At 46.7% G+C, this 144,179-nt stretch overlaps 1 protein-coding gene across 8 annotated transcripts; it reads right to left on the bottom strand.

Moving 5' to 3' along the window:
- Window positions 1-24,319: 24,319 nt before the first annotated feature.
- LOC136004305 (zinc finger protein 131-like) lies at window positions 24,320-94,437 on the bottom strand. 8 transcript variants are annotated; one of them, XM_065660685.1, is made up of 9 exons: window positions 93,976-94,437; window positions 89,627-89,739; window positions 88,147-88,293; window positions 87,568-87,706; window positions 78,777-78,878; window positions 76,555-76,699; window positions 72,607-73,292; window positions 50,073-50,203; window positions 24,320-25,933 (listed from the first exon to the last, which is right to left on the bottom strand). In XM_065660685.1, the coding sequence occupies exons 4-9, from the start codon at window positions 87,689-87,691 to the stop codon at window positions 25,271-25,273; spliced, it is 1,851 nt and encodes a 616-aa protein (XP_065516757.1). In that variant the 5' UTR covers window positions 87,692-87,706; window positions 88,147-88,293; window positions 89,627-89,739; window positions 93,976-94,437; the 3' UTR covers window positions 24,320-25,270. The 8 variants fall into 8 exon arrangements, with proteins under 8 accessions (XP_065516757.1, XP_065516759.1, XP_065516756.1 ...); XM_065660687.1 differs by lacking the exons at window positions 88,147-88,293; window positions 89,627-89,739 and having other exon boundaries at window positions 72,607-72,829; window positions 72,932-73,292; XM_065660684.1 differs by lacking the exon at window positions 89,627-89,739.
- Window positions 94,438-144,179: the final 49,742 nt, after the last annotated feature.

A 144,179-nucleotide genomic window follows, 5' to 3' on the forward strand; every position in this document is an offset into this window, starting at 1 on the left:
AGAGGACAGGAGAGAAGGGGAGAGGAAATGTAAGGAAGAGGAGAGAGTATATAAAGAAGAGGGGAGAGGTGAGGAGAGGAGAGTGGAGAGGAGAGATGTAAGGAAGAGGGGAGAGGAGAAGTAAGGAAGAAAGGAGAGGAGAAGTAGGGAAGAGAGGAGATGACAGGAGAGAAGGGGAGAGGTGATGTAAGGAAGAGGAGAGAGGAGAGGAGATGTAAGGAAGAGGGGAGAGTATGTAAAGAAGAGGGGAGAGGAGGGTGGAGGAGGGGGAGAGGATGGGGGAGGAGGGGAGATGCTGGGGGAGGAGGGGAGAGGAGGGGAGAGGAGGTGGGAGGAGAGGAGGTGGGAGGAGAGGAGAGGAGGGGGGGAGAGGAGAAGAGATGATAGGAGAGGAGAGGAGAGGAGGGGAGTTGAGAGGTAAGGAAGAGAAGAGAGGAGAGGAGAAGTAAGAAAGAGAGGAGAGGAGAAATAAGGGCAGAGAAGAGGAGAGGAGAGGAGCGGAGAGGAGTGGATATGAGAGAAGTAAGGAATAGAGGAGAGGAGAGAAGGGAAGAGAAAAGAGGAGAGGAGAGGGAAAGTAAGGAAGAGAGGAGAGGAGAAGTATGGAAGAAAAGAGAAGAGAGGAGAGGAGAAGTAGGGAAGAGAAGAGAGGAGAGGAGGGGATAGGAGAGGAGAGGAGAGGAAAGGAGAGGAGAGGAGAGGAGAGGATTGGAGAGGAGAGGAGCAGAGAGGAGAGGAGAGGAGATGTAAGTAAGAGGGGAGAGGGGAGAAGAGGAGTGGAGAGGAGGGGAGGGGAGAGGAGATGTAAGGAAGAGGGAAGAGGAGAGGAGATATAAAGAAGAGGGAAGAGGAGAGGAGATGTACGGAAGAGGGAAGAGGAGAGGATAAGAGAGGAGAGGTAAACAGAGGAGAGGAGAGGAGGGGAGAGGACGGGAGCGGAGAGGAGAGGAGGGGAGAGGAGAGGAGGGGAGTCGAGATTTAAGGAAGAGGGGAGAGAGGAGAGGTGAGGTGAGGAGAGGAGAGCGGAGAGGAGAGATGTAAGGAAGAGGGGAGAGGAGGGTGGAGGAGGGGAGAGGATGGGGGAGGAGGGGAGATGCTGGGGGAGGAGGGGAGAGGAGGGGAGAGGAGGTGGGAGGAGAGGAGGTGGGAGGAGAGGAGAGGAGGGGGGGGAGAGGAGAAGAGATGATAGGAGAGGAGAGGAGAGGAGGGGAGTTGAGAGGTAAGGAAGAGAAGAGAGGAGAGGAGAAGTAAGAAAGAGAGGAGAGGAGAAATAAGGACAGAGAAGAGGAGAGGAGAGGAGCAGAGAGGAGTGGATATGAGAGAAGTAAGGAATAGAGGAGAGGAAAGAAGGGAAGAGAAAAGAGGAGAGGAGAGGGAAAGTAAGGAAGAGAGGAGAGGAGAAGTAGGGAAGAAAAGAGAAGAGAGGAGAGGAGAAGTAGGGAAGAGAAGAGAGGAGAGGAGAGGATAGGAGAGGAGAGGAGAGGAAAGGAGAGGAGAGGAGAGGAGAGGAGAGGAGAGGAGAGGAGAGGAGAGGAGAGGAGAGGAGAGGAGGGGAGAGGAGAGGAGGGGAGTGGAGATTTAAGGAAGAGGGGAGAGAGGAGAGGTGAGGTGAGGAGAGGAGAGCGGAGAGGAGAGATGTAAGGAAGAGGGGAGAGGAGGGTGGAGGAGGGGAGAGGATGGGGGAGGAGGGGAGATGCTGGGGGAGGAGGGGAGAGGAGGGGAGAGGAGGTAGGAGGAGTGGAAGTGGGAGAAGAGGAGAGGAGGTGGGGAGAGAAGGAGAGATGATAGGAGAGGAGAGGAGGGGAGTTGAGAGGTAAGGAAGAGAACAGAGGAGAGGAGAAGTAAGGAAGAGAGGAGAGGAGAAATAAGGACAGAGAAGAGGAGAGGAGAGGAGCGGAGAGGAGTGGATATGAGAGAAGTAAGGAATAAAGGAGAGGAGAGAAGGGAAGAGAAAAGAGGAGAGGAGAGGGAAAGTAAGGAAGAGAGGAGAGGAGAAGTAGGGAAGAAAAGAGAAGAGAGGAGAGGAGAAGTAGGGAGAAAAGAGAAGAGAGGGGAGGAGAAGTAGGGAAGAGAAGAGAGGAGAGGAGAGGAGAGGAGAGGAGAGGAGAGGAGAGGAGAGGAGAGGAGAGGAGAGGAGAGGAGAGGAGAGGAGAGGAGAGGAGAGGAGAGGAGAGGAGAGGAGAGGAGAGGAGAGGAGAGGATTGGAGAGGAGAGGAGAGGAGCAGAGAGGAGAGGAGAGGAGATGTAAGTAAGAGGGGAGAGGGGAGAAGAGGAGTGGAGAGGAGGGGAGGGGAAAGGAGATGTAAGGAAGAGGAAATATAAGGAAGAGGGAAGAGGAGAGGAGATATAAAGTGGGGGTCTATTACAGACCTCCTGATCAGGACGAAGGAGTTGATGAGGCTTTCTACAGGCAACTGGAAGTAGCCTCGCAACTACATGCCTTAGTCGTCGTGGGGGACTTTAACTACCCCGATATTTGCTGGAAGACTCACACAGCCAGTCATTCACAGTCTAGGAGGTTCCTCGAGTGCATTGATGATAATTTCTTAATGCAAATGGTGGATGTACCAACTAGGAGAGCAGCGCTGCTAGATTTAGTACTTGCCAACAAGGAGGGTTTGGTCGAAGTGGTGACGGTCAATGGCAGCCTTGGCTGCAGTGACCATGAGATGGTGGAGTTTAGGATCCTGTGTGGGAGGAATAGAATACCAAGCAAAGCCACAGTTCTGGATTTCCGAAGGGCCAACTTTGGCCTCTTCAGTCAACTGCTAAGGGAAGTCTCATGGGAAAGTGTCCTAGATGGTAAAGGGGCTCAAGATAGTTGGTTAGCATTCAAGGACCGCTTCTTCCAAGCTCAGGATTGGAGCGTCCCAATGAGTAGGAAGTCAAGTAAGGGATCTAGGAGACCGGTGTGGTTAAACAAGGAGCTGCTGGGCAAACTCAAGTGGAAAAGGAGAATCTATGGATTATGTAAGGAGGGGCTGGCCGCTTGGGAGGAATATAGGACAGTTGTTAGAGGATGTAGGGAGGCAATTAGGACAGCTAAGGCCTCCTTGGAACTCAATCTTGCTAGTCGGGTTAAAGACAATAGAAAGGGCTTCTTCAAATACGTAGCAAATAAAACTAACACAAGAGGCAATATAGGCCCACTGCTGAACGAAGTGGGTGCCCTGGAGACAGAGGATATAAAGAAGGCAGAGGTGCTGAATGCCTTCTTTGCCTCTGTCTTTACTCCTGCAGACTCTCCCCGAGGGCCCCGGATTTCTATAGCCCCAGAAGGAGTCAGGACAAAGGAGGAGTTTGCTTTAGTAGATGTGGATTGGGTTAGGGATCAGCTACGCAATCTGGACATCTGTAAATCGATGGGTCCGGATGGAATGCACCCACGGGTGCTGAGGGAGCTGGCGGAGGTCATTGCTAGGCCACTTTCCATCATCTTTGGTAAGTCGTGGGAAACGGGCGAGGTGCCTGAGGATTGGCGGATGGCAAAGGTCACACCAGTCTATAAGAAGGGCAAGAAGGAGGACCTGGGTAATTATAGACCGGTCAGCCTTACCTTCATCCCTGGAAAGGTGATGGAACAACTTATTCTGGACTCCATCACTAGGCATATCAAGGATGAGGGGGTCATTAAGAACAGCCAACATGGTTTTATGAGGGGGAAGTCATGTATGACCAACCTTATAGCCTTCTATGAGGAAGTGACTAGGTGGAGGGATGATGGTAGAGCGCTAGATGTAGTTTTTCTTGATTTCAGTAAGGCATTTGATACTGTCTCCCACAGCATCCTCATAGATAAGCTAAAGAAGTGTGGGCTTGACGATCAAGTAGTGAGGTGGATCGAGAACTGGTTGAAAGGAAGAAGGCAGAGAGTTGTGGTCAATGGCGCAGAATCTAGCTGGAGGTCTGTGACTAGTGGAGTCCCTCAGGGGTCGGTGCTGGGACCGGTGCTGTTTAATATTTTCATCAATGACCTGGATGAGGGAACTGAGTGCACCATCAGCAAGTTCGCTGATGACACAAAACTGGGAGGAGTGGCTGACACACTAGAAGGCTGTGCTGCCATTCAGCGAGACATGGACAGGCTGGAGAGTTGGGCGAGGAGAAACTTGATGAAATTTAACAAGGGCAAGTGTAGAGTCTTGCATCTGGGGAAGAACAACCCCATGTACCAGTACAGGTTGGGGGTTGACCTGCTGGACAGTAGCGAAGGGGAAAGGGACCTGGGGGTCCTGGTGGATAGGAGGATGACCATGAGCCAGCAATGTGCTCTTGCGGCCAAGAAGGCAAATGTCATCTTAGGGTGCATTAGAAAGGGAGTGGTTAGTAGGTCAAGAGAGGTTCTCCTCCCCCTCTACTCAGCCTTGGTGAGGCCGCATCTGGAATATTGCGTCCAGTTCTGGGCCCCTCTGTTCAAGAAGGACAGGGAATTGCTTGAAGGAGTCCAGCGCAGAGCCACAAAGATAATTAAGGGAGTGGAACATCTCCCTTATGAGGAGAGGCAGAGGGAGCTGGGTCTCTTTAGCTTGGAGAAGAGGAGACTGAGGGGTGACCTCATCAATGTTTACAAATATGTAAAGGGTAGGTGTCAGGATGATGGAGCTAGGCTTTTTTCAGTGATATCCAGTGATAGGACAAGGGGCAATGGGTGTAAACTGGAGCATAGGAAGTTCCACGTTAACATCAGGAAGAACTTCTTTACTGTAAGAGTGACAGAGCACTGAAACAGGTTGCCCAGGGGGGTTGTGGAGTCTCCTACATTGGAGATATTCAAGGCCCGCCTGGACAAGTTCCTGTGTGATGTACTGTAGGTTACCCTGCTCTTGCGGGGGGGTTGGACTAGATGATCTTTTGAGGTCCCTTCCAACCCTTGAGATTCTGTGATTCTGTGATAAAGAAGAGGGAAGAGGAGAGGAGATGTACGGAAGAGGGAAGAGGAGAGGATAAGAGAGGAGAGGTGAACAGAGGAGAGGAGAGGAGGGGAGAGGACGGGAGAGGAGAGGAGAGGAGGGGAGAGGAGGGGAGTGGAGTTTTAAGGAAGAGGGGAGAGAGGAGACGTGAGGTGAGGAGAGGAGAGTGGAGAGGAGAGATGTAAGGAAGAGGGGAGAGGAGAAGTAAGGAAGAGAGGAGAGGACAGGAGAGAAGGGGAGAGGAGATGTAAGGAAGAGGAGAGAGGAGAGGAGATGTAAGGAAGAGGGGAGAGGAGAGAGTATATAAAGAAGAGGGGAGAGGAGAGGAGAGGAGGGTGGAGGAGGGGAGAGGATGGGGGAGGAGGGGAGATGCTGGGGGAGGAGGGGACAGGAGGGGGGAGGCGGGTAGAGGAGGGGGGAGGAGGGTAGAGGAGGTGGGAGCAAGGGAGAGGAGATTTAAGGAAGAGGGGAGAGGAGATTTAAGGAAGAGGGGAGAGGAGAGGAGAGGAGAGGAGAGGAGGGGAGAGGAGAGGAGAGGAGAGGAGAGGAGAGGAGAGGAGAGGATATTTAAGGAAGAGGGGAGAGGGGAGGAGAGGAGGGGAGGGTAGGGGACATGTAAGGAAGAGGGGAGAGGACAGGAGATGTAAGGAAGAGGGGAGAGGACAGGAGAAGTAAAGAAGAGAGGAGAGGAGAAGTAGGGAAGAGAGGAGAGGAGATGTCAGGAAGAGGGGAGAGGGGAGGAGATGTAAGGAAGAGGGAAGAGGAGAGGAAATGTAAGGAAGAGGGAAGAAGAGAGGAGATATAAAGAAGAGGGAAGAGGAGAGGATAAGAGAGGAGAGGAGAGGTGAACAGAGGAGAGGTGAACAGAGGAGAGGTGAACAGAGGTGAGGAGAGGAGAGTGGAGAAGAGAGATGTAAGGAAGAGGGGAGAGGAGAAGTAAGGAAGAAAGGAGAGGAGAGAAGAAGTAGGGAAGAGAGGAGAGGACAGGAGAGAAGGGGAGAGGAGATGTAAGGAAGAGGAGAGAGGAGAGGAGATGTAAGGAAGAGGGGAGAGGAGAGAGTATATAAAGAAGAGGGGAGAGGACGGTGGAGGAGGGGAGAGGATGGGGGAGGAGGGGAGATGCTGGGGGAGGAGGGGAGAGGAGGTGGGAGGAGAGGAGAGGAGGTGGGAGGAGAGGAGACGAGGTGGGAGGAGAGGAGAAGGGATGATAGGAGAGGAGAGGAGAGGAGAGGAGAGGAGAGGAGAGGAGAGGAGAGGAGAGGAGAGGAGAGGAGAGGAGAGGAGAGGAGAGGAGAGGAGAGGAGGGGAGTTGAGAGGTAAGGAAGAGAATAGAGGAGAGGAGAAGTAAGGAAGAGAGGAGAGGAGAAATAAGGACAGAGAAGAGGAGAAGTAGGGAAGAAAAGAGAAGAGAGGAGAGGAGAAGTAGGGAAGAAAAGAGAAGAGAGGAGAGGAGAAGTAGGGAAGAGAGGAGAGGAGAGGAGAGGAGAGGAGAGGAGAGGAGAGGAGAGGAGAGGAGAGGAGAGGAGAGGAGAGGAGAGGAGATGTAAGTAAGAGGGGAGAGGGAAGAAGAGGAGGGGAGGGGAGGGGAGATGTAAGGAAGAGGAAATGTAAGGAAGAGGGAAGAGGAGAGGAGATATAAAGAAGAGGGAAGAGGAGGGTGGAGGAGGGGAGAGGATGGGGGAGGAGGGGAGATGCTGGGGGAGGAGGGGAGAGGAGGTGGGAGGAGAGGAGAGGAGGTGGGAGGAGAGGAGACGAGGTGGGAGGAGAGGAGAAGGGATGATAGGAGAGGAGAGGAGAGGAGAGGAGAGGAGAGGAGAGGAGAGGAGAGGAGAGGAGAGGAGAGGAGAGGAGGGGAGTTGAGAGGTAAGGAAGAGAATAGAGGAGAGGAGAAGTAAGGAAGAGAGGAGAGGAGAAATAAGGACAGAGAAGAGGAGAAGTAGGGAAGAAAAGAGAAGAGAGGAGAGGAGAAGTAGGGAAGAAAAGAGAAGAGAGGAGAGGAGAAGTAGGGAAGAAAAGAGAGGAGAGGAGAGGAGAGGAGAGGAGAGGAGAGGAGAGGAGAGGAGAGGAGAGGAGAGGAGAGGAGAGGAGAGGAGAGGAGAGGAGAAGAGAGGAGAGGAGAGGAGATGTAAGTAAGGGGAGAGGGAAGAAGAGGAGGGGAGGGGAGGGGAGATGTAAGGAAGAGGAAATGTAAGGAAGAGGGAAGAGGAGAGGAGATATAAAGAAGAGGGAAGAGGAGAGGAGATGTACGGAAGAGGGAAGAGGAGAGGATAAGAGAGGAGAGGTGAACAGAGGAGAGGACAGGAGGGGAGAGGATGGGAGAGGAGAGGAGAGGAGGGGAGAGGAGAGGAGGGGAGTGGAGATTTAAGGAAGAGGGGAGAGAGGAGAGGTGAGGTGAGGAGAGGAGAGTGGAGAGGATAGATATAAGGAAGAGGGGAGAGGAGAGGAGAAGTAAGGAAGAGAGGAGAGGAGAAGTTGGGAAGAGAGGAGAGGACAGGAGAGAAGGGGAGAGTAGATGTAAGGAAGAGGAGAGAGGAGAGGAGATGTAAGGAAGAGGGGTGAGGAGACGAGAGAGTATATAAAGAAGAGGGGAGAGGAGAAGAGAGGAGGGTGGAGGAGGGGAAAGGATGGGGGAGGAGGGGAGATGCTGGGGGAGGAGGGGAGAGGAGGGGGGAGGAGGGGAGAGGAGGGGGGAGGAGGGGAGAGGAGGGGGGAGCAAGGGAGAGGAGATTTAAGGAAGAGGGGAGAGGAGAGGAGAGGAGAGGAGAGGAGAGGAGAGGAGAGGAGAGGAGAGGAGAGGAGAGGAGAGGAGAGGAGAGGAGAGGAGAGGAGAGGAGAGGAGAGGAGAGGAGAGGAGAGGAAAGGAGTGGAGACGATACGAGAGGATGATTTAGGAAGAGAGGATAGGAGAGGAAAGGAGAGGAGAAGAGTGGAGAGGAGAACTAAGGAAGAGGGTAGAGGAGATGAGAGGAGAGGATAATTAAGGAAGAGGGGAGAGGAGAGGAGGGGAGATGAGGGGAGGGAGAGGAGGGGAGATGGGGGGGAGAGGAGGGGAGATGAGGGGAGGGAGAGGAGGGGAGATGGGGGGGGAGAGGAGGGGAGATGAGGGGAGGGGACAGGAGGGGAGGAGAGTAGGAGAGATGAGGGGAGAGTTGTGGTGAGTTAAGGCAGAGGGGAGAGGAGTGTGGGGGAATGGCTTGTCAAAAGGGTCACATAGACATGCTGCAGCTGGTGGAGCAGGAATGTGGTAAACACCACAATCAACAGGTTTAAGACTGTGAGGGAATGGCTTGTCAAAAAGGGTCACATAGACATGCTGCAGCTGGTGGAGCAGGAATGTGGTAAACACCACAATCAACAGGTTTAAGACCAGGAGGAGAACGGAGCAGCAAGTTATTACCAAGGACACAGCATCCTCGGGAAGTTACATTGTATCTAGCAGAATATGTATAACTTGATTAGAAACCATAAACGGTGTCCTTGTAAAGCTCCATTGTATCTAACAAAATATGTGTGGCCTAGTTAGAAACCATATAAATAGGTGTTAAGACTTGCAATAAACGAAGCTTGCTGGTAACTCATATTGAGTCGTCCAAGACTTCCTTTCACGACAGAGGAGAGTATAAGCAAGGAAGATGGGAGGGGAGAGGAGAGGAAAGTAGAAGCAAGGGAGAGGGGAGAGGAGAGGACCAGAGCGGAGAGGAGAGAGTGGAGAGGAGAGCAGATGTAAGGAAGAGGGGAGAGGAGGGTAGAGGGGAGATGAGGAGGGGTTAGGAGAGGAGGGCAGAGGAGGGGGGAGGACAGGAGGGGAGAGGAGTGGAGGGGAGAGGAGGGGATAGGACATGTAAGGAAGAAGAGAGAGTAGAGGAGAGGAGGGGGGAGGAGGGGGGAACACAGGAGAGGACGGGGGAGGAGGGGAGAGGATGGGGGAGGCGGGGAGAGGAGAGGAGAGGAGAGGGGAGGAGAGGAGATGGGAGGAGAGAGGAGGAGAGGAAAGTAGAAGAGAGGAGAGGAGAGGAGAGGAGAAGGGAGGAGAAGATCGGTGAGTAGAAGGGAAGAGAGGAGGGGAGAGGAGAGGAGAGGAAAGTAGAAGGGAGGAGAGGAGGGGAGAGGGGAGGAGAGGAAAGTAGAAGGCAGGAGAGGAGGGGAGAGGGGAGGAGAGGAAAGTAGAAAGGAGGAGAGGAGGGGAGGGGAGAGGAGAGGAGAGGGGAGGAGAGGAGAGCAGAGGAGAGCAGAGGTTAGAAGAGGAGAGGAGAAGAGCAGAGAGCAGAGGAGAGAGTGGAGCGGAGAGGAAATATAAGGAAGAGTGAAGAGGGGAGGAGAGGAGGGGAGGGTAGGGGAGATGTAAGGAAGAGGGGAGGGGAGAAGTAAGGAAGAGAGGAGAAGTAGGGAAGAGAGAAGAGGAGAGGACAGGAAATGTAAGGAAGACGGGAGAGGAGAGGAGTGGAGAGGAGAAGTAAGGAAGAGGGTAGAGGAGAGTATAGGAGTGTATAGGAGTGTATAGGAGAGTATAGGAGAGGATAGGAGAGGATAGAATAGGAGAGAGAATAGGAGAGGAGAGGAGAGGAGAGGAGAGGAGAGGAGAGGAGAGGAGAGGAGAGGAGAGGAGAGGAGAGGAGAGGAGAGGAGAGGAGAGGGGAAGAGAGGAGAGGAGAAGAGAGGACAGTAGAGAGTGGAGTGGAGAAGAAATGTAAGGAAGAGTGGAGAGGGGAGCAGAGGAGGGGAGGGTAGGGGAGATGTAAGGAAGAGGGGAGAGGGGAGGAGAGGAGAGGAGGGTGGAGGAGGGGAGAGGATGGGGGAGGAGGGGAGAGGAGGTGGGAGGAGGGGAGAGGAGGTGGGAGGAGAGGAGAGGAGGGGGGAGGAGAGGAGAGGAGAGGAGAGGAGAGGAGAGGAGAGGAGAGGAGAGGAGAGGAGAGGAGAGGAGAGGAATGGAGAGGAGAGGAGAGGAGAGGAGAGGAGAGGAGAGGAGAGGAGAGGAGAAGAGAGGAGAGGAGAGGAGAGGAGAGGAGAGGAGAGGAGAGGAGAGGAGAGGAGAGGAGAGGAGAAGAGAGGAGAGGAGAAGAGAGGAGAGTAGAGGTGAGGAGAGGAGAGGAGAAGAGAGGTGAGGAGAGGAGAGGAGAGGATGATTTAGGAAGAGTGGATAGGAGAGGAAAGGAGAGGAGTGGATAGGAGAGGTGATCTAAGGAAGAGGGTAGAGGAGATGAGAGGAGAGGAGAATTAAGGAAGAGGGGAGAGGAGAGGAGGGGAGGGGAGATGAGGGGAGGGGAGAGGAAGGGAGATGAGGGGAGGGGAGAGGAGTGTAGGAGAGATGAGGGGAGAGCAGTGGTGAGTTAAGGAAGAGGGGAGAGGAGAGGAGAGGAGAGGAGAGGAGGGGTGTGGAGATTTAAGGAAGAGGGGACAGAAGAGAGGAGAGGAGAGTGGAGAGGAGAGGAGCGATGGAAGGAAGAGGGGAGAGGAGAGGAGAAGTAAGGAAAAGAGGAGAGGAAAAGTGGGGAAGAGAGGAGAGGAGAGGAGAGAAGGGGAGGGGACATGTAAGGAAGAGGAGAGAGGAGAGGAGAGGAGATGTAAGGAAGAGGGGAGAGGAGAGGAGAGGAGGGTGGAGGAGGGGAGAGTAGGGGGGAGGAGGGGAGAGGAGGGGGGAGGAGAGTTGAGGAGGGGGGAGGAGAGGAGAAGAGAGGATAGGAGAGGAGAGGGGAGCAGAGAAGAGGAGAGGAGAGGAGAGGATAAGATAGGGGAGGAGAGGAGAGGAGGGGAGGGGAGAGTAGAGGAGAAAAGATGTAAGACTAGAGAGGAGAAGAGAGGAGAGGAGAGGAGAGGATAGAGAAGGAGAGGATAGGAGGGGAGGGGAGAGGAGATGTAAGGAAGAGGGGAGAGGATAGGATAAGAGAGGATAGGATAGGAGAGGATAGGATAGGAGAGGAGAGGAGGGGAGAGGAGAGGAGAGGAGTGGAGGGGAGGGGAGAGGAGAGGAGAGGAGTGGAGCGGATTGGAGAGGAGAAGAGAGGAGAGCAGGGGAGAGTATAAGATAGGAGAGGAGAGGGGGAGAGAGGAGAGGAGGGGAGGGGAGAGGAGAGGAGAGGGGAGGAGTGGAGAGGGGAGGGAAAGGGAGGAGAGAAGATGAGAGAGGAGAGCTGAGGAGAGGAGAAGAGAGGAGAAGAGAGGAGAAGAGAGGAGAGAAGAAAGGAGAGGAGAGAAGTAAAGAGAAGGTAGGAGAGGAGCGGAGAGGAGAGGAAGGGAGAGGAGAGGAGAGGAGAGGAGGGGAGAGGAGTGGAGAGGAGAAAAGAAGAGAGGTGAGGAGGAGAGTCGAGAGGAGAGGAGAGGAGATGAGTGGAGAGGAGATGAGCGGAGAGGAGAGGCGAGGCGAGGCGAGGCGAGGCGAGGAGAGGAGAGGAGAGGAGAGGAGAGGAGAGGAGGGAAGTAGCGAAGAGAATATAGGAGAGGAGGGGAGAGGAGGGGAGAGGGGAGGGAAGGGGAGGGAAGGGGAGGAGAGAAGATGAGAGGAGAGGAGAGTTGAGGAGAGGAGAAGAGAGGAGAGGAGAGAAGTAACAAAGAGAAGATCGGAGAAGAGAGGAGAGGAGAGGAGAGGAGAAGAAAGGAGAGGAGAGGAGAGGAGAAGAGAGGAGAGGAGAGGAGAGGAGAGGAGAGGAGAGGAGAGGAGAGGAGAGGAGAGGAGAGGAGAGGAGAGGAGAGGAGGAGAGGAGAGGAGAGGAGAGGAGAGGAGAGGAGAGGAGAGGAGAGGAGAGGAGAGGAGAGGAGAGGAGGAGAGTCGAGAGGAGAGGAGAGGAGATGTAAGGAATAGGATTCAGGTGAGGATCGGAGAGGAGAGGACAGGTGGGGAGATGAGAGGAGAGGAGTGTATGGGAGAGGAGAGGACAGGAGAGGAGGGGAGAGGAGAGGAGAGGATTGGATGGGAGAGGAGAGGAGAGGAGAGAAGTGGAGTGGAGAGGAGAGGAGGGGAGATGTAAGGAAGAGGAGAGGAGAGGAGAGGAGAGGAGAGGAGAGGAGAGGAGAGGAGAGGAGAGGAGAGGAGAGGAGAGGAGATTTAAGTAAGATTGGAGAGGGGAGAAGAGGAGTGGAGAGGAGAGGAGGGGAGAGGAGATGTAAGGAAGAGGAAACAGGAGAGGAGAGGAGAGGAGAGGAGAGGAGAGGAGAGGAGAGGAGAGGAGAAGAGGGAAGAGGTGAGGAGAGGAGCGGAGAGGAGAGGAGGGGAGAGGAGGGGAGAGGAGAGGAGATGTAAGGAAGAGGTGAGAGGAGAGGAGGGTGAAGGAGGGGAGAGGATGGGGGAGGAGGTGAGAGGAGGGGGGAGGAGGGGAGAGGAGGGGGGAGGAGAGGAGAGGATTGGGGAGGAGAGGAGAGGAGAGGAAGGGAGAGGATATTCAAGGAAGAGGGGAGAGGAGAGGAGAGGACAGGAGAGGTTAGGAGAGGAGAGGACAGGAGTTGTTAGAAGAGGAGAGAAGAGGAGAGAAGAGGAGAGGACAGTAGAGAGTGGAGAGGAGAAGAAATGTAAGGAAGAGTGGAGAGGGTAGGATAGGAGGGGAGGGTACGGGACATGTAAGGAAGAGGGGAGAGGACAGGAGAAGTAAGGAAGAGAGGAGAGGAGAAGTAGGGAAGAGAGGAGAGGAGATGTCAGGAAGAGGGGAGAGGGGAGGAGAGGAGGGGGTAGGAGGGGAGGTGAGAGGAGATGTAAGGAAGAGGGAAGAGGAGAGGAGATGTAAGGAAGAGAGAAGAGGAGAGGATAAGAGAGGAGAGGAGAGGTGAACAGATGAGAGGAGAGGAGGGGAGAGGACGGGAGAGGAGAGGAGAGGAGGGGAATGGAGATTTAAGGAAGAGGGGAGAGAGGACAGGTGAGGTGAGGAGAGGAGAGTGGAGAGGAGAGATGTAAGGAAGAGGGGAGAGGGGAGGAGAAGTAAGGAAGAGAGGAGAGGAGAAGTAGGGAAGAGAGGAGAGGACAGGAGAGATGGGGAGAGGAGATGTAAGGAAGAGGAGAGACGAGAGGAGATGTAAGGAAGACGGGAGAGGAGAGGAGAGAGTATATAAAGAAGAGGGGACAGGAGAGGAGGGTGGAGGAGCGGAGAGGATGGGGGAGGAGGGGAGTTGCTGGGGGAGGAGGGGAGAGGATGGGGGAGGCGGGGAGAGGAGAGGAGAGGAGAGGGGAGGAGATGGGAGGAGAGGAAAGTAGAAGAGAGGAGACGAGAGGAGAGTTGAAGGGAGGAGATGATCGGTGAGTAGAAGGGAAGAGAGGAGGGGAGGGGAGAGGAGAGGAGGGGAGAGGAGAGGAAAGTAGAAAGGAGGAGAGGAGGGGAGAGGGGAGGAGAGGAAAGTAGAAGGCAGGAGAGGAGGGGAGAGGGGAGGAGAGGTAAGTAGAAAGGAGGAGAGGATGTGAGGGGAGAGGAGAGGAGAGGGGAGGAGAGGAGAGCAGAGGAGAGCAGAGGTTAGAAGAGGAGAGGAGAAGAGCAGAGAGCAGAGGAGAGAGTGGAGCGGAGAGGAAATATAAGGAAGAGTGAAGAGGGGAGGAGAGGAGGGGAGGGTAGGGGAGATGTAAGGAAGAGGGGAGGGGAGTTGAGATGTAAGGAAGAGGAGAGAGGATGGGAGAAGTAAGGAAGAGAGGAGAAGTAGGGAAGAGAGAAGAGGAGAGGACAGGAAATGTAAGGAAGACGGGAGAGGAGAGGAGAGGAGTGGAGAGGAGAAGTAAGGAAGAGGGTAGAGGAGAGTATAGGAGTGTATAGGAGTGTATAGGAGAGTATAGGAGAGGATAGGAGAGGATAGAATAGGAGAGGAGAGAATAGGAGAGGATAGGAGAGGAGAGGAGAGGAGAGGAGAGGAGAGGAGAGGAGAGGAGAGGGGAAGAGAGGAGAGGAGAAGAGAGGACAGAAGAGAGTGGAGTGGAGAAGAAATGTAAGGAAGAGTGGAGAGGGGAGCAGAGGAGGGGAGGGTAGGGGAGATGTAAGGAAGAGGGGAGAGGGGAGGAGAGGAGAGGAGAGGAGGGTGGAGGAGGGGAGAGGATGGGGGAGGAGGGGAGAGGAGGTGGGAGGAGAGGAGAGGAGGGAAGAGGAGAGGAGGGGGGAGGAGAGGAGAGGAGAGGAATGGAGAGGAGAGGAGAGGAGAAGAGAGGAGAGGAGAAGAGAGTAGAGGTGAGGAGAGGAGAGGAGAAGAGAGGTGAGGAGAGGAGAGGAGAGGATGATTTAGGAAGAGTGGATAGGAGAGGAAAGGAGAGGAGAGGAGTGGATAGGAGAGGTGATCTAAGGAAGAGGGTAGAGGAGATGAGAGGAGAGGAGAATTAAGGAAGAGGGGAGAGGAGAGGAGGGGAGGGGAGATGAGGGGAGGGGAGAGGAAGGGAGATGAGGGGAGGGGAGAGGAGTGTAGGAGAGATGAGGGGAGAGCAGTGGTGAGTTAAGGAAGAGGGGAGAGGAGAGGAGAGGAGAGGAGGGGTGTGGAGATTTAAGGAAGAGGGGACAGAAGAGAGGAGAGGAGAGTGGAGAGGAGAGGAGCGATGGAAGGAAGAGGGGAGAGGAGAGGAGAAGTAAGGAAAAGAGGAGAGGAAAAGTGGGGAAGAGAGGAGAGGAGAGGAGAGAAGGGGAGGGGACATGTAAGGAAGAGGAGAGAGGAGAGGAGAGGAGATGTAAGGAAGAGGGGAGAGGAGAGGAGAGGAGGGTGGAGGAGGGGAGAATAGGGGGGAGGAGGGGGGAGGAGAGTTGAGGAGGGGGGAGGAGAGGAGAAGAGAGGATAGGAGAGGAGAGGGGAGCAGAGAAGAGGAGAGGAGAGGAGAGGATAAGATAGGGGAGGAGAGGAGAGGAGGGGAGGGGAGAGTAGAGGAGAAAAGATGTAAGACGAGAGAGGAGAGGAGAGGAGAGGAGAGGAGAGGAGAGGAGAGGAGAGGAGAGGAGAGGAGAGGAGAGGAGAGGAGAGGAGAGGAGAGGAGAGGAGAGGAGAGGAGAGGAGAGGAGAGGATTGGAGAGGAGAGGAGCAGAGAGGAGAGGAGAGGAGAGGAGAGGAGAGGAGAGGAGAGGAGAGGAGAGGAGAGGAGAGGAGAAGGGAGGAGAAGAGGGGAGAGGAGAGGAGGGGAGTGGAGAGGAGAGGAGTGGAGAGGAGGAGAGAGGAGATGTAAGGAAGAGGATTCAGGAGAGGAGATGAGGGGAGAGGAGAGGAGGGGAGAGGAGAGGAGAGGAGAGGAGATGAGGGGAGAGGAGAGGTGAGGAGAAGAGGGGAGAGGAGAGGTGAGGAGAGGAGATGAGAAAAGAGGAGAGGAAAGGAAGAGGGGATAGGAGAGGAGGGGAGATGAGGGGAGGGGAGAGGAGCGGAGATGAGGGGAGGGGAGAGGAGGGGAGATGAGGGGAGGGGAGGGGAGAGGAGAGTAGGAGAGATGAGGGGAGAGCTGTGGTGAGTTAAGGAAGAGGGGAGAGGAGAGGATAAGAGGAGAGCAGAGGTGAACAGAGGAGAGGAGAAGAGGGGAGAGGAGAGCAGATATAAAGAAGAGGGAAGAGGAGAGGAGAGTCGAAGAGAGGAGATGAGAGGAGAGGAGAAGAGAGGAGAAGAGAGGAGAGGAGAGGAGAGGAGAGGAGAGGAGAGGAGAGGAGAGGAGAGGAGAGGAGAGGAGAGGAGAGGAGGGGAGAGGAGAAGTAGGGTAGAAGAGGAACTAAGGAAGGGAGGAAAGAAGAATTAAGGAAGGGAGGAATGAAGAATTAAGGAAGAGAGGAGAGGAGATGTAAGGAAGAGAGGTGAGGAGAGGAGACTAGAGGAGAGGAGAGGAGAGAAGTTTAGAGGATATGAGAGGAGAGGAGAAGAGAGGAGAAGAGAGGAGAAGAGAAGAGAGGAGAAGAGAAGAGAGGAGAAGAGAGGAGAGGAGAGGTGAGGAAAGGAGGGGAGAAGTAAGAGAGGAGAGGAGAAGTAGGGAAGAGAAGAGGAACTAAGGGAGGAAAGAAGAAGTAAGGATGAGAGGAGGGGAGATGTAAGGAAGAGAGGAGAAGAGAGGAGAGGAAAGGAGAGGAGATTTGAGGAGATGAGAGGAGAGGAGAAGAGAGGAGAAGAGAGGAGAGGATAGGTGAGGAGAGGAGAGGAGAAGTAAGGAAGAGAGGAGAAGCAGGGAAGAGAAGAGAGGAGAGGAGGGGAGAGGATAGGTGAGGAGAGGAGAAGTAAGGAAGAGAGGAGAGGAGAATTATGGAAGAGAAGATAGGAGAGGAGGGGAGAGGATAGGAGAGGGGAGGAAGGGAGAAGAGTGGAGAGGAGAGGATAGGAGAGGTGAGAAGAGGAGAGGAGAGGAGAAGAGAGGAGAAGAGAGGAGAGAAGAGGAGAGGAGGGCAGAGGAGAGGAGAGTTGAGGAGAGGAGAAGTAAGGAAGAGAGGAGAGGAGACGTTGGGAAGAGAACAGAAGAGAGTAGAGGAGAGGAGGGGAGAGGAGAGGAGACTTTGGGAAGAGAACAGAAGAGAGTAGAGGAGAGGAGGGGAGAGGAGAGGAGAGAGAGGAGAGGATGGGAGAGGATGGGAGGGGAGGGGAGAGGAGAGGAGGGGAGAGGAGAGTAGGGGAGGGGAGGGGAGAGGAGAGGAGGGGAGAGGAGAGGAGAGGAGGGGAGGAGAGAGGAGAGGAGGGGAGGGGAGTGGAGAGGAGGGGAGGGGAGGGGAGGGGAGGGGAGAGGAGAGGAGAGGAGAGGAGAGGAGAGGAGAGGAGAGGAGAGGGGGGGAGGGGAGAGGAGAGGAGGGGGGTGGGGAGAGAAGAGGAGGGGAGAGGAGAGGAGGGGGGATGAGGGGAGAGGAGGGGGGATGAGGGGAGAGGAGGGGGGAGGAGGGGAGAGGAGAGGAGGAGTAAGGAAGAGAGCAGAAGAGAAGTATGGAAGAGAGGAGATGAGAGGAGAGAAGATGTAAGGAAGAGGGGAGAGGAGAGGAGAGGAGAGGAGAGGAGGGGGGAGGAGGGGAGAGGAGGGGAGAGGAGGGGGTAGGAGGGGTGGGGAGAGGAGTGGAGAGGAGAGGAGGGGGGAGGAGGGGAGAGGAGGGGAGAGGAGGGGGGAGGAGGGGTGAGGAGAGGAGGGGAGAGGAGAGGAGGAGTAAGGAAGAGAGGAGAAGAGAATTAGGGAAGAGAGGAGATGAGAGGAGAGGAGATGTAAAGAAGAGGGGAGGGGAGGGGAGGGGATAGGAGAGGAGAGGAGAGGAGAGGAGAGGAGAGGAGAGGAGAGGAGAGGAGAGGAGAGCTAGGGGGAGGAGGGTAGAGGAGGGGGGAGGAGGGGAGAGGAGTGTGGAGGAGAGGAGAGGAGGGGAGAGGAGGGGGGAGGATAGGAGAGGAGGGGAGAAGAGGGGTGAGGAGAGGAGGGGAGAATAGAGGACAATTAAGGAAGAGGGTAGAGGAGAGTAGAGGATTGGATCGGAGAGGAGAGAAGAGGTGTGGAGTGGAGAGGAGAGTCGAGGAGAGGAGAGGAGAAGTAAGGAAGACAGGAGACGATATGAGAGGTGAGGAGAGGGGTGGAGAGGTGAAGTAAGGAGGAGAGGAGAAGTAACGAAGACAGTAGAGGATATGAGAGGTTAGGATAGGAGAGGAGAAGTAAGGAAGAGAGGAGAGGATAGGAGAGAAGGTGAGAGGAGATGATGAGAGGAAAGTAGAGGAAATGTGAGGAGAGGAGAACTAATAACTGATACTAATTCTAATATGCCAACTAATAACAGAGAAACACAATCTTTCTTAGCTGTTGTATCATTTTCGAGAATGCACATCCCCAATTACTGTTTGAATGTAACCTCTCTCTATAACGTGACCGTTAAGAAGAATGATTTTAAATGGGGCCCTTTTCAACATCAAGCCTTTTAATAAATTAAACGATATATAGCTTATACAGTAGCCCTTGGACTAGTCCTGACCAGCAGATGTAAAAAATGTATTTTACACCACAGCCGGGTGGAACGGTTCTACCTGGAGCCTCTGGCAGAAATGTCCAGGGGAGACTCGATGTCTACTCCTTCTCTTTTAGTGTGGAGGGATACAGAATTTCTGAGGCCAGCTATACCCCAAGTAAAAAAGAAATACTGGCAGCCTACGAAGGGTTCGAGCTGCTTTGGAAGTGATTTGCACTGAAGCACAGCTTCTCCTGGCACCCCAGTTGCCCATGCTTGGCTGGATGTTCAAAGGCAATGTCTCCTCTACAAATCATGCAACCGATGCTACATGGAGTAATTGGGCTGCACTAATTGCACAACGAACTCGAATAGGAAATCCCAGTCATTCAGAAATCCTAGGAGTCATCATGGACTGGACAGAGGGCAAAGATTTTGGAATGTCACCAGAGGAGGAGGTCACGTGTGCTGAAGAGGCCCTCTTTATAATAAACTGTCAGATACTGATAAGCCATATGCCTTGGTTACTGATGGGTCCCGCTGTATTGTGGGAAAGCATCAGAGATGGAAGGCAGCTGTATCTAGTTCCCAATGGCAAGTTGCAGAAACTGTTGGAGAGGGTGAATCGAGTCAGGTTGCTGAGGTGAAAGCCATCCAGCTGGCCTTGGACATTGCTGAAGGAGAAAAAAGGACAGAACTTACCTCTCTACTGAATCATGGATGGTGGTAAATCCCCTGTGGGGGTGGTTGCAGCAATGGAAGCAGTGCAACTGGCAATACAGAGGTTGGGCTGCTTGCACTGTGGCAAGATATCGCTGCCCGGGTGCAGAACCTGGTGGTGGAGGTACACCATGTAAATGCTTATGTATCCAAGAGTCAGGCCACTGAGGAACACCAGAACAACTAACAAGTGGATCAAGCTGCTAAGATTGAAGTGGCTCAGATGGAACTAGATTGGCAACATCAGGGTGAATTATTTTTGGCCCAGTGGGCCCATGACGCATCAGGCCATCAGGGCAGAGATGCAACATACAGATGGGCCAGTGACCGAGGGGTGGACTTAACAATGGACACTACTGCCCAGGTTATTCATGACTGTGAAACGTGTTTTAATTAAGCAACGTAAGCGTTTGTAGCCTCTTTGGTATGGAGGACAATGGCTGAAGTACAAATATGGGGAGGCCTGGCAGATTGACTATATCACACTCCCACCAACCTGCCAAGGATGCGCCATGTGCTTACCATGGTGGAAGCAACAACCGGATGGCTGGAAACATATGCTGTGCCCCACACCACTGCCTGGAACACTATCCTGGGCCTCGAGAAATAAATCTTGTGGTGACACGGCACCCCAGAGAGAATTGAGTCAGACAATGGGACTCATTTCCAGAACATTATTACATCCCATACCATGCACCAGCCTCTGGGAAAATCGAATGGTACAATGGGCTGTTAAAAACTACACTGAGAGCAATGGGTCGTGGGGCTTTCAAACACTGGGATACACATTTACCTAAATCCATCTGGTTGGTCAGCATCAGAGGATCTGCCAACAGGGCTGGCCCAGCCCAGTCAGAACTTTTACATACTGTAGAAGTAAAGTTCCTGTGGTGCACATAAAGACTTTGCTGGGGAAGACAGTCTGGGTTATTCCTACTTCAGGTAAATGTAAATCTACTTGTGGGATTGCTTTTGTTCATATCAGATGGCCTGGCACATCAGTCCCACAGGAGTATAAGGCTGTAGTATATACTAGTGCCAAGTGTACCCTGATGGCATCAAGCTATCAAGGGGTAGAACCCATTTGTATTTCTGGAGTGATGTCATGGTTTAAGCCCAGCTGGTAACTCAGAACCATGCAGCTGCTCGCTCACTCAACCCCTTATTTCCCCTTGCTCCGGGAGGGATGGAGAGAAGAATCTAAAGAATGTAAAACCCATGGGCTGAGATAAGAACAGTCCAGTAACTAAGGTATAATACAGTGCTACTACTGCTGCCACTAATAATAATGATAAGGGAAATATCAAGAGGAGAGAATACAATTGCTCATCACCTGCCAACCGATACCCAGCCTGACCCGAACAGTGATCTGGGCCTTCCAGATAACTCCCCCCAGTTTATATACTGGACCACCTTTGGCTGGTTTGGGTCAGGTGTCCTGTCTCTGCTTCCTCCCAGCTTCCTGTGCCCCTCCTCCCTGGCAGAGCAGGAGACTGAGAATGTCATTGGTCAGAATAAGCATTACTTAGCATCAACTAAAAACATCAGTGTGTTATCAGCACTGTTCTTACACTAAAGTCAAAAACACAGCACTGCACCAGCTACTAGGAAGGAGAAAAACAGCTGTTACAGCTGAACTCAGGACAAGTTACAGGAGGATCCCAAGAGCTGGCTGTACTAGAGGCTGAAATCAGCCTAACTGGGAAGTAGTGGCAAAAGCACTCCTTTTGTGAGTGGTCAAGAGGCTCTGTGCATCCTAGGCTCAGGAGAGGGTACTTCAAGGACCCAAAAGGGTTCCAGTTGGCTTTTGGTATAGCTGCCTTGGAGACAGATGAAATAAATCCACTGTATTCACATCTTGCCTGGTCTCTCAGAGGATCCTTCTGTTGTGGGACTGCAAAGATTGACGAAAACCAGGTGCAAATCACTACTGCAATAGTGCAGCAGCAACAGTGTCGTACCAACCGAGACTGATTCCCATCCATAAGCTGATCCGTGAATTGGAGACTCAAGGAGAGATCAGCAGGACATGCTCAACCATTAATTGCCCCATATGGCCAATACTAAAATCTAATGGAGGGTGGTGACTAACAGTAGATTATTGTGGCCTGAATGAGGCCACTTTACCACTGAGTGCTGCTGTACCAGAATTGCTAGAACTTCAATATGAACTGGAGTCAAAGGCAGCCAAGTGGTATGCCGCAAGTGATATTGCCAATGCATTTTTCTCAGTCTCTTTAGCAACAGAGTGCAGGTCACATTTTGCTTTCAAATGATGGGGAATACAGTACACTTGGGCCTGTACTGGGACCAGTGCTGCTTTGTCAGTAACATGGACAATGGGGTTGAGTGCACCCTTAGCAAGTTTGCTGATGACACCAAGTTACGTGTGTTCTGCTGACAGGCATGGTATGCCACAAAATGGCCACATACTAGCTGTATAATATGCAGAGTTTATTAAACAAGCATACTAAAACGAATAAGCACATCAAAGCAAACAATAACACTAGTGTGAATCAGTTATACATCTATATATATAATAAATAAGTACAATAAAGCAAATCATATATGTTTGTATAAGTAAAGTACAGAGGAAAATTAGCAATGCAACAAATCATTACTGCATGGAGAGAACAGAGATTAAGAAGAAATACATCACAAATTACCACTGAATCATCATCCAGGCCCACACTTCCCCCTGGGAAGCCGCATTGCAGCCGATGCCAGGAGTCTCGGGTAACTGGGAAAATTCCTACATAGTGTGTCCACCCATAGGTGAGGCTTTGTATTCGTCCATTTGAAGGTGCTGCTTTTATACCTTTAGAAAAGCAACCAGCTTTATGCCAGATCTGTCATTGTTTATTCGTGGGTTTGTTTAGTTTCTTGTGATTGCACTGCTGTCCACGCTGAGAAGTGTTGGCCAGGCATGCTGGTGTGGCCAAGTGTGAAGGTCATAGAACAGCTGCACCCTCATGTTTTCCTACCTCTTTCCCACAAACACTCATGATAAACATAAACATATATATTACACCAAATGCACTTTGACAAAAACATACTTTGTTATGTCTCTCAGTCATGAGAGGGAATCAACTCTCAGACAGGTTCCCACCCATTAGTGTGGTGCAGTTGACACACTGGAAGGAAGGGATGCCATCCAGAGGGATCTTGACAGGCTCAAGAAGTGAGCCAGTGCAAACCTCATGAAGTTCAACAAAGCCAAGTGCAAGGTCCTGCACCTGGGTTAGGGCAATCCCAAGCACAACTACAGGCTCTGTGGAGAATGGATTGAGAGCAGCCCTGAGGAGAAGGACTTGGGGCTGTTGGTTGATGGGCAGCTCAACATGTGCCAGCAGTGTGTGCTTGCAGCCCAGAAAGCCAACTGTATCCTTGGCTGCATCAAAAGCAGCATGACCAGCAGATGGACGGAGGTGATTTACCCCACCTGGAGTACTGTGTTCAGCTCTGGGGCCCCCAACACAAGAGGGAAATGGACCTGCTTGAGCAAGTCCAGAGGAGGGCCATGAAGATGATCAGAGGGCTGGAACACCTCTGTGAAGACAGGCTGAGAGAGTTGGGCTTGTTCAGTCTGGATAAGAGAAGGCTCTGGGGACACCTTATAGGTGTCCTTCCAGTACCTAAAGGGGGTCTACATGAAATCTGGAGAGGGAGTTTTTGCAAGGGCATGTAGTAACAGGACAAGGGGGAATAGCTTTAAGTTGACCGAGTGTACATTTAGATTAGACATTAGGAAAAAATTCTTCACTATAAGGGTGGTGAGACAATGGAACAGTTTGCCCAGAGAAGTTGTGGGTGCCTGATGCCCTGGCAGTGGCCAAAGCCAGGTGGGATGGAGCTTTGAGCAAGATGGTCTAGTGGAAGGTGTCCCTGTCTGTGGTATGGGTTTGGAAATAGATGATGTTTAAGGTCCCTTCCAACCCTAACTGTTCTATGATTCTATGATGACTGACTCAGGGGTGGAAACACAGCCCTACCATCTGCCATAGACTGATCCAGACTGAACTGGAACATGGGAAAGCTCCAGAACACCTGCAGTATATTGATGACATTATCGTGTGGGGCAATACAGAAGTTTTTGAGAAAGGGAAGAAAACAGTCCTAATTGACACTCAGTAGCTCAACCTCCACCTCCCACTGTGATCAGCTGGCAGAGTCCAGCAAGTACCACCGTGGGGTGCTTGGCTGAGGCAGTGCCATCTCTGGAGGCTGGATCTCTGCCTGGGCAGGAGGACACAGCCAGCTGCCATTGGAGCTCCCACTGCTGTACCTGAAAATAGCTCCCTCCGCTGTACCTGAAAATAGCTCCCTCCAACCCTGGTTCCACAGGGCCTGCCACCCCTTCCCACCTCCCAGGAGACCAAGCCTGGGCCTCATTGTCACAGTGGCTCCTGCCAACCGCCTGCCATTTGATGCCGTCAGGCAGCCTGCCGTTTGCCTGTCTTGCTCTTCCCCTCATGTGGCAGGGATGACCTCCTGGAGGTGGGGGCCTGCATGGCCACTGATGAGGGGGCTGGCAGCCAGGATTGCTCATGTTCCCACCATGTAGTGGAAAGGGTGGTTGCCTTAGGCCAGTGGACAAGATGTGTTAGGAAGACCTTCCCATTGAGTCACAAGGTTCAGAAAAGACCTCTTGCTTTCCAGCTGATCATCAGATATTTAGAAGGGCTGTGTGTGACTGGAACCAATCCTAGTCTCAGACTTGGTTAACAGTTTATGTCTAAAGTGTTGTGTCACCTTCTTGTCCAAATTTGTCCTGCATGCCAATACTGTCACATTACAAGGGGGGTTTCCTTGACCCCTTTATATTTGACTAGCCTGCCAATTTCCCAAGAAAGATGAGACCCTTGTGCTTGACCAGTCTGTCTGCGTTCCAGTACTCATCTCTATGACAGCCCACCGAATCGAAGGGTGATTCGTCTAACCTATTCAGGGACCTTCACTGACAGTGTCATCGAGTCAAATCCCTTATTTAAATTATTCAAGTCTCTGGAGACTTATACAAAACAGACTTCAGCTGAAGATTTTTATTATACAAAATACAAGTTTGTGACAGGATAAGGTTCAAGGATTGCCAGTGATAAGATACTGTCTGCAAAAACAAGCTTGAAGTGATACACAACCAAACTATAATCACTAATAACAGCTAGAGTGAGTTAGTCATTTGGCATGCATAATAAAAAGTTCTTACCCAATAAATATCCCTATGCAGAAGACAAGTTCAGCCTGTCAACTGATCCCAGAAGTTACGATGGAATCTTCTCTAACTCCTCCCCTCTTTCATTCACTTTTATACTTTTCTTTAATCTCAGGTGGAGCTTGAGTGACTCTAGTCATGCATTCTTTTATTATTGATTGATGTAAAATTCTCTCTCTTTTATCTTAAAGATATAGCCGATAAAATAGCACATGCTCAGTGAGGAGTGGTTGTACCTTGGAGGTGGGTAACTTTGGGATGGAGGTGTGCATTAGTATTGCAATGAGATTATAATGAGCAAGGTTCACCTAAGGAAAGTGATTTTGCCACAGTTGCTGGCCCAGCAACGGACATCTCTTATATTTTCCATTTGACAGCTGCTATGCGGCTTATCAGCTGCATGGTACCATCAAGTTCCCAAACCTGCAGGGAGTACAACAGAGCCTGGCCACAGTGTCTCTACTCCACTCCACCCTCCATTGCTCCTCCAAGATAGCAGGTTGTGTTGCCTGGGGAAACATGGTGGAGTAGATTCCGTGCATGCCAACCGTCCTGAAAATAGTAACTGTATTTCACCCTAAAAAGGTTTCCTGTAATATTACAACTTCTGTTAGGCCCCAGTTTTCTCTACCAACCCCACCCCCACCCCCCCCCCCCAAGTGATCCAAGTGATTTTCCCATACACCACACTCCCACTCAGGCTCAGCAGGAATCTAGATGGAGGCAGCACTGGGCACAACAGCAGAGCACTGTTTCTCGCCTACCAAATTTGCAAGCTGTCATTGTGTCAAATGTCAGAATTTAATTTAAAAAAACCAGGAGCTTGATACGATATAGACAAGCCTTCTCTATATTTATGTTTAAAAATACTAATTTTCAAAAATGACAATTTATAAATTAAGAGTCTGCTGGTAGCTTTCTTCCAGCTCATGCTTACCACAGATTCTACTGGGCTTTTCCTAATTTAAAGTGTCCCTTTTAGAGCGTCTTGCTGTCTCCACATGGAATCTGTTTCCTCCTTCACCCCCCAAATTTAATGAAAAAAAATAAAAAATAAAAATCAGTAGCTGACAATTTTAAGCAAAAATATAAAGAGCTGTAACATTACCTACATTGCCTTTTACTGAACTAGACTCTTGAACACCCTAGGAGTTTTGTGGAAATTTAACCAGTGTTGAAAAGGCACAGGATTTTTGTGCTCTGAGACTTCCAGCAGCAATGCTTTTTCCCCACATGTTGCTGACGAAGATGTTGAACAGCTCTGGTCACAATACTGACCCCTGAGGAATGCCACTCGTCACTGATCTCCACTTGGACATCAAGCCGCTGACCACAGTTATTTGAGTCTGACCATACCCAGAGATGATGCAACAGTGATACAAGCTATTAATTATTAAAATCCTCATAAAGCTGTCCGTGTCTGGTAGCTTTTGTTCCATGGTATAACATGAACGGGTAAGTTATTTTTCACATAGAAGTTTAGTTGCACATAAAGAAAGATAACTTTAGTCCAAAGGACAGCATATTTGAAATGTGACCACTGACAGTTCAAAAATCAATGTAAAAGCTAACAAAAATAATTGGGCATTTCATTTCTAAACTTGCACAGTGTGGTTGTCCTAGTAATTCACCTTTTCATTCTGTGTGTCTGCTAACTGTTGAGTTTTTAAGTCTTCAGCTTGTTCATGATCTTCCTTATCCACATCATCTACATGACTAGATTCCTTTTCTTCTGCTTCTCCTTGATCAGCACTTCTATATTCTACTTGTTCCAGGTCTGTTCCACTTATAAGTTCTGCCTGTACATTTTCCACCTGTATTTGATTTACATGCTCAACATGTAACTGCTCTACGTGAACTTCAGCACCTTGTTCAGTCTGAATATGTTCAACTTCCAAATAACTAATTTGCACCTGTTCTTGCAGTTCATCCACCTGTGTGCCTTTTATTAGATTGTCCTGTATGACATCCTGGTGCATCTGTTCCACAGTTACCTGCGCAGGATCCACTTGTACCTGAATTATTGGTAGGACATGGACTTGCTCCACTTGTTCTATTATAGTCATTGATGTTACTGGTTCAGCTTCTACAGCTTCCACTGGAAGAACCTCTTCCGTCACTATTTGTTCTGAAATATTGTGCATGTCTTTGAGATGCCTTCTCAGCTCACTGCCTTGCATAAACCACAAATCACATAAGGTACAGTGGTTGGGTTTGTCACCAGTATGTATTACCAAGTGATCTTTGAACTGATCCCAGCTGTTAAACACACTGTTACAAACCTGAAACAAAAGATACAGTATGTTAAATGGTGCCAACAGAAATATGACAGTGCCTATTTCATCTTATAGCTTCACATAGTGTAGTTTCTTGCTACTTGGATTAAAAAAAAAAACAACAAAACAAACCTGCCATGTGCATTAGAGATAAAAGCTGAGAAGTCAGCTTCAGATGAACAGAAGACCTGGTATTTATTTATTTTTAAGAAACGGTGTGCCATTCTGAGTTGTGCATACACAGGATACCTACAAAAATTGAGTCAGTACAGCATTTGAAAGTTTTCTTATTTTAACATTATGTGAAATTCGCATACAGATTCATGCCCCAATAAATGTCTGGTGCTAGAATTTTGGGTGGAAAGCTACTTATATAATAATATCATATGATGAAAGTGCAATACAAACTGTTATTTTACTGAAGTTCTAGGTGCAGTACTACTAACCATTTCAAAAAAAAACTTGAGTGATTTCAGCAGATAAAAATCTCTTAAAACTTCGTTCCTTTAAGTCTATTCCAGCTAAAAGTACTGCTTTGAATGCAGGCATACTAGTTTCAAAAAGCACTGGAACACACTTCCTTCCCTTCAGCTGGCACTGAGATAAGTAACCTGAAAAACACAGAGCGACTGCAGAAATGAATGAGATGCCAGGGTAGAGAGAGAAGAGTGAGGTAGAATCAGGCTTGAAGTAAAGAAACAGGTTCAGAAGTCTTTCAGCCATACAAGTGTTTGTGGCTGAACACACATTTCACTGTCGGAACCCCTTCAATACTGGCAAATATTCATGAAACAGAATGTTCCATCTCCTTAATTTAAAGCAACAGCACAGAAGGATGGAGTATCTGACAGGGATTAACGCGAAGAACAGATCTGTGTAATATACCCATTTTGCTGTTGAAGTCTTAAAGCCACGTTTCTGACGCCAGTGACATGCTTTCTGTCCTGCCCCCCTCCCCCAACACTTTAGAAAGAAATTGCACACACTCTTCTTAAAATACTGACCTTATAGATAAGCATTCAAAATTACTTATCCATTGTCCTGGTTTCGGCTGGGATAGTTAATTTTCTTCCTAATAGCTGATGCAGTGCTGTGTTTTAGCTTTGGTTTGAGAACAATGCTGATAACACACCCATGTTTTAGTTGTTGCTAAGTACAATCAAGCACTTTTCAGTCTCTCATGCTCTGCAAGTGAGGAGGGGCACAAGAAGCTATGGGGGAGCATGGCCAGGACAGCTGACCAGAACTAGCCAAAGGGATATTCCATACCACAGAATGTCATGCTTGACCAATCTGATAGCCTTCTATGATGACATGGCAAGATGGGTTGATGAGGGGAGAGCAGTGGATGTTATCTATCCCAACTTCAGCAAGGCTTTTGACACTGTCTCCCATAACATCCTCATAGGTAAGCATAGGAAATGCGGGTTAGGTGAACAGTGAGGTGGATCAAAAACTGGCTGAACTGCTGAGCTCAGAGGATCCTGATCAGTGGAGTAGAATCCAGTTGGAAGTCTGTAGTCAGTGGTGTCCCCCGAGGGATCAGTACTGGGCCCAGTCTTATTCAACTTGCTTATCAATGACCTGGATGAAGGGATAGAGTGTACCCTCTGCAAGTTTGCTGACGATATGAAACTGGGGGGAGTGACCAATACACATGAAGGCTGTGCTGCCATTCAGCAGGACCTTGATAGGCTGGAGAATTGAGTGGAGAGAAACCTGTGAGAGACTGAACTGAAATCAGACTCCACTGTCCATTGTCTCAAAGATTGGTATTGGAAGCTGAGATGGGATTCCACCGTCTGTTGTCTCAGAGATAGGTGGGAGGAGTTAATACCCCAAGGTCCATTGCCTGAGAGAAGGGTGTGAGGAACTGAAATGGGACTCCACCATCCATTGCCTGAGAGATGGGTGGGAGGAGCTGAGCTAAGACTCTCCATTATCCATTATCTCGAGGACTGGTGTGAGGAATTGCTACAGACACATGCAGTTGAAGAGCTGGATGCAAGACCAGCAAAACTGGTCCACCAGGAATGTGTAGTACTTGACAATAAGAACAGAGGTACTCCCCCCCAACTCATAATAAAAGGGGGAAAAGGTAATCCCCATCGTGGAACACCTTCCATGGGGACACCCTCCACGGGGACACCTCCAAGAGGACACCCTCCATAAGGACACCTCCACAAGTACACTTCTACAAGGACAACTCCATGGGGACACCTATTCTCTGATGACTACTATGGACCCTTGGGGACACTTTGCTCCAATACCAACTGCAAAACCTGGAGGACTCCCACCACTGAGGACGACTATGGACCCTAACAAAACCTAATGAGGTTCAACAAGGGCAAGTGTAGGGTACAGCACCTGGGGAGGAAGAACCCTAAGTACCAGTACAGGTTGGGGGCTGACCTACTAAAGAGCAATTCAGCTGAGAAGGACCTAGGAGCTTTGGTGGATAAGCTGACTATGAGCCAGCAGTGTGCCCTTGTGGTTATGAAGGCAAATAGTATCCTGGGGTACATCAGGAGGAGTGGGGCCAGCAGTTCGAAGGGAGGTGATCCTCCCCCTCTACTCAGCCCTGGTGAGGCCACATCTGGAGTACTGTGTCCGGTTCTGGGCTCCTCAGTACAAGAAACTGCTGACTGGTGTCAACATCAGAAATTGGGTTTTTTTGACCATGGTTTGGTTTACATGGCACTAGGTTTGCTGGTGGCAGATGGGGTATGCCTGCCCAAAAGGGGAAAAGGATCCTAGCCAAGGAGCTAGCAGGGCTCATAGAGGGGGCTTTAAACTAATTTTGAAGGGGGAAAGGAATAAAACCAGGCTCACTATAGCCAGGGGGTAGCATGCCACTGCTGGAGGCCAGATCCACGGTGCAACTTAAATGCATCTATGCCAATGCCCACATCATGGGCAGCAAACAGGAGGAGCTGGAAGCCATTGTGCAGCAGGAAAACCATGACATAGTCACCATCACAGAAACATGGTGGGATGATCTGCATGATTGGAGTGCTACAGTGGATGGTTACAAGCTTTACAGAAGGGACAGGCAAGGAAAAAGAGGTGGTGGGGTTGCATTGTATGTCAGGGAGTACATTGACCGCCTTGAACTTAATGCTGTGAGTGAGAAGGTTGAAAGTTTGTGGGTGAAGATTGGGGGAAGGCCAACCATGCAGATATCCTGGTAGGAGTCTGTTGTACACCACCCAACCAAAACAAAGATACAGATGAAGTGCTCTTCAAACAACTGGGAGAAGTGTTATGATCACTAGCCCTTGTTCTCGTGGGGGACTTCAACCTAACAGATGTCTGCTGGAAGTACAATACAGCAGAGAGGAAACAGTCCAGGAGGTTCTTGGAGGGTGTGGAAGATAACTTCCTGACCCAGCTCGTGAGTGAGCATACTAGGGGAGTTGCCCAGCTAGATTTATCATTTGCAAACAGAGAAGGACTGGTGGGTGATGTGATGATTGGAGGCTGTCTTGGGCAAAGCAATCATGAAATGATGATTGAATTTTCAATCCTTGGAGAAGTCAGGAAGAAGGTTAGCAGAACTGCCACCTTATACTACTGGAGGGCTGACTTTGGCCTGTTTAGTATGCTAGTTGGGAGAATCCTTTGGGATACATTACTGAAGGACAAAGGGATTCAGGAAGGCTGGACACCCTTCAAGAATGAAATCTTCAAGGTGCAGGAGCAGGCAGTCCCCATGTGCCGAAAACTGAACTGGTGGGGAAGAACAGCCTGGCTGAACAGGGACATACTGGTGGAACTTAGGAAAAAAAAAGAGAATTTATCATCTGTGGAAGAAGGGACTGTCGACCCATGAGGAGTACAAGAATATTGTTAGGTTATGCAGGAAGAAAGAAAGACGAAGGCACAGCTGAAACTTAATCTGGCCACTGCCATAAAAGATAAAAAATACTTTCACAATAATATTAGCAATAAAAGGAGGGCCAAGGAGAACCTCCATCCTTTACTGGATACTAAGGGAAACCTAGTGACTGAGGATGATGAAAAGGCTGAGGTACTTAATGATGCCTTTGCCTCACTCGTTAATAGTTACACCGGCCATCATCAGGTTACTCAGTTCCCTGAGTTGGATTACAGACATGGGGAGTTGATCGAAGTCCACCTAATCCAGGAATAAATGGCTAATGACCTGCTGCACTTAGATGTACACATGTCTATGAGGCTGGATAGGTTCCACCCAAGAGTGCTGAAGGAGCTGGCAGATTTGCTCACCAAGCCACTCTGAATCATTTATCAGCAGTCCTGGTCTAGTGGGCAGGTCCTTGAGGATTGGAGGTTGGCCAACATGATGCCTCTCTACAAAACGGGCAGGAAGGAGGACTCCAAAAACTACAGGCCTGTCAGCCTGACCTCAGTGCTGGGGAAGGTCATTGAGCAGATCATCCTAAGTGAGATCACAGCACATGCAGGAAAAAGAGGGGATTAGGCCCAGTCAGCACAGGTTCATGAAGGGCAGGTCCTGCTTAACCAACCCAATCTCCTTCTATGACAAGGTGACCCATCTGGTTGATGAGGGAAAGGCTATTTGGACTTTAGTAAAGCATTTGACACTGTCTCCCACAGCATTCTCCTGAAGAAACTGGCTGCTCATGGCCTGGATAGGTGTATTCTTCACTGGGTAAAATACTGGCTGGATGGCAGAGCCCAAAAAGTAGTGGTGAATGATGTCACATCTATTGGTCACTAGTGGTGACCCTGTTCCTCAGGGCTTGGTATTAGGGCCAGTGTTGTTTAATATCTTCACTGATGATCTGGATGAAGGGATTGAGTGCACCCTCAGTAAATTTGCGGACTACACCAAGTTGGCTCAGAGTGTTGATCTGCTGGAGGGTAGCAAGGATCTGTAGAGGGATCTGGACAGGCTGGATTGATGGGCTGTGGCCACTTTCATGAGGTTCAACAAGTCAAAGCACTGAGTCCTGCACTTGGGCCACAACAACCCCATGCAATGCTACAGGCTTGGGGAAGAGTGGCTGGAAAGCTGCTTGGGGAAAAGGACCTGGGGGTGCTGCTTGATAGCTGGCTGAACATGAGCCAGCAGTGTGCCCAGGTGGCCAAGAAGGACAATAGCATCCTAGCCTGTATCAGAAACAGTGTGGCCAGCAGGAGTAGGGATGTGATTGTCCCCCTGTCGTCGGTGCTGGTTAGGCCACACGTTGAATCCCGTATTCAGTTCTAGGCCCCTCACTACAAGAGAGATTGAGATGCTGGAGCAGGTCCAGAGAAGAGCAATGAAGCTTGTAAAGGGCCTAGAGCACAAGTCTTATGAGGAACAGCTGAGGGAAATGGGGTTTAGTCAGGAGAAAAGGAGGCTCAGGGGAGACTTTCTCTCTCTGCAATTACCTGAAAGGAGGATAGAGAAAGGAGGTAGCTGGTCTCTTTTCCCAAGTAACAAGTGATAGGACAAGAGGTAACGGCCTTGAGCTGCACCAGGGGAGATTTAGACTGGATATTAAGAAAAATTTCTTCACCAAAAATGGTAGTCAGGTATTGGAACAGGCTTCCCAGGTAAGTGGTGGAACCACTGTCCATGGAAGTGATATAAAAAATGTGTAGATGAGGCCCTTAGTGACATGGTTTAGTGGTGAATTTGGCAGTCCTGGGGAAATGGTTGGACTTGATGATCTTAAAGGTCTTTTCCGACCTAGATTCTATGAAAGACAAGGAGCTACTGGAGAGGGTCCATCAGAGGTACACAAGGATGATCAGGGGTCTGGAGCATCTCCCTTATGAGGAGAGATTGCAGGAGCTGGGCCTGTTTAGTCTAGAGAAGACTGAGAGGGGATCTCATTAATGCATATCAATATCTCAAAGGCATGTGCCCAAACCATGTTGCCAGGCTCTTTTCAGTGGTGCCCAGTGACAGGATGAGGAGCAATGGCCATAAACTAAAACACAAGAAGTTTCACCTACACATGAAGAAATTCTTTACGTTGAGAGTGGCAGGGCAGTAGAACAGGCTGCCTGGGGGGTTATGGAGTATCCCTCTCTGGAGACATTCAAAACCCTCCTGGAAACATTCTTGTGTAACCTGCTCTAGGTAGCCCTGCCTTCCAACCTTAACAATTCTGTAATTCTGTAATCCTCAGTACATAAACTGGGGCGAATTGTCCAGAAGAGTCTGATTGCTGCTTGGGGAAGGGCTGGGCATCAGTCAGCAGATGGTGAGCAATTGTATTGTGTATCACTTGGTTTCTGTTTGTTTGTTTGATTTCTCTCTCCCTGTTTATTTCCTATTGTTACTGTGATTCCTCTTATTTTATTTTATCTCAATTATTAAATGGTTCTTACCTAAACCCATAGATTTTATCTTTTTTTAATTCTCCTCTCAATCCCACTGGCGAAGGGGGGCAGCGAGCAAGTGGCTGTGTGATACTTAGTGGCCAGCTGGGGTTAAACCACAACAGTCCTTTTTGGTACCCAGCATGAGGCTTGAAGGGTTGAGATAACAACAGATCTGACCAGAGCGTGTTAAAACAAATTTGTTAAAGCATTCACTGCATTGGTTTAATAGTCACTAGTCACAATTTTGATTTATTTGCTCTCAGAGTTGTGCTTGGCCTCAGAGTTGCAATATGTAACACTTTACTTGCATTAGGTATTCCTTGTGGTGATGTTTATCATTCTTAGGGCCTGGGCTAAGATTATAATTTTGCTGTACTTTGTAACACTGGCTTATGAAATGATAGAAATGCCAATCATGAAACTAATCTGGTATGTGCAATCAGCAATGCTGTCACCTCTGTACTTAAGGAGTCAGCTAATAGGAATTATTAATACTTACACTTTTTGCTTTTTCTCAGTCAATATATGGGGGAGATATCTTCCTACACCTTGCTTCCTTTCTTTCCTCCTTCCTTCTCCTCCAGGTTGATTACAGTAGCATTTGAGAATTTTAAAGTTTTTTAATATCCTTTGAATACCCTTGAAACCAACCTGGTCCTTTTGCTAGGAACCAGCATGTTGCTGAATATGTTTCAGACCCTGTTTAAGGTTAAACGACTATGTAAGAATATCACCAGGAAATCTTACCCGAGGCTGGATAGTTATGAGTGGCAGGGTGTGTGAGATAGTATGATCAAGGACCTAGGAAAGCAGGCACCTACAGTGTTTTGGGATATGATCCCTGAAGAGGTGCAGGATCCAGAAAAACTAGTAAAATATTTGAAAAAAGTATGCAGGCCACAGTTTGCTTTTACTTGGAGGGGCATCCAGTACACTTGGAATCGACTGCCCCAGGGGCAGCTCTACCATCATCCAGACTGCACGGGAATAGGGTGATGCTCCAGAACACCTGCAATACGTTGATGACATCATCGTATGGGGCAATACAGTGGAGGAATCTTTTGAAAACGGGAAGAAAATAATCCAAATCCTTCTAAAGGCTGTTCTTTCCATAAAACAATGTAAGATCAAGGGACCTGCACAGGAGATCCAGTTTTTAGGAATTAAATGGCAAGATGGACATCGTCAGATCCCAATGGATGCAATCAACAAAATAACAGCAATGTCTCCACCAACTAGCAAGAAAGAAACACAAGCTTTCTTAGGCGTTGTGGGGTTTTGGAAAATGCACATCCCAAATTACAGTCTGATTGTAAACCCTCTCTATCATGTGACCCAGAAAAACAATAATTTCAAATGGGGCCCTGAGCAACAACAAGCATTTGAACAAATTATAGAGGAGATAGTTCATACAGTAGCCCTTGGACCAGTCTAGACAGGGCAAGATGTAAAAAATGTGCTCTACACCACAGACAGGTAGAATGGTCCTACCTGGAGCCTCTGGCAGGAAGCACCAGGGGAGACTCTGTGGCCTTTCTCTCAAGAAGAATATAAAAGAAACCACGGCAACAGGGTACTCCGTGGTTTTACCTGTGAGACCATGGAGAGGACATGAGGAAGGGGGATGGAAAACCTACATCAATCCAGAGGCACAGGTACATGACTTGCAAGGAAAACCAACCACAAACAGGAGTTCTTCAGGAGAGTTGCTGCTCCAATCTCCAGTGGGCAGTTTCCCAGACAGAGTGGAAGGGCTGATCTCACACCTGATCCTATGGAAAGGAATTTTAACCCATTTCTGCAAGAAGTGGAGAATCCTATAGCCAAGACCAGAGGAGCCCTGCCTCCAGCCAGGTGCAGGAGAGGGACAACTGGGTTTACTGGACTGAGTGGATCAGATGGCTTGGCATGTCAGACCCACATATAAAGCTTTAGTAGACACCTTTGTACATTGTGTCCTAAAGCCATCAAGCTACCCAGGGGCAGAACCCATTTGCATTTCTGAAGTGACAGACTTTTGGTAAAGCTGCCTTGGAGATAAAATAATTATGCAGCTGCCTACATTGCCTGGTGTCTAGGAGGACCCTTCAGCTGTGGGGTTGCTGAAGGTTGAAGAACAACAGGTGCCAATTGCGACCACAACAGTGCACCAGTGGCAATATCACACCAAATTAGACTCCCTCATTCACATCCATAAACTGATTTGTCACCTGGAGATCTAGTGATTCAACAGGACCAGCTCACCCTTTGACAGACAAATGTGCTAAGTACAAAAGTCTACTGGAGACTAATAGCAGATTATCATGGCCTGAACAAAGTCACGCCAGCACTGAGTGCTGCTGTACCAGACATGCTATAACTTCAATATTTCAACAATTGATATTGACAATGCATTTTTCTCAATGCCTTTGCAGCAGAGAGCAGGCCACAGTTCACTTTTACTTGGAGGGGTATGTAAATTGTGAAAAAATGTGCTCTACACTGCAGCTAGGGAGAATGGTCCTTCCTGGAGCTTCTAGCAGAAAGCTCCAGGGTAGACTTGTCATGGTTTAAGCCCAGCCGGTAACTCAGAACCACACAGCTGCTCGCTCACTCCCTCCCCCCTTGTTCCTCGCCCTGCTCCCAAAGGGATGGGGAGGAGAACTGAAATAATGTAAATCCTACGAGTTGAGATGAGAACAGCCCAGTCAGTAACTAAGGTATAATACCAGGCTGACCCCATGGCTTTTGGAGTCAGGGATACAGAGGATCCCAGGCCCACTACATCTGAAAAAGAGATACTGGCAGATTATGAAGAGGTTTGAGCTGCTTCAGAAGTGATTTCCACAGCTACTCCTGGCACCCCAGTTGCCCGTGCTGGGCTGGATGTTCAAAGAGAAGGTCTCCTCTACACATCATGCAGCTGATACTACGTGGAGTAAGTGGGTTACACTGAACATACAAAGAGGTCAAATAGGAAATGCCAGTCATCCAGGAATGTTGGAAGTGACCATGGACGGGCCATAGGGCAAAGACTTTGGAATGTCACCACAGTCCATATCACCAGAGGAGGAGGTGACGTGTTGAGGAGACCCCATTGTCTAAGGAAGTAGAAGGTAAATTTACCCAGTTCGCAGAGGCAGAAGCCATCCAGCTGGCCTTGGACATTGTTGAATGAGAAAAATGGCCAGTACTCTATACTGACTCATAGATGGTGGCAAATGCCCTGTGGAGGTGGTTGCAGCAATGGAAGCAGAGTAACTGGCAGTGCAAAGGGAAAGCCATCTGGGCTGCTACACTGAGGCAAGGTATTGCTGCCTGGGTGCAGAACCTGGTGGTGAAGGTATGCCACATAGATGCTCATGTACCCAAGAGTCGGGACACTGAGGTACACCAGAACAACCAACAGGTAGATAAAGCTACTAAGACTGAAGTGGCTCAGGTGGATTTAGATTAACATCATAAGGGTGAATTATTTTTAGCCCTGTGGGCCCATGATACCTCAGACCATCAAGGAAGAGATGAAACATATAGATGGGCTCGTGATCGAGGTGTAGACTTGACCATGGACACTATCACCCAGGTTATTCATGAATATGAGATGCTCTGCAATTAAGCAAGGCAAGTGGTTAAAGTCTCTGGTATGGAGGATGATGGCTGAAGTACAAATATGGGGAGGCCTGGCAGATTGACTATATTATACTCTCACCGACCGGTGGAAGTAACCACCGGATGGCTGGAAGCATATTCTGTGCTCCATGCCACTGCCTGGAACATTATCATGTGCCTTGAGAAACAAGTCTTGTGGCGACATGGCACCCCAGAAAAAACTGAGTCAGACAACAGGAGTCATTTCCGGAACAAACTCATAGACACTTGGGCCAAAGAGTATGGCATCGAGTGGGTATATCACATCCCCTACCATGCACCAGCCTCTGGGAAAATCGAACGGTACAATGGGCTGTTAAAAACTACACTGAGAGCAATGGGCAGTGGGACCTTCAAAAATTGGGATGCGTATTTAGCAAAAGCTACCTGGTTAGTAAACACTAGGGGATCTGCCAACCAGGCTGACCCAACCCAAACAAAACCTTTATGTACTGTAGAAGGGGATAAAGGTCCTGTAGTGGGTATAAAGACTATGATAGGAAAAACAGGCCGGGTTATTCCTGACTCAGGCGAATGCAAACCCATGTGTGAGATCGCTTTTGTTCAAGGACCTGGGTGCATTTGGTAAGTAATAGGGAAGGCTGGGGAAGTCTGGTCTGTACCACAGGGGTATTTGATTTTGGGTGAGGATAGCCATTGCATTAAGAGTGCTGAACACTGGATATTATCATTTGCATAGCAGCTATATGCCCATCACTACACTAGACATCTCACATCATCTCTGCCCCTCCGGATTTGAGGATCTGAATCCAACTCCATTCTGATCACCATATTAATGAAGAATTAACTTTGATGAAACCAGACAAAAGTAGCAGTGATGGAATCTGAACTGGCTTCAGCATACAACAATCCAACACCACACACCATCTTTCCTCCCCTGGAAGACTACTATAATAGAAGGAGCCTGAAGTCATAGACTAAAAGAACTCGACAAACTTTTCTAGGGTTGTTCTATAGACTAAGGGAATAATATCTGCATGTATACAGCAAAAGTGATGGTGTACTGGGAAGTCTGGGATCTGGCATGATGTAAATGATCTGGAATTAGATGTGGATACTGTCCTGGTTTTGGCTGGTTTCTCCCCTCTTTCAGTTTAAAGCCATTCCCCCTTGTCCTGTTACTACATGCCCTTGCAAAAACTCCCTCTCCAGATTTCATGTAGACCCCCTTTAGGTACTGGAAGGACACCTATAAGGTGTCCCCAGAGCCTTCTCTTATCCAGACTGAACAAGCCCAACTCTCTCAGCCTGTCTTCACAGAGGTGTTCCAGCCCTCTGATCATCTTCATGGCCCTCCTCTGGACTTGCTCAAGCAGGTCCATTTCCCTCTTGTGTTGGGGGCCCCAGAGCTGAACACAGTACTCCAGGTGGGGTAAATCACCTCCATCCATCTGCTGGTCATGCTGCTTTTGATGCAGCCAAGGATACAGTTGGCTTTCTGGGCTGCAAGCACACACTGCTGGCACATGTTGAGCTGCCCATCAACCAACAGCCCCAAGTCCTTCTCCTCAGGGCTGCTCTCAATCCATTCTCCACAGAGCCTGTAGTTGTGCTTGGGATTGCCCCAACCCAGGTGCAGGACCTTGCACTTGGCTTTGTTGAACTTCATGAGGTTTGCACTGGCTCACTTCTTGAGCCTGTCAAGATCCCTCTGGATGGTATCTCTCCAGCATGTCAACCACACCATACAGATTGATGTCATCAGCAAACTTGACGAGCAAACTCAATCCCACTGTCCAAGTTCCTGACAAAGATGTTGAACAACGCCGGTCCCAATACCAACCTCTGAGGAACACCACTCATCACCGGTCTCCACTTGGACATCAAGCTGTTGGCCACAACTCTGAGGGTGAACATCCAGCTAATTCCTTATCCACTGAGTGGTCCATCTGTCAAATCCATGCCTCTCCAATTTAGAGACAAGGATGTCATGCGGGACACAGTCAAATGGTCTGCCACAAGTCCAAGTAAATTATGTCAGTCATTCTTCCCTTATCCACCAATGCCATGGCCCCATCATAGAAGGCCACCAAATCTGTCAGGCCCAATTTGCCCTTAGTGAAGCCATGTTGGCTGTCGCAGATCACCTCCTTGTGCCTTAGCATACTTTCCAAGAGGATCTGCTCCATGATCTTGCCGGGCACCAAGGCAAGACTGACTAGTCTTACTTTTTTCCCTTTTAAAAAATGGGGTTATATTTCCCCTTTTTAATTCAACAGGAACTTCATCAGACTGCTACGGCTTCTCAATGGATAATGATGGAGAATGGCTTGGCAACAACATCCTTCAAATCCCTCAGGACCCGCAGATGAATCTCATCAGGTCCCATGGACTTGTGCACCTTCAGGTTCTTTAGATGATCTCAAACCTGATCTCCTACAGCAGGCAGTTCGTCATTCTCCCAGTCCCTGCCTTTGCCTTCTGTGATTTGGGTAGCGTGGCTGGAGCACTTGCCAGTGAAGACACAGGCAAAAGAAGTCATTGAGTACCTCAGCCTTCTCCATGTCCCAGGTGACCAGGTCTTCTGTCCCCTTCTGGAGAGGGGCCACATTTTCCCTTGTCTTCCTTTTATCCCCAATGTACTTACAGAAGCTTTTATTGTTGACTTTAATATCCTTGGCCAGATTCAATTCTGTCAGGGCTTTAGCTTTCCGAACCTGATCCCTGCCTGCTCAGTTTCTCTATATCCTTCCCAGACTACCCATCCTTGCTTCCACCCTCTGTAGGCCTTCTTTTTATGCTGGAGTTTGTCCAGGAGCTTGTTGTTCATCCACACACACCTCCTGGCGCTCTTACCCAACTTCTTAGTTGAGATACATTGCTTCTGAGCCTGGAGGAGGTGATCCTTGAATATTAACCAGCTTTCTTGGGCCCCCTCTTCCCTCTAGGGCTTTATTTCATGGCACTACAATAAGCAGATCCTTCAAGATTTTGGGTGGCATACTTTAGTGTGAGGTGTCCCTGCCCGTGGCAGGGGGGTTGGAACTAGATGATCTTAAGGTCCTTTCCAACCCTAACTATTCTATGATTCTAAGAGGCCAAAGTCTGCTCTCCTGAAATGCAGGGTAGCCAGCTTACTGCACACCCTCCTTACCACCTTAAGGATTTCAAACTCCACCATTTTGTGGTCACTGCAGTCAAGGCTTCCCTCCAGCATCACATTCCCCACCAGCCCCTCCTTGTTGGTGAGAACAAGGTCCAAAATAGCCCCTGTCCTTGTTGGTTCCTCTATCACTTGGAGAAGGAGGTTATTATCAGTGCATTCCAGGAACCTCCCAGATTGCTTGTGCCCTGCTGTGTTGTCCCTCCAACACATACAGGGGTGGTTGAAGTCCCCCCATGAGCCCCAGGGCTTTCATGGAGGCTATACATCCATCACTGCACTTGATACCTCAGGGTACCTGTCCCCTCTGCTCTGGATTTGAGGATTTGAACCTGAGTCCCTTTTGATCACCACATTAATCAATTTTGATAAAACTGGATAAGTGCAGCAGATGATGGAATCTGAACTGGCTTCAACATGCTACAATCTAACACCACACACCAACCATCTTTCCTGCCCCGAGAGACTGCTATGACAGATGCTATGACAGCCCCAAGTCATGGACTAAATGAACTTAACAAAATTTTCTAGGGATGTTCCATAAACTAAGGGAATGATATCTCTGTGTGTATATATACATATATATATATCAAAAGACAGGAAAGGTGATGGTGGGAAGCACGAGACCTGCTGTGATGTGAACGGTATGGAATAAGGGGTGGACATTGTCCTGGTTTCAGCTGGGATAGAGTCAGTTTTCTTCCTAGTAGATGGCACCATACTGTGTTTTGGCTTTAGCCTGAGAATAATACTGATAACACATAGATGTTTTAGTTTTTGCTAAGTAGCACTTACCCCAATGAAAGACTTCTCAGTTTCTCATGCTCTGCCAGTGAGGAGGGGCACAAGAAGCTAGGAGGGAGCAGAGACAGGACACCTTACCCAAACTAGCCAAGGGAGTATTCCTTACCACAGTACATCATGGCCAGTATATAAAGTGGGGGGAGTTACCTGGAAGGGACTGGTCACTGCTCAGGTCGGATTGGGTATTGGTCAGCAGGTAGTGAGTAATTGTATTGTGCATCACTGTTATTGGTTATCAGTGGGTTTTTTTGTCCCTTTCCCCTTTTATTTTTATATCTCTTTCCTTGTTATTCTCCTATTATTAGTAGTAGTGGTAGTAGTAGTATTATACTGTACTTAATTTTAGTTATTAAAGTGTTCTTATGTGAACCTGTGGTTTTTACATTCTTCTGATTCTCCTCTCCGTCCCACCCAGAAAGGGGGGGTGAGCAAGCAGCTGCATGTTACTTAATTGCCACTGGGTTTAAATGACAGCGTCTCATCATGAGTTCTAATCATCAGTTTTCTCATAATTTCAGCAGTCAGTATAGATGGTCCATGTGATGTGATCCACCATAATTTCTTGTCCTTTTTGCACTGTAGTAGATTGGCCAATTTATCTTCTTTTTCCTTACATTCCAGGGGTTCTATTTCTTCTGATGGAATTAGAACATAAATTGTGGCACTCAGTGCCATATGTTTTTCAGCCTCACCTGCTCTCTGGTTTCCTTGAATTACATTAGAATTTCATTTCTGGTGGGCCTTGCAATGGATTATAGCAACTTCCTTTGGGTTTTGTATTGTTTTTAATAAGTTTAAGATCTCTGTCCCATATTTTATAGGTGTACCGCTGGCAATAGAAGTCCTTGTTCTTTCCAAATAGCTCCATGGGCATGATTAACTCTTTTTCCTTCAGTCAGTTCTAGAGCTCTAGTTAAGGCAATTATTTCTTAATGCTTTAATTTCTCAATCTTCAATTAGGGTTACTGCAGCATAGCCAGCCTTCCTCTCTCATCTTACAAGAACGTTGCTTCCATTGGTATATAGTTCTTTGGAGCTCTGAGAGGAACATCTTTCAAATTTGGCCTACTGGCATATACCTGTTCAATAATTTGTAAACAGTCATGATTAGAATAACTTTTTTTTTTCTTTTAGATTGGGGGGGGGGGGAGATGATGGCACATTCTACAAATGGCTTGTTTTCCATCATTTCCCAATTTTCACTGTCTCTGGGAAATCTCAAATCTGAGACAGTCTGGTTTACAATTTGTACTTTCTTTTCTGATACTCAATACCCAGCCCTTCCTAAGAAATTTAGGAGAATAAGTCTTTTCTTTACAGATCTCAGCAGTATCTGCCCTCAATAAAATATCCACATACTGAAGAAGGGTTATTTGGCTTTCCTTACCTGGCCACTACTCCAGTTCCTTAGCCAGGACTGTTTAAAGATGGTTTGGCTATTTTTGAATCCTTGTGGTAACACAGTCCAGAAGACCTAAGTTATCTTCCCAGTCAATGGGTCCTCCCATTCAAAGGCAAAAATGTTTTGGCTGTTTTCTTCCAAAGGTATGCAAAAGAATAGTTGTTAACAATGTATATGCTTTTTCACTGGAAGAATGGGATTCTATTCTATTCTATTCAGATTGATATTCTCTCAAAAGTCCATATTTGAAGAAAATTATTCACTATTGGCTCCAAACCTTTTCTGTCTTCCCTACTGATAAGGTACTGTTTCCTTCTTACCAGACAAACTCCTGATTTCAGTTCAGTTTTCACCAGTTCAACATTTTTTGCTTTTCCAGGTTTTCAGTTGCTCATACAAAAGGAGTAAGTGCATTCTTGATTTCCTCTGGAACATTTTCAAATTCCTTTTCTTTGTTTTCTGTCTCCATCTAATAAATATACTTGAGCTTGCCAAGCATTAGGTTTAGGTAAATGAACTTGGACCTTTCAGTTTTCAAAATTAATTTGTGCTCCTAGTTTATTTAATAAATCCCATCCTAGAAGAGGCATTGGGCACTCTGGTAAGTACAAAAAAAAAATATCCTCCAATTTTACATTTCAGTGGTTTTAAGAATGATTTAACCTCTTGCTTTTCTCTGGCTCCAACAACAGAAAATTGACTCAAGGGTCCTTTACAAGTATTTATAACAGAATGTTTTGCTCCCGTATCTACTAAAAACTTCATTTTCATTCTCCAGCTTTCATTCAGATTTCAGTTGCCATTATAAGTAAATCAGCTTCAGGAGGTATTTCCTGAGGCTGACTGATGCTTTATTTTTTGGAGGGGGCACTCAATACAGGCTTTCCTCCTGGACCTATAGCCTGACAGACAGGAGCCATTAGTACAGGATGTTGTTGTGCTGGGGTTCTTCCTGCTATAGAACTAAAATTATCACTCCCTCTGTAGTTATTTCTATGACTATTCCCAATATATGGAGCTACCAACATCTGATCTTCTTTGTCATCATTTAATATCAAACACCTTTTCCCAATATTACATGCTGAACAACAGCACAAATCTGTATCTTCCATTGTCATCAGTACATTTGAATCAGAATCTAACAGTTTACATTTTTTTCCAAGTGTCATGATCTTTTCTTAAAGCAAAAGATAACGACAGATCTGACCAGAGTGTGTCAAAACGTATTTGTGATAAGCATTTACTGTTTTGGATTAATAGTCACTCGTCACAATGCTAATTTATTGGCTCTTGGAACTGTTGCACTTGGTCTGAGTTTCATTATGTCATACCTTACTTGCAGCAAATATTTGCTGGTTTAGTGTTGATCAGTTTTGGGGCCTGGGCTAAGGTTCTCATTTTCTTGTACTTTATGATAATGGCTTGTAATACAATAGAATTATTGTAAAACTGATTTGGTATGCATTCTCAGTATGGCCATCACCTCTATACTTTAGGAGGCATGTAATGGGAATTGTTAATAATTACACTTCTTTTTTCCCCCCTTTGGAGGGCCAACCTATGAAGGATAAATCCTCCCGCACCTTCCGCTCCCCCACCAGGCTATTTACAGTAGCATTTGAGAATTTTAAAGATTTTAAAAATCCTTCGAATGCCCCTGAAACGAGCCTGCTCCTTTTGCTAGGAATCTGCATGTTGCTGCATATACTGCATACATTTTACCTATGGCCATACCACCCTGAGAATGCCTGATATTGGCTAATCTAAGAAGCAAAGCAGGATGAGCCTCAGATCTTGTCTAAGGTTAAACAGCTGTCTAAAAATACCACAAAGAAATCTTCCCTGAGACTGGACAGTCATGAGTGGCAGGGTATGTGGGATAGCATGGGCAAGTACCTAGGCCAGTGGGCCCCTCCAGTGCTTTGGAACTTTACCCCTGAACAAGTGCAAAATCCAGAAATATTAGCAGAACTCTTAGACAAGGTGTGCTGTTGTCCTGGCAGTACCAGAGAGGAACAAATCACCGCAACATGCTGGGGTTTGGCCTATGCCTACAGAGCCCTGTTCTGTAAGAAGAAGGAAAAAGATGTCTCTGGATCTGATGGCAAAGTAATGGACAACGTGACTGCTCCATCCCCAGCAAGGAGCACAACAACCCCTCCAACTCCATGGAAAGACACTGAAGCCACTCCAACCCCAGTAGCTGGCACTGCAGCTCAACCAAAAGGCCAATCTATGCCAATATCATTAGCCAGTATAAGCAAGAGAAAAAGCAAAAGAAAAGCATTAAAAAGAACTCGTATAGCGAAGAAGATGAAAACTCAATGCACGAATTAGAGGGGATGACATCTGAACAAGAGGAATTAGTACAAGAAACAGAGGAAGAGGTAACTTCTTAATCCCTGTCCTTGAATGAGCTGTGGAATATGCAAAAACATTTCATCATCACCTGTGTAAAGAATACGAGAATGATTCGTGTCAGGAACTTGGGAATCATTGTTACCAGTGCACCTGTGACCAGTGTACCATGTATGGGATGTATAAAAATTACTTTGATTATAATAAATGTTGCTGTCAATATAATGAAGGGAGAGAAGAAGAAACAAAGGAATAGAATAGTCTTTAATAATTTTTGACTGTTAAAATAATAAGGTTTTGTTTTACTGCTTGAGTGCTTTAAGGAAGGGGTTTGTGAAACCTATGCTTTGATTGAATAACCATATAAGGATAGAACTAGGGCTGTGATTAAGCTTGTGATAAACGATTCTTTATTAATAAATTACCAAGGGGTAATAATTACCTCTTCCAAGAAGTTTCTTCACTGAAAAGCAGACCTCAGCAACAAGAAAAGAACAATGAAAAGGGAGCTGCGTTGGCATCCGGGTACAGATGAAGAAGGGACTGGCTGAGACCCAAAACCAAGAATTATAAGAGACTGCACCCCAAAGACCCCGGCATGCATTTTGGTGGAGCAGAGACTCCCCTACGCATCCAGCGCTGCTTGCTTATTGCCTCTGGTGTCCTCAACATAAAAAGGACATGGAACTGCTGGAACAAGTCCAGAGGAGGGCCACGAGGATGATCAGGGGACTGGAGCACCTCCCGTATGAAGACAGGCTGAGGAAGTTGGGGCTGTTCAGCCTGGAGAAGAGAAGGCTGCGTGGGGACCTAATAGCAGCCTTCCAGTATCTGAAGGGGGCCTATAGGGATGCTGGGGAGGGACTCTTCATCAGGGACTGTAGTGACAGGACAAGGGGTAACGGGTTAAAACTTAAACAGGGGAAGTTTAGATTGGATATAAGGAGGAAATTCTTTCTTGTTAGGGTGGTGAGACACTGAAATCGGTTGCCCAGGGAGATTGTGAGTGCTCCATCCCTGGTGGTGTTCAAGGCCAGGTTGGATGAAGCCTTGTGTGGGATGGTTTAGTGTGAGGTCCCCCTGCCAATGCACAGGGGTTGGAACTAGATGATCTTGAGGTCCTTTCCAACCCTAATTATTCTATGATTCTATGATTAATCAACTGTAATAAAGTAATTAAATCAGACTATGGCTAAGATGGAATTTTTATAACACCTGGATGCTCCGATGCTGGGACAATGGGGCCAACAGTCATGAACTAGAGGGTAGGAAAGCAAAAGCAGCTAGGACCACTTGCTAGGGAAGGGGGAATTGACAAAGTGATTGACAAAGAGAAATGGGCCCTCAGCCTCTGGAGGTGGATCTTGGCAGATGTGAAGGAAAGGTATATCTACAAGGACGATGTTATATGTCACCCAGGCAAGTAGACCACACCAGAGAAAGGCCTCCGGTACCTGAGAAAATTAGCCATTCTAGAGGTGATCTATCATAAGCCAGATGCCAGGAATGTACCTGTAGATCCAGACGGAAGTTGAATGTACATAACCCATGTGGCAGAAACTTACACGGAGTGCACCATCATCATAAGCCCACTCACTGGCATCAGTGAGCAGGAGGGATGCAGCGTCACCAGCAGAGGATGAACTGACTTGTCATCTCTGAGAGTTTGAAGACAATTTCACCCCTTCCATCATTTCAGTTGTGGAAAAACTCCTGACCCAGGAGTTCAAAGAACTGAGAGATGATCTATTTGATCTATCCAGCTCCCCACATGTACAGACCCACATTTCAGCTACTAACAAAAGGTGCGCTATTGCTCAAGAGGGAAGATATAGGAGGTACACGCCACGGGGCACCCTATAGTTTTACCATGTGCTACACGGAACTATAAAGTCATAGAATCAACTAGGTTGAAAAAGACCTTTAAGATCATCAAGTCCAACCATTTCCCCAGGACTGCCAAGTCCACCACTAAATTATATCAATAAGAGCCTCATCCACAGGATTTCTGAACACTTCTAGGGATGGTGATTCCACCACTTCAATGGGAAGCCTGTTCCAATACCTGATTATCCTCTCTGTGAAGAAATTGTTCTTAATATTCAATCTAAACCTCTGCTGGAACAGCTGGAGGCCATTACATCTTGTCCTATCTCTTCTTACTTGGGAGAAAAGACCAACCCTCACCTTATTACAACATCCTTTTAGGTAGCTGTAGAGAGCGATAGTCACCCCCGAGCCCTCTCTTCTCCAGACTACACAACCCTAGTTCCCTCAGCTGCTCCTCTTAAGACTTCTTCTCCAGACCCTTCACCAGCTTTCTTGCCCTTTTTTTTTGGTTGCCATTTTCAGCACATAGGGACTGCCTTCTCCTGCACCTTGAAGATTTCATTCTTGAAGGGTGTCCAGCCTTTCTGAATCCCTTTGTCCTTCAGTAATGTATCCAAAGGGATTCTCCCAACTAGCATACTAAATAGGCCAAAGTCAGCCCTCCAGTAGTATAAGGGCAGTTTTGCTGACTACCTTCCTGACTTCCAAGAATTGAAAATTCAATCATTTCATGATTGCTTTGCACAAGATGGCCTCCAATCATCACATCACCCACCAGTCCTTCTGTTTGTGAATGATAAATCTAGCTAGGCAACTCCCCTAGTATGCTCACTCACAAGCTGAGTCAGGAAGTTATCTTCCACACCCTCCAAGAACCTCCTGGATTGTTTCTTCAACAACATGGAGTAAGTGGGCTGCACTAATCACACAACAAGCTCAAATAGGAAATCACAGTCATTCAGAAATCCTAGAAGTCATCATGGACTGACCAGAGGGTGATTTTAGAATGCCACCAGAGGAGGAGGTGATGTGTGCTGAAGAGCCCCCACCATATAATACACTGTCAAAAAGTGATAAGCAATATGCCTTGTTTACTGATGGGTCCTGCTGTATTGTGGGAAAGCATCAGAGATGGAAAGCAGTTGTATGGAGTCCCCGACAACAAGTTGCAGAAACTGCTGAAGGAGAGGGTGAATCAAGTCAATCTGCAAAGCCATTCAGCTGGCCTTGGACATTGTTGAATGAGAAAAATGGCCAGTACTCTATACTGACTCATGGATGGTGGCAAATGCCCTGTGGGGGTGGCTGCAGCAATGGAAGCAAAGTAACTGGCAGTACAAAGGGAAAGCCATCTGGGCTGCTGCACTGAGGCAAGGTATTGCTGCCTGGGTGCAGAACCTGGTGGTGAAAGTAAGCCATGTAGATGCTCATGTACACAAGAGTTGGGCCACTGAGGAACACCAGAACAGCCAACAGGTAGATCAAGCTGCTAAGACTGAAGTGGCTCAGGTGGATTTAGATTAACATCATAAGGGCGAATTATTTTTAGCCCTGTGGGCCCATGATACCTCAGGCCATCAAGGTAGAGATGAAACATATAGATGGACTCATGATCGAGGGATGGACTTAACAATGGACACTATGACCCTGGTTACTCATTAATGTGAAACATGTGCTGCAATTAAGCAAGCCAAGTGGTTCAAGACTGCCTGGCGTGGAGGATGAAGGCCGAAATACAAATATGGGGAGGCCTGGCAGATTAACTAAATCACACTGTCACTGACCCACCAAGGCAAATGCCATGTACTTACCATGGTGGAAGCAACAACTGGCTGGCTGGAAATATACAGTGTCCCCCACACCACTGCTCGGAACACTATCCTGGGCCTTCAGAAACAGATTTTGTGGCAACACAGCACCCCAAAAATAATTGAGTCAGACAACAGGACTCATTTCCAGAACCTTATAGACACTTGGGCCAAAGAGCATGGCATCGAGTGGGTATATCACATCCCCTACCATGCACCAGCCTCTGGGAAAATCAAAGGGTACAATGGGCTGCCAAAAACTACACTGAGAGCAATGTGTGGTGGGACTTTCAAACACTGGTATACACATTTACCAAAAGCCACCTTGTTGGTTAACACTAGGGGATCTGCCAACAGGGCTGGCCCAGCCCAGTCAGAACTTTTACATACTGTAGAGGGGGATAAATTTCCTGTTGTGCACATAAAGACTTTGCTGGGGAAGACAGTCTGGGTTATTCCTGCCTAAGGTAAAGTGAAACCCACTCATGGGATTGCTTTTGCTCAGGGACCTTGATGTACTTGGTGGGTGATGCAGGAAGATGGAGAAGTCCAGTGTGTACCTCAATGGAATTTAATTTTGGGTGAAAACAGCCAGTGAACTCAATTATATTCTATTGCCTTCTATGTAACACTCCTATAGCCCATCAGCTAAATGCCCATCTCTGCCACTCTGGGCTTTCAAAAGAAAATATATGCTGCAATGATTGTCAGCAGAGAATAAAGTTAGCAGCAGCAGGAGTCTCCCAGTACTGTCCTCAGGTCAGCATTGACTGAACCCAACTTCAATGTGAACATCACCCCAACAAAGAATCAACTTTGATGAGAACAGACGAGATCAGTGGCATCATCAGCAGGCAACAATCCAACACTACACACTGTCTCTCCTGCCCTGAAACACGACAGATGAAGCCCAACATCATGTACTGAATGAACTCAGCGAACATTATAGGGATGGTCCATGGACTAAGGAATGATATCTGTCTCTTTGTGCGTGTGTGTGTATATATATGTGTGTGTGCATGTGTGTGTATATATATATATACGAGACAAAAAGCAATGGCGCACTGAAAAAAATGTGGGACCTGAGCATGACATAAATGGGATGGAATAAGGAGTGGATACCGTCCTGGGTTCAGTTGTAACAGTTATTTTTCTCCTTCTTCATAGCTGGTGCACTGCTGTGTTTTGGCATTAATCCAAGAACAATGCTGATAGCAACAACTAAAACATCGATGTGTTAAAGTAATGCTTACCCTGATCAAGGACTTTTCACAGGAGTGAGTGAGCAGCTGTATGGTTCTGAGTTACTGGCTGGGTTTAAACCAAGACAGGGTCTCAGAAGAGCAGAGTAGAGGGGGGAATCCCCTCTCTCAACCTGCCGACCATGCTCCTTTTGCTGCAGCAGCACAGAGAACTTATTCATCTCCTGCATTAATTCTCACTGTTTTCTGTGAATAAGATCAGTTTTTCTGTAACAAATAAAGCCGATATCCAGCAGTTTTGTTTACTACAGAACCCAATTTAACCTCAAACCACAGCCATTCTGTGAACTCAGTAAGGTCAGAACCTTAAGAAGGAAGAATATTCTTGAGACTGTCACAGCAGTGAAGCAGCAAAATGATATATAAAAATGCTAGAACGAACTTCAGTTCTCAAGTCTTCTAGCTTTACAGAATCAAGTTTTAAAAACTAAGTAACATCCTTCTGAACAGCTTTTCAAATGTCAGCTATGTATAGTGACCAGGTACACTAGCTATGCATCTACAGCATTTATATTTGCTTAGAAGACATTACAGATTGTCATCATAAGTTGAAATGACTTTCCAAAGTCAATATATCGATATTAAACAGAATAATAAAATAGGAAACGAAAACAGTACTCCTGGGTTGGGGCAATCCCAGGCACACCTACAGGTTGGGCGGAGAAGAGATTCAGAGCAGCCCTGTGGAAAAGGACTTGGGGGTGTTGGTTGATGAGAAACTTAACATGAGCCGGCAGTGTGCACTACAGCCCAGAAAGGCAACCATATCCTGGGCTGCATCAAAAGAAGCATGACCAGCAGGTCGAAGGAGGTGATCCTGCCCCTCTACTCTGCTCTCATGAGACCTCGCTTGGAGTACTGTGTACAGTTCTGGTGTCAGCCTGGAGAAGAGAAGGCTGCGCGGAGACCTCATAGCAGCCTTCCAGTATCTGAAGGAGGTCTTCAAGGATGCTGGGGAGGGACTCTTCATTAGGGACTGTAGCGACAGGACAAGGGGTAACAGGTTCAAACTTAAACAAGGGAAGTTTAGGTTAGATATGAGGAAGAAGTTTTTTACTGCGAGGGTGGTGAGGCACTGAACAGGCTGCCTAAAGTTGTGAATGCTCAATCCCTGTCAGCATTCAAGGCCAGGTTGGATGGAGTCTTAGGTTTAGTGTGGGGTGTCCCTGCCCATGGCAGGGGGGGTGGAATAAGATGATCTTAAAGTCCTTTCCAACCTTCACTATTCTATTCTATGATTTATATTTTGGACTTTAGTGAAGCATGTTCACAAGCAGGAAAGGCCTAGGTCAGTGCATCAAGAACCTTGAAAAGGAAGCAGAAAGATCAGTAAGATGCAGATTAACACTTACTATCCACAAAAATCTCCCCAGTTAATAAAGTATTATGAAGCTGCATATCACTAATTCCATATTTTAAAATGGAACTACTTAGATATAAGAATTTACCTTCATGTTGTGGTTGAATGCCATCTTTATATTTTATTTTACTAAAATTAGTTCTTGGAGACATAAGCCCACTCTTGTTGCGTTTCCTGCTCAATAGTCCCACACTCTCTCAGCACAGGAAGGAATACCTAGCCTCAGACTCTGCTACTTCTGTTACCCACCTGACATTCGTACAGCTTCTTTCTTCCCTTTCTAGCTCCAGCTCCAGACTGACAGGCTGCGAGGTGACATTTGAGCGTGCTATTCCTAGCAAATCGTTCATGGCAGTTTGGACATTCAAATGGTTTTTCACCTGTTAAGACAAACACAGGGATTTGTAAGCGTATAAAAACAGTTTTCGGTCAGCTCTCCCTTCCCTTCTTCCCCTCTCCCATTTGTGTAGATTGATAAATATGCTGTGAAGACATGGACAACTGGATTATTCTACAGAAGAAAAGACATTCTATGTAAAAAAAAAAAAAAAAAGGGCAAAAACCTAAGGTGGACACATAACTCTCATTTTTAAAACAAACAAAACCCAAACCAACAATGTAGCATAATTCCCAGTGCCATTTAAGGTACATTTAGGTTTTTATGTAAATTAGATTACTATTCTGATAGTTAACTGTTAATATTATGAGGTGAAAAGAGATAAATAGCTCCTGAAAAAGAAGTTGGCACAAAATGACCATGAAGTAACAATGCATCAGTATTAAAACAAACAAAACCCCCCAAAACTTTCATCCAAAGTAGTATATCATTATCATCATCATCATCAAGTAGTAACAAAGAACAACTTGTGTCCCTGTTTACTAATGTCATCATACACAAATGCAATGAAATTCAAGGAAATTAAAGAGCAAAAAATTAGAAACAGTGTGTTTCTTCTGAAAGTCTAATTATTTTTCTGTGGAGGTACCAATACCAACATAACTACTGAAAGAAAACTACTTAATGAACTCCAAAAGAGGCTAAGACATTTCAGTGAGTAACATCAGAATCTATTCTAGCTAAAGTTTAAAAGCCTTTTCAGGAATGCAGTAGTTATTGACTACTGAGATAGAAAGCCAATAAACCTGCATTTTCAGAAATAAGGATATTCAGAAGTGCCTAACTAGCTTTTTAAAAAAATCCACAAGTAGCGTATAATTCTCGCTTATACACCTAAAGGCCACAGAAAAGCATTATGTGGTGGGAACATTCCCCTTAATGCTTACAAAATGCTATGTTTGGGGGGAGTGTTGTACAGGTAATGCAGAGGATGCTGAACTGCCATCAGTCTTGTAGATCAAAATTAACAGACTTTTCACAAGCAACTAAACACATTGGTGAGCCAAGAGAATACTACAGAACAAAACTCACACTACAGACCTTTGCCTGCCCTACAATTTGGTCACATTTAAAGAGTTACTTGGAGCAAAGCACCATCCAGTTAAGGACAGATTTATTCTATTTTTGCTCAAATTCTTCAATCACCTTCCATGTGTTCTGGCAAAAGTATCTGAAAGTGACAATTGAAAGACAACAGTGGTGATATCCAGAGGCCAAAAGACATTGTGTGACTACTTGCACAGTGCAAATCAACACCGTGACCTCTGCTGCACCAGTCACAGTAGTGATGGAAAAGAGAGAGCATGTCAACCTGCTTCTAGCTTGAGAAACACACTGGCAAGCTGGAGGGATAAACTCCACTAAAGATAACACCTTACTTCTCTATAGCCAGGTGTCATCCAACTACAAATTTAGTCTGATCTAAGTGAGATTTTAGGAAGAGAAAGGGTTCTGGCCTTATCTAACAATTATCTTTTTTCCATTTATGAAAATAGGTGAGATTTCAGTTGCCAAACATAAGTAACTCACAGGACAGAAATTCTGACCTAAAATAGTCCAATATTGTGCTGTTCCTTTATAATCCTACAGCCAAAAAAAGGAGACTGCCCAAAATAAATATTTCTTAACCCAATGTCCTGGGTTCAGCAGTAGCAGTCATTTTTCTCCTTCTTAGTACCTGGTGCAGTGCTGTGTTTTTGACTTGCAGTCTGGGAACAGCACTGATAACACCGATGTTTTAAGTTGTTGCTAAACTAAACACTGCACACAGCCTCTCCTGCTCTGAAAGACTGTTAGAAGAGATGGAGCCCGACATTATGGACCGGATGGAGTCAGCAGTTTTATAGGGATTGGTCCATGCACTAAGGAATGATCTCTCTCTCTCTGTGGATGTATATATATGAAATGAGTGATGGTACACTGGAAATGTGGGATCTGAGCATGATGTGAATGGTATGGAATAAGGGGTGGATACTGTCCTAAGTACAGCAGTAGCAGTCATTTGTCTCCTTCTTAGTAGCTGGTGCAGTGCTGTGTTTTTGACTTTCAGTCTGGGAGCACCGCTGATAACACTGATGTTTCTAGTTGTTGCTAAGTAATGTTTAGTCTGACCAAGGACTTCCTGAGTCTCATGCTCTGCCAGGGAGGAGGGGAAGCCAGAAGGAAGCAGAGACAGGACACCTGACCCAAACTAGCCAAAGGGGTATTCCATACCACAGCATGTCATGCCCAGGATGGAGAATGGGGGGCAGTTACCCGGAAGGACAAGATCACTGCTCGGCTGGGCTAGGTATCAGTCAGCAGGTGGTGAGCGGTTGTATTCTCTCTCCTTGTTATTTCCCTCATCACTATTCTTATTGGTGGCTGCAGTAGTGGTTTTGTGTTATACCTTAGTTACTGGACTGTTGAAACCATGACAGTTACTGGATTGTTCTTGTCTCAACCCGTGGGAGTTACATTCTTTCTATTCTCCTCCCCATCCCTCCGGGAGCAGGGGGGGAAGGGGGAGGAGTGAGAGAGACTGTTTACTCTGACCAAGGACTTTCTGAGTCTCATGCTCTGCCAGGGAGGAGGGGAAGCTGGGAGGAAGTAGAGACAAGACACCTGACCCAAACTAGCCCTTTCTATTGTCTTTAACCCGACTAGCAAGATTGAGTTCCAAGGAGGCCTTAACTGTCCTAATTGCCTCCCTACATCCTCTAACAACTGTCCTATATTCCTCCCAAGCGGCCAGCCCCTCCTTACATAATCCATAGATTCTCCTTTTCCACTTGAGTTTGCCCAGCAGCTCCTTGTTTAACCACACCGGTCTCCTAGATCCCTTACTTGATTTCCTACTCATTGGGACGCTCCGATCCTGAGCTTGGAAGAAGTGGTCCTTGAATGCTAACCAACTATCTTGAGCCCCTTTACCATCTAGGACACTTTCCCATGAGACTTCCCTTAGCAGTTGACTGAAGAGGCCAAAGTTGGCCCTTCGGAAATCCAGAACTGTGGCTTTGCTAGGTATTCTATTCCTCCCACACAGGATCCTAAACTCCACCATCTCATGGTCACTGCAGCCAAGGCTGCCATTGACCGTCACCACTTCGACCAAACCCTCCTTGTTGGCGAGTACTAAATCTAGCAGCGCTGCTCTCCTAGTTGGTACGTCCACCATTTGCATTAAGAAATTATCATCAATGCACTCGAGGAACCTCCTAGACTGTGAATGACTGGCTGTGTGAGTCTTCCAGCAAATATCAGGGTAGTTAAAGTCTCCCATGACGACTAAGGCATGTAGTCGCGAGGCTACTTCCAGTTGCCTGTAGAAGGCCTCATCAACTCCTACGTCCTGATCAGGAGGTCTGTAATAGACCCCCACAACTGTATCACCCGTGCCAGTCTGCCCCTTAATTCATACCCACAGACATTCCACTTGCTCCTCATCCGACCCCGGACAGAACTCAATACATTCTAGTTGCTCTCTCACGTAAAGAGCAACTCCACCACCTCGCTTCGCTGACCTATCTTTCCTAAAAAGGACATAGCCATCCATGACCACATTCCAGTCATGTGAACTGTCCCACCATGTCTCTGTAATTGTCACAGAATCAAAGAATCCCAAGGGTTGGAAGGAACCTAAAAAGATCATCTAGTCCAACCCCCCTGCAAGAGCAGGGTAACCTACAGTACATCACACAGGAACTTGTCCAGGCGGGCCTTGAATATCTCCAGTGTAGGAGACTCCACAACCCCCCTGGGCAACCTGTTCCAGTGCTCTGTCACTCTTACAGTAAAGAAGTTCTTCCTGATGTTAACGTGGAACTTCCTATGCTCCAGTTTACACCCATTGCCCCTTGTCCTATCACTGGATATCACTGAAAAAAGCCTAGCTCCATCATCCTGACACCTACCCTTTACATATTTGTAAACATTGATGAGGTCACCCCTCAGTCTCCTCTTCTCCAAGCTAAAGAGACCCAGCTCCCTCAGCCTCTCCTCATAAGGGAGATGTTCCACTCACTAGATCACAACCTTTAGCCCGCACACAGACTTCTAACTCCTCCTGTTTATTCCCCATGCTGCGTGCATTGGTGTACAGGCATTTCAGGGAGCCAGTCCTAGTACCCTTTTTCCCCTGCGGGACAGGGTCTAAAAAGCTATCCTTTCCCACAAGTGAAACAAGAGACTGATAGTCCTCCTTAGCCCGCCATCCTTCAATCCCTAGCATGTTCCTCTTGGGCTTGTCCCCAACAGGCCCTGTTAAATCCCCTCCCCCCTTCATAACTAGTTTAAAGCCCTGTCAATAAGCCCTGCTAACTCCTGCCCCAAAACCCTTTTTCTTCTCTGGGACTGGTGTATCTCGCCTGTCACCAGCAAACCAGGTGTCCCATACAGCAGCCCGTGACTGAAAAACCCAAACCCCTGCCTTTGGCACCAGTCACGTAGCCATACATTAACCTGCAGTCTTCTTATATATCCCTTCACCCTTGCTTGCAACAGGTATGGAGGCAAACACCACTTGCGCTCCAGACCCTTTAACCAGCCGTCCCAGGGCCCTGAAGTCTCTCTTCATTGCCCTTACGTTCCTCGTAATAATTTCGTCACTGCCAACCTGAAAAACCAGCAGCGGATAGTAGTCAGACGGCTGCACCAGTTCAGAGAGTTTCTTTTTAACATCTCTAATCCGAGCCCCAGGCAGGCAGCAGACTTCCCTGTGGGATGGATCTGGTCAACAAATGGGCCCTTCTGTTCCCCTCAGAAGGGAGTCACCCACCACAATTACTCTTCTTCTTGGTTGGGGAAGTTTTGAGGCATGTGGGTGAGTGACTAGCCCTGGGTGACTCACTAGATAGATTTGCCTCTCCATCTCCATTCACCTGGCCCTGAATTTCCAAGACCTCGTACCTGTTATTCAAGGGCAATTGGGAGGGAGGAAGGGATTGTGAGGGTTTTCGCTTACCTCTCTGAGGAGGAACCTCCCTCTATCCATCCTTGTCCATTAAGCTCTCTCCTTCTGTCTGATGGTAGGAGGGAAGGGGATCCATAAGTTGTTGAACCACTTCCCTCTGCCCTTGCCTTAGGGTGTGGTTCCACCAATCTATTTCACTTTCACACTCTCTAATGGCTCTCAACCTTTCAACATCCTCCCTCAGTTCAGCCACCTGCCTGAGCAGGTCATTTATTTGCTGACAGTGAACACAAGCAGTATCACTGGCTCCCTCCAACACAAGTGCCAGGCTCAGGCATTCGCTGCAGCCAGAGACCTGCACAGCTGCATGTCTGCAGGAAGGCTCAGTCTGGATACCCACATTAGTACTCACTACAGCTTTCGATCGTGTTGTAACCATGATCTATCTGGTCAATCAATCCGTCTACGTCTCTGTCGTGGTTTAAACCCAACCACAAACCTCTTTTACTCACTTCCCCCCCTTCTTGCCCTCCCCCTGCTCCTGGAGGGACGGAGAGGAGAATCAAAAAGAATGCAACTCCCACGGGTTGAGATAAGAACAGTTTAGTAACTAAGGTATAACATAGATCACTACTGCTACCACCAATAATAATAATGATAAAGGAAATAACAAGAGGAAAGAATACACCACCTTAACACCAGCCGACCAATAACTCGCCCCACTCCCCCCAGCCGAGCACCGACCGATACCTCGTCCAACGCTCCAGTCCCAACCCTTCCGGGTCATTCCAAGTTACATCCTGGGCATGACGTGCTGTGGTATGGAATACCTCTTTGGTCAGTTTGGGTCAGGTGTCCTGTCTCTGCTTCCTCCCGGCCTCCCCTCCTCCCTGGCAGAGCATGAGGCTCAGAAAGTCCTTGGCCAGACCAAACATTCGAGCAGCAACTGAAAACATCGGCGTTATCAGCACTGTTCCCAGGCCAAAAGATCAAAACACAGCACTGTACTAGCTCCTAAGAAGGAGAAGAATGACTGCTGCTGCTCAACCCAGGACATTATCCACCCCTTATTCCATACCATTCACGTCATGCTCAGATCCCACATCTTCAATATCCCATCACTCTTACATATATATATACATCTACATATACACAGAGAAAAACATCATTTCTTAGTGCATGGACCTATAAAGCTGCTGAGTCCATCTGGTCCATGATGTCAGGCTCCATCTCTTGTTACAGTCTCTCAGAGCAGGAGAGGCTGTGTGCAGTGTTCACACTCATGAATAACCTGGGCAATAGTGTCCATTGCCAAGTCCACCCCTCGATCATGAGTCCATCTCTGTGTCGCATCTCTGCCCTGATGGCCTGAAGTGCCATGGGCCCACCAGGCTCAAAATAATTCACTGTCCCCTTCAGCAGTTTCTGCAGCTTGTTGCTGGGGACTCCATAGAGCTGCCTTCCATCTCCAATGCTTCCAAAGCACTGGAGGGGCCCAGTGGACCAGATACTCGCTCATACTGTCCCACACACTCTGCCACTCATGGCTGTCCAGCCTTGGGGAATATCTCTTGTTCCTCCCATATTGGGGTCTAACCCTATACAAGAAGCAAACCTGACTCTGCTTGACTTCTGAGATCAGACAAAATGGCCGTGGGTAGAACACACTCTGTGTGTGTGCCACCATGCTGATCCCCATCACAATCAGCAGGCAGGTCCCAAGGGTACCCAAAGGCCATTCAAACCCTTCAGAACTCTCCAATGACGCTGCTGTGCTTGTCCCTGGGGCTGGTGCAGCTGCCGTGCTTGCCGGCTCTCCCACCACCAGCTTCGCTTTCCCTGGGTGCAGCTCTTCCTCCTCTGCCGTGCTGGGAAATGCTGCCTGGGCTCCTGCATCCTCCTGGGGCTCGGCGGGCGGCTGCCGGGGGACGCTCTCGGCCGCCACGAGGCTCGGCTCCTCCGCGGGGCTCGACTCCTCCGCGGGGCTCGGCTCCTCCGCGGGGCTCGGCTCCTCGCAGTTTCACAAAGACGGAGGCGAGGACAAGGGCCAGGGCGCTGAAGAGCAGCGGGACGGCCCGGTACAAGTCCACGGCCACGTCCATCTCTCCCTGCTGCTGGAGCCCACCCGTGTTACAAGCCATTGCCATAAAGTACAGTGAAACAAAAACCTTAGCCCAAGCCCCACACTTGATAAACACGAACACAGGGAATACCGGCTCTATGTAATGTACTACATTCTGAAGCGCTGAGAGCAAGAGAAACACCTTTGAGAGCCAATAAATCAGCACTGTGACGACTATTAATCTGATCATCTCTGTCGTTATCTCAACCCTTCGTGCCCCACGTTGGGCGCCAAAAAGAACTGTCGTGGTTTAAACCCAACCACAAACCTCTTTTACTCACTTCCCCCCCTTCTTGCCCTCCCCCTGCTCCTGGAGGGACGGAGAGGAGAATCAAAAAGAATGCAACTCCCACGGGTTGAGATAAGAACAGTTTAGTAACTAAGGTATAACATAGATCACTACTGCTACCACCAATAATAATAATGATAAAGGGAATAACAAGAGGAAAGAATACACCACCTTAACACCAGCCGACCAATAACTCGCCCCACTCCCCCCAGCCGAGCACCGACCGATACCTCGTCCAACGCTCCAGTCCCAACCCTTCCGGGTCATTCCAAGTTACATCCTGGGCATGACGTGCTGTGGTATGGAATACCTCTTTGGTCAGTTTGGGTCAGGTGTCCTGTCTCTGCTTCCTCCCGGCCTCCCCTCCTCCCTGGCAGAGCATGAGGCTCAGAAAGTCCTTGGCCAGACCAAACATTCGAGCAGCAACTGAAAACATCGGCGTTATCAGCACTGTTCCCAGGCCAAAAGATCAAAACACAGCACTGTACTAGCTCCTAAGAAGGAGAAGAATGACTGCTGCTGCTCAACCCAGGACAGTCTCTCAGCACTCCTTCCCCCTCCTGTACTCCAGGCGAGTCCTCTCGATGAGGCGGTTGGAACGCTCGCCTGCCCGCGCAAACTGCCTCAACCCTCTGCCTCAACACTCTCTGTTTGCCGTCTCTGTTCGCCGCGCTCCTGGTCGCCGTGCTCCCTGGGAAGGTTTTTTAGCCACTCCCAGCTGGTGCCACTCCTCCTGGCTCCGCCCCCTGTGAGTCAGCCCCTCGCGGGAGCTGAGCTTCCGAGTCCTGGGCAAGTCCTGTTGAGGACTTGAGGCTCCCTCCTCAGTGGCTCTTGTCGCTCTGAGCTGAGGCTCCTGGACGCTGATCTCTCCCCTCTCCGCTCCGGTGTTGCAGGCGTCCTCTCTCAAGCAACTCACCTCAGCAACAGGGCTTCTTCAAATACACAGCAAATAAAACTAACACAAGAGGCAATATAGGCCCACTGCTGAACGAAGTGGGTGTCCTGGAGACAGAGGATATAAAGAAGGCAGAGGTGCTAAATGCCTTCTTTGCCTCTGTCTTTACTCCTGCAGACTCTCCCCGAGGGCCCCGGATTTCTATAGCCCCAGAAGGAGTCAGGACAAAGGAGGAGTTTGCTTTGGTAGATGAGGATTGGGTTAGGGATCACCTATGCAATCTGGACATCTGTAAATCAATGGGTCCGGATGGAATGCACCCACGGGTGCTGAGGGAGCTGGCGGAGATCATTGCTAGGCCACTCTCCATCATCTTTGGTAAGTCATGGGAAACGGGCGAGGTGCCTGAGGATTGGCGGATGGCAAAGGTCACACCAATCTATAAGAAGGGCAAGAAGGAGGACCCGGGTAATTATAGACCGGTCAGCCTTACCTCCATCCCTGGAAAGGTGATGGAACAACTTATTCTTGACTCCATCACTAGGCATATCAAGGATGAGGGGGTCATTAAGAACAGCCAACATGGTTTTATGAGGGGGAAGTCATGTATGACCAACCTTATAGCCTTCTATGAGGAAGTGACTAGGTGGAGGGATGATGGTAGAGCGGTAGATGTAGTTTTTCTTGATTTTAGTAAGGCATTTGATACTGTCTCCCACAGCATCCTCATAGATAAGCTAAAGAAGTGTGGGCTTGACGATCAAGTAGTGAGGTGGATCGAGAACTGGTTGAAAGGAAGAAGGCAGAGAGTTGTGGTCAATGGCGCAGAATCTAGCTGGAGGTCTGTGACTAGTGGAGTTCCTCAGGGGTCGGTGCTGGGACCGGTGCTGTTTAATATTTTCATCAATGACCTGGATGAGGGAACTGAGTGCACCCTCAGCAAGTTCACTGATGACACAAAACTGGGAGGAGTGGCTGACACACCAGAAGGCTGTGCTGCCATTCAGCGAGACCTGGACAGGCTGGAGAGTTGGGCGGGGAGAAACTTGATGAAATTTAACAAGGGCAAGTGTAGAGTCTTGCATCTGGGGAAGAACAACCCTATGTACCAGTACAGGTTGGGGGTTGACCTGCTGGACAGTAGCGAAGGGGAAAGGGACCTGGGGGTCCTGGTGGATAGGAGGATGACCATGAGCCAGCAATGTGCTCTTGCGGCCAAGAAGGCAAATGGCATCTTAGGGTGCATTAGAAAGGGTGTGGTTAGTAGGTCAAGAGAGGTTCTCCTCCCCCTCTACTCAGCCTTGGTGAGTCCGCATCTGGAATATTGCGTCCAGTTCTGGGCCCCTCTGTTCAAGAAGGACAGGGAATTGCTTGAAGGAGTCTAGCGCAGAGCCACAAAGATGATTAAGGGAGTGGAACATCTCCCTTATGAGGAGAGGCTGAGGGAGCTGGGTCTCTTTAGCTTGGAGAAGAGGAGACTGAGGGGTGACCTCATCAATGTTTACAAATATGTAAAGGGTAGGTGTCAGGATGATGGAGCTAGGCTTTTTTCAGTGATATCCAGTGATAGGACAAGGGGCAATGGGTCTAAACTGGAGCATAGGAAGTTCCACGTTAACATCAGGAAGAACTTCTTTACTGTAAGAGTGACAGAGCACTGGAACAGGTTGCCCAGGGGGGTTGTGGAGTCTCCTACACTGGAGATGTTCAAGGCCCGCCTGGACAAGTTCCTGTGTGATGTACTGTAGGTTACCCTGCTCTTGTGGGGGGGTTGGACTAGATGATCTTTTGAGGTCCCTTCCAACCCTTGAGATTCTGTGATTCTGTGAACCCTGAATTCTACAGAGTCTACAAAGTTCCAAAGAGGTATGCGTGTTGCGTGGTTCTGGGTTGCCGGCTGGGCTTAAACCATGACAATGGCAAAGACCTTAATTAATTTTCTTAAGAAGTTTATACAATCTGCACACAAGTTACTTCAGTTACAGTGTTTTCAGATAATATATTTTCAAATAATATTGTGTGCTTGGAGCACATTGCAACTCCTTCACTTCCACCTTCACTCATGTGAGCACACACTCACTCTCCATGAAGTGAAAAAAAAAAAAAATCAAAATTAAAAAAAAAAAATTTAGAAAAAATAATAATCAAGGCCTAACTTTGAAAAACATTCAGCAATCAAAATTCCCAGTAAAATCAGAGGGAATCAAAGCTGTTCACAGTGCCTCTTTCTGCTAGGGAATATAAGCTCTGCAAAATACCATGACAATCATAACGAGCAATAGCTTCATTCAAAGACTGATTCACCTCCTCACACTAAGGTGAATCTTCTTGTGTTTTACTTTCTGGCCATTGCTCCTTGTCCTGCCAGTGGGCACCACTGAAAATAGTCTGTACCATACTCCTGGCACCCACTTCTCTCAGTCTTCTCTTCTGTAGACTAAACAGACCCAGCTCCAAAATTTCTACTCATAAGAAAGATACTCCAGATCCTGATCAACCTTGGGCCCCCTGCAGGACCCTCTCCAGTAGCTCCTCGTCTTGTACTGAGGAACCCAGAATTGGAAACAGTGCTCCAGATCTGGCCTCACAAGGGTCATGTAGAGGAGGAGGATCACCTCCCTCAAACTGTGGGCCCCACTCCTCCCAATGCACCCCAGGATACTATTGGCCCTCCTAGCAACAAGTGCACACTGCTGGCTCAAAGTCAACATAGAATGCACCAATACTCCCAGGTCCCTCCCCAGCATCCCTATAGGCCCCCTTCAGGTACTGGAAGGCTGCTATTAGGTCTCCACGCAGCCTTCTCCAGGCTGAACAGCCCCAACTTCCTCAGCCTATCTTCATATGGGAGGTGCTCCAGTCCCCTGATCATCCTCGTGGCCCTCCTCTGGACTTGTTCCAGCAGTTCCATGTCCTTTTTATGTTGAGGACACCAGAACTGCACACAATACTCCAGGTGAGGTCTCACAAGAGCAGAGTAGAGGGGCAGGATCACCTCCTTCAACCTGTTGGTCACACTCCTTTTGATGCAGCCCAGGATACGGTTGGCTTTCTGGGCTGCGAGTGCACACTGCTGGCTCATGTTCATTTTCTCATCAACCAGCACCCCCAAGTCCTTTTCTGCAGGGCTGCTCTGAATCTCTTCTTTGCACAGTCTGTAGCTGTGCCTGGGATTGCTCCGACCCAGGGGTAGGACCTTGCACTTGTCATGTTTGAACTTCATAAGGTTGGCATCAGCCCACCTCACAAGCGTGTCAAGGTCCCTCTGGATGGCATACCTTCCCTCCAGCATATCAACCAGACCACACAGCTTGGTGTCATCGGCAAACTTGCTGAGGGCGCACTCAATCCCACTGTCCATGTCAGCGAGGAAGATGTTAAACAAGACTGGTCCCAACACCGATCCCTGAGGGACACCACTCATTACCAGTCTCCAGCTGGACATCGAGCCATTGACCACAACTCTTTGTGTGCGGCCATCCAGCCAGTTCTTTATCCACCGAGGGGTCCAGCCATCAAATTGATGTCTCTCCAATTTAGAGAGAAGGATGTCGTGTGGGACAGTGTCAAACGCTTTGCACAAGTCCAGGTAGATGACATCAACTGCTTTACCCTTATCCATCAATTCTGTAGCCCCATCATAGAAGGCCACCAAATTGGTCAGGCAGGATTTCCCCCTAGCGAAGCCATGCTGGCTGTCACCAAGCACCTTGTTGTTTTTCATGTGCCTTAGCATGCCTTCCAGGAGAATCTGCTCCAAGATTTTACCAGGCACAGAGGTGAGACTGACTGGTCTGTAATTCCCTGGGTCTTCCATTTTCCCCTTCTTGAAAATGGGGGTTATATTTCCCTTTTTCCAGTCGTCGGGAACTTCACCTGACTGCCATGATTTTTCAAATACGATGGCCAGTGGCTTAGCAACTTCATTCGCCAGCTCCTTCAGGACCTGCAGATGGATTCCATCAGGTCCCATGGACTTGTGTGCTTTCAGATTTTTAAGATGGTCTCGAACCAGATCCTCTTCTACAGTGGGCCCAAGGTCTTCATTCTCACAGTCCCTGCATCTACCTTCTAAGAACTGGGTGGTGCAGTCAGAGCCTTTGTCAGTGAAGACCGAGGCGAAGAAGTTATTCAGAACCTCAGCCTTCTCCAAATCCTGTGTAGCCAGTTCTCCCGAAAGATTCCTCAGGGGGCCTATTTTGTCCCTAGTCTGTTTTTTGTTTGCTACGTACCTGTAGAATCCCTTCCTATTATCCTTAACATCCCTGGCTTGGTTTAATTCTAACTGGGCCTTAGCTTTCCTAACCTGGTCCCTAGCTTCCCGGACAACATCCCTGTACTCCCTGTATTCGCCCTCATTGAACCTCATTAGGTTCCTCTCTACCCAATTTTCCAGCCTATCAAGGTCCTGCTGAATGGCAGCACAGCCTTCATGTGTATCAGTCACTCCCCACAGCTTCATATCATCAGCAAACTTGCCAAGAGTACACTCTAGCACTTCATCCAGGTCATGGATAAACAAGCTGAACAAGATAGTCAGTTGCTGAGGTGAGTAACTCCAGAGAGCACACCTTCAACACCCAAGCAGGGGGAAGCATAGCCTCCAGGAGCCTCAAATCAGAGTGGCAAGAGCCACAGAGGGAGCCTCAAGTCCTTGACAGGGCTTGCCCAGAATCCAGCAGCTCAGCTGATGCAAGCAGCTGACTCACAGAGGGTGGCACCAAACTCTGACTGAGTAAAAACCCACTCCAGGGAGCACAAGGGACCAAAAGCAGGGCAAACAGGGTGTGGCATGCCAGTCAGGGCACAGCACAGCCATTTGTGGAGGCAGGGCAAGCGGGCAGGTGAGCAGCATGGTGAGCATTTGCTTCATGACCAGGGCCCAGACTGGGAGCTCCGCTCTGGCAGTGGCCAGCACAGGCACACAGACAGAGCCAATGAGAGGGGAGGTTGCAGTGCAGACCTCAGAGTATAGAAAGTGCCCTGACTGGTCTCTTGAGACAAGGGTACAAAATGGACAGGGCTGCACTCAGTGCACCCTGGTGGAAGTTGTCCTGCAGCAGGTGGCTGAGCTACAGGAGACTGTCGGTAACCAAACCAAACCAAACCCAACCCAACCCAACCCAACCCCAAAAAACACCCCAACAACACAAAACAAAAAAAAAAAAAAAAGAAAAAAAAAAAAGAAAAAAGGGGAAGAGCGCAATATATATATATAGCTCTAGAGGGCAGGGGGTCCAAAGACTGCTGGTTGATAATCAAGGATCACCTGCTACAAGCTCAGGAGTGTTGCGTCCCAATCACAGAATCACAGAATCACAGAATCCCAAGGGTTGGAAGGGACCTAAAAAGATCATCTAGTCCAACCCCCCTGCAAGAGCAGGGTAACCTACAGTACATCACACAGGAACTTGTCCAGGCGGGCCTTGAATATCTCCAGTGTAGGAGACTCCACAACCCCCCTGGGCAACCTGTTCCAGTGCTCTGTCACTCTTACAGTAAAGAAGTTCTTCCTGATGTTAACGTGGAACTTCCTATGTTCCAGTTTACACCCATTGCCCCTTGTCCTATCACTGGATATCACTGAAAAAAGCCTAGCTCCATCATCCTGAGACCTACCCTTTACATATTTGTAAACATTGATGAGGTCACCCCTCAGTCTCCTCTTCTCCAAGCTAAAGAGACCCAGCTCCCTCAGCCTCTCCTCATAAGGGAGATGTTCCACTCCCTTAATCATCTTTGTGGCTCTGCGCTGGACTCCTTCAAGCAATTCCCTGTCCTTCTTGAACAGAGGGGCCCAGAACTGGACGCAATATTCCAGATGCGGCCTCACCAAGGCTGAGTAGAGGGGGAGGAGAACCTCTCTTGACCTACTAACCACTCCCTTTCTAATGCACCCTAAGATGCCATTTGCCTTCTTGGCCGCAAGAGCACATTGCTGGCTCATGGTCATCCTCCTATCCACCAGGACCCCCAGGTCCCTTTCCCCTTCACTACTTTCCAGCAGGTCAACCCCCAACCTGTACTGGTACATGGGGTTGTTCTTCCCCAGATGCAAGACTCTACACTTGCCCTTGTTAAATTTCATCAAGTTTCTCCCCGCCCAACTCTCCAGCCTGTCCAGGTCTCGCTGAATGGCAGCACAGTCCTCTGGTGTGTCAGCCACTCCTCCCAGTTTTGTGTCATCAGCGAACTTGCTGAGGGTGCACTCAGTTCCCTCATCCAGGTCATTGATGAAAATATTAAACAGCACCGGTCCCAGCACCGACCCCTGGGGAACTCCACTAGTCACAGACCTCCAGCTAGATTCTGCGCCATTGACCACAACTCTCTGCCTTCTTCCTTTCAACCAGTTCTCGATCCACCTCACTACTTGATCATCAAGCCCACACTTCCTTAGCTTATCTATGAGGATGCTGTGGGAGACAGTATCAAATGCCTTACTGAAATCAAGAAAAACTACATCTACCGCTCTACCATCATCCCTCCACCTAGTCACTTCCTCATAGAAGGCTATAAGGTTGGTCATACATGACTTCCCCCTCATAAAACCATGTTGGCTGTTCTTAATGACCCCCTCATCCTTGATATGCCTAGTGATGGAGTCAAGAATAAGTTGTTCCATCATCTTTCCAGGGATGGAGGTAAGGCTGACCGGTCTATAATTACCCGGGTCCTCCTTCTTGCCCTTCTTATAGATTGGTGTGACCTTTGCCATCCGCCAATCCTCAGGCACCTCGCCCGTTTCCCACGACTTACCAAAGATGATGGAAAGTGGCCTAGCAATGACCTCCGCCAGCTCCCTCAGCACCCGTGGGTGCATTCCATCCGGACCCATCGATTTACAGATGTCCAGTTTGCATAGCTGATCCCTAACCCAATCCTCATCTACCAAAGCAAACTCCTCCTTTGTCCTGACTCCTTCTGGGGCTATAGAAATCCGGGGCCCTCGGGGAGAGTCTGCAGGAGTAAAGACAGAGGCAAAGAAGGCATTCAGCACCTCTGCCTTCTTTATATCCTCTGTCTCCAGGGTACCCACTTCGTTCAGCAGTGGGCCTATATTGCCTCTTGTGTTAGTTTTATTTGCTATGTATTTGAAGAAGCCCTTTCTATTGTCTTTAACCCGACTAGCAAGATTGAGTTCCAAGGAGGCCTTAGCTGTCCTAATTGCCTCCCTACATCCTCTAACAACTGTCCTATATTCCTCCCAAGCAGCCAGCCCCTCCTTCCATAATCCATAGATTCTCCTTTTCCACTTGAGTTTGCCCAGCAGCTCCTTGTTTAACCACATCGGTCTCCTAGATCCCTTACTTGACTTCCTACTCATTGGGACGCTCCGATCCTGAGCTTGGAAGAAGCAGTCCTTGAATGCTAACCAACTATCTTGAGCCCCTTTACCGCCTAGTACACTTTCCCATGAGACTTCCCTTAGCAGTTGACTGAAGAGGCCAAAGTTGGCCCTTCGGAAATCCAGAACTGTGGCTTTGCTAGGTATTCTATTCCTCCCACACAGGATCCTAAACTCCACCATCTCATGGTCACTGCAGCCAAGGCTGCCATTGACCGTCACCACTTCGACCAAACCCTCCTTGTTGGCGAGTACTAAATCTAGCAGCGCTGCTCCCCTAGTTGGTACGTCCACCATTTGCATTAAGAAATTATCATCAATGCACTCGAGGAACCTCCTAGACTGTGAATGACTGGCTGTGTGAGTCTTCCAGCAAATATCGGGGTAATTAAAGTCCCCCACGACGACTAAGGCATGTAGTCGCGAGGCTACTTCCAGTTGCCTGTAGAAAGCCTCATCAACTCCTTCGTCCTGATCAGGAGGTCTATAATAGACCCCCACAACTGTATCACCCGTGCCAGTCAGCCCCTTGATTCGTACCCACAGACATTCCACTTGCTCCTCATCCGACCCCGGACAGAACTCAATACATTCTAGTTGCTCTCTCACGTAAAGAGCAACTCCACCACCTCGCTTTGCTGACCTATCTTTCCTAAAAAGGACATAGCCATCCATGACCACATTCCAGTCATGTGAACTGTCCCACCATGTCTCTGTAATCGCCACTAGATCATAACCTTTAGCCTGCACACAGACTTCTAACTCCTCCTGTTTATTCCCCATGCTGCGTGCATTGGTGTACAGGCATTTCAGGGAGCCAGTCCTAGTACCCTTTTTCCCCTGCGGGACAGGGTCTAAAGAGCTATCCTTTCCCACAAGTGAAACAAGAGATTGATAGTCCTCCTTAGCCCGCCATCCTTCAATCCCTAGCATGTTCCTCTTGGGCTTGTCCCCAACAGGCCCAGTTAAATCCCCTCCCCCCTTCATAACTAGTTTAAAGCCCTGTCAATAAGCCCTGCTAACTCCTGCCCCAAAACCCTTTTTTTTCTCTGGGACTGGTGTATCCCGCCTGTCACCAGCAAACCAGGTGTCCCATACAGCAGCCTGTGACTGAAAAACCCAAACCCCTGCCTTTGGCACCAGTCACGTAGCCATACATTAACCTGCAGAGTCTTCTTATATATCCCTTCACCCTCGCTTGCAACAGGTATGGAGGCAAACACCACTTGCGCTCCAGACCCTTTAACCAGCCGTCCCAGGGCCCTGTAGTCTCTCTTCATTGCCCTTACGTTCCTCGTAATAATTTCGTCACTGCCAACCTGAAAAACCAGCAGTGGGTAGTAGTCAGACGGCTGCACCAGTTCAGAGAGCTTCTTTTTAACATCTCTAATCCGAGCCCCAGGCAGGCAGCAGACCTCCCTGTGGGGTGGATCCGGTCGATAAATGGGCCCTTCTGTTCCCCTCAGAAGGGAGTCACCCACCACAATTACTCTTCTTTTCTTCTTGGTTGGGGAAGTTCTGAGGTATGTGGGTGAGTGACTAGCCCTGGGTGACTCACTAGATAGATTTGCCTCACCATCTCCATTCACCTGGCCCTGAATTTCCAAGACCTCGTACCTGTTATTCAAGGGCAACTGGGAGGGAGGAAGGGATTGTGAGGGTTTTCGCTTACCTCTCCGAGGAGGAACCTCCCTCCATCCATCCTTGTCCATTAAGCTCTCTCCTTCTGTCTGATGGTAGGAGGGAAGGGGATCCATAGCTTGTTGAACTACTTCCCTCTGCCCTTGCCTTAGGGTGTGGTTCCACCAATCTATTTCACTTTCACACTCTCTAATGGCTCTCAACCTTTCTACCTCCTCCCTCAGTTCAGCCACCTGCCTGAGCAGGTCATTTATTTGCTCACAGCGAACACAAGCAGTATCACTGGCTCCCTCCAATACAAGTGCCAGGCTCAGGCATTCGCTGCAGCCAGAGACCTGCACAGCTGCATGTCTGCAGGAAGGCTCAGTCTGGATACCCACATTAGTACTCACTACAGCTTTCGATCGTGTTGTAACCATGATCTATCTGGTCAATCAATCCGTCTACGTCCCTCAGCACTCCTTCCCCCTCCTGTACTCCAGGCGAGTCCTCTCGATGAGGCGGTTGGAACGCTTCCCTGCCCGCTCGCCTGCCCGCGCGAACTGCCGCGCAAACTGCCTCGACCCTCTGCCTCGACGCTCTCTGTTTGCCGGCTCTGTTCGCCGCGCTCCTGGTCGCCGCGCTCCCTGGGAAGGTTTTTTAGCCACTCCCAGCTGGTGCCACTCCTCCTGGCTCCGCCCCCTGTGAGTCAGCCCCTCGCGGGAGCTGAGCTTCCGAGTCCTGGGCAAGTCCTGTTGAGGACTTGAGGCTCCCTCCTCAGTGGCTCTTGTCGCTCTGAGCTGAGGCTCCTGGACGCTGATCTCTCCCCTCTCCGCTCCGGTGTTGCAGGCGTCCTCTCTCAAGCTAAGTCAACCATAAATCACGCAGTCGTTCACTCACTCGCCCACCCTTCTTGACCTCCCCCTACACCCAGAGGGATGGAGAGGAGAATCGAAAAGAATGCAACTCCCACAGGTTGAGATAAGAACAGTTTAGTAACTAAGGTATCACACAAATCACTACTGCTACCACCAATAATTACAATGCTAAAGGAAATAACAAGGGAAGAGAATACAACACCTCAGCACCAGCCAAACGATAACTCGCCCAACCCCACCTGACCGAGCACCAACCAATACCTCATCCAAACCCGCAGTCCCTAGCCCTTCCAGGTAACTCTCCGTTACATCCTGGGCATGACGTGCTGTGGTATGGAATACCTCTTTGGCTAGTTTGGGTCAGGTGTCCTGTCTCTGCTTCCTCCTGACTTCCCCTCCTCCCTGGCAGAGCATGAGACGCAGAAAGTCCTTGGTCAGACTAAAACATTTGAGCAGTAACTAAAAACAGTCTTATCAGTGCTGTTCCCAGGCCAAAAGTCAAAACGCAGCACTGCACCAGCTACCAAGAAAGAGAAAAATGACTGCTACTGCTGAACCCAGGACACCCAACTAGAAGAAAACACAGCAGGAGGGCCAGGAGACCTCCATGGATGAATAAGGAGCTGCTGAGGAAACCCTGAGAGGAAAGAAGAGATTTATAAAAGGTGGAAGCAAGGACAGGCAGCCTGGGAGGAATACAGGGATGTTGATAGGGACCAGGATAGGAAAGCTAAGGACCAGCTAGAATTAAATGTGGCAAGGGATATGAGAGACAACAGGAAGGGATTCTATGTGTACGTAGCAAAAAAAAAGACCAGGAAAAACTGGACCCTCTCTGTAAGATATCAGGAGAACTGGTGAACCTGGATTTGGAGAAGGCTGAGATTCTTAATGACTTCTTTGCCTCAGTCTTCACTGGCAAAGGCTCTGACTGCACCACCCAAGTCTTGGAAAGCAGATGCAGGACTGTGAGAATGAAGACCCTAGGCCCACTGAAGGAGAGGATCTGGTTCGAGACCATCTTAAGAACCAGAACATGCACAAGTCCATGGGACCTAATGAAATCCATTCATGGCTCCTGAAGGAGCGGGCGAATGAAGTTGCTAAGCCACTGGCCATCATATTTGAAAAATCATGGCAGTCAGGTGAAGTTCCCGACGATTGGAAAAAGGGAAATATAACCCCCATTTTCAAGAAGCGGAAAATGGAAGACCCAGGGAATTACAGACCAGTCAGTCTCACCTCTGTGCCTGGCAAAATCTTGGAGCAGATTCTCCTGGAAGGCATGCTAAGGCACATGAAAAACAACAAGGTGCTTGGTGACAGCCAGGACAGCTTAACTCAGGGGAAATCCTGCCTGACCAACCTGATGGCCTTCTATGATAGGGCTACAGAACTGATAGACAGGGGCAGAGCAGTTGACATCATCTACCTGGACTTGTGCAAAGCATTCAACACTGTCCTCCTGCACAACATCCTTGTCTCTAAACTGGAGAGACAACAATTTGATAAACAGACCACTCGATGGATCAAGAATTGGCTGGATGGCTACACACGAAGAGTTGTGGTCAAAAGCTCAATATCCAGTTGGAAAACAGTAACGAGTGGTTCCCATCAGGGATTGGTGTTGGGACTGGTCTTGTTCACCATCTTTGCCAGTGACATGGACAGTGGGACTGAGTGCACCCTTGGCAAGCTTGCCAACGACACCAAACTGTGTGGTTCGGTTGATACGCTGGAGAGAAGGGATTCCATTCAGAGGGACCTTGACACACTTGTGAGGTGGGCCACTGCCAACCTCATGAAGTTCAACCAAGCCAAATGCAAGGGGTCAGGGCAAACCCAGGCACACCTACAGGTTGGGCAGAGAACATCCCTGGCCAATTTTAATTCTAACTGGGCCTTAGCCTTCCTAACCTGGTCCCTAGCTTCCATGACAACATCCCTGTACTCTTCCCAGGCTGCCTGCCCTTGCTTCCACTTTTTATAAGCCTCATTTTTCCTTTGAATTTTCCTCAGCAGCTCCTTATCCATCCAAGGAGGTCTCCTGGCTCTCCTGCTGCACTTCCTTCTAGGTGGGATGCAACACTCCTGAGATTGTAGCAGGTGATCCTTGAATACCAACCAAGAGTCTTGGGCCCCCCTGCCCTCCAGGGCTACATCCCATGGAACCTTACCAAGCAGGTTCCTGAAGAGGCCGAAGTCTGCTCTTTTGAAGTTCAGGGCAGTAAGCTTTCTGCACGCTCTTTTCACTGTCCTGGGGATCTCAAATTTGACCTCTGAACTCTGCCATTCAGCCAGTTTTTGATCCACCTCACTGCCCATTCATCTAACTCACATTTCCTAAGCGTATTTACAAGGATTTTATGGGAGACTGTGTCAATAGCCCTGCTGAAGTCAAGGTAGATAATATTCACTGCTTTCCCCTTGTTCACCCATTTTGCTATGTCATCAAAGGCTACAAGACTGCTCAAGCAAGATTTACCCTTGTTGAATCCATGCTGACTACTCCTGATGACCTTTTTTTCTATGTGTTTGGTGATGACCTTCAGGATGCCCTGTTCCCTCACCTTTCCAGGGATGGAGGTGAGGCTGAATGGCTGGTAGTTTCCCAGGTCCTCCTTCTTGCCCTTTTTGTAGATGAGAGTAACATTGGTCTTCCTAGGCCAATCATACACTGACCAATATCAGCACTCAACAGTCCCAAACACAGATTCAAAGAAGTTCCATTTAAAAGGATTTGGCAGCAACAACAAGCTGAGAAAGAAGTAGGACTGCTACTCTTCATTAAATTCTGATGATTCATGACTGACATATTAAACAAGAACATCTGAAATATCAGGACAACATATTTTATATTCATAAATATGCATATAATGTTCAGTACCTATTCAGATAGTACAAACTTTTCAGTAAGATGAAGTAGCACCTTAATCTCCCATATAAAAGTAGCACAAGTCATTTTGTACTCAGAATATGCTATCCATATTTCAGAGGCATATTTTACAGTAGTAGACTTTTTAGTCACTAGAAAAGATTTGCTGTGTTAACTAAGAAGATTAAATCATAGGTGAGATATCAAGAGCAATAATGAAACTCAGACAAGATGGTACAAGAGAGTTGTTAGGGGCTATTTTACACCTATTTTATTAATAGGCATTTGTTCAGAAGTTCTGTTAGTTAAAAGGTTTCTTTAAACTGTGTATTCCACTAAAGCTCACAGTTCAGATCATTTTTCAACAGAAGCACTGGTAGAATTGTGAAAATGAGTAGCAACTTGGTTTGGTAATTTTGGAGAAGAAAATATGCTTTAAGAAATGATCCTGAAAAGAACTTTAAGATCTAACAGACTTGAGAAAGAAGCTTCATTAGTGATTTCTGTTTTCAGGTACCTATTTTTAACCATCTCATTCCCCCAAAGCTTCTATCAATGGTGTCATGGTTTAGACCCAGCTGGTAACTCAACACCACACAGCTGTTCACTCACACCACCTCTTCCCCTCCCTTGACAGGATGGGGAGGAGAATCAAAAGAATGCAAATCCCACAGGTTGAGATGAGGAGTGTACAGTAACTAAAGTACAATATTATATTATTATTAATAATAAGGGAAATAACAAGGGGAGAGAATATAAAGCTTAAAGTAGAAAGGGAAAAAAAATAAAAAAAAAAACAACCAGTAAACACAAGTGATGCACAATACAATTGCTCACCACCCCCTGACTGATACCCAGCCTGACTCAAACAGCAACTGGTCCCCTCTGGGTAACTCCCCCAGTTTACATACTGGACATGACATGCTGTGGTATGGAATACCCCTTCAGCTAGTTTGGGTTAGGTGTCCTGTCTCTGCTTCCTCCCAACTTCTTGTGCCACGCCTCACTGACAGAACATGAGAGAATGAAAAGTCCTTGATCAGGGTAAGCGCTACTTAACAACAACTAAAACATCTATCTGTTATCATCATTTTTCTCAGACTAAAGCTGGAACACAGCACTGCAACAGCTACTAGGAAGGAGAGAAAAAGAAAAAAACAAAAACCAAAAAAAACCCACAAACCCAAAAACAAACACACACACACACACACACACACACAAATAACCCAAACAAAAAACTGTTACAGCTGAAACCAGGACAAACAGCAAAACAAACAAAGAAAAACAAGACACAACCCCCACCCCCCCACCAAACCAGCATTTTAGTTTTAACTAGAAGCCAAATATTTCTAGCACTCAGGACTCACATGTTCTCTTCAGTATATTCTCTATTTCACCAAAACATGCAAAACCCCAAAATGTTAGAGCTAAGGTCACAAGGACAAAACTATAGAAATGCTCTTACCTGTGTGCTTCCGAAGGTGCTCTTTAAAATGTCCAACATGGTCAAACTGCTTATCGCAGTACTGGCATATATGTATTTTTTTGCCAGGTCTTTGCTTCTTGCTGGCACCACCTTCATCAAGGTGGTAACAGGTGAGGTGCTGTTTCAAAGCAGTCTCTCGTAGGTACCTTTTTTTGCATATGTCACACTTGTACCTCTCAGTAGAGTGCGTTTTCATGTGTTCCTTAAAATGGTAAAACAATTTAAATGAACGGTTACATTTCTCACAGCAGAATAAATTCTTCATATGAGACAGCTGAAGTTCCACAATTTCAAAACCTTCTACCTGTTTGCACAAGGTATCAGATGCACTATAATCTTCTTCCTGGATCTGGCATTTTCCCTCTCCCCGACGATACTTGCTGGTGATATCTGCTAAAAGAGCCAAAGCAGACGCATCTGATGTACCTGTTGTCTGTATGTACTTTATGGATTGCTCTGCAGAAGCTACTTCAAGTGTTTCGATGCTGTCATCTTCCACTTCAATCATCCCTTCAGCAATCTCAACCTCAATTTCAACAGGCTCTGATTCTGCAGGTGGTAGTGTTTCTGTGATAACATTAGAGGTTTCAGCTACCTTCCTCTTCTTCAGTTCATTTTTATCTTGTGTTTGATTTGATTTTAAGGGTGATGAAATTTCTTTGTTCCTGCAAAGCATTTACATAAATATAGTTAAGACCCATAAGCACTTACATAAAAATTCCTGCCTAATAGTGAGCTTCTACATTAAACACTCACTAGCTGTTTCTCAAAGCAGCTAAATGATGAACTACCACATAACCTGCATGCATTTTGGAAGCTACTTTGTCCTTAATCTATATTCCTTGCAGCTATAAAATAGCATGGTTAATACTGTGGAAACTTTGACATAAGGTTACTGAACTGACAGACAGGGGCAGAGCAGTTGACACCATCTACCTGGACTTGTGCAAAGCATTCAACACTGTCCTTCTGCACAACATCCTTGTCTCTAAACTGGAGAGACAACAATTTGATAAACAGACCACTCGATGGATCAAGAATTGGCTGGATGGCTACACATGAAGAGTTGTGGTCAAAAGCTCAATATCCAGTTGGAAAACAGTAACGAGTGGTGCCCATCAGGGACTGGTGTTGGGACTGGTCTTGTTCAACATCTTTGCCAGTGACATGGACAGTGGGACTGAGTGCACCCTTGGCAAGTTTGCCAACGACACCAAACTGTGTGGTTCGGTTGATACGCTGGAGAGAAGGGATGCCATTCAGAGGGACCTTGACACACTTGTGAGGTGGGCCACTGCCAACCTCATGAAGTTCAACCAAGCCAAATGCAAGGGGTCAGGGCAATCCCAGGCACACCTACAGGTTGGGCAGAGAAGAGATTCAGAGCAGCCCTGCAGAGAAGTTGGTCGATGAGAAACTGAACATGAGCTGGCTTCAGTGTGCACTCGCAGCACAGAAAGCGAACCATATCCTGGGCTGCACCAAAAGGAGTGTGACCAGCAGTTCAAAGGAGGTGATCATGCCCCTCTAACTCTGCTCTCATTAAACCCCACTTGGAGTATTATGAGCAGTTCTGGTGTCCTCAACATAAAAGGGACATGAATGGTTAAAGCAAGTCCACAGGAGGGCCACAAGGTTGACAAGGGGGCTGGAGCACCTCCCATATGAAGACAGCCTCCCATATGAAGTTGGGGCTGTTCAGCATGGAGAAGAGAAGACTGCTCGGAAACCTCATAGCAGCCTTCCAGTATCTGAAGGGGGCCTATAAGGATGCTGGGAAGGGACTCTTCATTAGAGACTGCAGTGGCAGGACAAGGGGTAATGGGTTCAAACTTAAACAGGGGAAGTTTAGGTTAGATATAAGGAAGAAGTTCTTTGCTGTGAGGGTGGCAAGGCACTGGAATGGTTTGCCCAAGGAAGTTGTGAATGCCCCATCCCTGGCTGTGTTAGACAGAGCCTTGGGCAACATGGTTTAGCGTGAGGTATCCCTGCCCATGGCAGGGGGGTTGGGACTAGATGATTTTAAGGTCCTTTCCAACACTAACTATTCTCTGATTCTCTAATTGTTTTAAATAGCTCCACTTGAATGATATACACTACCTATCATGAAGAAAAGCCAATTAGTCTAATGACATAAGTTTATCTAAGAAACTTGTGAAATTCTGTATTTGGTAAGAAAATTTGCCCAAAGGAAGGAGTTATTTGGCCTGACTACTCAGAAAGAAGATTCAAGTCCTTCCTACACTATTCACCTCTTAAGCTCTGTAGTGAATGCAATTGTCTGCAGTACTTACAGCTTGCTAGAAAACACTACAGCTGTGACTTCACACAGTGATTATTATAACATCTCATACTTCAGGAAAGCACACAGCTAAGGGTTTTGTTGGGTCTTTTTGGGGGGGGGGTGTTTGGATTTTTTTTTTTTTAAAGCAGCCACTGGGATGTGGATAGAGTATTCTAGTTTAATTTTCTGGGCTTTAACACAACCCCCAACTCTGCTCCTCTTCTTGCACCATAAACACACAGCCCTCTTCCTCCAAGATGTCAGGGATAACATGCCATCTTAAACACAGACAGGTGAGTGGGCCAATGCTTTCAAGTCGCACTCTCACAGGTGTCAACAGCACTTAAATCAGTAGCAAAACCTCCACCATGTATCAATTTTGGAAAAATGAGCGGCTATCTTCCCCTCAAACCGAACTGACAAGAGTAATTTGGGCTTTTATCTTCCTTTACAGCCTGATGAATCCTTTTATGTAAGATACTCCATATCTTCTTTCAGGTTTTGTAGTAATAGGAGAGATAAGGTTTTTCTAGACTATATGTATGTCATATGGCAGAGATGTGGCTAATGACCTAATGCAGGATACAGCTTATTAAATTGCTTATTAAATATTCAGATACAGAAAGAGCAGCTAAATTTATAGTTTCATCTAGCCTGGATTTCTGATGTCTAGGTGGTGACAGTTACTTTGCACATTACTGCAAGGAGCTCCAGGATCACATACCAAAATAATAATTTGCTCGGCAAAGAGAAGAGAGACAACCATCCTTGAGCACATTGTGCGACTCAGGTGTGAAACTTTGGATGGGGATACACACATACAACACACTGTACCTCAAAGAATAACAGCTGGTTGTTTTCTTTCTAGTCTAGATTATGTGATGTAGAGCTCATTACACAAATGGTTAGTTCTATAATAATCTCTACTTTACCTGAAATTTCTGAAGCTTACCCCTTTCAGTCAAAGCTCAGACAGAGGCACTGTATTGCAGTTCTTCCCCCTCCTACTGGGGTTGGAGAAAACTGAGACTGATAGTGATACACATTTGTTTTTCTAACCAACAAAACCCCACAAAAAAAAAAAAATCTATAAATGATGGAAATAGCTCTAAAACATTTGATTAAACAGCAACATTTGATTAAGTACTGATCCCATATAAAGCCAATAACAATTACATTTGTTCAAGAGATTAACTTTGCACCAAGAAGTTTTTAAATCACTGCCTATTCTCTTAAAAGCAGAAAGCTACATGAAATCAAAACACCAGCACAAATTTGTTACTGTGGTCTAATTACCTGAGGCAAATTTTCACTGTACACCCAACTGTCAATCAGGTGTGGGCAGTCAGATAGCACTGAGACCTAGTATCAGTTAACACAAAGTCACAGTCCTACAGTGTCTGCAACATCTACCAGCCATGTCACTTGTCATTGAGTTCCAGCCCAAAGAATGTGACATTCACTTTTAAGCCTTCATAATTCTGATCCATATTTTATAGTCAAAGATTATACAGTCCCACACAAGTTTATAAGGTCCCAGGATAAGAAACAGCACTGCAAAATACAGGCAGCCAGCTCTTGTAAAAGGATTATTAAGACTCTACATTTCAGTGTTGGGAAGAAAAAGAGACTTATGTGTTTACCTGATTTCAAGTGCTTTGATTGCTTCTAACATCTGTAGATACTCAGCTGCTTTCCAAACGTCATTTGCTTCTTCCTCACCTTGGACCATTAATTTCGCTGTATAGGTGAACTCAATTAGGTGACGAAATGCCATGTTACTTACACCTGTTTACAAGCAAAAAAAACAGCCTCTTTTACCAATTACTTCATCTTGCACACTTGCCTACTTACCATTTTGCTCACAACACTTAGACAACCAGTTTCATGAAGATGCCATTCTTGAAAGGCTCATGTTGGAATAAAATATCTACTATAGAAAGGTGTGAATCTGGAACAACTATAGGGTCACATCACACAGTCGCGGTTTAAGCCCAACTGGTAACTCAGAACCATGCAGCCTCTCACTCACTCCCCCACTTGTTCCTCCCCCTGCTATTGGAAGGATGGGGAGAATAATCAAAAGAATGTAACTCCCACGGATTGAAATAAGAACAGTCCAGTAACTAAGGTATAACACAAAACCACTACTGCTACCATCAATAATAATAATGATAAGGGAAATAACAAGGGGAGAGAATACAACTGCTCACCACCCGCTGACAGATACCTAGCCTGACCCAAGCAACAATCTGGGCCTTCCGGGTAACTACCCCCAGTTTATATACTGGGCATGACATGCTGTGGTATGGAATACCCTTTTGCTAGTTTGGGTCAGGTGTCCTGTCTCTGCTTCCTCCTGGCTTCCCATGCTCCTCCTCACTGGCAGAGTATGAGACTAAAAGTCCTTGATCTGATTAAGTATTACTTAGCACCAACTGAAAACATTGGTGTGTTATCCGCATTGTTCCCAGGATGAAAGTCAAAAATGCAGCACAGCACCAGCAACTAGGAAGGAGAAAAATGACTGCTACAGCTGAACCCAGGACACACCAAAGATAAAAAGAACGGTAAGATGGACAAAAAGCTGTTTGTATAAAATAATAAAACCCATAAATTTAAACATAAAAAAATGAGATCTCTCTGAGACCTCTGAGCAGAAAGTTACTGGAAGCCATATTACTTCAGGAAATTGGTCCTTGCCTGCCAAGCAAGTATTGCTCCACATGTACCCTGTTCTTGCACTCCTACCAAGGCATCTTTCTCTTTTTTATTTTTCCTCAGAAGTTTCTTCCAGTGGCAATAGCTATCTGTACTGGTTTTAGCTGGGACAGAGTTAAATTTTTTCATAGTAGCTTGAAAAGTGCTGTGTTTTGGATTTGTTCTGAAAATAACTTTGATAAAACACTAATGTTTTAGTTACTGCTGAGCAGTGCTTACATTTGAGTCAAGGCCTTTTCTACTCCTCATACTGACCCACCAGCAAGGAAGCCAAGGGTGTTCAAGAAGTTGGGAGGGGACACAGCTAGGACAGCTGACCCCAACTGACCAAAGGGATATTCCATACCATATGACATCATAGAATCATAGAATAGTTAGGGTTGGAAAGAACCTTAAAATCATCTATTTCCAACCCCCCTGCCATGGGCAGGGACACCACACACTAAACCATGTTACCCAAGACTCCGTCCAACTTGGTTTGAACACTGTCAGGGATAGAGCATTCACAACTTCTTTGGGCAACCTGTTTCAGTGCCTCACCACTAACTCACCTCACCTTATCATGCTCAGTGATAAAACTAGAGGGGGGTGGGGGAAGACAGGCAGAGGGCATCAGTCAGTTGGTGGCAAGCAATTGTGTTCCTTTGCATCACTTGTCTTTCTTGGGTTTTAATTTCCTGTTATATTTTTTCCTGTTATATTTCCTCTTATATTTTCTCTTTTCCTTACCATGTTTTGAAAGTTATTATTTCTTTTTAATTATTACACTGTTTTTATCTCAACCCATGAGTTTCTTACTTTTACCTTTCAAATTCTCCCCCCCATCTCACTGGTAGGGGAACAAGCAAGCCTTGCTGTGTGGTGCTTAGTTGCCAGCCAGGGCTAAATCGCAACACTGTCTCAGAACAACTCAAGAGCTGAGATCTAGAAAGCTAATCAACATGACCAAGCATGCCTTTAAGTCCATACCAAGGACACTACATTCATTTTGAGCTCAGGCACACAACTCTGAAGGCTATTATTTGCATGAATAAGAACACCTTCAATCTCCATCAAGGGCTCCTGAGTGAAATCAAGGATGCTACATTCATTTTGAGCTTGAGCACACAACTCTGAAGGCTTTTATTTGTATGAACAAGAATACCTTCAATCTCCACCAAGGGCTCCTGAGTGAAATCTTGGAAAAAATTGTAGAAGAACTGGCTACAGGCAGCAAGAACAGCCTTATGAGCTTTGAAATGGTGACCTACAAAAAGAGAAAAATAAAAAACAGTTTAGGATAACACCATCCTTACTCATGGCAGAGAAGTGACTCAGAGCAGCCCTGCAGAGAAAGACTTGGGGGTGTTGGTTGATGAGAAACAACATGAGCTGGCAGCGTGCACTCACAGCCCAGAAAGACAACCATATCCTGGGCTGCATCAAAAGAAGCATGACCAGCAGGTCAAAGGAGGTGATCCTGCCCCTTTACTCTGATGTCATGTGACCCCACTTGGAGTACTGTGTGCAGTTCTAGTGTCCTCAATATAAGAAGGATAGGGAGCTATTAGAACAAGTCCAGAGGAGGGCCATGAGGATGATTAGGGGGCTAGAGCACCTCTCACACAAAGACAGGCTGAGAAAGTTGGGGCTGTTCAGCCTGGAGAAGGCTGCATGGAGACCTCTTAGCAGCCTACCAGTATCTGAAAGGGGCCTACAAGGATGCTGGGGAGGAACTCTTCATTAGAGACTGTAGTGATAGGACAAAGGGTAACAGGCTCAAACTAAACCAGGGGGAGGTCATGTTAGATATAAGGAAGAAGTTCTTTACTGTGAGGGTGGTGAGGCACTGTGGGAATCGCCGGGAGACGAGCTCATCAGATGATGACCAACAAGTCTCGTTTATTGCTAAGCAGATGGATACTTATATACCTTGCTTGCATGTTTATAGTTTGGTTACAGAGAGATTATTGGCTTATAGCTTTTACATGTTACAAGATCATTGGTTTATAGCTTCTACATTTTTGCAGCTACACCGTGCATCCCCCCACCATCCTCCTTCTCATGCACTTATCACTTAGTGGCCTTGGCTGTGATTGGTCATAGTATGTTGCTGTTTGCCGGTGTCCTTCATTTCCTCATTATCTGGCCTGAGAGGTTTGCACCATGTTCTACACAGATGTCTTGTTTCAGCTCGTTGATGGGAATGTGACCTTTTGACCTTTTTCGACAAGCCAATCCTCCACAATTCCCCCTTTTTCTTTATAAAGGAATAAGGACTGAGTCAGGAGTCCTTGTAAACAAGCAGAAAACAATGCAAAGCATAACAAAGTAACAAACCCCCTATAACTATGAGACCTATAACAGCGAAGCAGCTTGTAAAGCAAACGTATATGCAGCTCTATGAAGTGAAACTTCTAAAATCAGCTAAATATTTCTGAAGCGCTATAAGTGGGTTACATAAAAGATAACTTGACAGACTATACAAAAAGTCTTTGTTTCAGCTAACTCTGGCGAAGATGCCTTATAGACTGACAACCACCACAATATAATTCTACTGTAGGGTCACACTGATGACAAAAACTACAGAGTTACCAAAGCACTTGTTGTATCACCAATCTCAGTTGTACCACTATATGCCTGTGGCCATGGACCGGATCTAGGAGGGCGACCGTGCTCAATGAAAGCTCTGTGTTGACTAAGGAGTTAAGTTCTTCTATTAGTGGCTGTAGCGCTCGGCGCAAGCAACGCTCCTCCCGGGCCTGCGAGTCAGGGTCCATACACTAGCTCGGAGACGCCGTCACTGGAGCTTCTGCAACAGCCGGTCTTAGTCACTTGGATGGTACCCACAAGGGTCCTGCAGGAGCAGAAACACAGGCGTAACCACGGCCCAGATATATTACTTCTGCCGGTCCCTGCCACAAATCTGTATTAGGATCTCGATAGTACGCCTTAAAAGAAGGCTTTATCTTCTGTTTGTACAAAGTGCTTAATAACCGCTGGAGTTTGTTCATCACCAAAGATGCATAAATAATTTAACGTAATTTCACCCATATAATCAGCATTGATAACACCTGGAACAATGAATAGTCCTTTCAACGCAGATGATGATCTCCCCAGTAGCAAGGCTAGTCTCATAGATTCTTTTAACAATTCTGGACCTAGCTGGACTTGAGCCTCCTTAGTGGAGAACTGTCCAGTTCCCATCAGGTGTTGTAATTGCACCCCAATCAGGGGATCTCCCTGGCCTCGCTGAACTGCAACTGCCTCTTGACAGGTTTTCTGCCAATACATGTTCCATAACAACAACTGCGAAGGGGTGAGGATTAATTTCACAATACTTTTAATATAACAGCAAATCTGTTCCCCAAATATATGACAACATCTGCCTAGTGGGTTCAAACTGAATGCCTGTAGAAATAACAGTTTGCCTTAACTGAGATAGCAATTTCAATTTAAGGGAGACATTTCAGCATTTACTGCCTGACATTGAGCATTAATCTGGTACTTAACAGGAAAGGCGAGAATCTTTTCCTGCAAGGCCTGCAAACAATCAAAATCATTGTTTGACAGAGCCTCTCTCTGAATAGATTTCCAATCTATCACCTGGATTCGCATTTGTCTACCTGTGCTCTGCAACTTTACCTTCCTTTCTTCTCTCCCCACCCCCCCCTTTTTTTTTTTTTTTTTTTTTTTTTTTTTAAAGTTGTTCACTCTGCTTTGCACTGCTACAAACAGCAGCCTGCTCGGCAGCAGCTACAGCTGCCTGCCTGCTTCAGCAGCAGCCATAAATACCTGTCAGCAACCACACTTTTACATTAACCCTTTCTTGCCTGAAATGTTAAACCACTACCTGTTAAAAACTTTTACATGAACACGATAACAAAAAAATACATAGAACACCATCTGCTCTCATCACACACACACACACACATACGTATGCATATGGGATCCCACAAGCACATTTCACACAACTACAGTGTTTGAAACACAAAATCCAGACAATCATTACTCGCACTACACAGTTCCACGTACAGAATGTGGCATAAGGACCCTGTGAAGACTATCAGGAAACCAGCTCCAACAAGCATCATCGCAGTGTGAGGTGGCAGGCTCAGCCCTAGCGAGCGTCCCTGCAGAGGCTCTGCCTCCCTCACATCGCATGAGGCTAGGGCTTTTATACTGATCAAAATGCACACTCATTCTGACACAGGTGGCCAGTCTATGTCAGAAGAAGTGGCCAGCAATATCTATAAAGGTTTCCAAGCATCAATAAGATCATAGACATATTTGCTAACTTCTAGTACATGAGTATCACAGAGGGACTGTATCAAATGAGTTGTATATGGGGCCCCAAGTCCACGGTCCTCCACAGTCTGCCACAGTCCTCCCAATACCCCTGATAAGGGAATACGAGACCTTCCCACCGCGGGTCTTGATCCAGCACATACATCACAGGGAAAGCACACAATACATCTGCATCCCACACCCATCTCGCTTCTTCCTTTACAGCTGTCCATTTATCATGAGGATCTGGGGGATATAAATTAGGCTTCTTTTCCGGCTCCATGTTAAAAGGATCATCCAGGTCAGCATCAGAATTAACAGGCGTCAGAACTTCAGAAGCAGCAACAGCAGCCTGATGAGCACGCACAGGCTCTTTCTTGGGGTCAGTAGGGTCTGGGTCAAAAAGAGTGTCTTCATCTCTGTCTCCAGACTTTGCAGCTGCGACGGCAACTGGCAGATGCTCAGGGGTGGCCAGGGGTGGCGGGGGGACACTGGGTTCCATTTGCTTAATTTCTGTAGGGATCTTTTGAGGTTGTGAAGTTACAAGTGTTATTTCTACAGAGGTTGCCAGGTCCAAGCCGAAGCTTCCGCTGGTTGCGGGTTGCAAGGGGGTGGAATCATCTGAGCTGCAGTGGCAACTTGTTTCTTCACGTGGCCGTTGGTGTACGCGCTCCTGTTGCAGTTTCCCGAACCTCACAGAATCACAGAATCACAGAATCCCAAGGGTTGGAAGGGACCTCAAAAGATCATCTAGTCCAACCCCCCTGCAAGAGCAGGGTAACCTACAGTACATCACACAGGAACTTGTCCAGGCGGGCCTTGAATATCTCCAGTGTAGGAGACTCCACAACCCCCCTGGGCAACCTGTTCCAGTGCTCTGTCACTCTTACAGTAAAGAAGTTCTTCCTGATGTTAACGTGGAACTTCCTATGCTCCAGTTTACACCCATTGCCCCTTGTCCTATCACTGGATATCACTGAAAAAAGCCTAGCTCCATCATCCTGACACCTACCCTTTACATATTTGTAAACCTCGCCGACACATAGAGGTGTTATGTGAGTTGTTTCGGCATTTCTGACACCACACTCCTGAGACAGTGCATTCTCGGCGGAGATGTCCCATTCCTCCACATCGATAACAGCGTAGAGGGCCACGGTTGCGCTGGCCAAGTGCGGCCGACGCTTGAAGGGGTGCAAGAGCGGCTAACACCTGAGTCTGTGAAGCCTTAGCTTGTTCCTGAATTCCCTCAGCTAGCTGTTTTATGGCATCTACTACCATAGCTTGCGGCCCTGTTGGTTGTGAGGCCATTCTTTCTAATGCTTCCTCTATAGTCCAATTAGCTCCCAAAGTAAGAATAACATTTCGGGTAATGGGGTTGCAGTTTTGTAAAGCACATTGTTTTAACAAGGCTCCCTTCATGTAGTCTGGGACGCCTGCTTTTTCAATAGCTGCAGCAGCTCTGTCTATAAAGGACCCAAATGATTCGTCTCGTCCTTGCTTGATAGCCATATATGAAGGCACACCTCCTGGGTCCTTAACTTGGTTAATAGCTTGCCGTACTAAATTCATAGCTGCTCTACACTTATCAGGTCCTAATAAAGCTTGTGCCTCAGTTCTAAAAAACGGTCCTGTACCCATTAACTCATCCAGAGTTACCCCGTAAAGGGGATCCCCAGGTTGTCTTTGTATAGCTACGAATCCATGAGCCAGATTTTGCCAATGAGCGTTAAAAAGTAACTGCTGATGTGAGAATATAAGCTTAGCAATACTCTTGCAATCGGATGGTAGCAAGATATGAGCAGTCCAGATATAATCTAACATCTGCTTTACCGGCTCACTGGTGACTCCAAATTGACTGGCCGTCGCTCGTAATTGTGATAACAGTTTCCAATCTAAAGGGGTAACAGTTGCCATCAAACCACCCTGGTGTTGCTGAAAAGTCACCGGGCATGCCAAGGAGGTCGCCACCTCATTGTCCCCCTTTTCAAGGCTGTCCTTAGCCACCGCTGCCCAAGCCTCCCTTCTTTCTTTAGCTATGGCCTCCACTAGGTCACTTTCTGCCCCAGGGATAGGCTCATTGCTTGAAAGAGGGTTAACAGAGGGCTTTTCTGGTTTTAGAGTCGTAGTGGTGGGGGGAGCTGTTGGTTCCGAAACTGAGGGGCTTGCTCCGGTGTCATCTGCATTTTGTGGAGATGGCAACATTACTTGTGAAAAAGCAGATGGCATTGGAATGGAGGAAGGCCAGTCAATTTCATAACTCCTGTTTTTTGCCTGAGCCGTGAGTGCCTGCTCGGCAGCTTTCTTTTCTGCCTGATATTGTAAAAGTTCATTATGTACCACCCGCCATAATTTACCTAACTTTGACTTTAACATCTCTAAAATAGTTCTCCAAATGACCAACAAATGTTTCACAGTGTCACTGCCTTCTGTGGCTGCGTTCTTCGGAGCTTTCCCGATCCCTGCTGTCTTCCCAGCCTTTTGTTTTAACAGGGTATTATATATAGCTTGCCAAATCTTATCTCCAAATTTTCGCCTTTCTGCTAATTTATGGACAGTGTGAGGGTTAACAAAACATCCCTTAGACTGTCCATAAGCTAACAGTCCCTGCAGCTCTTTCTGCAGGTCGATCCTTTTAACCTGCCGCTTTTGTAAGAAGGCAGTAAATAAATCATACGCCGCTTGCCTTTCCATACCTTAGCGCGCTTGTTGCAGCCCCTTCAGGTTTCGGTGGCGCGTATCGGCCGGGCTCGTCTATACGGTCACCCAGGGTCCGGCGCTTAAAATCCTGAGATCTTGGCGCTTTGACCGTCCTGTGGCTGCGATCAGGACCCGAGCAGAACTTACGTTGTCCCACCGTGGTGTTCGAGGGATCGCGTCGGGGTCACCATTTGTGGGAATCGCCGGGAGACGAGCTCATCAGATGATGACCAACAAGTCTCGTTTATTGCTAAGCAGATGGATACTTATATACCTTGCTTGCATGTTTATAGTTTGGTTACAGAGAGATTATTGGCTTATAGCTTTTACATGTTACAAGATCATTGGTTTATAGCTTCTACATTTTTGCAGCTACACCGTGCATCCCCCCACCATCCTCCTTCTCATGCACTTATCACTTAGTGGCCTTGGCTGTGCTTGGTCATAGTATGTTGCTGTTTGCCGGTGTCCTTCATTTCCTCATTATCTGGCCTGAGAGGTTTGCACCATGTTCTACACAGATGTCTTGTTTCAGCTCGTTGATGGGAATGTGACCTTTTGACCTTTTTCGACAAGCCAATCCTCCACAAGGCACTGGAACAGGTTGCCTAGAGAGGTGGTGAATTCTCCATCCCTGGCAATGTTCAAGGCCAAGTTGGACAGAGCCTTGGGCAACATGGTCTAGTGTGAGGTGTCCCTACCCATGGCAGATGGGTCGGAACAAGATGATCTTAAGGTCCTTTCCAACCCTAACCATTCTATGATTCTATAGTACAGAATAAGCGTAGATGCAGAGAAGAGCACAACTGCAGAACCACCCCAGGCTACAAATCTATTTCAGCAGCATATACTATATGTCACCTTGTAACATGGAATACCACTGCACCTAGCCTATGTAGGCCCTTGCTGACATCACTGAGCTTGTTAAAGCTCTACAACTCAATCTGCTGGAGGACTTACTCATTCCATAGTGTTTCTTTTTTCAGATATTTAATATCCTGTTCAAACATTTTCTTTGTGCAACCTGCTCCAGTCCCTCACCACCCTCACAGTAAAGGTGAGCAATGCCAGCTCATGTTCAGTTTCTCATCAACCAACACCCCCAAGTCCTTCTCTGCCAGGCTGCTCTGAATTACTTCACTGCTCAACCTGTAGCTGTGCCTGGGATTGCCCCAACCCAGGTGTAGGACCTTGCACTTGGCTTAGTTGAACTCCATGAGGTTGGCATTGGCCCACCTCTCAATTGTGCTAAGGTCCCTCTGGGTGGCATCCCTTCCCTCCAGTGTATCAACTGAACCACATAGCTTAGTGTCATCAGCAAACTTGTCTTCTCCAGGCTGAACACCCCCAACTCTCTCAGCCATTCCTCATAGGAGAGGCGCTCCATCCCTCTGATCATTTTTGTGGCTTTCCCCTGAACCCTCTCCAACAGGTCCATATCTTTTCTGTATTGAGGACTCCAGAGCTGGACACAGTACTCCAGGTGGGGCCTCACCAGAGAAAGTGGCAGAATCATCTCCCTTGACCTGCTGGCCACACTCCTTTGAATGCAGCCCAAGATACAACTGGGCTTCTGGGCTGCAAGCACACGTTGCTGTCTTACATCCAATCTTTCACCCACCATTACCCTCAAGTCCTACTCAGGGATACTCTCAATCCCTTCATCACCCTGCCTGTATTGATACTGGGGGTTGCACCAACTGTCCTGGGTTCAGCTGTAACAGTTATTTTTCTCCTTCTTAGTAGCTGGTGTAATGCTGCATTTTTGACTTTAGCCTGAGGACAACACTGACGCTTTTAGTTGTTGCTAAGTAATCTGAACAAGGACTTTCTCAGTGTCATGCTCTGCCAGTGAGAAGGGGCACAAGCTGGGAGGAAGCACAGACAGGACACCTGACTCAAACTAAGAGAATGGAAATCCATACCACAGCACATCATGCCCAGTATATAAACTGGGGGGAGTTACCCAGAAGGCCCAGATTACTGCTGGATTGGGCTGGGTATCAGTCAGCAGGTGGTGAGCAATTGTATTGTGCATCACTTGTGTTTATTGTTTTGCTTTTCCCATTTTAGTTTTATATTCTCTCCCGTTGTTATTTCCCTTATCAAATTATTATCTGTATTAGTAGTAGTGGTTTTGTATTATACCTTAGTTACCAGACTGTTCTTATCACCATCGGTGGTATTTACATTCTTTTGATTCTCCTCCCCATCACTGTGGGAGCAGGGGAAGAACAGAGGGGAGCAAGTGAGCAGCTGCATGGTTCTGAGTTACCAGCTGGGCTTAAACCACAACACCAACCCAGGTGCAGGACCTTGCATTTGGCCTTGTTGAACCTCATGAGGTTCACATGAGCCCACTTCAAGCTTGTGCAATTCCTTCCGCATGGCATCCTGTCCCTCAGGCACATCAACTGCACTATTCAACTTGGTGTCATCAAAATAGTAGGCAGATACCAGAGAAGCAAGAAGGCAATCTTATTTCAATCTGGGGTTTTTAGTTTGTTTTTTGTGGGTAGGGTTTTTTTTGTGTGTGTGTTTTGATTGTGAGGTGGGGTTTTTTTGTTGTTGTTTTGAGGTTGTTGGATTTTTTTTTTTTTTTTAAGCAACAAATACTTGTGTGGGTTCTCTGCATGCAGTCAGCTGAAGTTAGGCAAAGATATTTTTAGGATATTTTCTGAATCCTTAGACAACACATTAAATATAGTACAGCAGTTTCAAAGTGGGCTTCCATCTGAAAATATTTAGCCCCCTGTTTGGAAAAGGAGAAGCAAAATTACTAACTACTGATAATGACTCTGTTCAGGCCAAGATTTTAAATGAAACTCTGCAAGCAACTTGCACATCAATACAGATCCAAGAATTTGTTAGCAACCCAGTTTGACAGCTGACCTGTGACAAGCCCCACAGCTTCCCAGCACAGCTTTCAGAATTCTCTATACCAACTGGTTCTCAGGCCTGTACATACATACCATCAACAATCAGAGTGATATCCGTAAACTGATCCTGCTCACGTTGTTCATTCAGTCTATCCAAAATAACTTTATAATGCTCAGGGAATTCCTGGATACATTCCATCATTTCTTCAGCTTCCATGGCAAAAGGACTAGTCTGCAAATAATGTGGTAGGACAGTAAGAATACTGCACAAGTCAGTAAATACTACACAGTCTGGTTAGTATACAAACATGAACTAACTAGCACTTATCAGGGACTACAAAACAAAAAACAACAAATTGTCTCATTAACAGGTTTACTTGATTTTAGCTTACAGGTAGGAAGCATTCAGGTTAATGGAGTATAGCATTACTTATACACATGGAAAACACAGTCAAAGTGGGTAAGTGCATTTCTTTATTCTACAGATTCATCAGAGACCCACCTCCCTCAAAGCAAATACTGCAGGGATATAACATCTCCACAGCTAGCTATTCTATAACACCTCAGCAGTGTAATGTCAGAATCTTTATAAAATTACTTCTTGCAATTCTACCAGTCCACTTGGTAGAAGAAAAGTTCTGACAGTTTTCATACTTAAGTCACATTTTGTACCTAGTGAACACAAGACGTTTACTTCCTTTAAATAAGGATGCAATAAAGCAGCACTTTTCAGCTTCTGAGTACAAAGGAGTTGCCAGAAATATAATGTTGTCACACCCAAGAGCTTCTTATTCTTTTAGCCTTCTTACACTTCTCCCCCTGCAACACAAAATAGTCTTTGCCAATCTTTTGAGAGAAACATGGAGGCTTGTAATCTGATGGCTCTTACTCCTTTAGTTATACAACAAAAGGGGGTGGAAGTTGCAGAGATTCTCAAACCTGAAGAGGTTTAATGAAACTCTGTGCCTGTAAATGAGATACATATGTTACTGTGCTGCTTATGCAGAAGGATCTCTGGAGAAAGTCCAAGTGATTCAATTAAAGCATTTCAAGAATTAACTCCCAACAAAAATTACTTCAGATCTGTACCGCAGCACTCATCTTCAACTCCCACATTCATACGGCTCTAGTATCAAAAATGCCACAGAAAAAGCAAAGACATTTCAAAGTCACATTAAAGGAAGAAAGGCAGAAGAGCAGCTAGCATCAAGCCAAACATTAAACAGAAAATTCTGTGTGGTTCCTAACTTCTGATGGAGATTTTTTGGTGTGATTGGAAAGTCCTGAGCACAAACCTGTTAAACCTGTTCCTTATGTGCACTAACAACATCTGAGCTGATACCACCATGCTTGCTAAATCTCCTGTGCAGCTGTATAAATTCTACCTCCCTTCAAACAAAAACACATACTGGTATACTTCCAACAAACACTGGTATATGGGGTTCAACAGAAGTAGAGAGAAGAATTACCTGGTTGTGATAAAAGCAAAGTTATTTTTTATGACTAACATATCAAGTAAAGAAAATTGTGGAATTCCTATTGTTATGGTTTAAGCCCAGCTGGTAACTAAACCATGCAGCCACTCGCTCACTCAAACCCCTTCTCCCCCCCCCCCCGATGGGGAGGAAAATCAAAACAATGCAAAACCCACAGATGGAGAAAAGACCAGTGCGGTAACCAAGGTATAACACAAAACCCACTACTGCTACCACCAATAATAATAACAGTAAAGGAAATAACAAGGGGAGAGAATACAAAAGAGGAAAGGGAAAAGAAAAACACAAGTGATGCACAATACAACTGCTTACCACCCGCTGACTGATACCCAGCCCGACCCAAGCAGCCATCTGCACCTTCCAGGTAAATTCCCCCAAGACATCTATTTTTACCACAAAGCACACACTTTCTTGCATCTCAGAAAAACTGTCCTATGGAGAAGTCATTCTGCCAAGAGTATGAAAGAAGAGCAGAAGCAACTGCTTATGGAAGTCTAGCTCTAGCTGCTATCACTGCCTTGCCAAGCAGATGCCAAAATACATATCAGGGTCTTGTGAAGGCAAATGGGAAGGTGAGGCTGAAGGGAGAGAATGCTGCTGCTGTCTTCATCTCATATGTAACGATGGGCCTAAAAGAGATGACCAGCAGCTCCTACCTTTCTTTTGTTGTCTGGTATTCCACAAAGTTTCACGTGGGAAGCTGTCAGCTACTTACTACACTGTTTAATTCTTCTGGTCCATTTTTGATACATCATACATCATACAGGAGCTGCTGAGGAAAATTCAAAGGAAAAAAGAGGCTTATAAAAAATGGAAGCAAGGACAGGTGGCCTGGGTAGAGTACAGGGATGTTGTCCAGGAAGCTAGGGACCAGGTTAGGAAGGCTAAGGCCCAGTTAGAATTAAACCTAACCAGGGATGTTAAGGATAACAGGAAGGGATTCTACAGGTACATAGCAAACAAAAAACAGACTAGGGACAACATAGGCACCCTGAGGAAGCTCTCAGGAGAAATGGCTACACAGGATTTGGAGAAGGCCGAGGTTCTGAATGACTTCTTTGCCTCGGTCTTCAATGTCAAAGGCTCTGACTGCACCACCCAGGTCTTAGAAGGTAGACGCAGGGACTGTGAGAATGAAGACCTTGGGCCCACTGTAGAAAAGGATATGATTCGAGACCATCTTAAAAATCTGAACGCACACAAGTCCATGGGACCTGATGGAATCCATCCACGGGTCCTGAAGGAGCTGGCGAATGAAGTTGCTAAGCCACTGGCCATCATATTTGAAAAATCATGGCAGTCAGGTGAAGTTCCCGACAACTGGAAAAAGGGAAATATAACCCCCATTTTCAAGAAGGGGAAAGTGGAAGACCCAGGGAATTACAGACCAGTCAGTCTCACCTCTGTGCCTGGCAAAATCTTGGAGCACATTTTCCTGGACAGCATGCTAAGGCACATGAAAAACAACAAGGTGCTTGGTGACAGCCAGCATGGCTTCACTAAGGGGAAATCCTGCCTGACCAATTTGGTGGCATTCTATGATGGGGCTACAGAACTGATGGACAAGGGTAAAGCAGTTGACGTCATCTACCTGGACTTGTGCAAAGCATTTGACACTGTCCCACACAACATCCTTGTCTCTAAATTGGAGAGGCATCAGTTTGATAGGTGGACCACTCGGTGGATAAAGAACTGGCTGGATGGCCGCACACAAAGAGTTGTGGTCAATGGCTCGATGTCCGGCTGGAGACCAGTAACGAGTGGTGTCCCTCAGGGATCGGTGTTGGGACTGGTCTTGTTTAACATCTTCCTCGCTGACATGGACAGTGGGATTGAGTGCACCCTCAGCAAGTTTGCCAATGACACCAAGCTGTGTGGTCTGGTTGATATGCTGGAGGGAACGGATGCCATCCAGAGGGACCTTGACATGCTTGTAATGTGGGCTGATGCCAACCTTATGTCCTGGGTTCAGCAGTAGCAGTTATTTTTCCCCTTCTTAGTAGCTAGTGCAGTGCTATATTTTCATTTTTTGGCCTGGGAACAGAGCTGATAACGCCAATGTTTTTCATTGCTGCTCAAATGTTTGGTCTGGCCAAGGACTTTGTGAGTCTCATGCTCTGCCAGGGAGGAGGGGAGGCCAGGAGGAAGCAGAGACAGGACACCTGACACAAACTGACCAAAGAAGTATTCCATACCACAGCATGTCATGCCCAGGATGTAACTGGGAGTTACCTGGAAGGGCAGGGACTGCAGCGTTGGAGGAGGTATCGGCTGGTGCTCGGCTGGGGGGAGTGGGGCGAGTTATTGGTCGGGTGGTGTTGAGGTGTTGTATTCTTTCCTCTTGTTATTTCCTTTATCATTATTATTATTGGTGGTAGCAGTAGCGATTTGTGTTATACCTTAGTTACTAAAATGTTCTTATCTCAACCTGTGGGAGTTGCATTCTTTTCAATTCTCCTCTCTGTCCCTCCAGGAGCAGGGGGAGGTCAAGAAGGGGGGGGGGGGGGGGGGGGAGTGAGTGAATGAGCTTTTGTGGTTGGGTTTAAACCATGTCATCTTATGAAGTTAAACCACGAAAAGTGTAAGGTCCTAAACCTGGGTTGGAGCAATCCCAGGCACAGCTACAGATTGGGCAAAGAAGAGATTCAGAGCAGCCCTGCAGAGAAGGACTTGGGGGTGCTGGTTGATGAGAAAATGAACATGAGCCAGCAGTGTGCGCTCGCAGCCCAGAAAGCCAACCAAATTCTGGGCTGCATCAAAAGGAGTGTGACCAACAGGTTGAAGGAGGTGATCCTGCCCCTCTACTCTGCTCTTGTGAGACCTTACCTGGAATATTGTGTGCAGTTCTGGTGTCCTCAACATAAAAAGGACATGGAACTGCTGGAACAAGTCCAGAGGAGGGCCACGAGGATGATCAGGGGACTGGAGCACCTCCCGTACGAAGACAGGCTGAGGAAGTTGGGGCTGTTCAGCCTGGAGAAGAGAAGGCTGCGTGGGGACCTAATAGCAGCCTTCCAGTATCTGAAGGGGGCCTATAGGGATGCTGGGGAGGGACTCTTTGTCAGGGACTGTAGTGACAGGACAAGGGGTAACGGGTTAAAACTTAAACAGAGGAAGTTTAGATTGAATATAAGGAGGAAATTCTTTCCTGTTAGGGTGGCAAGACACTAGAATCGGTTGGCCAGGGAGGTTGTGAGTGCTCCATCCCTGGCAGTGTTCAAGGCCAGGTTGGATGAAGCCTTGGGTGGGATGGTTTAGTGTGAGGTGTCCCTGCCCATGGCAGGGGGGTTGGAACTAGATGATCTTGAGGTCCTTTCCAACCCAACTATTCTATGATTCTATGATACAAGGACAGATGGCTTGCAGTTAAAAGCCTAATTCCCCAAAAGTTAAACAAAACAAAACTTTAACCCCCATGTCTCATGATTTCCACCTACCCAAAATTTACTACCAAATCACATTTGTAGGAATGTTCTTACAAAAAAAAAAAAAAAAAAAAAAAAAAAAACTTCTCAAAATAACAGAGCAAGCCAAAATAAGAAATTTTAAACTTTCAGTCTCAGAATACTAAAAGTCATGAATAGGAAAACTATAACTTATGATAATTTATTGTCCTGAATTAACACAGAACTAGTAAAAGCCATGTGAATTTATCACATACCTAAATACAGTTGCAGCATTCATTGAGTATTTTCATTTTAAACTCAGTGATATTGCATAAGAAAGCCCAAAAGAACAGCATATTTTCATAATGCTATTTTGGAGCAAGAAGTGGAAGGCACAAATCCTCAAAGAAAAACCAAGCAGCCAAACAAGGCAGACAGAAGCAATCCAAGCTGGCACTTACATGCAGGATCATAGATGAGAGATGGAAACTGAAATAATTCAGTTATTTACCTAGATCTTCTTGGAAGACCAAGTTGACTACTGACTTCACCACATCAGCCTCTGACACCGGATGCATCTCAGATGCATGCAATTTGCATATCTGCTCTCATAAATCTACCTCAATGAGGCCATCTTTTTATTTCCACACTCCTGGACTTCAACAGGAACTCCTCTTATTTTAGGCACTAGACATTTTCTTTGTTTATATGGATTATACATAAACACAGGCAGGCAGAACAGAGTTATAGCAATTCAGACAACACAGGTCAGCAGGCTAAGCACTGGTCAAACCACTGCTATCTCATTGTAGCCATCTCAGGAAAGAAACATGAGGGATATTTAGCAAGTAATCGCTTCAAGAGAACACGGGCACGAGAACTTCTCGTGCATTTTGCTGTATATTTTTCTTCTAAAATAACAACCACAGAGCAAAGATCCGAGCCAGTCCCTCAGTCCCCTCTCAGCCACGGATAAGACCTCACTCTGAGGCAGAAGTGACCCAGGCACTCACACCCTACCGAGCCAAGCAGAACACACACCAGGTATTACACTGCCAAGAAGCAGTAAGAGACCTCCCGCTGCCCATAGAAAACGTGAGGTAGCACCACGACCTGCCGTCAACATCCTTTAAAATCCCCACCACCCAACAACTTCCCGAAGACTAACCAAACCAAGCTAACCGCCTCGGAACTTTAGCCTGCACAGTAGCCAGCTGCAACCCCATTGGCGGGTGCTGATGACAGTCAGTGCGTCCACTATCAATCGTAGGGCGGTGGCAGAGCACGCCCCAGGTGGAGAAGCCAATGAGCGCTCGCCGAGTCCCAGGAGCGGGAGGAGGCGGAAGGCCTAGTTAGCGCTGAGTGCCTGTTGGGCACGGGTATTTCAAGAGCAGCGCGGGTGACCACCGACGGGCGCAATTATCCCACGGGAGTGCCTCCAAGGATAGGACCTGACCGGTGCGGTCCGAGCAATGCGTTTAGCAGCACCGCAGCCTCGTTAGTCGTTATTACGTCATCAAAGCGCGCATTAAATCGATGCCTTTTTAATTCCCGGCCGGATCGCTTCTAGGCGGTATGGCGTCCTGTGAGGGGGGAAAGCAATTCTGCTAGGTACTTACCGCGAGGAACCCCTCGTTCTGCCGCGCTCATTCCTCCGTTACCGCTTCCTGCTCCCCAGCACGTTGACAAGCGGGGCAAGCGCCAGCCAATCGCTACTCGCATTCCCAACCTGTACTACACGGCGGAAGTCGCGTAGTACAAAATCACCTTTCACATGACAGGGTGCGCAGTTTGATTTTTCGGTGTATTGTGGGAGTTGTAGTCTGGCACTCTCTGTCAGTCTGCCAGTCAGCACCACGCGGCTCAGGACGGGGCGCGGCCGTTGGGGGTGGCCGGTGCCGCCGCGAGGAGCCGAGCTGAGCTGCGCCGGGCCGGGCCACGACACGCCAGGCCTGGCCTAGGAAAGGAGCGGGACAGCCAGGCTGTCTACCTCAGGGCTAGCACACTTCGTGCAGTCTCGGCCCGGAAGCCCCGACAGCAGGTGGCCATTCTTCCCGGCAGGACGGTTGGCTGGGGGAGCGACCAGCTGCAACAACCTGAAGCCCCGCAGGAAGGCGGTGTGGCGGCGGGGAGGTGGCCTCGGCTTCTCGGCTGTTCCGCCCCTGGGAGGGGCAAGGCTGCTTTCCGATCATGAAAGGAAAATGCATTAAATTCACCATTAGGATAAGATTAATCACCGTCGTTTCTCCCAGACCTCAAGTCTATGTGTTCGCTAGTTTCATAAATGAACCAACAAGTCCATGCAAATTGCCACTGTAAAAAAGTGCTGAAAATATTTGACTGCCCTTACTGTGGTACAGAAATTATGAATGCCAGCCTCTATAAAGGGGTTTGACTCTAGGTTTCCACTGAATCAATAGGCTGAGAGAAGATTCTTCTATGAAGTCCTTTTTATTAATAGCACTACAGCTTGAGCTGGGTGCCTCGGAAGAGGGATTTTGAACAAAGAAATCCCATGGCAATTATACCCTTGCAATCTAAATTTCCCACCCCTCATGCAACAATAGCAATATTAGGGTCTTGGGTTTATGAAAGAACTTCATGACTTGAGATTTAGCAGTGTCTGCTTGTTTTCCACAGGTTGTGGAAATTTCCATTGGAAAACAACTAGAAAGTTGAAATGTGAAGAGAAGTATAATTCAGAACATAACTCTCATGCAGTTAACAGGACAATACAGCTGTTGCTGGGTGCTGTATGCCAGTGCTCCAGAAGACCCTAAAGGCATTGAAGAATCTCTAGGTGTCATAGGAGTTTCACGTTTAGAATGGATATAAAGGTGGGCAGCTTTCCAGATGTGTGGAAAGAGTAGAAAACTGGACCTGTTGCTATCTGTTGGACCACAGTTTAATCTTCAAAGTACTGTACATAAAATGCTTTTGGTAGAACTGCAGGGAAAAAAGACACACATTAAGAACAGCAGGATTTCACAAAATATGTTGGCTTTGCAGCAGCTGGCTCTTGTTTTAAAAGTTCAGTTATTGAAATGCTTTAATTTTTCTGTAATATGTTAAGATTGACAAAAAGCGTGTTATTTATCAGAACTTTGTGTTTCCAAAAGATTCTGTGTTTACTGTCAGACTCTGATGCAAGTGATAAAATTGTGCAATTATAGGACATGTTGGGGAACAGTTTTATAATGCTGTATATTTCTCAATAATGGGTGTTTTCTGAACATGTTAAGCCAAAATGATTATGTTAATGGAATAAAAGGTAAGGATAATTACAGAATTTCTTATGTTTTGATTTTCATAAGCATTAAATGGACTCAGTGTGGGCAGGAGATTTTGTAAGATCTGAGGAATCCTGAAACTGAGTTTTCATTTCCTATTTTTGCAAAATTGTTTCTAGTGCCTGCATTCTTAAGAAATTATTGTCAATGGGATTCAAATGCTAGACTGACTTGTAAAAATCTTTACATCTTTTTTTTTTCTGCCAGGTTTCATAATATTTGCTATGTACCAAAATACACTGTTGGTACAATTACTTTTAAGTCAGCAGAATTACTCTGGAATTAGTTGGAATCACACTGGAATCTGGAATGAACTGGTCTAGATCCTTATGGGTGTAAACTGGCTCAGTACTGATTTCAAAACACAAGAAATGAGGCCACTTTAAAATCACTTAAGTGTTAAAAACAAGTCAAGAAGAAATTACAAAGAGGAAGGAACAACCTAGTCTGATTAGTAGCATTAAAAGAAAATCCAGTTATTTTGAACACTTGTTCTTCAGCTGTTTACATATAACAACAGCAAAACCAAAGTCTCTTTATTGTAGGGGAACTCCACTGCAAAATAAAAGAAATATGATCAAGCAGTAAACATACTAGCTCAAATTTATTTATTTATGTATGTATTTATTTTCATTGAGTGGAGCCAATATCCTGCTGTGTTTTGCTATGGGAAGTTCAGAGTCTGAAATTTGTTTAGGCATGGATCTCATTTTGTTTTTCTCTCTTTTCAGATAAAGCCTAGCCATGTAAGCAGGGCTGGGGCTAGTTCAGGCTCTCTGTTTCCTCACAGGAGGAAGGACAGAGACCTAGAACTGCAAGGAGCCCCAGAATGGCACACTGAGGAGAAGAGTGCTGAATTCTAGGGACTCAGTGAAAGTGGTGGCTCTCCTCCAAGCTAGCTGATACTTGTGTGTGCTGCAGACTTCCAGGTAAACGTAAATCTCTTTCCCAGTTTTTGTTAAAACATGACTGGTCAATAATTTAGTGACATATGAGGATAATACATGTGCCCAACTACAGATGCACTCAAAGAACTCTAGCTTCCTCAAATGCTTCCAACCCAGCTGCCATGTGAGACCCAGTGACCAGGTTAATTCCCAGTGGGAGTGTTCTGTACAAGTGACTCAGATTCTTCAATGCTGTGGTTTAAGCCCAGCTGGTAAGTCAAAACCACGCAGCTGCTCACTCACTCCCCACTCCCTGCTTCCTCCCCCTGCTCCTGGAGGGATGGGGAGGAGAATCGAAAGCATGTAACTCCCATGGGTTGAGACAAGAACAATCCAGTAACTGTCATGGTTTAAACTCTGTCAGCCACACAGTCTCTCTCTCACTCCCCCCCTTTCTTTCCCTCCCCCTACTCCCGGAGGGATGGAGAGGAAAATCGAAAAGAATGAATCTCCCATGGGTTGAGATAAGAACAGTTTAGTAACTAAGGTATAACACAAATCACTACTGCTACCACCAATAATAATAATGATAAAGGAAGGGTGACAAGGGAAGAAAATACAACGCCTCACCACCTGCCAACCAATAACTCACCCTCACCCCGCTCAACCGAGCACCGACCGATACCTAGGCCAACCCTGCAGTCCACTACCCTTCCGGGTAACTCTCAGTTACATCCTGGGCATGACGTGCTGTGGTATGGAATACCTCTTTGGTCAGCCTGAGTCAGGTGTCCTGTCCCTGTTTCCTCCCAGCTTTCCCTCCTCCCTGGCAGAGCATGAGGCTCAGAAAGTCCTTAGGCAGACCTAACATTTGAGCAGTAACTAAAAGCATCAGTGCTATCAGCACTGATACTAGGCCAAAAAATCAAAAACAGCGCTGCACCAGCTACTAAGAAGGAGAAAAAATGACTGCTACTGCTAAACCCAGGACACTAACGTATAACACAAAACCACTACTGCTACCACCAATAATAATAATGAAAAGGGAAATAACAAGGGAAGAGAATACAACCACTCACCAACCACCGATCTATACCCAGCCCAACCCGAACAGTGATCTAGCCCTTCCAGGTACCTCCCCCCGTTCTCTATGCTGGCCATGACTTGCTGTGGTATGGAATACCCGTTTGGCTAGTTAGGGTCAGGTGTCCTGTCTCTGCTTCCTCCCGACTTCCCCTCCTCCCTGGCAAAGCATGAGACTCAAAAAGTCCTTGATCAGAGTAAACATTACTTAGCAACAACTAAAAACATTGGTGTTATCAGCGTTGTTCCCAGCTTGTCGTGGTTTAAACCAATCCACACAGGTCTTCCACTCACCCCCCCCCCCCGACCCTCCCCACTCCCAGAGGGATGGGGAGGAGAATCAGGAGAATGTAACTCCCACGGGTTGAGATAAGAACAGCCCAGTAACTAAGGTATAACACAAATCACAGCTGCTACCGCCAATGATAATATTGATAAGAGAAAATAACAAGGGAATACGATACCACCGCCGAACGAGTTCGACCCCCCCAAAGAGAGAGCGTGCCCTTCCGGGTAACTCCCAGTAACTCCGGGTAACTCCGGGCATGACGTGCTGTGGTATGGAATACCTCTTTGGCTAGTTTGGGTCAGGTGTCCTTTTTCTCATTCAGCAATGTCCAAGGCCAGCTGGATGGCTTTCACCTCGGCAAACTGACTCGATTCGCCCTCTCCCTCAGCAGTTTCTGCAACTTGTCGCCGAGGACTCCATACAGCTGCCTTCCATCTCCGATGCTTTCCCACAATACGGCAGGACCCATCAGTAAACAAGGCATACTGTTTCTCATTTCTGACAGTTCGTTATATGGTGGAGCCTCTTCAGCACGCAGCACCTCCTCCTCTGGTGACATTCCAAAATCTTTGCCCTCTGGCCAGTCCATGATGACTTCTAGAATGCCTGGACGACTGGGATTTCCTATTCGAGCTCATTGTGTAATTAGTGCAGCCCATTTACTCCATGTAGCATCAGTTGCATGATGTGTAGAGGATACCCTGCCTTTGAACATCCAGCCCAGTACAGGCAACCGGGGTGCCAGGAGGAGCTGTGCTTCAGTGCCAATCACTTCCGAAGCAGCTCGAACCCCTTCATAGGCTGCCAGTATCTCTTTCTCAGTTGGGGTATAGCTGGCCTCAGATCCTTTGTACCCCCAGCTCCAAAAACCAAGGGGTCGACCTCGAGTCTCCCCTGGAGCTTTCTGCCAAAGGCTCCAGGTAGGACCATTTTCCCAGCTGCGGTGTACAGTACATTTTTGACATCTGGCCCGGTCTGGACTGGTCCGAGGGGTACTGCATGAACTATTTCGCGTTTAATTTGCTCAAAGGCTTGTTGTTGCTCAGGACCCCATTTAAAATCATTCTTCTTCCGGGTCACATGATAGAGAGGGCTTACAATCGAACTGTAATTTGGGATGTGCATTCTCCAGAACCCCACAGCACCCAAGAAAGCTTGTGTTTCTTTCTTATTAGTTGGTGGAGACATTGCTGTTATCTTGTTGATCACATCTGTGGGGATCTGGCAACGTCCGTCTTGCCACTTTATTCCTAAAAATTGAATCTCCTGTGCAGGTCCCTTGACCTTACTCCGTTTTATTGCAAAACCGGCTTTCAGCAGGATTTGTATTATTTTCCTCCATTTCTCAAAGACTTCTTCCACTGTATCGCCCCACACGATAATGTCATCAATGTATTGCAGGTGTTCTGGAGCTTGCCCCTGTTCCAGTGCGGTCTGGATCAGTCCATGGCAGATGGTAGGGCTGTGTTTCCACCCCTGGGGTAGTCGATTCCAAGTGAACTGGACTCCCCTCCAAGTAAAAGCAAACTGTGGCCTGCACTCTGCTGCCAAAGGAATTAAGAAAAATGAATTGGCAATATCAATCGTGGCATACCACTTGGCTGCCTTTGACTCTAATTCATACTGAAGTTCTAGCATGTCCGGTATGGCAGCACTCAATGGCGGTGTGACTTCATTCAGGCCACGATAGTCTACTGTTAGTCTCCACTCTCCGTTAGACTTTTGCACTGGCCATATGGGGCTATTAAAGGGTGAGCGGGTCCTGCTGATCACTCCCTGACTCTCCAGTCTACGGATCAGCTGATGGATAGGAATCAGGGAGTCTCGGTTGGTGCGATATTGCCGCCGGTGCACTGTTGTGGTCACGATTGGCACTTGTTGTTCTTCAACTTTCAGCAACCCCACAACAGAAGGGTCCTCTGAGAGACCAGGCAAGGTGGACAGCTGCTCAATTTCCTCAGTCTCCAAAGCCGCAATACCAAAAGCCCATCGGTACCCTTTGGGGTCTTTGAAGTACCCTCTCCTGAGGTGGTCTATGCCGAGGATGCATGGAGCCTCTGGACCAGTCACAATGGGGTGCTTTTGCCATTTCCTCCCAGTCAGGCTGATTTCAGCCTCCAATACAGTCAACTCTTGGGATCCTCCTGTCACTCCAGAAATATAGATGGGTTCCACCCCTTGACAGCTTGACGGCATCAGGGTACACTGTGCACCGGTATCTACTAAAGCCTTATACTTCTGTGGGACTGATGTGCCAGGCCATTTGACCCACACAGTCCAGTAAATCCTATTATCCCCTACCTCCACCTGGCTGGAGGCGGGGCCCCTCTTATAGTCATCACAACTTTGAACACTTAAGTCATATTGAAAGGGATTATTCTTTGCTATCACAGGAGCTGGAGTAAAGTCAGCTCTTCCACTCCCTCTGGGGGCCTGCTCACCAGAGACTGAAGCCGCAGCTCTCATGGGATGATGAGTCTTGGGCCTTGCTCCCCTCTTCAATACGCCCACCCGTTCCTCCTGAGCTGAGGTAGGTTTTCCGTCCCACTTTGTCATGTCTTCTCCATGATCCCGCAGATAAAACCATAGGGTGGCCCGTGGCGTATACCTCCTGTATCTTCTCTCTTGAAGAATAGGACGCCTTTTGTTAATAGCTGAGATGTGTGTTGGTACACGTGAGGAGCTGTATAAATCAGATAGATCGTCCCTCAATTGTCTGAGATCCTGGGACAGTTTTTCCACAGCTGAGATGATGGAAGGGGTGAGGTTGTCTTCAAACTCTCGGAGTTTATGAATCATTTCATCCACTGTTAGTGGTACTATATCATTCCAGGTTACTGTTGCCAATGAATGGGCATATGATGACGGTGCATTCCGTGTTAATTTTCGCCACATGGGTCGTGTACATTCGACTTCATCTGGGTCTATGGGTACATCCCCATTATTTGGCTTGATGTGATAGATCATCTCTGCGATGGCTGATTCCCTCAGAGACTGGATGCCTTTGTCTAAAGTAGTCCACTTGGCCGAACGACTCATAACATCATCCTTGTATGGAAACCTTTCACAGCTGCCAAGAGCCGCCTCCAAAGACTGAGGGACTTTTTCTCTCTTGCAATTGCTTTGTCAATTCCCCCTTCCTTAGCAAGTGATCCCAGCTGCTTGGCTTCCCTACCTTCTAGTGTGTGACCGTTGGCCCCATTGTCCCAGCATTGGAGCAACGAGGTGATGATGTGCTCGCCTGGTTGACGGGTAAAATCTTTTCGCATATTCCGTAGCTCAGTTGAGGTCCGAGGTCGAGAAGTCACCTCTTCTTCTTCGTCATCATGCGATGATGAATCCTCCTCAGATTCTGGACCAGGTGGTGAATACATTGTTTCTTCATCTTGCTTCACCCTTCTCGCCTCCTTTTTGCTTTTTCTCTTGCATACAGGGGCAACCGATATTGGTACAAATTGGTCCTCTGGTTTAGCTGCAGTGATTTTCACTGTGGTTTGAGTAGCAACTGTACTTGTCGCTGGGGGTGGTGTAGCTGCTGTGCTTGGAGCTGGGGTAGCCGTGCTGTCTTTTGCAGCCAAAGTTTGGGTAGCAACTGTACTTGTCGCTGGGGGTGGTGTAGCTGCTGTGCTTGGAGCTGGGGTAGCTGTCCTGTCTGTTGCAGCTAAAGTTTGGGTAGCTACTGTACTTGTCGCTGGGGGTGGTGTAGCTGCTGTGCTTGGAGCTGGGGTAGCCGTCCTGTCTGTTGCAGCCAGAGTTTGGGTAGCGACTGTACTCGTCACTGGGGGTGGTATAGCTGCTGTGCTTGGAGCTGGAGTAGCTGCACTGACTGTTGCTTTGCCCTCAGATGCAGGGGCATTTTTTTCCTTTTGAAGGTGTTGGATAGTGTTGAACAAAGCCCTGTAAGCATAGGCCAAGCCCCAGCACGTTGCCGTGATTTGTCCGTCTCTGGTATGGCCAGACTAAACCACACTGGGAACATAAGACCGATCAGTTTCATGATCAATGATTCTATTGTATTACATGTCATTATAATAAAATACAATGAGACAAAAACCTTAGCCCAAGCCCCACACTTGAAAAACAGTACCACGCTTTTAATTTGCTCAAAGGCTTGTTGTTGCTCAGGACCACATTTAAAATCATTTTTCTTCCGGGTCACATGATAGAGAGGGCTTCCAATCAAACTGTAATTTGGGATGTGTATTCTCCAGAACCCCACAGCACCCAAGAAAGCTTGTGTTTCTTTCCTATTATTTGGTGGAGACATTGCTGTTATCTTATTGATCACATCTGTGGGGATTTGGTGACATCCATCTTGCCAATTTACTCCCAAAAACTGAATCTCCTGTGCAAGTCCCTTGGCCTTACTCTGTTTTATGGCAAAGCTGCATTGGTAATATCAGTCGTGGCATCCCCCTTGGCTGCCTTTGACTCCAGTTCATGCTGAAGTTCTAGCATGTCTGGTACAGCAGTGCTCACTGGTGGTTTGACTTTGCTCAGGCCACAATAGTCTTCCATTAGTCTCCACTCTCCGTTAGGCTTTCACACTGGCTACATGGGCCTAATAAAGGGTGAGCGGGTCCTACTGACTACTCCTTGTCACTCCAGTCTACGGATCAGCTTATGGATAGGAATCAGGGAGGCTCGGTGCGATACTGCCTCCAGTGCACTGTTGTAGTTGCGATTGGCACTTGTTGTTCTTTGACCTTCAGCAACCCCACAACAGAAAGATCCTCTGAGAGACCTGGCAAGGTGGACAGCTGCTTAATTTCCTCAGACTCCAAAGCAGCAATGCCAAAAGGCTATCGTTACCCTTTCGGGTCTTTGAAGCACCCTCTCCTGAGGTAGTCTATGCCAAGGATGCATGGAGGCTCTGTACCAGTCACAACGGGGTGCTTTTGCCACTTCCTCCCAGTCAGGCTGATTTCAGCCTCCAGTACAGTCAACTCTTGGGATCCTCCTGTCACTCCAGAAATATAGATGGGTTCCACCCCTTGACAGCTTGATGGCATCAGGGTACACTGTGCACCGGTATCTACTAGAGCCTTATACTTCTGTGGGACTAATGTACCAGGCTATCTGATCCATACAGTCCACTAAATCCGATTGTCCCCTACCTCCACCTGGCTGGAGGCAGGGACCCTCTAATAGTCATCACAACATTGGTCACTTATGTCTTGTTGACAGGGATTAGTCTTTATCAGAGGAGCTGAAGTAAAATCAGCTCTTCCACTCCATCTGGGAACCTGCTCACCAGAGACTGAAGCCGCAGCTTTCATGGGATGATCAGCCTTGACCTTTGTTCTCTTCTTCAGTTCACGCACCTGTTCCTCCTGAGCTGAGGTAGGTTTTCCATCCCACTTCCTCATGTCTTCTCCATGATCCCGCAGGTAAAACCATAGGGTGGCCCGTGGTGTATACCTTCTCTCGAGCAGTAGGACGCCTTTTGTTAATAGCTGAGACATGGGTTGGTACACGTGTGGAGCTGGATAGATTGGATAGATCGTCTCTCAATTGTTTGAACTCCTGGGACAGTTTTTCCACAGCTGAAATGATGGAAGGGGTGAGATTGTCTTCGAACTCTCAGAGTTGACAAATCATTTCATCCACTGTTGGTGGTACTATGTCATTCCAAGTTATTGCTGCCAATGAGTGGGCAAATGATGACGGTGTATTCCGTGTAAATTTCCACCACATGGGTCGTGTACATTCAACTTCATCTGGATCTACAGGTGCATTCCCGGCATCTGGCCTTCAATAGATCATCTCTACAATGGCTGATTCCCTCAGAGACTGGATGCCTTTCTCTAGTGTGGTCCACTTGGCCAAACAACTCATAACATCATCCTTGTACACAGCTGCCAAGAGCCGCTTCCAAAGACTGAGGGGCCATTTCTCTCTTGCAATTGCTTTGTCAATTCCCCCTTTCCTAGCAAGTGATCCCAGCTGCTTGACTTCCCTACCTTCTAGTGTGTGACCATTGGCCCCATTGTCCCAGCATCGGAGCAAACTGGTGATGACGTACTCCCCTGGTTGATGGGTAAAATCTTTTCACATATTCCGTAGCTCGGTTGAGGTCCAGAGTTGAGAAGTCACCTCTTGTTCTTCCTCTGAGTCATGTAATAATAAGTCTTGATCAGATGCTGTTCTGTATAGTAAGTGCATTGGTTCTTCATCTTTCTTCACTGTATGGGTTGCTCTTTGTGCCTCGTTTTTGCTTTTCTCCTTGCATACAGGGGCAACCGATATTGACACGAATTGGTCCTCTGGTTTTGCTGCAGTGATTATCACTGTGGTTGGAGTGGCTGCAGTACCTGTTGTCAGAGTTGGTGCAGCCACTGTGCTTGGGGTTTGAGTAGCACCAGCATCTGTGCTGTCTGTTGCTGTCTGGTTTTGGGTAGCTGCTGTACTTGTCACTGGGGTTGGTGTAGCTGCTGTATTTGGAGTTGGAGTAGCTGCGCTGTCTGTTGGTTTGCCATCAGATCCAGAAACATTTTTTTCCCTTTGAAGGTGCTGGATAATTTTGAACAGGGCTCTGTAAGCATAGGCCAAGCCCCAGCACGTTGCCATGATTTGTCCCTCTCTGGTATGACCAGGATGACAACACACCTCATTTAAGTGTTTTACTAATTTTTCTGGATTTTGCACTTGTTCAGTGGGGAAGTTAAAAAGCACTGGACGGGCCCACTGGCCTAAATACTTACCCATACTATCCCACGCACCCTGCCACTCATGACTGTCCAGCCTCATTGAAAATCTCTTGGTCCTCCTATATTGTCATCTAACCCTAGACAATACCCAAACCTGACTCTGCTTAACTTTCAAGATCAGACGAAACAAAAGGTGTGTAATTGCTAAACACTTCCATTTTATGCCTCCCGAAGTATAGAGGTGGTGACCACACTGGGAATGCAAGCCAGGGCAGTTTCATGATCAATGAGTCTATTGTATTACAAGTTATTACCATAAAGTACAGCAAAACAAGAACCTTAGCCTAAGCCCCCCAGCCAAATAAACACTAAAACAGCAAATACCAGCTGTAAGTAAGGTACGACATGCTGAAACTCTGATATTAAGAGCATCAACTTTGAGAGAAATAAATCAGCATTGTGACAAGTGAGAACTATTCCGAAACAATGAATTCTTATCACAAATACGATTCGACATACTCTGGTCAGATCTGTCGTTATCTCAACCCTTCATGCCCCACGTTGGGCACCACAAAGAACTGTCATGGTTTAAGCCCAGCCAGTAACTCAGAACCATGCAGACGCTTGCTCACTCCCCCGTCTTCCTCCCCCCACTCCTGGAGGGATGGGGAGGAGAATCAAAAGAATGTAACTCCCACGGGTTGAGATAAGAAGAGTCCAGTAACTAAGGTATAATACAAAGTCACTACTACTACCACCAGTGATAATGATAAGGGAAATAACAAGGGGAGAGAATACAATTGCTCACCAGCTCACCACCTGCCGACCAATACCCAGCCCAACCCGAGCAGCGATCTGGGCATTCCGGGTGATTCCCCCCATTTTATATACTGGGCATGATGTGCTGTGGTATGGAATACCTCTTTGGCTAGTTTGGGTCAGGTGTCCTGTCTCTGCTTCCTCTCGGCTTCCCCTTCTCCCTGGCAGAGCATGAGACTCAAAACGTCCTTGGACGGAGTAAACCTTACTTGGCAACAACTAAAAACATCGGCATTATCAGTGTTGTTCCCAGGCTGCAAATCAAAAACACAGCACTGCACCAGCTACTGAAAAAGTAACTGTTACAGCTGAACCCAGGACAATCAAATATATATATATATACACATATATAGTATATATATTACAAGGACCTGAGGAGGTGTGCACTCTGGAGTGCACAGATCTCCACCTGGGGATGTATGAGGATCCAACCAAGAGCTTATGAGTCAGGATTAAAGGGAGGTCAGGGACAGGTGACATTACAGTGGGGGTCTGCTACAGACTGCCCACCAGGAAGAACAAGCATATGAGACCCTCTATAGACAGGTGTAGCCTCATGTTCACAAGCCCTGGTCCTCATGTGGGATTTCAACCACCCCTATATCTGACGAAGGGACAACACAGCAGGGCACAAGCAATCTGGGAGCTTCCTGGAATGCATCAATGGTAACTTCCTTCTCCAAGTGATAGAGGAGCCAAAAAGGAGAGGGGCTATGCTGGACCTTGTCCTCACCAACAGGGAGGGGCTGCTGGGGAATGTGATGCTGGAGGGCAGCCTTGGCTGCAATGACCACAAAAGGGTGTAGTTTGAGAAAATTAGGGCACCGAGGAAGGTGCACAGCAAGCTCTCTGCCGTGGAATTCAGGAGTGGACTTTGTCCTCTTAAAGGATCTGCTTGGTGGAGTGCCATGGGATAAAGCCCTGGAGGGAAGAGGAGGCCAAGAAAATTGGTTAATATTCAAGGATCACATCCAAGCTCAGAAATGATGCATCCAGACAAAGAGGACATCACGCAGGAATGCCAGGAGACCTTCATGGATAAACAAGGAACTCCTGGACAAACTCCAGCATAAAAAGGAGGCCTAAAGAGAGTGGAAACAAGGGCAGGTAGCCTGGGAGGAATGTAGAGAAACATTCAGAACAGGCAGGGATCAGGTTCGGAAAGCTAAAGTCATGACAGAATTCAATCTGGGCAAGGAAATAAAGTGCAATTAGAAAAACTACAGGTACACCAGGGTTAAAAGGAAGACAAGGGAGAATGTGGCCCCCCTATGGAAGGAAATGAGAGACCTGGACACCGAAGACACAGAGAAGGCTGAGGTACTCAATGACTTTTTCACCTCTGTCTTCACCAGCAAGAGTTCTGTGGGAACTACAAGCTGTCCTGTTCCTGCTATGTGGATAGTTAAAGAAGAAGAAGAAGAATTTCTGATAGTGCACCTGGGTCTTGAGTGAGCCAGGGAGTGTTTGGGTGCAAGGTTAGGTTGGGAAGCAGCCTGGGGAGTGATTGTTTATAGAATGGAATTTATAGTGACTAAAAAAACAGTCACTGGGAATGATGTAGTTGCTGTTTGGCTTCATGGCTAGGACCTGTGTCTGTATGCTATATATTACCATGCTTGAGTGAATAAAGTGGAACTAGTTGTGGAAGCAGTGTGTGTGTATGTGTTTAGCCTCTTTCTTTACAGATGCTGCAAATTATGCCCTATGTGTGATAACTAAACTGCTCGACATTTCACTGTCCATGCATTCTGACAGGGAATTTCTGGTACTGACATTTGCCTGTTAAAGGTCAGTAATACCTGTTGAACGGGGAATTACGGGATTGTGTTAGAAAAATGAGGCAAGCAGAATCAGCCGAACAGAAATTATATTTGAAAGATTTATAGCAAATTTTAAAATCCTCTGGATATCATTTGCCTGAGAAGCAAGTAATGAATCTTTTGTTATGGGTGAAAACAAATTGCAACTGGTTTCCAGGAACAGGGTCATTTCATACTCAGATATGGGAGAGAGTGGGAGAACATTTACAGACTCAGAATTGCCTTGTTATGGAGGTTCCAGTTGCTTTAATAGTGAAATGGCATTTTGTCTATTCTGCATTATCTAATTTACAACCTGCTGAGGATATAATTCAGAAACATGATAAAACAAATGATCAAAATAATGACAATTTGAAAGAGCAAAGACAGAACGATGCAAATATCTTTTCTGAGAAGCCTGATGATCCTTTTGAACCTGGCCCCATAGATTCAGAAAAGAAACAAAATTTATACCCACCTTTGACAACATTAAAGGCATTCATATTGAATATTCCTTATGCTCCTCAACCTACCGCACCTCCCTTGATTGATCTCAATAAGAACAATTTGACCAGCCATTAGTTAACCAGAAAGCTACTAAAACATTTATGCAAAAATGCGTGGGGCAAGCGATAGAGGATGGTGATTTTACTGGAGACATGGTTTTCACTTTTTCTGTATTTTATAGAACAGATGGGCAGGGACAACTGGTACATGAAAATATTCTGTGTGCAGTATTTAAGGAATTGAAAAACTCCGTGATGGAAAATGGAATTCAAAGTCCTTATACATTAGGTCTGCTAGAAATGATGGCTAGTTCAGGATCTATGGTGCCATGGCATTGGAACACTTTAATGCAAACAATTTTGACACCTGCTCAATACTCAGTGTGGAGATTGGAATATAATAACATAGTGGCTTTACAGGTATTAATTAGATAATGTTCAAAGAGGAATACCAATAGATGCTGACATGTTAACAGGCTCTGGGCTATGGTTGCACCCTCATAATCAAATCAATCTAAACCCTTTGGTATTCCAGCAAGCTGCCCGTATGGCTGTACAAGCCTTGAAGTGAGTACCTGAATCAGGAAAGAAAGCTACTTCTTCTGCAACTGTTCAACAAGGGTCTCAAGAACCCTATGTATCTTTTATAGACCGATTAAACAATGCTATACAAAGGCAGATTGATAATCTTGAGGCTGCTCATGCACTTTTATTTCAGCTAGTATATGAAAATGCAAATGGAGTTTACAAAGCTGCTTTGGCCCCAGTCAGGGAAAAATTTACAGATATTGTGAGTTTATTAAAACATGTCAGGATTTCGGTACGGAGGCTCAGAAGGCTTCTGTATTGTCGCAAAGAGCTGGGAGACACGAGCATAACTTGCTTTAGAAGTCTTGTTTATTGCTAAGCAGCTGGATGCTTATATACCTTGCTTGCATGTTTATAGTTTGATTACAGAGATATTATTGGCTTATAGCTTTTGCATGTTACAAGATCATTGGTTTATAGCTTTTACATGTTACAAGATTATTGGTTAAAGATACAGTAAAGGAATTCAGCAAAACAGGATACAAAATAGGATCAGGGATAAAGAGTCTGGTCAGTAAGATAAACATTAAGCAACTTGAAGGTCACAAACTTAATTATCGTTCTGCTTCTGCCGCGGTTTATCTCCAGGGCACGCTCATCTTGCTCCCTTGTACTTTTCCATCTGAGATTTGCACCAGCTGCAGCGTATCACCATCTGCATGGCCTCTGCCACGCAGCCAGTCCTTTGCAAAGCTCTCCACACTGTATTGGCTGCTGCATTATCAAAATTTAATATGAGTCATCAAAAATGTTTTAACTGTGGACAGGAAGGACATATAAGTAAAATGTGTCCCAAAAAGAAACAAAAGCAGAAAGGAAAAATGCCATCTCAACTCTGTCCCAGATGCAAGAAAAAGGATATCACTGGAACAATCAGTGTAAATCTAAATTTGATAAGGATGGAAATCCTTTGTCAGGAAACTCCAAGCAGGGCACAGCGAAACCCGGTGCCCCTCAAAACAACGGGGTTTTTGCAGCAAACACTCCATCTCCGATCTTGCAGCTGTCACAACAGGCAGTGCTGGGTTGGATTTGGCAACGAGCACCGACACTGAATTGGATTGTGCCACTGTTAAAGCTATAGCTGCCACTGTTTGGGAACCTTTACCAAATGGATTTATGGGTCTTTTGTTAGGATGCTCAAGTACAACTCTCCAAGGAGTAAAAATTCATCCAGGAGTAATAGATTAGGATTATATAGAAGAAATAAAAATTCTAGCATCTGCCTTAAACAGCAGTTGTAAAATTCCAAAAGGTCAAAAACTAGTACAGCTTGTTTTGATTCCACACTGGGTGCCAAAAGTAGAAATTAACCTCTGGATTTGGAAGCCCTGGGAAAGCTGAGGTTTATTGGACCTAGGACATTACTCAGAAACAACCTTTATTGAATTTGCAAATAGAGAATAGAGTCTTTAGTGGATTAATAGACACTGGGGCAGATGTTTTGATTATTTCACAGTCTCAGTGGCGGACTGATTGGCCCTTTGAAAAGGCTTTAGTAGCAGTTGCTGGAATAAGAGGTATACAATCTCCTTTTAAAAGTAGTCGAGTCCTCAAAGCTATTGCAGAGGATGGTGCTGTAGCTCATTTTCAACCATATATACTGCCAGTTTCTATGAATCTGTGGGAGTGAGATTTGCAAATGCAATGAAATTTGTTACTTATCACAGACAGAGCAAATTTATCCTAACGGTCGCTGATCTGAAGCCCCTGCTCAAACTTTCATGGTTAACAGAAAAACCAGTTTGAGTTGATCAGTGGCCTTTAAAAGGGGAAAAACTGGAAGCACAATTATTGGTTGAAGAGCAACTGAAAGCAGGACATATTGTTCCATCTACTAGCCCCTGGAACACACCCATTTTGTAATCCCAAAGAAATCAGGGAAATCTGCGTGCAATTAATAACATAATGCAACCCATGGGGGCTTTACAACTGGGTTTGCCTAATCCTACTATGATTCCAGCTGACTGGTTTCTTTGCATTATTGATTTGAAGGACTGTTTTCTTTTACAATTCCTTTGCATCCTGCAGATTGTGATCATTTTGCTTTTTCTGTGCCTTCAGTCAACTGTGCTGGTCCTATGCAAAGATATCAATGGACTGTTTTGCCACAAGGAATGATGAACCATCCAACAATCTGTCAGCCAGTAGTTTCCCCAGCTATACCACCAACTAGGAGCACATTTCCTGAACTGATAATTTATCATTACATGGATGACATTTTGGTCTGTGCAGAAACGGAACAATATTTAGAAAGTACTGTTACTCATTTAACAGAAAATTTATGTTGTTTTGGACTACAAATTGCACAGGAAAAAGTACAAAGAATGCCACCCTGGAGATATTTGGGGTGGGTGCTAACTGAAAGAACAGTAAAGCCTCAGAAGCTAAAATTGGCAAACAAAATCACAAATTTGAATGATTTTCAGAAGCTCTTGGGTACTATTAATTGGGTGCATCCTATGTTGGGTATTACTAATGCCGACCTTGAACCACTCTTTGATTTATTACAAGGGGATTCAGACTTGAATTCTCCTCATCAGCTTACCCCTAAAGCTATTGATGCTTCGAATGTAGTGACTCAAAAAACTGAGACGCTACAGGCAGATAGAGTGCATTTGCACTTGCTGATTTCTCTGCTCGTTGTTAATATGCAACAAAGGCCATTAGGAGTTATATGTCAAATTGACAGTAACTGTTTACTTTTTGGAGTGGGTTCTTTTGCCACATGCCCAGAGAAAGACTGTGACAGAACTGTTAGATATGATTGATGACATAATCTCCAAAGGCCATACGAGGGTTCAACATTTAACAGGCATCGACCCTGCAGAAATATATTTACATTAATTGCAACAGACTTTCAGTTCCTTTTTGCTCAGTCTGTTTCTTTCCAAATAGTGTTAACAGACTTCATAGGAAAATTTTTTATGGTACTCTGAAACATAAATTGCTAAAAGCTGTTTCAGATTTTGATCTACGGGTGCGATTTGTAATTCAAATGCAACCCATTCAGGATGCTAAAACCATTTTTGTTGATGGCTCTGTGTCCTGGGTTCAGCAGTAGCAGTACAGTGCTGTGTTTTTGACTTTCAGCCTAGGAACAACGCTGATAACACCGATGTTTTTAGTTGCTGCTAAGTAACGTTTACTCTGACCAAGGACTTTCTGAGTCTCATGCTCTGCCAGGGAGGAGGGGAAACCAGGAGGAAGCAGAGACAGGACACCTGACCCAAACTAGCCAAAGAGGTATTCCATACCACAGCACATCATGCCCAGTATATAAAATGGGGGGCAGTTACCCAAAAGGGCTAGATCACTGCTCTGGTCGGGCTGGGTATCAGTCAGCAGGTTGTGAGCAGTTGTATTCTCTTCTCTTGTTATTTCCCTTATCATTATTATTATTGGTGGTAGCAGTTGTGGTTTGTGTTATACCTTAGTTACTGGACTGCTCTTATCTCTCCTCCCCATCCTTCTGGGAGCAGGGGGAGGAAGGGGGGGGGGAGTGAGAGAGAGATTGCGTGGTTCTGGGTTGCCAGCTGGGCTTAAACCACGACACTCTGGAAAAACTGGCAAAGCTGATGTAGTTTGGTTTGAAAATGTTTCCTGGCATTCCTCTGTTGTACATGTGGATGGCTCTATACAGCTTGTTGAAATTGCTGCAGTCTTACATGGGCTACAATTGTTCCCTGCAGAATCCTTAAATATTGTTTGTGACTCAGAATATGTCGCATTCCAACCTGCCTGGCCCTTTAACTGCTGGCAATGACATAGCAGACTCCTTGACTGTTAACACTGTGCAGTTTACTTCTGCAGATGCTTCACATTCCTTTTTTCATCAGAATGCCTCTGCTTTAAAGAAACAGTTTAACCTGTCTTCTTCTCAAGCAAAGCAAATTGTTAGGTCTTGCCCTGTCAGTCAACAGCTCAATCCTCATTTGCCATGGGTATAAATCCTCATGGCTTAAAGGCGAATGAGATTTGGCAAACAGATGTTACACACATTGCTTCCTTTGCTGCCTTTAAATATGTTCACGTGTTTGTTGACACATTTTCACATATGATTTCAGCCTCTGCCCATAAAGGAGAGAAGGCCCATGATGTTATCCGACATTTAACACGTGCATTTGCTACCTTTGGAGTTCCTTCCCAGTTGAAAATGGATAACGGCCCTGGGTATAATTCATTAGCATTATCATGATTTTTACAGCAGTGGGGTGTCACACACGTCACTGGTATTCCCCACTCCCCTACAGGCCAGGGGATTGTGGAAGGAACTCATGCTGTTCTGAAATCCATGCTGCAAAAACAAAAAAGGAGGAATATGGTCCCTCAAGAACAATTAGACAATGCCATTTATACATTGAAGTTTTTAAATTGCACTCAATCTTCCATGAATACTCTTGTCACTGCAGTACAACAACATTTTGGCTCTGATAGTCCACCTTCAGAACATGCTAAATTGTGGTATCATAATCTTTTGGGCCCGCAGAAATGGGAAGGGCCTGTGGAACTGATAACCTGGGGGAGGGGATATGCTTGTGTCCTCCTACCTACAGGTCCACAGTGGCTGCCTGCAAAGTTTGTCAAGCTGTACCATGAGCTGAACAGACAAGTTAAAGAACCCACTGCCTCAGATGCAGGAGCTGACCTTGAAGACCCTGAGCAGAATGAGACAGAGGAAGAGAAAAAGGCATGATTTGTAAAACATCACTTGGGGGCAACTGAAAAGTTTCTATAACCAAACCATGTTTGATGACTTGAATATGTGTGCTTGCAATGTAGGTATTATTAGAGGCTGTGATTTTGTGTATAAACCACCTGTATTTACTAGCCAGTTGCTAATAAGAAATTACACCATGTATCGTAGTATAACTCCAACCCCTATCGATATGGATTTGTCACTTGTAAAAGAGATGATAGAGCATGCAATTTGCAGCAGCTGCTAGAAAATGCTAAGGCAGAAGCTAGAAAAATACTAATAACTGTACATCATGATGGTAGTGTTATAAAATAGGTAATGGAATGAATTAAGAGGGTGGGAGAACACTGGTAGGAAAATTTTTTGGCTGGTCCTTCACTGCCATGAGCATCTTCAAAGCGCTGCTGCACCCTGTAGTAGTTATACTGCTAATGCAAATTTGTGTGTGCTTTGCCATGATAGTGACCTGTTAATGGACGAGGAAGGTGAAACTCTGCACTGACAAGGAGATTCAAGGACTGAGGTTGGCCAATTGCCTCCTACCATAGTCAAGGGCAAGACTGGGTTGACCTCTGTGTTTGCCACCAAGAAGAACCTTTAGCTCTGCTTTTCGCTGCATCCCAGCAGGTGTTGAGCGGTGGGGACACGGCTGTGTCAGACCTTGATGTGAGGGATGGCCTCCTCTGTTATAAGAGGGCCAACCAGGAGGGAAGGGCAGGCCAAGCAGCCTGTGGTTGGCACAAGAGATGATTTAGTCCAAATACCCTGCTCAAGCAGGGTCACCTAAAGCAGGTTTCATCACCCTCACAGTAAAAAAAAAAAAAAAAAAAGCAAAAGTTATCATAAGTAACTATTGTAAGTAGTAATAATAATATAATAAGTATTGTATTTGAACTTTCCATCTTTAAATGCTAATGTCAAAAAACTGCTCTTGTGTGATTTAAGACTCCTCAAGCAGAGAAGGGGATAAGGACAGCCAAGGACTGTGTTTCTGGAAGTAACAGCATCTGTCGCTAGCTTCCCAAGACTCCCAGTATGTCTGGCCTGTCCAGTGCTTTGGAATTTTACCACTGAACAAGTGCAAAATCCAGAAAAATTAGTAAAACACTTAAATGAGGTGAGTTGTCATCCTGGTCATACCAGAGAGGGACAAATCATGGCAACGTGCTGGGGCTTGGCCTATGCTTACAGAGCCCTGTTCAAAATTATCCAGCACCTTCAAAGGGAAAAAAATGTCTCTGGATCTGATGGCAAAGCAACAGATAATGCAGCTACTCCAACTCCAAGTACTGCAGCTACACCAGCCCCAGTGACAATTACAGCAGCTACTCAAACTCTTATTGCAACAGACAGCGCAGCTACTCCAGCTCCAAGCACAGCAGCTACACCAGCCCCAGTGATTAGTACAGTAGCTACTCAAACTCTGACTACAACAGACAACACAGCTAATTCTATTCCTAGCACAGAAGCTACACCAACTCCAGCAACAACTACAGCAACTACCCAAACCCCAACAGCAGATACTGCAGCCGCTCCAACCACAATGATAATCACTGTAGCTAAACCAGAGGACCAATTTGTGCCGATATCGGTTGCCCCTGTACGCAAGGAGAAAAGCAAAAACGAGGCAAGAAAGATGAAGCAAGATGAAGAAACAATGCACTTACTACCCAAGACAACATCTGATCAAGAGTTATTATTACATGAATCAGATGAAGAAGAAGAAGAGGTGACTTCTCAACCTCAGACCTCAACCGAGCTACAGAATATGCGAAAAGATTTTACCTATCAACCAGGCGAGCACATCATCACCTCGTTGCTCCAATGCTGGGACAATGGGGCCAACGGTCACACACTAGAAGGTAGGGAAGCCAAGCAGCTGGGATCACTTGCTAAGGAAGGGGGAATTGACAAAGCAATTGCAAGAGAGAAACAGTCCCTCAGCCTTTGGAAGTGGCTCTTGGCAGCTGTGAAAGAAAGGTTTCCATACAAGGACGATGTTATGAGTCGTTCGGCCAAGTAGACTACTTTAGACAAAGGCATCCAGTCTCTGAGGGAATCAGCCATTGTAGAGATGATCTATCGCAGGCGAATGCCGGGAATGGACCCATGGATCTAGATAAAGTCAAAGGTACACGACCCATATGGCGGAAATTTACACGGAATGCACTGTCATCATTTGCCCACTCATTGGCAGCAACAACTTGGAATGACATAGTACCACCAACAGTGGATGAAATTATTCGTCAACTCCGACAGTTCGAAGACAATCTCACCCCTTCCATCATTTCAGCTGTGGAAAAACTGTCTTAGGAGTTCAAACAATTGAGAGATGATCTATCCTATCTATCCAGCTCCCCACGTGTACCAACCCATGTCTCAGCTATTAACAAAAGGCGTCCTAGTGCTCGAGACAGAAGATATAGGAGGTACACACAACGAGCCATCTATTGCCCCTGGAGCAGATGTTCCACACTTCATTGCACACCATAGAATCATTGAATCATAGAATAGTTAGGGTTGGGAAGGACCTCAAGATCATCTAGTTCCAACCCCCCTGCCATGGACAGGGACACCACTCACTAAACCATCCAACACAAGGCTTCATCCAACCTGGCCTTGAACACTGCCAGGGATGGAGCACTCACAACCTCCCTGGGTAACCCATTCCAGTGCCTCACCACCCTAACAGGAAAGAATTTCCTCCTTATATCCAATCTAAACTTCCCCTGTTTAAGTTTTAACCCATTACCCCTTGTCCTTTCACTACAGTCCCTGACAAAGAGTCCCTCCCCAGCATCCCTATAGGCCCCCTTCAGGTACTGGAAGGCTGCTATGAGGTCTCCACGCAGCCTTCTCTTCTCCAGGCTGAAAAGCCCCAACTTCCTCAGCCTATCTTCATACAGGAGGTGCTCCAGTCCCCTGATCATCCTCGTGGCCCTCCTCTGGACTTGTTCCAGCAGTTCCATGTCCTTTTTATGTTGAGGACACCAGAACTGCACACAATACTCCAGGTGAGGTCTCACAAGAGCAGAGTAGAGGGGCAGGATCACCTCCTTCGACCTGCTGGTCACACTCCTTTTGATGCAGCCCAGGATACGGTTGGCTTTCTGGGCTGCGAGCGCACACTGCCAGCTCATGTTCATTTTCTCATCGACCAGCACCCCCAAGTCCTTCTCTGCAGGGCCGCTAAAGTTCACCAAGGGCACTAAAGTTCTGTTTGCCTCTGCCCTCATTCACTCCCGGATCAAACCATGCCTGGCCAAAGCCTCTGCACAGAAATGCCACTGGAGTATTTCTGTTGGGTTGTTGAAGTTTAATTTAAAATATAAACCAAGCCATTAACTTTTCAGAGGCCAGGGAAATGTAAGAGAAGTTTGTAATTATGTAAACATATCACTTAGGAAAGTATAGCTTCTGTTATGTGTCGAGCACAGACAGTGTTTCTGACATAAAACAGAAGAAATGGAGCATCAGTGCTGATATTTCATAGCTGCCTAAAGGACTGGGACCTCCAAGTCCTATCCATTTACTTGTGGTGGAGAAAGGCAGAGTAACATATAGCAGGATACAATTGGCTTTCTGGGCTGCGATCGCACACTGCCGGCTCATGTTCATTTTCTCATTGACCAGCACCCCCAAGTCCTTCTCCACAGGGCTGCTCTGAATCTCTTCTTTGCACAGTCTGTAGCTGTGCCTGGGATTGCTCTGACTCAGGTTTAGGGCCTTGCACTTGTCATGTTTGAACTTCATAAGGTTGGCATCAGCCCACCTCACAAGCGTGTCAAGGTCCCTCTAGATGGCATCCCTTCCCTCCAGCATATCAACCGGACCACACAGCTTGGTGTCATCGGCAAACTTGCTGAGGGCGCACTCAATCCCACTGTCCATGTCAGCAAGGAAGATGTTAAACAAGACCGGTCCCAACACCGATCCCTGAGGGACACCACTCGTTACTGGTCTCCAGCCGGACATCAAGCCATTGACCACAACTCTTTGTGTGCGGCCATCCAGCCAGTTCTTTATCCACCGAGGGGTCCAGCCATCAAATTGATGTCTCTCCAATTTAGAGACAAGGATGTTGTGTGGGACAGTGTCAAACGCTTTGCACAAGTCCAGGTAGATGACATCAACTGCTTTACCCTTGTCCATCAGTTCTGTAGCCCCATCATAGAAGGCCACCAAATTGGTCAGGCAGGATTTCCCCTTAGTGAAGCCATGCTGGCACCTTGTTGTTTTTCATGTGCATGCCTTCCAGGAGAATCTGCTCCAAGATTTTGCCAGGCACAGAGGTGAGACTGACGGGTCTGTAATTCCCCGGGTCTTCCATTTTCCCCTTCTTGAAAATGGGGGTTATATTTCCCTTTTTCCAGTCGTCGGGAACTTCACCTGACTGCCATGATTTTTCAAATACGATGGCCAGTGGCTTAGCAACTTCATTCGCCATCTCCTTCAGGACCTAGATGATCTCAAGATCCTTTCCAACTGTAACCATTCTATGATTTTATGATTCTATGATAACAGAAAGAATAAAAAAATTATAATTTTAATTTAAAATAATTTAAAAAATTGAAGCTCAGAAAACACAAGTGATGCACAGTGCAATCACTTACCAGCCCCTGACTGATACACAGCCCAACCCGAGCAGCGATCCATCGCTTCCTGGTAACCGTCCAGTTTATATACTGGGCATGACGTGCTGTGGTATGAAATATCACTTTGGCTAGTTTGGGTCAGGCATCCTGTCTCTGCTCCCTCCCTGCTTCTTGTGGACAGCCAAGGACTGTGTTTCTGGAAGTAACAGCATCTGTCACCAGCTTCCCAAGACTCCCATTATGTCTGGCCAACTCATTGGTAAGATCTTGTCTTTGGAGCTTGGGCATCACCTCTTTGCTTTGCTTTCCCTCCATGTCATCTAGAGACTTGTTGCCAACTTGCGAAGAACCGAAGCCAAAGTATCATGCAAAACAAAAAAGGGGAAATGTGGGAACTGCAAGCCGTCCTGTTCCTGCTATGTGGATAATTAAAGAAGAAGAAGAATAATTGCTGATAGTGCACCTGGGTCTTGAGTAAGCCAGGGAGTGTTTGGGTGCAAGGCCGGGCTGGGAAGCAGCCTGGGGAGTGATTGTTTATAGAATGGAATTTATAGTGACTGAAAACAGTCACTGGGAATGATGTAGTTGCTGTTTGGTTTCATGGCTTGGACCTGTGTCTGTATGCTATATATTACCATGCTTGAGTGAATAAAGCGGAACTAGTTGTGAAAGCAGTGTGCATGTGTATTTAGCCTCTTTCTTTACAGATGCTGCAGAGCTCCAGCCACACTGCCCAAGTTGCAAAAGTCAAGGTGATGTGGTTTAAACCCACAAGCCAGCAACTAAGTACCACACAGCCACTCACTCACTGCTCCCCACTTCCTCGCCCCTCCTACATCGTCATTTAACCCTAGACAAGACCCGAGCCCAACCCTGCTTAACTTTCAAGATCAGACGAAATAGGACATTCTCAAGGTTGTATGGCTGTGGGTAAAACACGCTGTATGTGTGCCAACATGCTGATCCCCATCGCAATCAGCAGGCAGGTCTCAAGGGTATTCAAAGGCAATCCAAAACCTTTAGAATTCTCAAATGCTGCTGTAAATAGCCTGGTGGGGGAGTGGAGATTGTGAGGGAATGTCCCCTTCATTGGTTGACTCCCTGAGGGGAAAAAAAATGTGCAATTGATAAAAATTCCCATTATATGCCTCCTAAAATATAGAGGTGATGACCACACTGGGAATGCAAGCCAGACCAGTTTCATGATCAATAAGTCTATTGTATTACATGTCTTTACCATAAAGTACAGTGAAACAATAACCTTAGCCCAGGCATCCCAGCTGATAAACACTAAAACAGCAAATACTGGCTGTAAGTAAGGCACAACATGCTGAAACTCCGAGACCAAGCTCAACAACTCTGAGAGCAAATAAATCAACGTTGTGATGAGTGACTATTCATCCAAAACAATGAATGATTATCACAAACACAATCAGAGAGAGTCTGGTCAGATCTGTCGCTACCTCAGTCCTTCGTGCCCCACATTGTGCACCAAAAGGAACTGTTGGGTTTAAGCCCAGCCGGTAATTCAGAACTATGCAGCTGCTCGCTCACTTCACCCCCCCCCCCCCCCCCCCCCCACTTCTTCCCCATTGCTCCCAGAGGGATGGGGAGGAGAATCAAAAGAATATAAATTCCATGGGTTGAGATAAGAACAGTGCAATAACTAAGGTATAATACCGTACTACTACTACCGCCAATAATAATAACGATAAGGGAAATAACAAGGGGAGAGAATGTAAAAATAAAAGGGGAAAACAAACACAAGTGATGCACAGTGCAATTGCTCACTACACACTGACCAATACTCAGTCTAACTCAAGTAGTGATCTGGGCCTTCCAGGTAACTCCCCCCATTTTATATACTGGGCATGGCGTGCTGTGGTATGGAATACCCCTTTGATTAATTTGGGTCAGCTGTCCTGTCTCCTGCTTCCTGCCTGCTTCCTCTCCTCCCTGGCAGAGCATGAGGCTGAAAAAGTCCTTGATTGGAGTGAACATTACTTAGCAACAACTAAAAACATTGTGTTATCAGCACTGTTCTGAGACTAAAGTCAAAAACACAGCACTTCACCAGCTACTAGGAAGGAGAAAAATAGCTTCTATAGCTGAATTCAGGACAGTGTCTGATGTGTGAGCCCATCTAATCTACATAGTCCAGTAAACCCAAGTTGTCTCTCTCTTCCTCCTGGCTGGAGGCAGGACCCCTCTAATCCTAATCGTAAGATTCATCACTTAGTTCTTGTAAAAAGGGATTTAGAATTACTTTTTTAGGAGTTGAAGTCAAATCAGCTTTTCCACTCCATGTGAGAAACTGCCCACTGGAGACTGGAGCAGCAACTTTCCTGTGAGGATCCCCATTCACAGTTGCTTTTCCTTACAATTCATGCATCTGCTCCTGTTGGTTGAGGTAGGTTTTCACTTCCTTATGTCCTCTCTGTGGTCCAGCAGATAAAACCACAGGGTATCCTGTGGTGTTTACCTTTTCTGTCCTCCCTCTCAAGCAACAGGGTGCTTACTGTTAATAGCTGAGATATGGGTCAGTACAAATGGGGAGCAGGACATATCGTCTCTGAACTGCTGGAAGTCCCAGACAGTTTCTCCACAGCTGAAATGATGGAAGGGGAAATACTGTCTTTGTACAACTGGAGTTGATGAATCACTTCATCCACTGTTGGTCCCACTTTGTCCCTCCAGCTCATTACTGCCAGTGATTTGGCACGTGATGACAGCACACCCTGTACAAATTTCCACCGCATGGGTTGTGTACATCAGACTTCATCTAGATCTGTGGGTGAATGCTCGGTGTTTGACTTATGATAGATCATGTCTAGAATGGCTACTTCCCTCAGGTACTGGATACATCTCTCCATTGCTGTCAACTTGACTCTGCAACACATAACATCTTCCTTGAAGGGATACCTTTCCTTCACACTTAACAGAAGTTGCCTCCAGAGGACTTGTGTCCTCTTGCAATCGCCTTGTCAATTCCCCTTTCCCTAGCAAATGAACCCAGCTGCTTAGCTTCCCTACCCTCTAATTTGAAACTGTTTGCCCCATTGTTCCAGCATTGGAGCAGCCAGGATTTTGCCCAGGGAGGTTGTGAGTGCTTGCCCAGGGAGGTTGTGAGTGCTCCATCACTGGCAGTGTTCAAGGCCAGGTTGGATGAAGCCTTGTGTGGGATGGTTTAGTGAGAGGTGTCCCTGTCCATGGCAGGGGGGGTGGAACTAGATGATCTTGAGGTCCTTTCCAACCCTAACTATTCTGTGATTCTATTCTATAATGTGCTCAACTGGATGACAGCTGAAATCTTTTCACATATCCTGCAGCTCAGTCAAGGTTAGGAACTAAGAGGTTATCTCTTGTTCTGCCTCCTCCTCCTGTTCTGATTATGGCCCTGTTTCATCCTCCTTCACTAAATGAGCTGTCTTTCATGTCCATTTCTTCTTGTATATAGGAGCAACTGATACTAACACAGGTTGGTTTTCTGTTTCAGTTGTATCACCTATTGCCAGGGTCTGAGTGGTTGTCATGCTTGTCACTAGGGTTTGAGTAGTTGCAGTGTTTGTCACAGGAATTAAAGTAGCTGCAGTGCCTGTCACTGGACTTTGAGTAGCTACAGTGCTTGTTATGGAGCTTGAAATAGCTGCAATGCTTGTTGCTGGGGTTAGAGTAGCTATAGTGCATGTCACAAGGGTTGATGTAGCCGCAATCCTTGTTGCCGGAGTTTGAGTAGCAACAGTGCTGTTCACTGGCGTTTGAGTCCTTCTCCTTTGAGCCACAGTGCTTCTCAAAGGGGTTGGAGTAGCCACAGGTAGCTGTTTAACCCTAAGCAAGATCTGAACCATATTCAAAAACATGCTGGTTCCTAGCAAAAGAACTAGGCTGGTTTCAAGGGTATCCAAAGGATATTAAAATTCTTATATACTACTGTAATTATCCTGGAGGAGGATGCAGGCAGGCAGGCAGGAAGCTGTAGGAAGATGTTTCTGTTACAGGTTGGCTCTCGAGGAAAGGCCAAAGTTGTAATTATTAATAGTTTCCACCAGATGGCTCCCGAGGGAAAAAAGTGACGACGATACTGAGTGCGCATACCAAATTAGTTTCTTGACACGATTCTATCATAACATAACCCAGCACCGAACAACGAAATGTTGTTCAACGAAATGATAACCTTATCCCAAGCCCCACAGAAAAGCATTGCCATAGGGAGCACGTAAAACAAGAATAGTATTATATAGCATACCTGTGAGCACACACTCATGAACTCCGAAAACAAATGAAGAAACATCATGACAAATTACTATTACAGTACAATCAATGCTTACAACAAATTTGTTTTAACACGCTCTGGTCAGATACATCATTATCTCAACCTTTCATGTCCCACATTGTGTGCCACAAAGGACTGTTGTAGTTTAAGCCCAGCTGGCAGATCAAGTACCATGAAGCCACTCACTCCTACCCCCTTCCCCACCCCCCCTTCAGAAGAATCAGAAGAAGGTAAAACCTGTGGGTTAAGATAAGAATAGTTTAATAACTGAAATTCAGTAAAATATAATAATAATAGAATAATAACAACAATAACAATACCAATGATGATAACAATGATGATAACAATGAAAAAAAAGAGAAATAAAAATTGACAAAGCAGAAGTGACAGACAATAAAAATGTTCACCACCTGCTGACCAACACCCAGCCCATCCGAAGCAGCAAATGATAGCTCCCAAACATTTCCCCCAGTTTATATACTGAGCATGATATTCTATGGTACAGAATACCCCTTTGGCTACTTAAGGTCAGCTGTCCTGGCTACACTCCATCCAAGCTTCTAGTGCACCTCCTCATTGTCAGGGCATAAGAAAAGTCCATCATTTAGAGTAAGCACTACTTAGCAACAACTAAAACATCAGTGTGTTATCAGCATTGTTCTCAGACTAAAACAAAAACACAGCACTGTACCAGCTACTGAGAAGAAAACTATCCCAGCCAAAACCAGAATATGGTCACACTCAAGAGTTGCAGTCAACGGCTTGATGTCTTTGTGGAGACCAGTGACCAGTGGTGATCCTCAGGAGTCAGTATTGGAACCAGCAGTGTCCAACATCTTTCTCAGTGACATAAAGAATGGGATTGAGTGCACCCTCAGCAAGTTTGTTGACGACACCAAGCTGTGCAGTGCAGTTGACACGCTGGAGGGAAGGGATGCCATCCAGAGGGACCTTGACAGGCTTGAGAGGTGGCCCAATGCCAAACTCATGAAGTTCAACAAGGCCAAGTGCAAGCTTATGCACCAGGGTTGGGGCAATCCCAAGCACAAATACAGCGTGAGTGATGAGTGGATTGAGCTGTGCTGGAGAGAAGGACTTGGGGATGCTAAACTGATTATGAGCTGGCAGTATGCATTTGCAACACAGAAAGCCAACCGTATGCTGGGCAGCATCAGAAGTGTGGCCGGAAGGTCAAGAGAGGTGATTCTCCTTCTGTCGTGGTTTAAGACCAGCCGGTAACTCGGAATCATGCAGCCGCTCACTCACTCCCTCCCTTCATCCCCCTCACTGTGGTATGCAGATGTGCTGTGGTATTACAGAATCACAGAATAGCTAGGGTTGGAAAGGACCTCAAGATCATCTAGTTCCAACCCCCTTGCCATGGGCAGGGACACCTCACACTAAACCATCGCACCCAAGGCTTCATCCAACCTGGCCTTGAACACTGCCAGGGATGGAGCACTCACAACCTCCCTGGGCAACACATTCCAGTGCCTCACCACCCTAACAGGAAAGAATTTCCTCCTTATATCCAATCTAAACTTCCCCTGTTTAAGTTTTAACCCGTTACCCCTTGTCCCGTCACTACAGTCTCTGATGAAGAGTCCCTCCCCAGCATACCTATAGGCCCCCTTCAGGTACTGGAAGGCTGCTATGAGGTCTCCACACAGCCTTCTCTTCTCCAGGCTGAACAGACACAACTTCCTCAGCCTATCTTCATACGGAGGTGCTCCAGTCCCCTGATCATCCTCGTGGCCCTCCTCTGGACTTGTTCCAACAGTTCCATGTCCTTTTTATGTTGAGGACACCAGAACTGCACACGACACTCCAGGTGAGGTCTCACAAGAGCAGAGTAGAGGGGCAGGATCACCTCCATCGACCATAAGGTTGGCATCAGCCCACCTCACAAGCGTGTCAAGGTCCCTCTGGATGGCATCCCTTCCCTCCAGCATATCAACCGGACCACACAGCTTGGTGTCATCGGCAAACTTGCTGAGGGCACACTCAATCCCACTGTCCATGTCAGCAAGGAAGATGTTAAACAAGACCGGTCCCAACACCGATCCCTGAGGGACACCACTCGTTACTGGTCTCCAGCCGGACATCAAGCCATTGACCACAACTCTTTGTGTGCGGCCATCCAGCCAGTTCTTTATCCACCGAGGGGTCCAGCCATCAAATTGATGTCTCTCCAATTTAGAGACAAGGATGTTGTGTGGGACAGTGTCAAACGCTTTGCACAAGTCCAGGTAGATGACATCAACTGCTTTACCCTTGTCCATCAGTTCTGTAGCCCCATCATAGAAGGCCACCAAATTGGTCAGGCAGGATTTCCCCTTAGTGAAGCCATGCTGGCTGTCACCAAGCACCTTGTTGTTTTTCATGTGCCTTAGCATGCCTTCCAGGAGAATCTGCTCCAAGATTTTACCAGGCACAGAGGTGAGACTGACAGGTCTGTAATTCCCCGGGTCTTCCACTTTCCCCTTCTTAAAAATGGGGGTTATATTTCCCTTTTTCCAGCTGTCAGGAACTTCACCTGACTGCCATGATTTTTCAAATATGATGGCCAGTGGCTTAGCAACTTCATTCGCCAGACCTTCAGGACCCGTGGATGGATTCCATCAGGTCCCACGGACTTGTGCACGTTCAGATTTTTAAGATGGTCTCGAACCAGATCCTCTCCTACAGTGAGCCCAAGGTCTTCATTCTCACAGTCCCTGCGTCTACCTTCTAAGAACTGGGTGGTGCAGTCAGAGCCTTTGCCAGTGAAGACCGAGGTGAAGAAGTCATTCAGAACCTCGGCCTTCTCCAAATCCTGTGTAGCCAGTTCTCCCAAAAGCTTCCTCAGGCGGCCTATTTTGTCCCTAGTCTGTTTTTTGTTTGCTACGTACCTGTAGAATCCCTTCCTATTATCCTTAACATCCCTGGCTAGGTTTAATTCTAGCTGGGCCTTAGCCTTCCTAACCTGGTCCCTAGCTTCCCGGACAACATCCCTGTACTCTTCCCAGGCTGCCTGCCCTTGCTTCCATTTTTTATAAGCCTCTTTTTTCCTTTGAATTTTCCTCAGGAGCTCCTTATCCATCCAAGGAGGTCTCCTGGCCCTCCTGCTGCACTTCCTTCTAGTTGGGATGCAGCACTCCTGAGCTTGTAGCAGGTGATCCTTGAATGTCAACCAAGAGTCTTGGGCCCCCCTGCCCTCTAGGGCTATATCCCATGGAACCTTACTAAGCAGGTTCCTGAAGAGGCCAAAGTCTGCTCTCTTGAAGTCCAGGGCAGTGAGCTTGCTACACGCTCTTCTCACTGTCCTGGGGATCTCAAATTCGACCATCTCGTGATCGCTGCATCCAAGGCTGCCCTGGAGCACCACATTCTCAATGAGCCCTTCCCTGTTGGTGAGCACAAGGTCAAGCATGGCACCTCTCCTTGTTGGCTCCTCTGTTACTTGCAGAAGGAAGTGTCTTCCACACAGTCGAGGAACCTCATGGATTGCTTGTGCTGGGCCGTACCGTCGCTCCAACAGATATCAGAGTGGTTGAAGTCCCCCATGAGAGCAAGGGCCTGCGAGCGTAAGGCTTTTCCTGTCTGTCTGTAGAGTGCTTCATCCGCAGACCCCTCTAGATCAGGCGGCCTGTAACAGATCCCCACAGTAATGTCTCTCATAGCTGTTTTCCCTTTAACCGTGACCCACAAACTCTCTGTAAACTGCTCGCCTGTCCCCAGACAGAGTTCCATACTCTCCAGCCTATCCCTAACATAAAGGGCAACTCCCCCTCCCCGCCTGCCGGGCCTGTCTTTTCTAAAGTGCTTGTAACCTTCCACTCCAGCACTCCAGTCATAGGAGCCATCCCACCATGTTTCTGTGATGCCTATTATATCATACCCCTGTAGACGTGCACACATCTCTAATTCCTCTTGTTTGTTCCCCATGCTACGGGCGTTTGTAAAGAGGCATCTGAGACGAGCTCCAATTGAAGCCGGCTCGTTGGCTGGAGCAGCTGGAATATATCTACATTGTTCTGAGCATTTATTATAGGTGTTGGCAACTGACTGGGTGTATTGGGGTGGAATGATGCCCCCCTCCCCCAACACATCTAGTTTAAAGCCTCCTTGACCAGTCTGGCAAGCCTCCTACCAAAACTGATCTTCCCCTTCTTTATCAGAGCAGCTCCACCAGCCCCCAGTAGACATGGCCTACTAACTTCAGTCCTGTGTTCAAGACACCCAAACCCCTGACTATGACACCACCATTTTAACCATTTATTAACCTGGCCAATCCTCCTAGCTTTTTCTTGGTCCTCCCCTGTGTCCTGGAGAATTGACGAAAAGACTATCTGAGCACCGGAGCCCATAACCACCTCTCCCAGGGCTCTGTAGTCTTTCTTTATGGTCCCCAGTCTACTACTTTCTATATCCCTAGCACCCACATGGATCACCCGGAGTGGGTAATAGTCCGTGGAACTTACTAGAGCAGGCAGCCTCTCTGTAACATCCCTGATCCGTGCCCCTGGTAGGCAGCACACCTCCCTTGAGACGGGGTCAGGCCGACAGATGAGTGCTTCCGTCCCTTTCAAAGTAGAGTCCCCTATTACTACGACCCGCCGCTTTTTCTTTGTAGCGCCAGTAGAGATCTTTACCCGTGCATAATCCGGCTGTTTGTGGTGCAAGTGCGTTTCCTCGTTAGTCTCCTGCAGGACAGCAAAGCGGTTCTGCTTGGGGACAACAGATTTAGGAGGAAGCTCATTGCTTTTAATTGTCCTTTTCCTCCTTCTCTTGTGATTTTCCTTTGTCACTAATTCCCAATTTCCCGTGTTGGTGGCCTCCTTCTTTCCTTCATGAGCTGGAGGGGAAGCTTGAGGCCTCCGCACAGTATGGGTCTGGAGCAAGCAGCCCTGCTTCCTCTCAGCTACCCTGACATCTTGAAGACCGCTAATAGCATTCCGCAGCTCAGCCACCTGCTGCAGGAGGGCCTCCACCAGGGAGCACCGCGTGCAGCCCTGCTCATCGTGCACCTGTCCCTCACAAGACCAGTGCAGGCACCCTCTACACTCCGAGCTCTGCACTGCAGCCTCCCCTGTCATCTGCTCTGTTTGGGTGCTCGGGGCTGCCAGAGCAGAGCTCCCAGAGTGGGCCCTGGCCATATGACGGGTGCTCACCATCCCGCTTGCCTGCCCGCGCGAACTGCCGCGCAAACTGCCTTGTTCTGCTCTGTTCGCCCGCTCTGTTCGCCGCGCTCCTGGTCGCTCGTGCTCCCAGGGGCAGGTTTTTTTCACAGGTCCTTTCCAATCCTAACCATTCTATGATTCTATGACATTTATTAAGCACATAGACCACCAAAATCTGCACAGGACTGTTTTTAGATACGTTTTGTTTCCTTTTTGTTTGGCTGCCAGCAAGTTTCTGGCAATAAATAAATAAAAAATGTAAATGCCTGATCATTCTAAATTATAGTTCTAAATTATAGTACAGTATATATAACAACATTTTTGCTTTTACCTTACACGTTATACTGATTATCAATGGTTTGTATGAGACCATTTATCACATTGTGTAAAGTAGTACATTCTAAAATAAGTGAAAAATCCACTATTTTTGAATAAGTTCTTCACCATTTTAATTTTGGAATTCATTAAAAAAATTAAAACAAATAATAAACACCATGTTTAAGTACTAATTTTTAAACTGTGATCAAAATTTTAAGAGAATAACATACATTTTTAATATTAGAATTTTAAACATAATCCCTCTTGGTCTTCCGAGAACATTCAGTCTATTTTTTTGGAAGAGTTAGAAAATTATACTGCTTTGCCCATTGTAAAGATGAGTGAAAATCTTGCTTTACAAATCAGGTTTTTTGTTTTTGTTTGTTTGCTTGATTTGGTTTTGGGGGGGAGGACTTATCCTTATTTTATTAATTGCGACTTTGGAAAAGGATATGCAAGAATGACTTACGGACTATATTAATTTAAATCTCACTGTCCTGGGATCAGCTGTAGCAGCCATTTTTCTCCTTAGTAGCTGGTGCAGTGCTGTGTTTTTTACTTTAGCCTGAGAACAACACTGATAACACCGATGTTTTTAGTTGTTGTTAAGTAATGTCTACCCCAATCAAGGACTTTTCAGTCTCATGCTCTGCCAGGGAGGAGGGGCATGGGAAGCAGGGAAGAAGCAGAGACAGGGTGCATGACCCAAACTAGCTAAAGGGGTATTCCATACCACAGCATGTCATGCCCAGCATATAAACTGGAGGGAGTTACCCAGAAGGCCCAGATTGCTGCTCAGATAGGGCTGGGTATCGGTTGGTGGTTGGTGAGCAGTTGTATTCTCTTCCCTTGTTATTTCCCCTTATCATTATCATTATTATTGGTGGTAGCAGTAGTGATTTTGTGTTATACCTTAGTTACTGGACTGTTCTTATCTCAACATGTGGGAGTCACATTCCTTCGATTCCCCACACCCCCCCCACCCCTGCCCGGGAGCAGGGGGAGGAAGAACTGGGGGGAGTGAGTGAGCAGCTACATGGTTCTGAGTTGCTAGCTGGGCTTAAATCACGACACTCACTTTCACCGCGTAAATAAGCTTAAAGATTTTTAGCCTTCTATTAGCAAACCAGAAAACTTCAGAAAAAGTAAAGAAGTTTGGGCATTTAAATCAAGAATAATTTAAATTTCTTCATATTTTAGATTTGGCTTATTTAGCAATGTTGTTATCCCATGTTTCTACTTCAGGTAAGGTAATGGCATGCAAGAGGAAAGTCCGCTGTATATTTTGTTAGTAGCAATTTAAACAGTTTGGTGCGTATAGGAATTATAGTTTATTTTTGAAAGATGCAGTGAACACAGTGTATAGGATAGGTGTTTGAAAAATGGTAACAAGCTAGTTATTATTGGATGGATCTGTGAGTTTCCAGATAGATAATGTATCAAACTCTCTGGAAATATCTGCTATACTCAGCAAGAAGACTGCAGCACTAGGGAACTTTTCTATACAACACTATCTACAACTAAATGTTTTAATAAAGGAAATATGAAAGAAAAATAAATTACTTTCCTACTTTAAATGAGGATTTTCTGCTGCAATGTTTTAGTTCTTCAAGGCTGTTGAAAATATCAGTGTGAAGATACACTTCCAGGGCCTAAATGTTTAATTTATTAATATTTAACTAAATTTATTAAAATATTTCCTATCTTAAAATATCTTCCTTTTGTAAATCCATTTGGATAGCTTACAGAAGCTGGCTAAATACTGTTTTTAAGCCTCTTTCACATTTAAGTTCTACACACAGTGAGTATTATAAATTGCTAAAAATTGTAGGAAGGTATGAAAAATAACAGTAAGTACTGAAAAAATAAGCTTTCAATAATTGAATTACATACCTAAAGGTAGTAAAAATGAACATGGATAGAAAATCCATTATGGACTATGAGAAATGTTGTTTTCCTAAAATGTCGTTTGTCATTAGTTTTTATGTGTTTGTCCTCCTATAAAATGAATGGCTGTTATTGCTAAAATATTTATTCTTCAGAGTAGGAACTTTTCATATGTCAGTGGAGGAGATACAGACTCTATAAAATATTTGTCTGACCTTCCCTCTGAAAATGTGGTCATTTCAAATTCAGTCAAGCTACTGACTTCAGAAAATCTCACTTTGTACATACTCCCTAGAAACTGTACAACTGGCTACTAAATTGTCAAGACTCACATCAACACCCCCAAAACTGATCAAGACTTCTATTGTATCTTCAAAGATGTTGTGGTTTAAGTTCAAACGGCAGCTAAGCACCCTTCAGCTGCTCACTCACTGCCCCCTCCCCCTGGTGGGATGAGGAGGAGAATCAGAATGCTTCCTGAACTCTGACAGACTTGGTTCTGTGACCACATCCCTAGGGAGCCTGTTCTGGTGACCACCCACCCTCTCAGTGAAGAACCTTTTCCTAATGTCCAATCTGAACTTCCCCAATGCAGTTTCACTCCATTTCCTCATGTCCTATTGCTGGTAACTAGAGAGAGGAGATCAGCACCTCCCCCTCCACTGCCCCCTTGAGTAAGTTATAGACTGCAATGAGGTCACCCCTCAGCTTTCTCTTCTCCAAGATGAACAAATCAAGTGACCTCAGCCACTCCTCATAAGTTTTGCCCTCAAGGTCTTTCACCCTCTTGATTGCCGTCTGGACACACTCAAGTAGTTCGATGCCCATCTTATACTGAGGCACCCAAAACTGGACACAGTACTTAGAATCATAGAATAGTTAGGGTTGGAAAGGACCTCAAGATCATCTAGTTACAACACCCCTGCCATTGGCAGGGACACCTGACACTAAACCATCCCACCCAAGGCTTCATCCAACCTGGCCTTGAACACTGCCAAATTGCTCAGGCAGGATTTCCCCTTAGTGAAGCCATGCTGGCTGTCACCAAGCACCTTGTTGTTTTTCATGTGCCTTAGCATGCCTTCCAGGAGAATCTGCTCCAAGATTTTGCCAGGCACAGAGGTGAGACTGACTGGTCTGTAATTCCCCGGGTCTTCCACTTTCCCCTTCTTAAAAATGGGGGTTATATTTCCCTTTTTCCAGTTGTCAGGAACTTCACCTGACTGCCATGATTTTTCAAATGTGATGGACAGTGGCTTAGAAACTTCATTCGCCAGCTCCTTCAGGACCTGTGGATGGATTTCATCAGGTCCCATGGACTTTTGCACGTTCAGATTTTTAAGATGGTCTCGAACCAGATCCTCTCCTACAGTGGGCCCAAGGTCTTCATTCTCACAGTCCCTGCCTTCTAAGACTTGGGTGGTGCAGTCAGAGCCTTTGCCAGTGAAGACCGAGGCGAAGAAGTCATTCAGAACCTCGTCCATCTCGAAATCCTGTGCAGCCAGTTCTCCCGAGAGCTTCCTCAGAGGGCCTGTGTTGTCCCTAGTCTGTTTTTTGTTTGCTACGTACCTGTAGAATCCCTTCCTGTTATCCTTAACATCCCTGGCCAAGTTTAATTCTAACTGGGCCTTAGCCTTCCTAACCTGGTCCCTAGCTTCCCGGACAACATCCCTGTACTCTTCCCAGGCTGCCTGTCCTTGCTTCCACTTTTTATAAGCCTCTTTTTTCCTGAGTTTTCCTCAGCAGTTCCTTATCCATCCAAGGAGGTCTCCTGGCCCTCCTGGCGCACTTCCTTCTAGTTGGGATGCAGCACTCCTGAGCTTGTAGCAGGTGATCCTTGAATATCAACCAAGAGTTTTGGGCCCCCCTGCCCTCCAGGGCTATATCCCATGGAACCTTACTAAGCAGGTTCCTGAAGAGGCCAAAGTCTGCTCTTTTGAAGTCCAGGGCAGTGAGCTTGCTACACGCTCTTCTCACTCTCCTGAGGATCTCAAATTCGACCATCTCGTGATCGCTGCATCCAAGGCTGCCCTGGAGCACCACATTCTCAATGAGCCTTTCCCTGTTGGTGAGCACAAGGTCAAGCATGGCACCTCTCCTTGTTGGCTCCTCTGTTACTTGCAGAAGGAAATGTCTTCCACACAGTCGAGGAACCTCATGGATTGCTTGTGCTGGGCCGTACCGTCGCTCCAACAGATATCAGAGTGGTTGAAGTCCCCCATGAGAGCAAGCGCCTGTGAGCGTAAGGCTTTTCCTGTCTGTCTGTAGAGTGCTTCATCCGCAGACCCCTCTAGATCAGGCGGCCTGTAACAGATCCCCACAGTAATGTCTCTCATAGCTGTTTTCCCTTTAACCGTGACCCACAAACTCTCTGTAAACTGCTCGCCTGTCCCCAGACAGAGTTCCATACTCTCCAGCCTATCCCTAACATAAAGGGCAACTCCCCCTCCCCGCCTGCCGGGCCTGTCTTTTCTAAAGTGCTTGTAACCTTCCACTCCAGCACTCCAGTCATAGGAGCCATCCCACCATGTTTCTGTGATGCCTATTATATCATACCCCTGTAGACGTGCACACATCTCTAATTCCTCTTGTTTGTTCCCCATGCTACGGGCGTTTGTAAAGAGGCATCTGAGACGAGCTCCAATTGAAGCCGGCTCGTTGGCTGGAGCAGCTGGAATATATCTACATTGTTCTGAGCATTTATTATAGGTGTTGGCAACTGACTGGGTGTATTGGGGTGGAATGATGCCCCCCTCCCCCAACACATCTAGTTTAAAGCCTCCTTGACCAGTCTGGCAAGTCTCCTGCCAAAACTGATCTTCCCCTTCTTTATCAGAGCAGCTCCACCAGCCCCCAGTAGACAAGGCCGACTAACTTCAGTCTCGTGTTCAAGACACCCAAACCCCTGACTATTTCACCACCCTTTTAACCATTTATTAACCTGGCTAATCCTCCTAGCTTTTTTTTTGGTCTTCCCCTGTATCCTGGAGAATTGACGAAAAGACTATCTGAGCACCAGAGCCCATAACCACCTCTCCCAGGGCTCTGTAGTCTTTCTTTATGGTCCCCAGTCTACTACTTTCTATATCCCTAGCACCCACATGGATCACCCGGAGTGGGTAATAGTCCGTGGAACTTACTAGAGCAGGCAGCCTCTCTGTAACATCCCTGATCCGTGCCCCTGGTAGGCAGCACACCTCCCTTGAGACGGGGTCAGGCCGACAGATGAGTGCTTCCGTCCCTTTCAAAGTAGAGTCCCCTATTACTATGACCCATCACTTTTTCTTTGTAGCGCCAGTAGAGATCTTTACCTGTGCATCATCCAGGTGTTTGTGGTGCAAGTGCGCTTCCTCGTTAGCCTCCTGCAGGACAGCAAAGCGGTTCTGCTTGGGGACAACAGATTTAGGAGGAAGCCCCTTGCTCATAAGTGTCCTTTTCCTCCTTCTTTTGTTATTTTTCTTTGTCACTAATTTCCACCTTCCGGGGATAACGGCCTCCTTTCCTTCATGAGCTGGAGGGGAAGCTTGATGCCCCTGCACAGTTTGGGGCTGGAGCAAGCAGCCCTGCTTCCTCTCAGCTACCCTGACATCTTGCAGCCCATTAATAGCATTCCGCAGCTCAGCCACCTGCTGCAGGAGGACCTCCACCAGGGAGCACCAAGTGCAGCCCTGCCCATTGTGCACCTTTCCCTCACAAGACCAGTGCAGGCACCCTCTACACTCCGAGCTCTGCAATGCAGCCTCCCCTGTCATCTGCTCTGTCTGGGTGCCTACGCTGTTGTGGTTTAAGCCCAGTCAGCCATGCAGCCGCTCGCTCATTCCCCCCCTTTCTCCCCCCTGCTCCCAGAGGGATAGGGAGGAGAATAGAAAGAATGTAACTCCCATGGGTTGAGATAAGAACAGTCCAGTAAATAAGGTATAAAAGAAAAAAAAAAAAAAGCAGTGATCTAACCCTTCCGGGTAGCTGCCCCCATTTTAGACAGTGGTTATAACTTGCTGTGGTATGGAATACTTCTTTGGGCAGTTTGGGTCAGGTGCCCTGTCTCTGCTTCTTCCTGACTTCCCCTCCTCCCTGGCAGAGCATGTGTCATGGTTTAAACAGTCACACAGCTCGTTCACTCACTCCCCACCTTTGTTCCCTCCCTCTACTCCTGGAGGGATGGAGAGGAGAATCGAAAAGAATACAACTCCCAGGGGTTGAGATAAGAACAGTTTAGTAACTAAGGTATAACACAAATCACTACTGCTACCACCAATAATAACAATGATAAGGGAAATAACAAGGGAAGAGAATACAACACCTCACCACCAGCCAACCGATAACTCGCCCCACCCCACCCAACTGAGCACCCACCCATACCTAGTCCAACCCCGCAGTCTCTAGCCCTTGCAGGTAACTCTCCTTTATATTCTGGGCATGACGTGCTGTGGTATGGAATACCTCTTTGGATAGTTTGGGTCAGGTGTCCTGTCTCTGCTTCCTCCCAGCTTTCCCTCCTCCCTGGCAGAGCATGAGGCTCAGGAAGTCCTTGGTCAGACTAAAACATTTGTGTTATCAGCTCTGTTCCCAGGCCAAAAGTCAAAACACAGTGCTGCACCAGCTACCAAGAAGGAGAAAAATGACTGCTACTGCTGAACCTAGGACAGCATGAGACTCAGAATGTCCTTGGTCAGACTAAATATTACTGAGCAGCAACTGAAAACATCAGTGTTCTCAGTGCTGTTCCCAGGCTGAAATTCAAAAAAGAAGCACCGTACCAGCTACTAAGGAGAAAAATGACTGCTTCTGCTGAACCCAAGACAGCATCCACCCCATATTCCATCCCATTCGCGTCATGTTCAGATCCCATATTTTCAATATACCATCACTCTTATCTCGTATATATACATATATATACATGCACAGAGAGAGAGGGAGAGATACCCGACTCTTGGGTACATGGGCATCTACATGGCGTACCTTCACCACCAGGTTCTGCACCCGGACAGCGTTATCGTGCCACAGTGCAGCAACCCAGATGGGTTTCCCTCTGCGTTACCAGTTGCTCTGCTTCCATTGCTGCAACCACCCCCACAGGGCATCTGCCACCTTCCATGAGTCAGTATAGAGATAAATTACTGGCCACTTTTCTCTTTCAGCTATGTCCAGGGCCAGCTGGATGGCTTTCACCTCTGCAAACTGACTCGATTCAACCTCTCCTTCAACAGTTTCTGCAACTTGTCGTCGAGGACAGAGCTGCATCTCTGATGCTTTCCCACAGTATGGCAGGACCCATCAGTAAACAAGGCATATTGCTTTTCACTTCCTGACAGTTTATTATATGGTGGAGCTTGTTCAGCACACATGATCTCCTCCTCCAGTGACATTCCAAAATCTTTGCCCTCTGGCCAGTCCATGATGACTTCTAGAATGCCTGGACGACTGGGATTTCCTATTCGAGCTCATTGTGTAATTAGTGCAGCCCACTTACTCCATGTAGCATCAGTTGCATGATGTGTAGAGGAGACCCTGCCTTTGAACATCAAGCCCAGAAAGGGCAACCGGGGTGCCAGGAGGAGCTGTGCTTCAGTGCCAATAACTTCCGAAGCAGCTCGAACCCCTTCATAGTTTGCTAGTATCTCTTTTTCAGTTGGGGTATAGCCAACCTCAGATCCTCTGTATCCCCAACTTCAAAACCCAAGGGATCGATCTCTAGTCTCCCCTGGAGCTTTCTGCCAGATGCTCCAGGTAGGACCATTCTCTCCGGCTGCGGTGTAGAGTACATTTTTCACCTCTGGCCCAGTCCAGGCTGGGCCAAGGGCTACTGAATGAACTATCGTTTCATTTTCTCAAAGTCTTGTGGTTGCTCAGGGCCACATTTAATATTGTTTTTCTTCTGGGTCACATGATAGAGAGGGCTTACAATCAAACTGCAATTTGAGATGTGCATTCTCCTGAACCCCACAGCACCCAAGAATGCTTGTGCTTCTTACTTATTATTTGGTGGCGACTTTGCTGTTGTCTTGTTGATCATATCTGTGGGGATCTGGTGATATCCATCTTGCCTTTTTATTCCCAAAAACTTAATCTCCTGTACAGGTCTGCTGGCCTTACTCCGTTTCAAGGTAAAACCGGCTTTTAGCAGGATTTGGATTATTTTCCTCCCTTTCTCAAAAACTTCTTCCACTGTATCACCCCATACGATAATGTCATCAATGTATTGCAGGTGTCCTGGAGCTTGCCCCTGTTCCAGTGGAGTCTGGATCAGTCCATGGCAGATGGTAGGGCTGTGTTTCCACCCCTGGGGCAGTCGGTTCCAAGTGTACTGGACGCCCCTCCAAGTAAAAGTCAACTGTGGCCTGCACTCTGCTGCCAAAGGAATTGAGAAAAATGCATTGGCAATATCAGTCATGGCATCCCTCTTGGCTGCCTTTGACTCTATTTCATGCTGAAGTTCTAGCATGTCCAGTATGTCAGCACTCACTGGTGGTGTGACTTCGCTCAGGCCACTATAGTCTACTGTTAGTCTCCACTCTGTTAGACTTTCGCGCTGGCCATATGGGGCTATTAAAGGGTGGGTGGGTCCTACGGATTAGTCCTTTTCTCTCCAGTCTACGGATCAGCCTATGGATGCGAATCAGGTAGTCTCAGTTGGTGTGATATTGCTGCCAGTGCACTTTTGTGGTTGCGATTTGCACTTGTTAAATATATTAAGCTGAAAATTAATATCAATGTTTTCATTGATAAAATTAATTCATGTATTGATATATTAATATTAAATATATTAGTAGTATAAGTGTCTCTGAAGAGGAAGTTGCTTTGATGTGGCAAATTATATTTTGCAAATTTTGGTAACTAATAGTGAATTATTTCTGAAAATATTTTTTGCTGTGTAATTATTCTATTTTCTAATAGAACTGCTGGTGAACTCGCTCAGGGGCAGCAGACACAGTGGTACCATTTTCGTAAGCTAAGGCAAAGCCTTGGTAAAGTATTAACACACATCTACAGCTGTCATCAAAGTGCTGAGTTATTTAAAATAGGTTATTCTTCACAGAGTAAACCGCGATTCTTCTATTATTTGATTGATTTCCATTGCTATGATAAACCCGTGTTTGTTCAGTTGTGCCTCCTGTTTGATACCTGGGATAGGTATTTGGGCTCCACAATTTTCCCTCATCTACCTCCATATATTGTGCATACTACAGTTGGTGTTGCAGTTTGGTTTGTTGCTTGGAGACTGCTGCAGGGATGTACAGTGGCATAAATCACACCTGAGTCTGTTGCTAAGGAAATAAGACCATCTCCTGCTTTTCCTTCAGTCCTTGTAATAAAAGACTGTCTTGGTTTAAGCCCAGCCAGTAACTCAGAACCATGCAGCTGCTCACTCACTCCCCCTCTTCTTCCCCCCCTCCCCCCCACTCCCATAGGGATGGGGAGGAGAATCAAAAGAATGTAAATGCTACAGGTTGAGATAAGAACAATCCAGTAACTAAGGTTCAATACAAAACTACTACTGCTACCACCAATAATAATGATAAGGGAAATAACAAGGAGAGAGAATATAAAACTAAAAGGGGAAAGGAGAAAAAAAAACCAATAAACACAAGTGATGCACAATACGATTGTTCACCACCTGATGACCGATACCCAGCCTGACCCAAGCAGCGATCTGGGCCTTCCAGGTAACTCCCCCCAGTTTACATACTGAGCATGACATGCTGTGGTATGGAATACCCCTTTGGCTAGTTTGGGTCAGGTGTCCTGTCTCTGCTCCCTTCCGGCTTCTTATGCCCCTCCTCACTGGCAGAACATGAGACTGAGAAATTCCTTGATTGGAGTAAGCATTACTTAACAACAACTAAAAACATTGGTGTGTTATCAGCACTGTTCTCAGACTAAAGTCAAAACCACAGCACTGCACCAGCTACTAGGAAGGAGAAAAATAACTGCTACAGTTGAACCCAGGTGTCCTGGGTTCAGCAGTAGCAGTCATTTTTTCTCCTTCCTAGTAGCTGGTGCAGTGCTGTGTTTTTGACTTTCGGCCTGGGAACAGTGCTGATAACAGCAATGTTTTTAGTTACTGCTCAAATGTTTAGACTGACCAAGGACTTTGTGAGTCTCATGCTCTGCCAGGAAGGAGGGGAAGCCGGGAGGAAGCAAAGACAGGACACCTGACTCAAACTGACCAAAGAAGTATTCCATACCACAGCACATCATGCCCAGGATGGAACTGAGAGTTACCCGGAAGGGCTAGTGCACTGCAGAGTTGGACGAGGTATCGGTCGGTGCTCAGTTGAGTTGGGTGGGGTGAGTACTGGTTCAGCGAGTGGTGAGGTGTTGTATTCTCTTCTCTTGTTATTTCCTTTATCATTATTATTATTGGTGATGGCAGTAGTGATTTGTGTTATACCTTAGTTACTAAACTGTTCTTATCTCAACCCCTGGGAGTTGCATTATTTTGACTCTCCTCCCCATCCCTCCGGGAGCAGGAGGAGGGCAAGGTGGGGGGGGGGGGGGTGTGGTGAGATAGAGGCTGTGTGGCTGACTGTGTTTAAACCACAACACCAGGACAAAGAGGCAAACACAATTTTTATTTGGAATATTTAAAATATTTCTTTAACAGAAGTGAAAAGGAAACTACATAATGCACATCTGTAACAGCTTTCCTGGTGAAAAAATCCTGTGTTTTCTTTCTTCTGGAGGTGATTACTGGAGGCACAAGACTCAAGCACATTGTGGGATGGAGGGTAATAATTAGACACAATCTGAATTTAGGGCATAAAAACTGCATAAACTTTTTGTAGGGTTTTTAAACTTGCAGAGTGGTGCCTGTTGTTCACCCTAATGTTTATGGAGTTTCAAATATAAAATATGACATTTTTGCTACCAAAAGCTTGACTTCAAAAGTGAAAATAGGACTTGAGAAGATAGATATTTCTTCAGGAAGACCATAAAATAATTAAATTTTCTAGCTAATGAAGAATCACGGATGTATACTTCAGCTGTCCTTGACAAAATGTTCGTTAAAGAGTTAGCTAAGAAAATATATTTGGGGAACAACAGAGAATCTGTGAACATATTTCTCACTTCTCTCCCAGCTTTCCTTTAGTCTTCTTTCCCAAGAGGAAACTGGGGAGCAGTGTGAGTTCAAAGGCTGGTTGGGTGGATCTATTGCTGCTGCAGGTCCCTCAGAGCAGCAGGAAGGATTTGGGCATCATTTCTCCTGTATAATCTGAACCTATTACACCTGGATGAACTTTTTCTCCTTGGAGAGTTGACTTGAGCATCCTAACAAAAGACCCATAAATCCATTTGGCAAAGGTCCCCAAACATTGGTAGCTATAGCTTTAACATTGGCGCAATCTAATTCAATGTCGGTGTGAGGGGATTTAAGGCACGGACTCCGATTGCAAGTCGAAGACCTTTTTACTTCAGATTACAAAGATTATATACGTTTTAGATTATGTCCACACACTCATAGTTGCAATCTGATTGGTTAGTTGCTGCTGTCCACGCACAATACAAGCTTTTAATTGGTTAGTCTGTCTTTTTCAACATCTTCCTTTTGACCTTCTCCTCACTTCTCAGTTGCTTCTTCTAGTTCTCGTTTTCGTCCCCTTTTGTTCCACTTCTTTTGCTCCACTTTTCTTGCTTGAAGTTAGATCCCCACAGAGCTAAAATTAGAGTCTTGCTCAAAGTTAGTTCACCAAAGAATTAAGGTTGCTCAGCATATTCTGACCATGTTCAAACTCCTCCTACATCTCCCCCTTTTTGTTTTTCTTAAAACATCACTTGCTTTACCATTTTTCCTAACATTAGCTGCAGGCAACTCAATAAACATGGAACAATCAGTAAGATACAAATAACAATGAATAGCATTATAAGACCTCCTTTGATCAACAAAACGAACTACTCCCAAGTTCTAGAGAGTTAAGCCAGTTTCCTAATCCAAAAAATCCATCATCTATCTGCAACTTTGTTACTCCTTTTTTCAGCTCCTGAATAGCTTTATGAATAGATTCCAAACGGTCTGACAAATTCATGCAGCACATGCCTTCAAAATCTTCACAGCCATGACCTTGTGCTAATAACAAGAAGTCTATGGCAGCCCTGTTTTGCAAAGAGGCATGTCGGACAGAATCAGCATCTGCTAACAAGTTACTTAAGGCAATGGACGTTGCATTTGTTTGTTTAGCTAGCCAGCAGCCTAATTTGTTTAATGTTCCTAATGCTTTTGCTGCTGCTACACCTGGAACAAAGAAGGAAGCTGCCACTATTTCTCCTGTATTCCAAAATTTGATGTTATCTTTACATTCCGACTTAAATGTATGTATACTTCACTTTCCTCGACTATGGATACGCTGCTGTAAAATCATGGATCTGTTTAGAGTTAGAAAGGCTAATCTCCTTAGGCTACATGGGCCACCTTTGATATGTGAAGGGATTGCTGGCCATGCCCGATCCCCACAAATAAGAAACACTCCTGGAGGCAAAGCTCTAGGCTTATAGTGACTACTAGACTTTATACACAGTATATCTGCACCAAGCACTACTATTTCTATATGCTGCTAAGCTAGAACTAACACTCCACACTAAAGACTGATCGCTCCCTGAATAACTGAAAAACAAACAATAGTCAATTTTTATGGACCCAAACAAATCTAATTCTTGAGGCTCCAATGCGGCCTTAGGCAGGACTGAAGTCCACCCATCCCAATTCTCAACCTGGCCAGCCCCTGTCCAGATCCTATTCGGGGCCTGGAAGGGTATTGGCCAGGTCTCCAATGGGATTCCCACAAGGCATGTCAAAAAAGAATTCCCTGGCATAGCAGTTGCAAGGCACAGGGTATCTAGGTTTGTCACATTAGCCAATGTGACCCATACATTTGTTTTTGGCTACTGCAGAGGGAGCCAAGACCATGGTTCCACCGCTACTGCTGTGGTGATGCATGCTGCGACGATCCACCAGGTGAGTCGCCTTCCACTGCCAGCTTCACCCATTTTGTGGGGACCCAGCATGGGCCTGAATCTGTAATGACACAAGCATATCCTCATCCCCAAGTGTCCTGGGTTCAGCAGTAGCAGTTATTTTTCTCCTTCTTAGTAGCTAGTGCAGTGCTATGTTTTGCTTTTTTGGCCTGGGAACAGTGCTGATAACGCCAATGTTTTTAGTTGCTGCACAAATGTTTGGTCTGGCCAAGGACTTTCTGAGCCTCATGCTCTGCCAGGAAGGAGGGGAGGCTGGGAGGAAGCAGAGACAGGACACCTGACCCAAAGTGACCAAAGAGGTATTCCATACCACAGCACGTCATGCCCAGGAGGTAACAGGGAGTTACCCCGGAAGGGGGGGGGACTGCAGGGTTGGACAAAGTATCGGTTGGTACTCGGCTGGGGGAAGTGGGGCGAGTTATCTATTGGCTCGTGCTGAGGTGTTGTATTCTCTTCCCTTGTTATTTCCCTTATCATTGTTATTATTGCTGGTAGCAGTAGTGATTTGTGTTATACCTTAGTTACTAAACTGTTCTTATCTCAACCCGTGGGAGTTGCATTCTTTTTGATTCTCCTCTTCGTCCCTCCAGGAGCAGGGGGAGGGCAAGAAGGGGGGGAGTGAGTGAACGAGGTTTGTGGTTGGGTTTAAACCACGACACCAAGTTAGCAATGGTACTGGACCTTCCCAATTTCCTTCCCAAGTTTTTACCATAACCTTAATTTGATCTTTATATTTGAGCATACCTGTTGACATGGTTTGCATGTGTTTCACAATGGGAGGAATTACACTCTCACCAGGTAAGCACAAAAAATTCATGACATATTGGACCTTTGCTAATCTACTTGCTGGCTGTTCTCCTGACTCCCCCTTTTTTTGTTTTTGCAAATATGTTTTGATAGTTTGATGGGTGCATTCAACAATGGCTTGTCCTGTAGGTGAGTAGGGAATACCAGTGACATGTTGGATTCCCCAATTTTGGAAAAAATTTTCAGTCGATTGTGAAACGTATGCTGGACCATTGTCCGTTTTTATTTGGCGTGGGACTCCTAAAGTAGCAAAGGCATGATGAAAATGAGTCTGCACATGTCTAGAAGTTTCTCCTCCCAAAGCGGTCATACAAACTGCCAGAGAAAAGGTGTCCACAGAAACATGAACATAGTTTGCCAAATTCAGGGATATGTGTGACATCTGTTTGCCATATTTGAAGTGATTGAATACCTCTGGGGTTAACTGGCAATGTAGGACCCTTAGTAAGTTGTTGACAATCAGGACAGGCTTGTATGATAGCTTTTGCATCTGCCATTGACAAGTGAAACTGCCGTTTTAGGACCTTTGCTGATTGGTGAAAAAATTCATGAGAAATGTGAGCTTGCTGCCACATGTTAGGCACAGGTGACACACTGACAGGTTGAGTTAAATGGTCTGCTCTAGCATTTCCTTCTGCACAGAATCCTGGCAAGTTTGTATGGCTACGATGGTGACGTATATAGTACACTTCAGTTCTTTGCTTTAGCAACAACCATAACTGTTTCATATTGTTAAACAAGGTTTCAACTGTAACATGTTTCAAATAAGCCCTTTCTAATCATTGCACAACTCCTACTACATATGCTGAGTCTGAAATTATATTGATTGGACATGTGTTCCATCGTTTAAACACCTCAGTCACTGCTTTCAGTTCTACATTTTGGGGTGATCCCTCAGAAAAAACTACATGTGATTTCCACTGGCCCTGTTCCTGTCAGGTAATAGCTGCTTTGCCTGATTTTCCACTCCCATCTGTAAAGACTGTGATGCCGTTCACAGGTTTGAGACTACACTTAGGTTTTTCCTCTATACATTCTTGCTGAATAAAGGTCAATATTTGATGACTAGGATGATGGACCTTGATTGCACCATCAAATCCTGCTAGAGCTATATGTAGTACTAAACTTTTCTGCATACACCACTGCAAATATTGTTCTGTCATGGGAATAATTATGGTTTGGGGTTCTTTGCCAGATAGGTCTATGATACGATCCCTTCCTTTCATAATTAACTGAGCAAACATTTCAGGTATGGTTACAATGGGTTTTGATCATTGATGTGACAAAAATTGCCAATCGAGAATTTTCAATTTCTCTTTATCAGATTCAGTCCATTGCATGATTAATCCTACTGGCTGGAAATCATTGACAATCAAAGACTCAATAGGAGCTCCATTCACCACACGATGTGCCTATCTCTCACTTAATGCTGCTTCTACCATCGCTATTGCCTGTTTTGCTGTTGGTGTTAATTGTCTGGGTGCATTTAAGTCTGTGTCACCCTTCAACAATTCAAACAGTGGTTCTAAAGTTTTGTTGTCAATTCCCAATAATGTTTGAATCCAATTGATATTTCCTAACAAGACTTGCACATTGTTAAGTGTATGGATATCGACCTTGATGGTTAATTTTTGAGGTTCAGTGGTATGATCTAAGATCTTCCAACCCAAATACTTCCATGGTTCAGTATTCTGAACCTTTTCAGTGGCAATTTGTAATTTATGTCATTGCAACACTGAACACAATTCTTGCTTAACAGGTTCTAGGTCATTTTCCCCAGCCACCAGTATATCATCCATATAATGATGCACTAACAATTGGGGGTGCCTCTCCCGAAATGGATGCAGTGCTACATCAACATAACCTTGACATATTGTTGGTGAATTTTTCATGCCTTGTGGCAATACCACCCATTGATATCTCTGCATAGGTCCTTGTTTGCTTGTTACAGGGACAGAAAAGGCAAATTTCTCACTGTCCCTAGGATCAATAGGTTTTGTGAAAAAACAGTCCTTTAAATCAATAACTAAAATATTCCAATATCGATAAATCATCGTGGGTGAGGGTAACCCCACTTGTAGAGGCCCCATATCTTCCATCACCTCATTTGTCCGACGCAGATCATGTAACAGTCTCCACTTCCCCGATTTCCTTGGGATGACAAATACCCGGGTGTTCCATGGTGAGACAAGGGGGGCACAAAATCACAAAATGGAATATACAAACCTTTAGAATCAGTTTCAAGTAATGTAAAGTTTGATGGCTTTGTAACAGTAGCAATGGAAAATTACTAAAGAAGTGCATGATACATAGAAAAAAAAAATAGAGTGCAGCTAGAGAACACACTGAGCATTCTTGTACAAGATAAATTGTTATAGTTGACAGAGTTTTAAGAAAAACAGGCTAGAAGAACAGGACACAGGGATAAGGAGTATCTGGGAATGGCAGGTGTCCAGGATGGGCTACAGTTAAACTAACTGATAAGTAGGAGGATAGGAGGATTATTATGTCTCTGGTGCTAACGAACCAATTAAACTGGTATGAGCATCTACTGCGCGTGCTCCAAAGGCTGCCAGAAGTGATGAAGATTGTTGGAAGAAGTAAACGACCCGCAGAGACCACCACCACAATTCTGTATGCATGCGGGGAACTTTCTGGAAAATGACGTAATGTGCGTATGCCCAGGGACTATATAAGGACGGCTTGTGTAGCAACAGGGAGACACACATTAGGAGGAGCTATCCCCCGTGTCTCCAAGCGCTGCAATAAAGAATACCTGCTTGTCAGCTTGAAAACTTTGTTGGCAAGTTTGTTCCTGGAGTTTTCTCCGAATCAATCTGGCGGCCCAGGTGGGACCCTCTCTGCTCGGCTGCAGGACCCGCTGAGGACAGGGCTCCCTAGGGCCCTCAGGATTTTTTCCTGGAGGGACCCCTCGACTCATTCGGATCACTGCAGGAGCAGACAAGGACCATCTGCATAAAAGGTATTCTTTTCTTTTGTATAGTCTGTAAGGTGCAAGGGGCATCTTGCATAAAGACTAAATTGGTAACTGGGTTGGTTTGGTACGCGTACGCAAGGTTTGGAAGCCTTCCGCAAATCGAGATAGGAAATCTCGTAGGTAAAGGCATATACCCGGCTGCTAGCATCCTTTTGGTATACACCCACAAGAAGCAGGGGGCATCTTGTGGTTTGGGTCC

This window comes from Lathamus discolor, chromosome W (genome assembly GCF_037157495.1).
Source record: "Lathamus discolor isolate bLatDis1 chromosome W, bLatDis1.hap1, whole genome shotgun sequence".
Classification (NCBI taxonomy): domain Eukaryota; kingdom Metazoa; phylum Chordata; class Aves; order Psittaciformes; family Psittacidae; genus Lathamus; species Lathamus discolor.

Bases quoted from the DNA above. Each gene is read 5' to 3' on its own strand.
- LOC136004305 (XM_065660683.1), bottom strand. From the start codon at position 87,691: ATGGAAGCTGAAGAAATGATGGAATGTATCCAGGAATTCCCTGAGCAT. The intron at 78,879-87,567 runs GTATGTATGTAC...CTCTTTTTGTAG, and splicing joins TATCACTCTGATTGTTGATG to GTCACCATTTCAAAGCTCAT. The intron at 50,204-72,606 runs GTAAGAGCATTT...TTGTCTTAACAG, and splicing joins GCACCTTCGGAAGCACACAG to GTGAAAAACCATTTGAATGT.